This window comes from Hyperoodon ampullatus (genome assembly GCF_949752795.1).
Source record: "Hyperoodon ampullatus genome assembly, chromosome: 19".
Classification (NCBI taxonomy): domain Eukaryota; kingdom Metazoa; phylum Chordata; class Mammalia; order Artiodactyla; family Ziphiidae; genus Hyperoodon; species Hyperoodon ampullatus.
The window spans coordinates 45,573,067-45,694,962 of NC_136932.1; the positions used below are offsets into that span (position 1 = coordinate 45,573,067).

A 121,896-nucleotide genomic window follows, 5' to 3' on the forward strand; every position below is an offset into this window, starting at 1 on the left:
AAGATCAGTAACGGTATTGTGCCAGGCCACATCGGGGGCTGAGGCAAAAGGAAGAATCTGTACTACTGATTTGGAACTAGAGGAGCTTAAGAACCCTGCCAGCAGTGCCCCTCTCTGGCCCTGCGTTCTAGGGCTTTAGGGAGGGCAGAGGTACTCTAAGATATGGACCTGGAAACCCTTCCAGGGCTTGGTTCTTCTTGCAGGCCTCTATGATCTGTGTGGTTCCAAGGAAGACCCAGAGAAGTCTACCCAGCAGTCTCCCCCAACCCCCGAAGATCTGAGTTCAGAGGAGGAGCTGGACATACTGGAGGTGGAACTGATTTGCATGATAAGGCCTGTGGCTGCTGAAAACCTGGGGATTCACTCCTCTTGACTCTGCAGGGTCCTTGTTACATGACCGTGGCTGGCTGGCTGGGGCATCACAATTTCCTATGATACAGGGCCTTTGCCCTACCCCCTGACTTCTAGTCTGTCACAGCATCTTGTTTACCCCTCTTTGAGTTTTTCCTTTTGGATCTTAGAATCTAAAGGTCAACTTTTCCATCCCCTGCCTCCAAGCAGGAAAACACTTTGCTTAGCCTAGACCAGTGGTTCTCAATTTTGTTCCCCATGGGACATTGGAAATGGAGACATTTTTGCTTGTCATGACTCGGGGTGGAAGGGGGGTTGCTACTGGCATCTAGTGAATAGAGGCCAGAGATGCTGCTAAACCTCCCTCAATGCACACGACAGTCCTCTATAATGAAGAATTCTCAGGTCCAAAATGTCAATGTGCTACGGTTGAAGCTGAGGTTGAGAAACCTGGGCCTGCACAGATAGATCTCTGCCCTATTTGCAAAGTTCTCGTGAGAGACTGTGTTCTTATCCATTGTATTAAAGCCCTGGCAACCAGAAACTTCAACCCTCGTTCACTCATGTTGACAACTTGTCTTTTTGAAAGTAAGGGGAATAGAGAGGGGTTCCAGGGGCAGCTCCAGGATTCTGTTTAGGAGGGGACTAGGGAAGACAATCAAGTCAGCTGTGAAGGCTGGGGTCCTGTCTTGCCCCTGGGTTTGCACAGAAAGCATGCTGCCGCGCCTCTATTTAGATCGTACTCACATTTGGGAGGCTGAAAGAGAGGGCTGATGGTGATAAGGGGTGTCAATACCCCCCTCTAAACTATGCCTTGGCAAGGTTTTCAGTAATTCCTAGGATTAGAAGCTACAGACATGTAAAGTTAGATACGATTTTTGCAATGTGAGGCCTTAAAGAGCATCCACCTGGCAAGAATGGGGGCTGTAAGACCTGTCTCTTCCAAATCCTAGCATGGTGACAAAAAGTTATATGTGACCGCGGAAGCTGGAGGAGAAACAATCTAAGTTATGAATAGTCTGCTGTGGCATGTTGAGAAAAACATGCCTGGTGCCATGTAAGTCTGAAAAAAAAAATGCCCAGGACAGTTGGAAGGTTCAAAAGCCCATTAGTCAGGCACATTTCTGCGGAAGCCTAATTGCAGTGTAAGTGTTCAGACTCTCTTGGTTAATTTGGGGTTGTGCTGGGGAGAAACTTAGAGAGTTGCTGCTTCCATCCTTTCTTCCTCAATGTCCTTTTCTCTGCCAGTTTGTTCTCCTTGTCCTTGTCAGGCAGCAAGTGGCATGCCTGGGTATCAGGCACAGATGGAACTGGAGTTCTTGCTGTGGGCCAGAAATAGTTATGCAAATATCTGGCTGCTGGGGCTTTATATTTATCCGCCCCCCCTTCCCTCCCTATTCCTTACCTCACCTCAATTCCTTCCTTAAACCTTGTGATTTCTGTGTCCACAGGAACCCAGACTGGGGTTCCTGGGGTCTTCTCACTTCCTAGAGGGACAGCTCCTGGCGGGAGAGAGGATTCTCCTCAAATGCCTTGAGGCTGCAGCCCAGGATCCCAGCCTGAGGTCACACAGAGTCTTGGCCATCAACCTTGCCCACGTGGCACTGCGGGACTTTACGGGGTTGGCCTTCCTTCTGGGGCAACACTCCCTGTTTGGGTTTGATGTTCCATGCTTGTTTCATTACCACTCCTATCCCTGTCCCACTAGTACTGACTCCTTTGTGTCCAGGGCCGCAGAGAAGGTGATCTTTCTGAATTTCATATTTGGGGTAGGAGTGGGATTCTTTCTCCTGAACCTGGTGGAGCTGTAGTACTGGGGCAGGGTCTTCCCCTGCCAACCCCTCTCTGTGGCCTGTGCCAGCTGCTGCCACTTATGGGGTGGCCTGCCCATCCTCCCCTGCTCCATTCTGATGAGACAGCCCTGGGCTCCACGTACCCTTCTGCCTGGAGGTGTAGGCCGGGTCAGTGCAGGCCCCAGCGCAGCACGCCTCAGGCTCCCTGCCTGATGGTGAGAGGCAACCGGCTCAAGGTAGCAGCAGAGACTTGAGGTCTGACTGGGCAATGCCAGCCGGCAAAAACCCTGCCATCGCCATCACTCTCCTGCTTTATCCTTGAGGTTGGGGAATCCTGCTTCTTCTTGAAAGCATTACCTCAACAGACGTAGGATAGCAAAGTGATTAAGAGCAAGGCTTCTGGAGCCAGACTGTCTGGGTTCAAATCCCAGCTCTGGACTTCCCTGGTGGTTCAGTGGGTAAGACTCTGCACTCCCAATGCAGGGGGCCCGGGTTCGATCCCTGGTCAGGAAACCAGATCCCACATGCCACAACTAAGACCTGGCGCAGCCTAAATAAATAAATATTAAAAAAAAAACAAACAACAAAAAACAAATCCCAGTTCTGCCATTTACCAGGTGCATAGCCTTGGACAAGTTGCTTAACCTCTCTGTGCCTCAGTTCCTTTACCTGAAAAAAATGGGAATAATAATAAACCCTACCTCCTAAGAATGTTGTGAGGATAAGATGAGTTTATATATGTAAAGTACTCACCAATAGTAGCTGGTCACAATAAACATAAGCCATTGTATTTTTGTGTGTGTGTGTGTGTATTTCTTTTTCTTTTTTTCTTTTTTTAACATCTTTATTGGAGAATAATTGCTTTACAGTGGTGTGTTAGTTTCTGCTGTATAACAAAGTGAATCAGCTATAGGTATACATATATCCCCATATCTCCTCCCTCTTGCATCTCCCTCCCACCCTCCCTATCCCTTAGCCATTGTATTAACTTTAGCTATCTGGAGGGTTGCTTTTGCCTTGCTGCCTGGCCCATGGAGAATTGTGGAATCAATTGCCAGCTCCTCCCTCACTTGCTCCTATGGCTGTTGGTAGCAGAGTCCCCACACAAATCCTCCTTCCTAGTCTCTCCTACCCAGTCCCCTCCTTCCAACCCCCACATCACCTCCCTGGCTCAGACTTGCCTGCACTGCTACTGCTGAACCTGCCAGTACCTTCCTGCCTGCACTGTCCCCTCCCTCCCTTCTAACCTGCACTTGCCTCCCGCTCAGCTCTCCACTTGAATTAACCACTTGAAGCTCCTCAGCCTGGCATCCAGCATCTTCCACGAGCCAGTCCAGACCTCGCTATCCACTCTTTCCCATTCCAGCCACAGTAGGAGCTCTGCCTGGACCTTCACCCGCTTCTTCCTACCCTTTGCTACAGTCCCTCCTGGGGAGCTCTGCCCTGGTTGGTTTCAGGGCCAAACTAACTGGGTTCAAATCCTGTTCTGCCACTCACTGGCTGTGTGACCTTGGCCAAGCTGCTTGGGGTTTTGAGGCTCAGTTTCCTTCTGTATAAAAAGAGACTAATAATACTCACTTCACAGGGGTATAAAGTGCCAGGTGCACAATGTTCCTCAGCAGTGCTGTTACGTCTAAATTCTACTATTATAGGCTCAAATCCTAGCCTCTTTCTGTGAAGCCTTCCTTGACCCCTCCTCTGATCTGTTCCTCCTCTGAACCTCCAGGACGATTCCACTCGATAATTAGTCCTGCATGTTGTGACTCCCCTTGACTGTGACCTTCAGCAGTTATTTACATCCATCTTGCTGTGTAACTTTGCACGTGTCTCTGACTGGTCTTTGCACCTCAGCTGCAGGCAGGGCAGAGATGCTGAGCTTTGCAGGAAGAGGACACACAGTCCTGCTCTTAACTTAGTGCTTTGCATGGAATAGGAGCTCGACTCATCTATGCTGATTTAATTTAGTGTTGATATCTTCAGACCAGAATTAGGAGTGGCCAGAAAGGGCTTTGCCTGAGGCATGTCAGCAACCCAGAGGAGATGGACATTCCCCTGTCTCCTTCTACAACTTGGGGCAATTTTAACAATCCTTTAACAGCTAAGAAAGTTCTTTCCAAAGTCTAATTGGAGTCCTGCTTGCTGCAGTGGAAGCTGTTCTCCTTGGGCCTCAGGCTATTGGTGTTTTGGTCCTGAGTAGCGGGGGGACCATTTGCCTTTTGGGTTATGCTAATAAGCTTGGATTCTATTCCTTAGGCCAAAGTTCAGCAAACTGTAGTCCTTGGGTCAAATCTGGCCCACCATATGTTTGGTTTTATTTTTTAAATAAATTTATTTATTTTATTTATTTATTTTTGGCTGTGTTGGGTCTTCGTTGCTGCTTGGGGGCTTTCTCTAGTTGCAGCAAGTGGGGGTTACTCTTCCTTGCGGTGTGCGGGCTTCTCATTGTGGTGTCTTCTCTTGTTGCAGAGCACGAGCTCTAGGCACATGGGCTTCAGTAGTTGTGGCGCACGGGCTCAGTAGTTGTGGCTCATGGGCTCTAGAGCACAGGCTCAGTAGCTGTAGCACATGGGCTTAGTTGCTCCAAGGCATGTGGGATCTTCCCAGACCAGGGCTCAAACCTGTGTTTCCTGCATTGTCAGGTGGATTCTTAACCACTGCGCCACCAGGGAAGCTTCCACCATCTGTTTTTATAAATAAATTTTTGTTGGAACACAGCCATACTCATTCATTTGTGTATTGTCTATGGCTGCTTTTGTGCTACAGTCATAGAAATGAGTAGTTGAGACACGTGCAAATCCTAAAATATTTACTATCAGATGCTTTACAAGATCTCCCAAGGAGGGGGTATAGGATCCTAAGAGCAGAAGGTGGAGGAAGAAATCCTAGGAAGCACCAACACTGAAGGGCAAACAGAGGAAATAGGTCCAGCAAAGAGATTTAGAAGAGGTTCCAGGGGCCAAGCTGAGAAGAAAAGACAGGTCAGATAGGCAGTAGTCAGCAAGCCTGAGAGGCAGTCCCTAGCATTAGCAATTGATAGGTCATGGCTTGGGTGACCAATTTGTCCTATTTTGCTTGGAACTTTCTGTTTTAGCACTGAAAATCCCACATCCTGGGAATGCCCTCAGTGTTGGCACTGACAGCTGGTGACTCTACTGCTGTCCTCACCAAGAATGACGTCAAGAAAAGTTTAGCTTGCAAAGTAACTAACTTCTGGAGACATTATTTTCCCAATGAGCTGATAAACCTATGTCCTAGCTGGATCCTCTCTGAATCACTCCAAGCATAATAACAACATGAAGCCCTCTCTTTGTACAGCCCCTGACCATTATGCAACCTCATTCCATCCTTACACAACCCTGTGAGGTAGGAGTTCATAGCCCTAATTTTATAAGAATGGAAACTGAGAGGTTAAGTGATTTGACTAAGCTCTCATGACAAGTAAGTAGCAAACAGAAGCTCAACTTCAAGCCTTATATCTCCAGAAGCACATGCTCCAGCTGCCTCCACAGCTCTGCTTGTGTATGTCTATAGTCTAGGATGCTGGGCTCGAGGCTGGTGGGATTGTGGCTCATTGTAGAGTCAGGCAGAGCCCGTGAGATTCTTGGGAGCATGGAAGGAGTCCCACAACTATGTGCAGATCAGTACAGAGGGAGTAAGGCTGCAGGTTCAGACAAAGGCCGACATATAAACTGAAGCCATCAAAACTTTGTAAGAGGGGCCATATTCTATGCAATAGGTGGGCTCTTTTTATTTTTTGGCTGCACTGTGTGACTTGCAGGATCTTAGTTTCCTGACCAGGGATTGAACCTGGGCCCCAGTAGTGAAAGCACCAAGTCCTAACCACTGGACTGCCAGGGAATTCCCAATAGCTGGGCTCTTAAAGATATTTTTTTATTGTGGTAAAATATGCATAACATAACATTTACCATTTTTACCATTTTAACCATTAAGTGTACAATTCAGTGGCATTAACTACATTCACAACGTTTTACAAGCATCACTGCCATCCATTTCCATTACTTTTTTATCATCCCCAACAGAAACTCTGTACCCATTAAACAATAACTCCCCATTCCCTCCTCCCCCTAGACGCTGGTAATCTCTATTCTACTTTCTGCCTCTATGAGTTTGCATATTCTAGATACCTCATGTAACTGGAATCATACAGCATTCGTCCTTCTGTAACCAGCTTCCTTCACTTAGCGTAATGTCCTCAAGGTTCAATCATATTGTAGCATGTGTCAGAGTTTCCTTCCTTTTTATGGCTGAATAATATTCCATTGTATAAATGCTACATTTCGTTTTTTCATTCATCTGTTGCTGGATGGGCTCTTTTCATATTCTTACACTTCTAATAAAGATAATCATATATTTCTGGTGTTTTTAAGTGTCATTTTAGAGTCAACAAGATACTACATGCCTCCTGAAGAAAAAAGACCATGCCACCTATGAAGTATCCTTCCCCCCAAAATAAAACTCAAATTTGCTCAAGCCTCTAGATCTATTTACCAATTTATAGGAAATACAGAGGCCAGAGTATCATATTAAACTACCCCATGGGGATGCAATCAACAAAGTCCAGATTGTGGAAAATCTGTAGGATAAATGACCTAGTCTCTCCCACAAATGAGTTGTGAGGGAAAAAAGGAAGAGATAGAAGAGAAACCTGTAGGTTAAAAGATAGTTAAAAGTCACATCCTGCAAATATTCTTGCTATTCTGATTTTATAATAATCAGAGCAGGCTAAGAATTTGCTACACTAAGACCATGCATGTGTCCCCAGACCTAGTTCTTTCCCTAGGTCTGGTTTTATAAATGCTGGTGATAAATCAAGCCTGATTTATATAATGCATCTTATGTGGGAAATGTCTGTGACTCTAGGTATCTGATCAACCTCGAGAAATTACAGCACAACTAGTGTAATAACTTTTGAAGATAACTATTGCTAATTTGATGATTACCAGTTGCCATTAAATGAATTATATAAAAAAAAAAAGTCGACTAACTGCAACATGTGAATCTTGATTCAAACAAACAAGCAATTAAAAAAAACTTTATGAAGATAATTGGAAATTTGAACATTGATGATTTGATGATATTAGGGAATTATTATTTAAAACCTTCAGGTGTGACAATGGTATGTGGTGGTGTTTAAAAAATAATCCTTATCTTTTAGACATACACACCAAAATGTTTTCAGATGAAGTGATATGATATCTGGGATTTGTTTTAAAGTTACAGTTATAGGGGGGAGTATAGTTGAAACAAGATTTCCAGGAGTTGATTGAAGCTGTGTGATGGGTACTCAGGGGTTTGTTATATTATTTCTTTTCTTTTGTCTGTGTTTTAGCTTTCCCAAGTTAAACTTTTTTATGTCATTTCAGAGACAGGCTCCTTTTTTTCGGCTGATATTCGGCAGGTACTCTCTTCTAAGAATTTAGCTTCAAGTTTCCTAGAGAGGGTTCTGCACCCACACTGCAAGTGTCTATGCAGAGGAATAAAGGATCTTCTGCTAATGCATTTTGAGGAACAATATTCAACATGTGCTCTTGTCACCTGAACATCACTTGCTATCACACAGATATGCAATTCTGTGAGCTTAAAAAAAAAACTGGCTTGCTTATTTGCGATCCTTTCTGGAGTGTCATATTGTGGTAGCTTACTGTGTGATGAGTATCATCATGCTTTACCTGTGCCATTTCTTCTAAGCCTCACAATAACTCTATGACTTACACATTATTATCAGCCTCCATTTCACAGATGAGGAGAGTCAGAGAGATTAATAAGGGCTAACATTTATTAACCACTTACTACCTGTCAAGTACTAGGCTAATTGCTTTAAATGAATTTGCTTGTTTTGTCCTCACTCTTATGAGGTAGGCACTATTATTATCCCCATTTTATAGATGAGGCAATTGAGGCTTAGAGAGGCTAAGGAACTTGCCAGCAGCTGCTAGACCACATGTCCTCTCAAGCCGTGTGGCCCCAAAGTCCATGCTCCTTTCACTCTGCCCAGGACACAGCCCAGCAGAGTGACTCAGAGCAAGCAATCCGGGCTCTGCTATTTATTAGCCGTGTGGCCTTGGGCAAATTATTTCATCTTCCTCAGCCTGGTTTCTAATCTGCAAAATGGGGATAAGAACATCACCTCCCTAATAGGTGAGGATGAGGACTAAATGGGACAATGCCGGCCAAGGGGTTAGCTTAACGCTGACCCATAGTGAAGGCTCAATTGCTGTAAGGGATATTTATTATTACCAGCCTTCTCCCTTAGGGGCTTCTCGACTTGAGTCAGATTGCTTTAGGAGCTTACGAATTTTCTGGAAAAACTGGCCTTTCCGTGGTCATCTGGGCTATTTTATGTGGACACTGCTGTGATGTTTTTCTTTGAGGAGTGGATGGGGCTTTACTTTTACTTTTACTTAGAGCCAGGGCAGGGATTATTCTGACCTTTGAGAAGTAAAAGATTAAAAAACAAGTGACCATGAGCCAGAGTCACTGTGGGCGTTGCTCTGGTGTTTCATTCTTGCCGGGTTTCTGAAATTGGTTCCCGGTTCAGGCTAGAGGAGCTCTTAGGAACACCGTGTGCTACCCCCGAGTGCCCTGATGTGGATGCACATAAATAACACAGATGTTAATATGTCTCTTCATTCATTGCCATGGTACAGGGGAAAGAACATGGGCTTTGAGTCTTGGGGACCTCAGTTTGAATCCTCACGCCACTTGCAGGCTGTGTTTCCATAGCTGTGAGTTGGGAAATTTATGAAAACAAAGCTAACAGTTATAGAATGCTTACTGTATGCTGGGAACTGTTCTTTTTACATATTAACTCATTGAATTGTTAAAAAGTTAATAAACTTTATTTTTTAAAGCAATATTAGGTTCATAGCAAAATTGAGCTAAAAGTACAGAGTTTCCACATACCCTCTTCACCCTCCCCACCACCAGCCTTCCCCGCTATGAACATCCCACACCACAGTGGTGTATTTGTTACACCTGATGAACCTACACTGACACATCATCATCACCCAAAGTCTGCAGTTTACATTAGGGTTCACTCTTGGTGTTGTACATTCTGTGGGTTTGGATAAATGTATAACGACATGCATCCATCATTGTAGTATCATATAGAGTAGTTTCGCTGTCCTAAAAATCCTCTGTGCTCCGCTTATTCATCCCTCCCTTATCCCAGTCCTGACAACAGCTGATCTTTTTATTGTCTCCATAGTTTTACCTTTTCCAGGATGTCACAGAGTTGGAATCATATAGCCTTGTCAGATTGATTTCTTTCACTTAGTAATAAGCATTTGTTTCCTCCGTGTCTTTTCATGGCTTGATAGCTGGTTTCTGAATAATAATCCATTGTCTGGATGTACCACAGTTTAACCATTCAGCTACTGAAGGACATCTTGGTTGCTTATAAGTTTTAGCAATTATAAATAAAGCTGTTATATCCATGTGCAGGTTTCTGTGTGGATATAAGTTTTCAACTCCATTGGGTAAAGAACAAGGAGGACAATTGCTGGGTCATATGGGAAGAGTGTGTTTAGTTGTATAAGAAACTGCCAAACTGCATTATCAGAAAATCCACAAAAAACAAATGCTGGAGAAGGTGTGGAGAAAAGGGAACCCTTCTTGCACTGTTGGTGGGAATGTAAATTGATACAGCCACTATAGAGAACAGTATGGAGGTTCCTTAAAAAACTAAAAATAGAACTACCATATGACCCAGCAATCCCACTACTGGGCATATACCCAGAGAAAACCATAATTCAAAAAGACACATGCACCCCGATATTCATTGCAGCACTATTTACAATAGCCAGGACACAGAAGCAACCTAAATGCCCACTGACAGATGAATGGATAAAGAAGTTGTGGTACATATATACAATGGAATATTACTCAGCCTTAAAAAGGAACGAAATTGGGTCATTTGTAGAGACGTGGATGGACCTAGAGACTGTCATACAGAGTGAAGTAAGTCAGAAAGAGAAAAACAAGTATCACATATTAACATATATATGTGGAACCTAGAAAAATGGTACAGATGAACCGGTTTGCAGGGCAGAAAGTGAGACACAGATGTAGAGAACAAACGTATGGACACCAAGGGGGGAAAGAGGGGTGGGGGGTGGGGGTGGTGGGATGAATTGGGAGATTGGGATTGACATGTACACACTAATATGTATAACACAGATAACTAATAAGAACCTGCTATATAAAAAATAAGTTAATTAAATTAAAAGAAAAACCCCAAACTGTCTTCCACAGTGGCTGTGCCATTGTCCGTTCCCACCAGCAACGAATGAGCGTTCCTGTTGCCCCACATTCCCACCAGCACTTGGTGTTGCCAGTGTTCTGGAGTTTGGCCTTTCTATTAGGTGTGTAATAGTACCTCGTTGTTTTAATTTTCAATTCTCTATGACACATGATGTAGAGTATTTTTTCAAATGCTTATTTGCCATCTGTATATCTTCTTTGGTGAAGTGACTGTTCAGGTCTTTAGCCCATTTTTAAATCAGATTGTTTGTTTTCTTATTGATGCTTTTTAAGAGTTCTTTTTTTATTTTGGATAACATTTCTTTATTAGACGTGTCTTTTGCAAATATTTTCTCCCAGTCTGTGGCCTGTCGTCTCGTTCTCTTGACATTGTCCTTTACAGAGCAGAAGTTTTTAATTTTAATGAGGTCCAGCTTACCAGTTCTTTCTTTTATAAATGTCCTTGGTGTTGTATGCAAAAAATCATTGCCGTAGCCAAGGTCATCTAGGTTTCCTCCTATGGTATCGTCTAGCAGTTTTGTGTATTTGTCTTTTACATTTAGGTCTATGAGTCATTTTAATTTTTGTGAAGGGTGTAAGGTCTGTGTTTAGACTCTCTCTTTTTGCCTGTGGTTGTCCAGCTGTTCCAGCAACATTTGTTGAAAACACTAAACTCATTTGATTTTCAAAATAAACTTTGAGGCAGGCATTATTAGCCCACTTTTTCAGATAAAGAAACTGAGGCACAGAGAGGTTTTGTGAGTCACCCAGAGTAACACAGCCAGACTTGACCGAGCTGGAATTTGAACCCAGGCAACATGGCTCCCGAATCCGTGCATTCAATCCCTATCTATAAAAATAATGTCTCCCTCAGGGACTTCACTGGTGGTCCAATGGCTAAGACTTCGCCTTCCAATGCAGGGGTGCGGGTTTGATCCATGGTCGGGGAGCTAAGATCCCACATGCCTCGTGGCCAAAAAACCAAAAAATATAAAACAGAAGCAATATTGTAACAAATTCAATAAAGGCTTTAAAAATGGTCCACATCAAAAAAATCTTTAAAAAAATGTCTCCCTCATACGTTTGTTGTGAGGAATAGAGATAGTGTCTAGCACATAGTAGCTGCTCAGAAAGCAATAGTGATAGTCATTGTCCTACTTAGCTTCCAAGGTTCCGCTCAAATGTCATGTCCTCAGAGCAGCTTTCTTTCATTCCTCCAGCCAAATAAGCCATCCATTATAGCGTCATCTCATCATCCAAGGGATGACAGTGTGGTGAATCCCACTGCAGTCAAAGTTCACTACCAGCCCCCGCTCTCACCATGTGAGTTCCCTGGAGAGAGGCTCCAGGTCTGATAGCTCTATGTCCCTCAGAGTGTGCTGCACTTGGCACTTAGCAGGATCTCAGTAAAAGTGTGCTGCATTGAGTTTGAGTTACATGCTATTTCTTTATCCAAAATGCACATTCTGGGTTTGGTCTATTCCTCAGGATCTCTCAGTTCTTACTCAGCTCTTAGCTCCTGAGCCCCCTTGCTTGAACCTTCCCTGGTCTGTCAGGCTGGGCCACCCCTGCCAGAAGTTCCTGGTTGGGCTGTTTATGGAGGCAGCTGCCCTTGTCTGCTACACCCTTTTACCTGCACCACCCCACTCAGTTTCTTCCACGTTCTGGGGTACCTCCCTTCAGTATGGACACTGCCCATAGAAATGCCCACCTCTCTCTCTCAGCTCAAGGCATAGTACCTATCTTGGAGGTCTGGTCTCTAAATGTCTCTGGCCTCTTCCAGAAAGTCTAAAATTCCTTCTCAATGGGTAGAGCAGCTCACCCGACATTGATAGGACATGAGGACCCAGGGGCAGACCTCATTCCAAAGAGCTTCTGAAAGCTGTTAATCTTGGCATTGCTGGACTCCTTTGGGGAGTGAGTGCCATTTATGGCTATGACTCCCGGGCCTTGGCTCATCCCTTAGGCAGCTCCACCTGAGGCAGGGCTCTCTCAGGCCGAGCCACCAGGAGGCTGTGTCCACCTTGGGGAGTACATTCTTCCAGTGCCACCTTGGGCATGGCTGGCAGTGCCTGCTTTGGACTAGGCCATCTGGCATCCTCCAGCAGCACTCTGTCTGTCTCTGCAGAGCCACCCTGGGAAGATGTGGCCCGCGAGGCTCAGTTGTTCTCTCTGGACAGCACTGTCCTGGGCAGCACCCTCTTGGACACAGCCAGCAGAGTCCACCAGTGCCTGCCGAGGACAGAGCCTGTTCTATACATTCAGCATGACCCCGGGGCCTGGCCTGGGCACGCTCAGCAGCCCCCAGTGCCCAGTGCAGACAGGAACCCCAGGCAGGGCCTCTCGGACCCGGACCGAGGCCTCCAGGGCAGCTCCCGGTGCCCGCCTGGCCCGCTCTGGAGGCGCGCCCAGGCGCTGCCAGGAAGGCCGGCCGTTTATCCCCGGAGCCGCCAGCAGGGAGCTCCCTTTCGGCTCGGCTCTTGCGGTCGCGGGGGGCGGCGCTGCGCTGCGCCGTGCTGAGCTCCTGCCCGGACCGGGCCGGGGCCGCTGGATGCCGCGTCTCCGCTCCTGCTGCCTGCCGGGCGGGCTCCGGCGGCCGGTGAGTGCGGGGCCGCGGGGGTGGCCGCTCGTTAGCGGGCCGGGCCCGGGGTGGGGGTTGGGGGGGGCGGCGGGGCGGGCTCGGGCCGGGAAGGCGGGCGGGCGGCGGGGCCCGCCGGCTCCTCCTCCTCCCCTGTCCCCTGGAAGCGGCGGCCCGGACTCCCGGCTCCGGTCCCTGGCCGTGCCGCGCAGCTCGGCGCCGGGACGCGGGGCCGACCGGGAGGGGGGCGGGAGGGCGAGCTTCGGCCCCTTTTGCCATCTCGAGGGGCGGGGGGAGGCCGGACAGGGTGGCCTTCAGTTTGGGGGGGGTGTTCGGGGCTCGGGGGAGCCCAGGTGGCCCCGAGCTGCGGGGTGGAGGCTGCAGCCCGGGGGGTAGGGGGCTTCTCGAGGCCAGGCCCAGGCCCCCCAGACAGACTGACGGACCGAGGCTCTGAGGAAGGCAGCGGGGAAGGCGAGCACCTCCACCGAGTCCTTTATCCCTCCCAGCGGCCTTCACCCTTTCATTGCCAGGCCGACACCGGACTCCTCTCAAAGGAGCAGCTGCCAGACAGCTGGCAAAACAATGGAGACCCTGCTTCCCTGGGCCCCCTCCCCTTGGGACAGAAGACGGGGGTCGGGTGGGTGAACGGTAGGCTTTGGGGATTAGGGCGTGCCAGCTGTCCCCTGCGAATGGCTGCTCACCTCACCTCTCCCTGCCAAGGGGTGGGGTGCGTGTGGGAACGTTGGACTGCCTGCCCCAGGCCTCTGGGAGAGACTGCCCTGATGCCCCGCCCTGCGAACCTGTCATGCCAGTTGCTTCGCCAATGGGAAGGGGAGATGGTAAGGTTCGCTGCCCCCCACCCCCTTGTTGGGGGTGCCGCTGGTACCAAGCCTGGTGAGGAGTGGGTCCTGTTCCTGGCTGAGATAAGGCCTGCAGGGACACACCGCACATTGGAGCTTTGTTTGGGGGTAGGGGTGCAGTGGGGGATGGGGGTGTCACCCTGTTGCAAGGCATGTGTGTCCTGCTGATTAGTTGGAAAGGCTGCCGGCCAGAATGAGCTGGCGGGGAGGGTGAGGATGGGGGAGGCTGCCAGTTCGTTTTTTAAGCGGTACTCCTTTTGCCTGGTCCCTTGGCCAATGGGGCATGTGTTTGGCAGTGTCCTCATGGTTTGTGTTCGTGTAGGGAGGCCTGGGATGGTGCTTCCTGGGAAGAGCTTTCCTGCCTAGGGCCTTCCTGCCCTCAGATGGTCCCCCCAAATCATGGAATTGGATTCCCTCCCCTCTTCACCTTGCCAATGATTTATGCAGGTTCGTTTTGTCTTTTGGAGTGCCTAGCATGTCTGTGGCTGAGGAGGCCTAGTAAATCCCCCTATGAAGAGCGAACGGTGCCGAGTGTGTATGCACTGCGGCCATGCTGGAAGGGACTGAAGGTTGTCCAGGTGATTAAGAGCAAGAACACCTTAGCAAGACATTGAACCTAGAGGTTCAAGCTGCCTTTCCACGTGCTTACCAGGTCTGGAGCCCTTTTCTTGGGCAGGTTGGTATCCTGTTGTCATGGCAACGGAGTTGGCCTTGCCTCATGCTCCCCACCCTGTGAACTCAGGGGCTACTTTCTAGTTGGAGATATTGAAAGTTGCTCTCTCGAGGTCTCTGGTTTCCGGACAGACCTCACTGGCTCTTTGTCAGTGGCCTGCCACCTCCTCAGCTTCCCCTCTGTCCTTTTGTGATGAGGACTTTCCAGGAAACATCCTCCTGGTTGCTGGACATGACTGGTTATATATAGCTTTGGGTGGAGGTGTGCTTGTACATTTGGGGTTGGGAACATTGGAGTTGGGGCCTCAATTCCAGGAAGATGATGGGGGAAGCTATTGTGTTGGGGGGTTAGGGGAATGAGAAGTGTCACAGGTGGGAGTGGAGGGTGGGTGAGGAAGCAGTAGAATGCTGATGATCACTTCCTGTGGGCGCTTTGAGCTTTGGACAGTCGATGACCTGGCACCTGGCAGCTCTGAATATCTGGTTTGTTTACTCCTGTCTGCTGGCCTGACTCAGGTGCCAGGGTGTGTGCCCGAGGGCTTCCTCTCATGATCCAGGCTCTCCTCAGAAAACTTCAGGTGGATTGTGCCCTTCCTGACTCCTGCCTGGTCCCTCAACCTCACTGCCTGGCAGTCTGGGCAGCCAGCCTGTTGCCTGGAGCCCACTTCACTGGCCTAGCTTGAGGCTGCTCATTGAGGGGTGCATGTGTCTTCAGAAGCTGGGCCTGAAAACTCCAGGGTCCCCCAGTGGCAGGTACTTGAAGGTGGACTGGGAGGGGCAGAAGTGGAGCTTGTGTGAAAGGGAGAATCCACCCTCTTAGGTGGAGCAGGGAGTTGTTGGAACTCAGGAAGGCTTGATTCAGACTTGCTGTGTCACAGGTCTCCAGGGCAGCAGGGCTGTTCTTACTCCTTCTCAACCAGAGGTCTGTCCCCAGCCAGACCTCCCTCACCTGGAGTGGATACCACAGACTGGAGCCAGAGCATCCATGTGAGCAGGGTCCTGTTGGTGGCCCTGAGCCCCAGGCCTTGTCCTAGGCCTCTCCTGGGTGTGGTGGGTAAAGCTGAGGGGCTCTGGCCTGATATAGTTTAAAGGTTTGAGGGGTTGGGAGGGCCCAGCCCACCCTGTGCTATGATTAACAGGTTTCCCCAGGACTTGGGTTGGGGGCTTGATGGAGCTTTTAAGTTCTGCTTTGGGTCAGGCCCCGGGGTTCTTTAAGATCTGCTCACTGCACCTCACCCCCCATCACCATTTTCTGAGGCAGCCTGAATTAGAGGGTGGGGTGGTGCAGTAGTGGGAACTGGATTGGGAAAGGTGGGGAGCAGACTTGGAAACCCCCGCACCCTCCGCCCCTCACTTCCCTGCCCTTTCTCTTGAGGTAGGAATTGTGTGGCTTGTAAATTATCCACATTCCCTTGACATTTCAAATAGTTTACAGTCAGGCCGCAGTTTAAATTGTGGACTGGTGACTTTACAGGGCCCAGGGCCCTTTCTCGCAGCCAGGTACTTTATAGTCACTTACAAGGAATTATTTTTGTTATTCTCTAGTATTCAGAGATGTTGGATAATGGGCTGTAGGTCACACAGCAAATCAGAGGGAGAGCGGGATTAGAACCTCAAGTTTGTGGTTGAGCAGAATACCTCTTCAGCGAAGCCCAAGTCTGAAGTCTCAGGTCCGTGGAGATTCTAGAGTTGAAAAAGCCGAGGTCTAGAGAGAGGACGGGACTTGCTCAAGGTCACACAGGAGGTGGGGTGTTGGAGTGTTAGCGCCCAGCGGGCCGCGGCAGGCCCTGCGGGGGGCCAAGGAGGTGCATCTGGAAGAGCCGCCGCCGGGGACCTGGCCGGGCTGCTGGCACGTCTCCCGCTCCCGTTTCTCCCGGGGCCTGCGGGATTGTTGCGTTCCAGGGGAGACGGTATCGCAGCGGAGGCGCCGCGGGGCTGCGTCTGCGCCGGCCCGGCTGCCTGGAGGTGCCGAGGGCCGATGGTTCCCGGCGCTGCAGCGGGCAGGGCAGGGAGCCGGCGGCCGAGCGGCCGGGCCGGCTGATGTCATGTGAGAAGCGTGCAGACGGAGTGAGTGAGCACACCTGGAGCCAGAGAAGCTCCATGTGACCTGGCAGTGAGTCATGGGCCGCGGTGGGGCTCAGCAGGACCGCCGGCAAGAAGCTCCACGGCGGCGGCGACAGGCGTCACCCTGCGCTGCCCGGGCCGGGCGAGCCCCGCTGGGCCACTCGTGCAATTCCTCGGTCCGGGCGGGCGAGCGCCCCATCAAGGCCTCGGGGCGGTAGGAAACGGCCGCTCAGGGAGGTCAGAGGCCAAGGGAGAGAGGCCGGCTCTCTTGGGAAAGTATTTCCTTTGTATTTATTTATGAGTGTGGTCGAGGGTGGGAGGACTGGCCGTTTTAAGTATACACCCACAGCAGCCAAGTCTGGGCGCCCTTGTCTTGGGATTCTAATGTTATAGTTTCCATTTCCTGGGGTTTCTACTTTGCCAGCTGCAGGGTGACCCATTTAAATCTGTCCCCGCTTAAAGCCACAAGACACTAGTGAGATCTATTTTAACCAAGTCCCCCAAGTCACGGAAACATTTTCAAAGCATGAGATGGCCAGCTTTGAACTTGTCGTTGCAAACCCGTTTACAGCTTTAATGCCAAATGGATTGCTTATTACTTTGTCACACCTTCCTTTTTTCTTCTTTGATCTTTAAAATCACAAAAGTAACATGATAAAAAAAAGGTTTTATCTGTAGCAAGTCTACGAGGTAGAAAGCTGAAGTGTTACCCCTCTTTGCCATTATTCCACAGAGAAAAATCACTGATATATTTGTGTAACGGATCTTTCCAGACTATTTTTTAAAAGCTTGTTATGAATATTTTATATATTATGTATTTATAGTTTAATACTTATATATTATATAAATAGAATTTTATATAAATTTTCTTTCTGTGGGAAATAAAGGGCATGAAGAAAAGTAGAAGAAAAATTATACATAATCCCACTATCTAAAGCCCCCAGGCTTAAGTGTACACACACACATACCCCTACCAGCTAAATATTCTCACTGTCAATAAATTTTAAAATGTAGACAAAACACAAGTCTGCTTTGACCCTTCCAAAATCCTTGTCTCTTCCCCAGAGCATACATTTTTCTATGCATATGCAAATATTATACATAATGTACATGTATATGTATGTACACATATACGTAGTTTAAACAATTTTAGTAAAAATTGTACACTATCTGGCAACTTTGTTTTTTCACTTAACAATATAGTATAGAATCTTTCCAGGTCAGTATACACAAATCTACCTCATACTTTTTTTTTTTTTTTTTTTTTTGCGGTACGCAGGCCTCTCTCTGTTGTGGCCTCTCCCGTTGCGGAGCACAGGCTCCGGATGCGCAGGCTCCGGGCACGCAGGCTCAGGGGCCATGGCTCACGGGCCCAGCCGCTCCGCGGCATGTGGGATCTTCCCAGACTGGGGCACGAACCCGTGTCCCCTGCATCGGCAGGCGGACTTTCAACCACTGCGCCACCAGAGAAACCCTACCTCATTCTTTTAAATAACTGCTAAGTTCTATAATTTAGCCACTCCCCTAGTGAGGGACTTTTATAGAGACAGAATTTTGCTATTATGAAATAGCAAAGATTAGCCATGTTTATTGTGCTGCAAAGATTAGCTATGTTTATTGTGTGAATGTATCTATAGATGTCCTATAAATGGAATGGCCCTCTCAAAGAATATGTACCTTTAAATATTTTCGTAGATACCACACACTTGCCCTCCTTTTATCAACTTATATTCCCAGCAACACATTTGGGACACCCTGCTTCTCATCCTCTGATTGATGTTAGCTTGGTAGTTTTTACTAAAGCTAAGTGAACTCAGTATACCTCTGTTTTATTTCACACAGCTGTGACTATTACTCAGGCTGAATACCTGTTCATGTTTGTTGGCCATTTGTATTTCTGCATCTATGAATTGCCTCTCCTTATCTTGGCAGTAGTTATATGGGGCCTCTGGACTCGAGCCAGTGTGATCCAGCTTGGCCGTGTGCTAACTGGATTGCCTTCACTTCTTTGGGCTTTACTTTCCATATACAAAGGTTCTGTAGAGCATTAAGATTGTATGTCTAGACTTATTTTAGTCATATGTGTGCTGATAGTCATTTGTGTACTTTATTATCCTCTCTACCATCCCATTAAATGGCATGAATGTGCCTTGCTACCACTGGGTACCATTCTTGAGGACTTAGTCTGGTCTAGGCATTATATGAAGGGCATATATACATATTTCATTTAATTCCAATGCCTTATGTGGTAGGTACTATTATTTCCATTTAAAAAATGGGAAAATAGAGGCACAGAGACTTTAAGTGACTTGCCCAAGATTGCATCGCTGTTAACCCGAATTTGTTTTCAGCTTTGTTACCTGTCATCTGAAGCCTAAACTCTTTCATGGGTTTTATTTATCTTTATATCCCCTACATTTAGTAGGTGCTTGATAAATACATACTTTTCCCAACATTTTATCACAAGGCTCTGCAAACATTTAGAAAAGTTAAAGAGTTTTACAGTGAACACCCCATCTCCTAGACTCTACAGTGAACATTTTACTATCCTTGTTTATCACATCTTTATCCCTTGATCCAACCCTCAAGGCATCTTATATTTTTGATGCATCTCAGAGTAAATTTCAGACACCAATATACGTTGCCCCCAATACGTTAGCATACATATCATTAACTAGAGTTCGATATTTGTTTACCGTTCTTTTCTTCTTTTGAGTGAATATTTCATACAATGAAATGCACGAATCTTATGTGCACTATTTGATGACAATTGACACAATGTATACATCTGTCAACCCAAACCCTTATCAAGATATGTAACATGAACATTACCCCAGAAAGTTCCCTCATGCCCTTTCTCAGGTAATCCCCACTCCCACTCCACCCCCACTTCCCAGAGGTAACCACTGTTCTGATTTTTTTTCACCATGGGTTACTTTTGCCTATACTAGAAATGCATATGAAAAGTACCATACCAGTATGTCGAAGTCTTCTTTTACAGTCACTTAACAGATGTTTTTGAGATTCATCCCTATTGTGTGTATCAGTAGTAGTTTCCTTTTTATTGCTGAGTAGTATTCCATGATATGAATATGTAAATTGTTTCTCCTGTTGATGAATTGATAGTTGCATACTTGAATTGAAAGGTCCTTGCCCTCAAAATGCTTTCTGTCTTAAAGTACTAAAGCAGCTGAGTTGACTGATTCAGTGGTACTTTGCTTTGATTTGGGGGATAGTAGGGTCAAGATGATTTAGATACGTACCCTAATTTACACACAGACCTTCCCTCCACTTAAAATTAGGAAAGGCCTCCTGGAGTAGGGTGAGGGGTGAAAGGCAGAGAAGGAGGTCAGAAAAACTGTAAGGTCACCTTCGGTGGGGGGGTAAGAGACGAAGGGGAGGCAGGTAGAAACTGCAGCTTGGAATGGGGGTGGGGAGGTAGTGATTGCTGCTGGAGACTTTGGACCTAAGGACAGGAGATGCGGGAAAGTCCAAGGTCCACAGGAGGTTGACAGAGCCCAGGTCTCTGGCGAATTGGGCTCTGGGATGCATAGGAGCAGCTGCAGCTATACTGCAGGTCTGACCCTGGAGGGGGAGGTTGCAGGTAGCTCTAGACATGTGACACAGGAGAGAACCCAGGCCACGGCCAGGCCTGGCAATTGTAGGGACAACAGTGGGGAAGGGGTACCTTGTGAGCTGTGTAGATAACAGTGGCAGGACAGGGCTGATGAGGGAAGGGCTGAAATGGACCTAGTCTCAAAGGCCTCAGGGTTGGGATGAGAGGGGTGACTTTGGCAGAAAGTTAATAAATAACCTATGTCCACAAGAGACTTAAATATTTGGAATTTTATAGCTAGAAGAGACCTAGATCATCTAGTCCAACCTTGAGCAAAGTGACAGGCTCAAGGTCCCCTAGCGATTTGTTGGCAGATCCGGGCCTAGATACCAGATCTTCTAACATTTCCTGCCAGCACTATCCCCCTGTGCTGCTGCTGTGACTGTTGTTTCTGCCTGATGCAATGACAGTGAGGGACAAGCTTTTGCCAAGACAGCCCAAAGATTCTAGAATTCTGGGGGCTGTTTTCCGTTGATACTGCTCAGATGTCTAGTCCCCAGCAAAGAGCCAGCACTGGGTAAGGATTGCAGAGTGAGAATTGGAGACCATAAAAGGTGTCTTGGTGGGATAGCATTGTAGGCGGTTTTGTTCTCTGTGGTTGGGCTGAGGCTGAGATATTGGTTTGTTCCCTCCAAGTCCCCAAGATGGGTTTCTTTCTTCATTTCCCCCACATGTCCCCCTGGAGCCATCTTCTAAACTAGCCTTTTAAGAGAGTGCAGGTAGTGATGGATGAGAGGTAAGGTGAGCAGTGACCAACCAAAGATCCTGCATCCTAGCATATGGTAGGTCTGTCCATATCCCCATCAGCGTTCAGGAGGAGAGGGAGAGACCCCCTATATTAAAGTAGAGCCCTGAAGAGAGGATGCCTGTTGCTGGGCCCTCCTTCACCCTGAATCAGTCCAGGCTCAGCTAGCCGAGGCTGTCCCTGGCTTTGCACTTCTCGGGCCCTAGATTTCCTGTCTTCCCACTCCCAGGTACTGTGCTTGGAACACTAAGAACTAAAAAGTTCAGAGGGAACTTTGTTTTACCAGGTAGGAATGGAGGTCAGAGGGGGAGAGGGATGCCTGCTAGGTCCACAGGGAACCAGTGACTGGGCCAGATCTCCCACCTCTTTGGATATGCTCTATAACTCAAGAGTTCTCTAGAACTGCACTGCCCGATCCAGTAGCCGCAAGCACAGGGCTGTTGAATACTTGAAATGTGGTTTGTCTGAATTGAGATGTGCTCTAAGTGTTAAATGTGCACTGGATTTCGAAGACTTAATACGGAAAAGAGAATGTAAAATATCTCAATATTTTTTACATACGTTACATGTTGAGATGACAATATTTTGGATATCTACATTAATAAAGTATATTGTTAAAGTTAATTTTAACCGTTTCTTTTTATCTTTTTTAATATGGCTGCTAGAAAGTTTACAATTCCACATATGACTTGAATTATATTTCTTGTGGACAGCGCTGCTCTAGAAAGGATACTCTGATCTCTCAGGGGCCACGTGGGTCAGGGTGCTGGGCAGGGGGAAAGCAGTTAGCCAGTACCCCGGGGCCCTTGGGCGCTTCTGGCCTTGATGCCTTCCTAGGCATTGTACCTGGGTTGGGGGTCCTTCTCAGTAGAATTGGGGGGCCTGGAAGGCCCTGCTTGGTTGTGGCAGTGGGGTACACAGAAAGAAAAGGCCTCTCCAGGGCTTGGAAAGAGCTCGCTGCTGCAAGGGGTAAGCTTGTAGGTCTTGTGTCTAGAACTCAAGAGCGGGAGGCCTTCATGGAGAAAGAAAAAAGTACATTTAATTTCTAATTAGGCGGTACAGCCTCCTTGTTCACCCTGCTGGTTAGAACAAGGAAGGCTCTCTCAACTCCACCCCACCAGGTTTTTCTCCATCCTGTCCCCAGATGGGTGTGCCTAGGGGTGGGAGTAGGTTGGCGCCCTAGGCGCATAAGCCCTGGAGCTGGGGTTGTCTCTCAGGCTGCCACGACTTTCTTCCTGAGGCTATATTTAGGTGTTGGTCTGGGGAAAAGGATGTGAGCTTTTCAGGATCCTGTTTATCCAGCAGACCCCACGCCCACCCCCACCTTGCAGCTGTCTGTCCTCTATTCAGTCTGGAACTTCCCCTTACCTCCCTCCCTGCTTCACTTTGGGCGCCCAGGCCCTAGAAAGAAAACAACATTTGCCATTGAATCCTGCGGTCACTGCCTACTAGCTGTGTGACAACTAACATATACTTAATTTTCTGAGCCCTGTTTTCTCACTTGTACAGTAGAGATGATGATAACTACCTTGCAGGGATGCTGTGAGGTTCAAATGAGATAGTGTGTGTTTAAAGTGCCTGGCATTATGCCTGGCGAGTGGCAGTCATTAAATAAGTGTTGGTTCTTTGAGATCTTCTGTCAGGCAGTGGCTAAGGCTGCTGCTCTTGGGGTAGCAGGTTTAGGAAAGAGCCCAGTAGCATGTGATGCCTGTTGCCTTAATGGACATTGGCTATGGGGAGGTGATGGTGCACAGAGTCCATTTCCTTTTTGCTTTGTATTTGAATCTTTTTTTTAATATTTATCTATCTATTTATTTTATTTTGGGCTGTGTTGGGTCTTAGTTGTGGCACGCAGGCTTCTCTCTAGTTGTGTCGTGTGGGCTCAGTAGTTGCGGTGCACGGGCTTAGTTGCCCTGCAGTGTGTGATCTTAGTTCACCGACCGAACCCGCGTCCCCTGCATTGGAAGGTGGATTCTTTTTTCTTAATTAAAAAAAAAATTATTTATTTTATTTATTTAATTTTAGCTGTGTTGGGTCTTCGTTGCTGTGCGCGGGCTTTTCTTCTCTAGTTGCGGTGAGCGGGGACTACTCTTCGTTGTGGTGTGTGGGCTTCTCATTGCAGTGGCTTTTCTTTTTTTTTTTTTTTTAGTATTTTTATTTACTTATTTGGTTGTGCCTGGTCTTAGTTGTGGCAGGCAGGCTCCTTTGTTGCGGCTCGCGCGGTGGCTTCTCTTGTGGAGCACGGGCTCTAGGCGCGTGGGCTCTAGAACGCAGGCTCAGTCGTTGTGGCGCACGGGCTTCGTTGCATGTGGGATCTTCCCAGACCAGGGCTCGAACCCGTGTCCCCTGCATTGGCAGGTGGATTCTTAACCACTGCACCACCAGGGAAGCCCCGGAAGGCGGATTCTTAACCACTGGACCACCAGGGAAGTCCCTTGCTTTTGAATCTTAAGTCAGATCCCAAGTTGGCTTGATGGCATCCTCTAACCAGGAGGTTAGATCTCCCAGATGCCACCACCATGCACACCTAAGCCTGGGTCTTTCAGGGATTACAGGAAATGAGAGAGTTTGGAGTCTGGGCTTTTATAAGCTGATCTAAACCTCGTTCCCGTATTTGTAAAATGGGGGTAATGACGGACCTACCCATAGCAGTGTTGTGAAGATCGCCTTAATTGAGACAGTACTGTGTAAAACGGAGCACCTGGCACATAGCTGGCGCTCAGTGAGGGAAGGCTGTGCTCATTAGCTGGCCGTGTCTGGATTGGAGACACAGAAAGAGGCTCTGCTCGAATAACCTTTCTCTCTGTTTCTGTTTGCAGCAGCAAGGTGGGGCACGAAGGCCCTGTGCTGAGCACCCGTAATCCTCTGGGGGGCCACCCCTAAAAATAGCACCCCACCATGTTTAACCTAATGAAGAAAGACAAGGAAAAGGATGGCACGCGGAAGGAGAAGAAGGAGAAAAAGGAGAAGAAGGAGCGGATGTCAGCAGCGGAGCTGCGGAGCCTGGAAGAGATGAGCCTGAGGCGTGGCTTCTTCAACCTGAACCGCTCCTCCAAGCGTGACTCGAAGGCACGCTTGGAAATCTCCAACCCCATCCCCATCAAGGTGGCCAGCAGCTCCGACCTGCACCTGACTGACATCGACTCCGACAGCAACAGGGGCAGTGTCATCCTGGACTCGGGCCACCTGAGCACAGCCAGCTCCAGCGATGACCTCAAGGGTGAGGAAGGCAGCTTACGGGGCTCGGTGCTGCAGCGGGCAGCCAAGTTCGGCTCCCTGGCCAAGCAGAACTCACAGATGATTGTCAAGCGCTTCTCCTTCTCCCAGCGCAGCCGAGATGAGAGCGCCTCAGAAACCTCCACCCCCTCAGAGCACTCTGCCGCCCCGTCTCCACAGGTGGAGGTGAGGACCCTAGAGGGACAGCTGATGCAGCATCCCGGCCCAGGCACCCCTCGACCAGGACCTCGGTCCCGAGCCCCTGAGCTGGTGACTAAAAGGTTCCCGGCTGACCTGCGCTTGCCCCCCGTGGTGCCCCCGCTACCCCCTGCGCTCCGGGAACTGGAACTGCAGCGACGGCCCACGGGGGACTTTGGCTTCTCCCTGCGACGCACAACCATGCTGGATCGGGGCCCCGAGGGCCAGGTCTATCGGAGGGTGGTTCACTTTGCTGAGCCCGGCGCAGGCACCAAGGACCTGGCCCTGGGGCTGGTGCCGGGTGATCGTCTGGTGGAGATTAATGGGCACAATGTGGAGAGCAAGTCCAGGGATGAGATTGTGGAGATGATCCGGCAGTCTGGGGACAGCGTGCAGCTCAAGGTGCAACCCATCCCAGAGCTCAGCGAGCTGAGTCGGAGCTGGCTGCGGAGCGGCGAGGGACCCCGCAGGGAGCCAGCCCATGTGAGTGTTGGCCTGGGCAGCCGGGGGTAAGCAGGGATTGGGGATGTTGGCATCTCCTGCGACTGTACCTGGGTGGATGATTGGGGTACCCGGGAGCTACCGTCAGAGCCTAGCGAGAGTGTGACCGGTGAAGCCGTGACACTCCTTGGGCTCCGGGACGACTTACCTGGCCTGTGGGGAGGAGTGACCTCAGAAGGTGTGATACACAGCGATACAAGCTTTATGATACCCTGGTAGGCTAATATGTCCTGAGCCCTAAATTGGGGCATGGGGGCTAACATGCGCCACTTCCAGATATGAGACACTCTGGGCTACTACTAGTCCAGACTGGTATCTGGACTAAAATATAGGATTTCCATTATTTAGATATAGGAGGTGAAAAAAAGAGAAATTATTTTAAATCAGGGCTTACATTGGTAGCTCCTGGGGAGATGACCTCAGGCCTCCTTTTACCCCTGAGTGACTGAGGAGCTGAATACCAGGTAAGGTTGCAGAGATAATCAGTGGCCAGATCATCGAAGACCTTGTAAATAATGGTAGGAGTTCAGATTTTATCCCAGTGAAACGGGACCATTGTAGGGTGTTCAGCAGGGGAGTGACTGGATCTGATTTATAAAGATCACGCAGGCTCCAAGAGTCTTTATTATCTCTTAGAAGAAGAAAAAGCACGGCCCTGGAAAGGCAAAAGGGACCAAGCCTACAGAGATAGTATGAGCTGACTGTCCCTGAGATCCCAACTCTTATCCTGCCCACACAGAACAGCAGTGGAAGGGGGTGACATAGGAGCAGAAGAGATTGAGATTAGATGTATGAGCAGGTCTCTAAGGGGATTGAGATCTCTAACCCCAGGGGACTTTTTTTTTTTTTTTTTTTTTTTCTTTTGCGGTACGCGGGCCTCTCACTGTTGTGGCCTCTCCCGTTGCGGAGCACAGGCTCCAGACGCTCAGGCTCAGCGGCCATGGCTCACGGGCCCAGCCGCTCCGCGGCATGTGGGATCTTCCCGAACCGGGGCATGAACCCGTGTCCCCTGCATCGGCAGGCGGACTCTCAACCACTGCGCCACCAGGGAAGCCCCCAGGGGACTTTTGATAGGGTGGCTACATATCAGTTTGGAATGTTCTGCCTAGAGACAGTCCAGGAGGGACAAGTTGGCCTCTAGCCATCCCTTTCTCCTGGCTGTGGGTTTTAGGATCGTTTGGATCTGGTCCCTGCAGCCTGACCACTGCATAGCCTGGCCAGGACCTTTCAGCACTAAGTGACCGGCCAGATGTGTCAAAGTCAGAAGTGGGAGGAAATGCTAAGGAAGCAAGCAGAGTCCTGGTCCTAGCTTTCTCCTGGGGAGGGGAAGTGGAAGCTCAGATGGCTGTTCAGCCTGGCAGCATCTCGGGCCAGGAGGGCCTGGGAGCGGCAGGGTTAGGCTCTGGCAGGAAACACTGGAGCTGGGTTCCCGACCTTCCTTTACCCTGGGACTGGTGGGGTCAGGCAGCCTTGCTAGTCAGGAAAGGGTAGTGAGTGGAAGGGAGCCTGTCGTGGAATCCAGGGGAAGACCTGGACTCATTTATTCCGGAAACACACATCAGGCACCTACTATGTGTTAGCCATCAGGCTAGACTGAACTCAGGGTAACTGCAACTTAGAGGGAGTAGTCTTTATTTGAGAACCAAAAATCATACCATGTTGCCATGTCTGTCTGCTTTCTACCAGGCTAACATTGCATTTAACAGATGGAACTCTCTTCTTCTTAAAGAATGAATCTCCCCTGGGGGATTGTTGCCAGCTCCCTGTTGAACCACAGCACAGGCCTCTGTGGGGCCCTGGGCCTGGCATCTCGGATGCTGTTTAGTTTTGTCTTTATAGCACAGGGATCATCCTGGTATCTCATATTTCCCAGCCACTCTCCCTTCCCAGCTAGCTGCTGCTTCCTCATCCCTGGGGAAGTGGATGGCTTAGCTTTGGAGGCCCTGGTGGATTCCACATTACAACAGGTATCCCTGAAATGCTGGCTTGTTCTCGTCCCTGTGGGGCAGACCCAGCTGGTGGCCAGAGGACGTTTTCGTCCACCTGAGGGATCGGGCAGGGGACATAGTAGAAAGCCCCATCCTCATGAGTCTCCTAGAGCCCTCCGACAGGTTAAGAGAAGCCCTGTATCTTTTCCTACCTGGGTAGGGGGTGGGGACTCAGGCCACAGCAGAGGGGAGCGGAGGGGAGCCCAGCATTCCAGCTTCCTGGGACAGACCCCGGAGCTGGTGTGGGAGTGCTGCAGCCTCTTCTGCGGCTCTCATCCTCTATCTCCTCCTCTTCCTCCCACTCCTACTCCTGCTCCTTTTCTTGGCAGCAGTTCTAATCCCAGTTCCATGCCAAGAAAAGAGTCTTCCCGCCTCCTCCGGGCTGCTGGGTGGGGTACCGTGACAACTCCAGCCCCACGGGTACAGCTCCTGGCGGCCACCCTGCCCATCAGGCCATCCATCAACTGTGTCCACACGTTGCCTGTCCCCAGGGAGCTCTGAGGGAGCTGGCTAGCCATCTGTTCTCTTTCGGCACACAGATGGGGGCCGGGCCCCATGGCTTTTTCCGTGGCCTCTTCAGAAGGCCCCAGGGAGAGACAGCCCCTTGGGTTTCCTTCTTACATGGTGTGTGTCCAGAATGCTTGGCTCACACCTTCTTCGTGTATCCCTGTAGCTGCTAGACAGGGTTCCACTGGGAGCAGGGGTGACCTACGGTAGTAAGATAGACTTGAGGCCTGATAGGAACCACTCAGCTGGCCTGAGAGAAGCAACTCTTCTGCGTCTTTTCTTCTGCTCACCTATCTATTAAACAAACATTTGTTGAGCACTTTCTGTGTGCTAGGTCCTGGGGTCCAGCAGTGAGCAGCACATAACCCCAGCCCCAAGGAACTCATAGTGTGGTGGGAGGGATGGTCAAGTGGCAGACAAGGACAGTGCCATTCGAGAAGCTCAGTGACAGGGGCCAGGACACGGCCCTAGGGAGCACAGAAGAGAGACTTCTAGTACAGCCTTGGGAATGAGTCAGGGAGGACTGACATCTGGGTGGGAGATGAGTGTCAGGGAGGCAAGAGGAGGAAGAGGAAGGCTGTAAGACACATGTCAAGGTCTAGAGGTTGGAGGGAATGACACATCTGGGGAATACGACTGGGGGATAGTGTGGGGACATTATTGAGAGAAGCAGCAGGAGAAGCAAGCAGGGGCAGGTCACGAAGTCCCTTGTGAGTCTCGCTAGGGAATGTGAACTTTAACCCAAGGACATTGAAGCAATTAAATTAGGGAGTGATGGGAACAGGTTTTCGAAAATCTCTCTGACTGCTTATGGAGAATGCTTTCAGGTGTAGCAAGGATAGCGGTGAGGGAGCTGTTGTTGTAATCTCAGTAGGATGGGTGGAGGCCTGAACTTGGGTAGAAGCAGTGGAGATGGAGAGATGTATCAGACGGGAGCAACTGAGGTAGGCTCTGTGGTCTTTTTTATTTTATTTCAGCTTTTTAAAAATTAAAATATAGTTGATTTACAATGTTGTGTTACTTTCTGGTGTACAGCAAAGTGATTCAGTTTTATATATGTATATAAAATATATATATATTTTTTCAGATTCTTTTCCATTATAGGTCATTACAAGATACTGAGTATAGTTCCTTGTGCTATATAGTAGGACCTTGTTGTTTATCTCTTTTATATATAGTAGTTTGTATCTGCTGATCCCAAACTCCTAATTTATCCTTCTCCCTCCATTTCTCCTTTGGTAACCATAAGTTTATTTTCTATGTCTGTGAGTCTATTTCCGTTCTTTTTTTTAATTAATTAATTTATTATTATTATTATTATTATTTTTTGGCTGTGTCGAGTCTCCATTGCTGCACATGGGCTTTCTCTAGTTGTGGCGAGCGGGGGCTACTCTTCGTTGCGGTGCGCCGGCTTCTCATTGAGGTGGCTTCTCTTGTGGAGCACGGGCTCTAGGTGCAGGGGCTTCAGTAGTTGTGGCACATGGGCTCTGTAGTTGTGGCTCACGGGCTCTACAGCGCAGGCTCAGTAGTTGTGGTGCACGGCTTAGTTGCTCCACGGCATGTGGGATCTTCCCGGACCAGGGCTCGAACCCGTATCCCCTGCATTGGCAGGCAGATTCTTAACCACTGTGCCACCAGGGAAGTCCCAGTTTCTGTTCTGTAAATAAGTTCATTTGTATCATTTTTTTAATATTCCACATATAAGTGATAGCATAGGATATTTGTCTTTCTCTGACTTACTTCACTTAGTATGATAATCTCTGGGTCCATCCATGTTGCTGCAAATGGCATTATTTCATCCTTTTTTATGGCTGAGTAATATTCCACTGTGTATATATACCACATCTTCTTTATCCATTCATCTGTCCAGATCTTGGCTATTGCAAATAGTGCTGCTATGAACACTGGGGTGCACTGTAGTCTTGTTGATTGGTTGGTGTGGGAGAAGGAAGAGAAGAGGGGTCAAGCGTGACTGCCAGGTTTAGGAGAAGATGCTACCTTCTTTCCTTGGCTCCTCAGGGAAGATGTTCTAGGGACATCTGTTTTGGGATCAATTACCCTTAAGTTTTCTAAAGGCAAAGAGTTCCTTGAGTTGGCGAGATTGAGGGAGGTGTTGGTAACGATGAGGATCTTAAAACCCCAGTTGGTTCAGAATTCCTTCCTCCAGGTCCATGAGTCTGAGTGGGAAAGTCAGTAACCATTAAGAAGGAGTAGACGCCTGGCCGGGACTAGGACCTGGGAGAGGGGAGAGCGGTCCCTTCGGTTTGTGTCCTCAGTGGGCCCTTCACGGGGACAAGTGTGTTGTCTGGGAATGTAAGATGTTTCTGCTGAGCTCAGAAAAGCCCAGCTGGCTAAACCCTGGCTGATGTGGTTGTCCCCCTGCCACCAAGAGCCAGAGGAGCTGGCCTGCATGGGAGCCGTACCTAGAAAGCACTGCTCCCCTGAGCTTCTGAGGATGTGGTGGGAGGGGAGAGATGGGGGTTTAAAGGAAGGCCTACCACTCCCTCCCAGTCGAGGCTAGGTTCCTGAGCTGTCAGGCATTTGCCTGAGATCCGTGGTACAGTTTCTTCTGTTGGACCTTGGGGTCTGTACTCAAAGGCTATAGGGGGCTTCCCTGGTGGCGCAGTGGTTAAGAATCCGCCTGCCAACGCAGGAGACATAGTTTCGAGCCCTGGTCCGGGAAGATCCCACATGCCGCGGAGCAACTAAGTCCGTGCGCCACAACTACTGAGCCTGCACTGTAGAGCCCGCGAGCCACCACTACTGAAGCCCACAGACCTAGAGCCCGTGCTCCACAACAAGAGAAGCCCCCACTCGACGCAACTAGAGAAAGGCTGCGCCTAGCAACAAAGACCCAACTCAGCCATAAATAAATAAATAGATAAATAAACAAACGAAGGCTATAGGGCTGTTAGGTTCCTTAAGAGGTCGTCATGTCCATCTAAACCACATCCACCTTCCAGAATCGGGAAGAGAGCATGTTATAGTGTAAAGAGCGTAGACTTTGGAGTCAGAAAGACCTGTGTTTGTGTTTTACTAAAGTTACCAAACTTTGTGAGCCTCAATTTCCTCACTCCCTTGAACATTGAATGAAGTGTGCTTAAGAACCGGCACTGTACCAGGCACAGGGGGATTCAATAAATAAAATATAATCTTTCCTTGAGGGAGCATAGACCTAAGTGAAGAAATGCAACCAAGCACCATAACTGCTATCACAGAGGTCTGCACAGCTATGCAATGGGGTGAGAAGGAGGAAGTGGCCAGTTGTGCTAGGGAGAAAAGGGGTGGCCATTAGGAGAGGCCTCCGAGGCAAAGTGACCCATGACCTCTATAAACCGGCTCTATTCTATCCTCCCAGAATTTGAGAGGACTAAATCAGAGAAGGATGCACACCCAACTAACTACAGTTTTCTCTGAGAAAGAGAATAAGATTGGAGCTAAAGGGAGACTTGTTTTTTATTCTGTATACCATGCTTTGTGGGCCTTTATTTAAGATAAACATGTTTGTGTATTAGACGATGTCACTTATATAGACTTTAGCCAGTAGTAAATGCTTAGGAAGATTAGTACCCTTCCCTCTGCCCGGTCTCTGATGCCATCCAGGAAAGGTAATTTTGCAGCCTCTTTAATTAATCCGTCCTCGTGCTCTCCCATTCTTGCCCCTGGTGAGGTTTCCTTTCCAACGGGACGCCTAACGCTTTTGTCCAAACTCTTTCTCTGTAGCTCTGTCAAAAACAGCCAGCTGGCGGGAAAGATGGGACGCTGGATGCTCTCTTTCTTTTTCCAGCTTTTTGGAGGCTGGCTTCTCAGGGCTGCCGGCATGGTCATCAGTGGCCTTGCAGGGGACTGGCTGGTCAGGGTTGCCTGCATCTGGGAGAAGGCAGGGGCCCCCTTGCTGTAGTGGAAGGCCCTAGTCCCCTGGGCGGAAACGGTATGAGCCTCACCAACCTTGTCCCCCGGGTCCCTGGGTGCTGTCAGGAGTGGGGCCTGCAAGATTCCAAGGGGAGACTTGAAATTGTGCTGCTTCCAGGCCTTGCCAGGCCAGCTTCTGGGCAGTGGGCTTCCCAGGGGCTTCTGGTGGTGGAGAAGTTGGGTACTGCCTGAGTTCAGGGTTCTAAAATGCTCTGTTCCTAATGTTACTCCAGGAATTTTTTACTTCATTTTGTGCCAAAGCTTCTGGCACCTCTGGCGTCAGAGTCTCACCATGTGAGAGCCCTGGTTTGGGGGCTCAGAGTGGAACCCAAACTATGTCCTTTTGGTAATGAGAGGCGGGTGGGTAGGTGTCAAGGGTGTGAGAACTGGTGGGTGAAAAGTCTTTGGGTGCATTTTGGGGGGTTGTCTGTCCTGGATTAGTGGGGTCCATGGGACCAGCAGGATAGTGTGGTAGACTAGGTCACTTCTATTCTGCTAGGTCTCCCTTTTGTCTTCAGAGGACCATTCTGCTTTTTTCCCAGTGAGATGCTAGATGAACTACAGTTCCAGAGTGCCCTGGCCACCCAGCCCGTGGGTGGTGGGCACAGTGCCCAGGCCACATTGGACTGGGTGTGGGTACATGTCATGGTCATCGGTTGTTTTTGCAGGCACAGCTTGGAGTCCTGGTGCAGGGCAGAGCCTTGACTGAGGTAGCCTGCTCCGGCCCCTTCCAGCCCTGGCCAGAACTCCTCTGGCCCATCCTGATACCCCTGGCCACCTTGTCCTCCTCTCCCTTCTAATCTCTCTTATTTACATTGAAGTGGTTCTGGAAAATACCAGATATGCAAACACCCAGACTGGGGGTGGGTGAGGAGTGGGGTGAAGGGGGGCGTGTGTGGCGGGTGGGAACACAAGTATTTTAAAAATGCTGCAAATCTCTACAGCATTTCCCAGAAACCACAAGCACGCGTTCCGCCTGCCAGCAGGGCTCCCGCCACCCCGCTACACTAAGCTGCTGGATTCTCCTCACTGGAGCCTGGGGTGGAGAGCAGCGTCGTGGGGTGGGGACCGGTGACCAGTTGGGGTGAGGGCTCCCCTGCTGCCTGGGCAGGCTGCCTGGCGCCTCCTTTGTCCGTCCGGGCAGCGGGTACGGATGTGCCCCAGGCATCAGCAGCACTTTGGGCGCCCACTGTGCCAGACAGGCACTGCCAAGGAATGGAGTCTTCATGGCCCCCCACCTCTTGCTGTGCAGTTTGGGGAGGGGCCCAGCCAACCCTAGAGTCCCGCGTGGTGCTTGGCAGCGGCTTCCGTCCTGTGAAATACAGGGGACAGTGTCAGCAAAGCTTATTTTTTCAGTTGTTGGCTCTAGTTTGGTTGGGAAACTATTTCCTTAGGCCTGGGTCACCACTCTGGCTCCCTTAATCTTCCGCCATATGTTCCTCAGAATCAGGGCATGGCGTTCTGCCCCGGCCTGGCTCAGCCACGCCGCTTTGCACAAACTCTGCGGCAGGGAAGAACGTGGGGTGTTTGCCCAGTGTTCTGTACGGCACCCAGTACAGTGCGTAGCGTGTGCATGCTCCCTAAGCGGTATTTAATTGATCTGGTAAAGATTCAGCCGAACAGAAATGCCTTGAGGGAAGGGCATGAAAAATAGGAGCAAGAACAAAGATCATGGCTAGCGTTCACCCTGCTTTCATTAGACACCGTTCTAGATGTTTCACACATATTAACTCATTAAATTTTCCCAGCAACCCTTTGAAGTAGGTATTATAATAATCTCTGTTTTGCAGATGAGGAAACTGGTTTACAGAGAGGTTAAGGTTAAGGTTGTTACCTACGGTTTCACGGTTATTAAGTGACTGGTCAGGATTTGAACTCGAGGTATCAGCTTCCTGCGCTTCACTATGCATAGGAGAGATGGATATCTATATATCCATATAGGTAGCTATATAGGGCAGGGGAAGGCAGTCTCTGGATATCCTTATACACCCACTGCCCAGCCCAGGCCTGGACTTTCTGGTTCCCGCTGCCCTGTCACTAGAAGCCTCTTCTCCAGAAGGAAAGGGGAAGCCAGGAGTGACTGACCACTCGTGCTCTGCGGACGGCGTGCTGCAGGATGGTGTGACTCTTGCTCTCTGTCTCTGTAGAGGATTAGCCAGAGGAAGTGAGCCCAAGTGGCAGCAGGCGGGATGTCATCTTGTGGGAGCTGGGAGAGGTACTGGAAAGGCGGCTGAGGGAAGCCGCGGGAAGACAAGTGGCATCTGTCTTGTCAGCCTTCGGGTGTGGTCCCCCGGGGTGGGGGAGGGTCGTGCTTTTGCCCCCTCATACCTCTCCCTTGCTAGATCCTGGAGGCCAGGGACGTTGCCCCCTCACCTTTTTGGCCCTTACCGACGTGCTGGTACTGACCTCTGTAGCATTTGGGGTAGCTAGATCCCCGAAATGTCACCTCTGACCAAGAACATGTCCTCTTCTGTGGCACAGGGGTGAATGTGTTCTCCCCCAGTGTGCACTGTGGGACAAAGCTGAGGAGCACGGCCTAGCAGAGTGCCTGGCAGGTGGTGGGTATGCAACGCAGAGTTCTCACTGGCTTCTACCATCGAGTCTCTGCTGTTCCTTTTGTCTATCATGCTTTTCCCTGCCCACCCTCACGTACTCATACATACTGGCCCCGGTTTGAATATCGTTTCCTGAGGGAAGCCTTCCCTGGTCCTCTCAGACCATGTCAGGTCTGCACGTCCTCCTTCTCCTTTACAGCTTTCATCAAGACTGTAATTAGTTCGTTATCTTCTTACTTCTGCCGTGCTGGAGCACTTGAGAGCAGTGGATATTTGTTGAAGGAAAGAGGATGGTTCTCTAGTCAGGAACTGGCTTCCTGTTCTCTCTGTCCGGGTTCCCTTGTTTAGCTCAGTTTGGGTTCCTAGAACCCTCCCCGCTGACTGTCCTTGGTGACTTGTCTGCAGTGTGTTAGGACTCTGTTTCTTGTGTGCCTGGACCCTCGGCATCCCTCACACGAGTGGAGGGGAGATGGGCTCTAGACAGCCAGGAGCAGGGGCCGGGGGAGGGGGCTCTGGGAGAGGGTCCCTGGGACAGCCTGCCAAGGAAGGCACCAGGCATGGGTGAGAAGCAGATTCAGGGTCACATGGGGTCACACAGTGTCCGGCCCAGGGGACCTTGGAGGAATGTGCCTGTCTTACTGGCTGCAGGTCTCTGAGGGGGTGGAATGTGGCCTGACAGGGCTCAGGGCGCCTTCTTTCCTTCTGCTTTCCCTGGGCTGCCTGTGTGCTGGAATGTCGGCAGGCTGGGAATTTTCACAGCAAGGATTTTTCCCAGTCAGAGCGACAGATTCCAGCTGGAGCCTGGGGACAGCTCCCGAAGGGGCAGGGGCTGCCGGAGAGGGCGGGGGCAGGTGCGGGGCAGCCCAGCTGCTCTGCTCTTGGGGCCTGGACTCGGTTCCCATCCTCTCTGGGAAATGCAAACATCTATCTCCCCACTGGGCCAGGCCAGGGGGAGCCTGGGCTTCTGGAGCTGCGGGGCTCAGGAGAGGCGGCGGGAGGCCTTGGGGACCAGAGAGACTCAACCTCAGTGAGGCGAGAACGTGGCTGGCCGTATCCCATAGGGCCTCACTTCCTCCAGACGGTCGGTGCGTCAGGAAGGGGTGCTGCCTCGGCTTCCACCCTCAGGTGGGGCTGTGCCTGCCATTCCCAGGTTCTCGGGCCTGTAGCGGCCACCCAGCCTTGGCAGGAGGTAGCATCGCTGAGTTTGTCACCTGTATCCGTCGTCCACTCTGTGGGCCACACAGCACCTCCAGGGCCTGGTTCCCTCTCTTAGTGACCTTTCCAGCCCCTGTGCCCTCTGCCCTCTGAGCTCCATTCTGCTGGCTCCTCCCTCCAACTCCCATTTCTGCAAGGAGCTGACTCACTTCCTCCCTCCCTGCCCAGCTTCTCTCAGTGCTGGGCCCTAGGACAAGCGGGTACCCACAGGGAGGGAGGTTCCTCACAGGGCACTTCCTGGGCTCCCTTCTCTGGCAGCAGGACTGTGAGGCTGCCCCGGCTCTGGGCAGAAGAGGGCTGCAGGTGGGGTGGGCTGGGGAGGGGCCTGGCTCTGGGCTGCAGGGACCAGGTGCCAGTGTCCCCGAAGCCTTGGCACACTCGAGGCAGGAGGTCAGGAAACCTTGAGGAGCACCTGCTCCCTGTCACCCTGTGGGCTTGGTTCTGTGGAGGAGAAAGGCTGAAGATGTCATCACTGTGATCTGGGAGCCTGTGCTTTCTCTAGAACAGAAGACATCTGCGAAAAGATAGATCTCAGCCCGGAGTGGCGTGGGCTGGAGGCCAAGCAGTGACGGCACTGTCAGGCAGCAGGAGACGGTCATGACTCTCTGTGACACCCAGTTTCATGCCCAGCCCCATCCCATCAAGGGGAAAGTGTCTGGAGAGTCCGGTGGAGCCTTCCCAGGGACAAGGCGAGGGGAGGGGTCTGATACAGAGTCCTTGTTCCCGCTGGCGGCCTGCATCTTGTCCCTGCCCACCCCCAGGTCCCTCATCCATGGACTGGTTTGGTTGTGGAGCTGCCTGCAGAAGCACTGGCTTTAGAGCAGTGAAAGGTTTCCTCCCTGGGTGGGCTGGCATCTTCTATCTCACCTGGAGCGGTCCAGGCTGTGAGAGCCCGTGTGCCTGGCGCTTCAGGCACAGGGGACCCAGCCTGTGCTGGGCCTGGCACAGCCTTGCATCCTCCTCTGCAGGCGGCCTAGGTTACCTAAAGGACACAGGCCCAGGGTAAGGCTGAGGCCCCACTCACTTGGCCATGCATCAAGATCAATAGAGGCGAGAGGGAAACTGGGCGCACCGCCTGAGAAACCTGGGGGTACGGCTGTGGGCTGTCTTCCTGCAATCAAGTGGCCAGCAAAATCCTTATTCCCCTTAGCACTTTGCTTTGCCTGGAGGAGCCCTCATTTCTCTGGCAGACTGCAGTGATCCTGATTCTGGCTTCAGGATTTCTGGACAATGACGGGAGTTTTTTGTATAGATGATGTTGGGGGCGGCAGGTGGGAATGAGGCGTAGGGGTGGAGAAGGTGAGGGGTACCAGCCTGAACACCTTTGCTCTGTAAAAGGCCCTCACCCTCCGTCGTGGGAGGTGAGCCACCCTGCCTAGTCACACAGATGCCTGTCTGCATTCCTCTCCCAGGGCTTCTTTATTGTTTCCTGCCCCCACCCATCATTTCTTGGCCCTGACCTGGGGAGAAGAACCAGGCTCTGTGACAGGACACCCAGCTTGGAAATGGCTTGGCACACGTACACACACACACGCGCGCATGCGTGCACACACACACACACAGACCCTTCCAAAGCATTTCTGCCATCAGCTTCCAGCCCTTCTAACCAGCCCTCACCTTCTCTGTGCAGACGAAGGCTGGCCACAAACCAGAGGACTTGGTTTCTGGGGCAGAAGAAGGCACAGCTTTCCTGCTTTTTATCAGGGCCCTGGGTTCCCCACCCAGCCTCTGTGTCTTCTTAGATCACTGGTTTTTTTGTGGGTTTTTTGGGGGGCCACGCCATGCAGCATGTGGAACTTCCCCGACCAGGGATCAAATCTGTGCCCCCTGCATTGGAAGCGCGGAGCCTTGACCACTGGACCACCAGGGAAGTCCAGACCACTGGTTCTGAGGTCTCCCTCTGTGCCTCTGAAAGAGGAGCCCCTGCTATAAAGGATCTCCCATCTTCCCTCCCCACCCGTTCTCTTCAAAATCTCCAAACTGCAGCTCTTATTGTTGCTGTAGAACCAGATGCTTGGCAAATATGAAGTTGGATGGGAAGGCTGGTTTTGGCTGTACGAACTACTTTCAGCTCATTTGGGGGAGGAGAAGGAAGAGGAAGCCAGCATAGGCAGAAGGGCCCACAAATCGGGAGTTGCGTATGATTGTGTTCGTGTTGTTGATCCATTGGCATGTACTGGGCATGGCACAGCCTGTGGAGCTGGACTGCCTGGGTTTGAATCCTGGCTCTCCTGCTGACTAGCTGGGTGACCGTGGGCAAGTTGATTTCTCTGTGCCTCATTTTCCTCATCTGTAACATAAGAATACTAGTACTTTCCTGGATTAATGAATCAACACATGTAAATCACTTAGAATAGTGTCATTGTCATCATCACTGATCTGTCTCTGATGGCTGAGAAGCACTTGGTGCCTGGGAGCTTGATGGGTCATCTGCCCACAGGAATGCCACAGCCTGTTAAGGACTCAGCTCAGCTCATGGAGGGTGGGGTGGGCTTTACTCTTCTCCTTGGGATGGTGCTTTTGCCCAAAGCGCCTTCCAGGTGGAGATAGGGAAATAAGGCCCAGACTTGTCCCCAAGCTTACTCAGGGCCACATGGTAGCCTCAGAGTGGGATTGCTTTGCCCTGGACATCCAGTCGAATCTGCTTGATGCCAGTTTTCAAAACTGTGCTACTTTGCCTGTGATTTCCTTCAGTCAAATTCTTGGCTGATACCAATACCTTTCGACGACCAGACTTCTTTCCTATTTGTTTTCCAGTTGAACGAACAAACTCTACTCTCTTGTGGTCTCTTTACAACTTATTGTGTTTGCTCGCACCTGTGTTGCCTCTGATAGCCCACGAGGATTAGGGCTAAGCAGGAATTGAGGCACAGAACAGAGAGGCAGCCCTGACCTGCCAGTTCCCGGGTCTGTTCTCTGCTCCCTCCCTCACACGTAGAAGCTTGCCCAGACGCTCCCACCTTGGATTTTCTAGCTACTGTATCAAAACCTTTCAAATTAAGCGCCAGTGGTAGAATGTGATAGCAGTCGGATCCGTGCACTGGTCCCTCCTTCCTCCCCGGGGAGCTTGATTGAGCCTCTCTAGCAAGGTGAGCATGCCCCGGAGTCCTTTCTCCACCACGTCCTCCTCCCCCTCTTCCTCATTTGCTTTATCCATCTGGCATCACAGGGAGGTGTCCGGTTATGGTCCCCACTACCCTATGGGAGAACTCCTAACATTCTGTTCAGTACAAGGCTTCATTGCCTTATTTGCTCTTCAAAGTTCAGGGTTCTGCTGGCACTTCTCTTTCTGGGAGCACTAACATCAGATGAGTCCAGCAGCGGGTGATGTGGGGAAGCCCTCAGGCCACTACATTCCAGATGTCTTACCCATGCATGGTCCAGAGACTCTGCAGAAACAAGGAATGATTGTGTGCACTGAGGGGCTTTCTCCCAGGCCTGGGATGCCTTGGGGTGGGGGCTGGCTTCCATTCAGCCTTGCCTTTTCATCCCTTCTGCATCTGGCTTCTGCTCCCAGGCTGGGGGTTACATTGTGGCTACCGTCCCCTCCCCCACTTCTTTCTGAGCCCTGGGGGTCAAGGCACGGCACATGGGGACAGGAGTCTAAGCAGACTCTGGGGCAGGGGTGGGAGAGAACAGCAGGTGGTCAGGAACAACACCTGAAGGAGTCTTTGGCAAGGATGACAAGGACAAGCTGAAAGGGGGATCCTCTGGACCAGACCTGTCCAGTAGAAAGTTCTGCAAAGTGATAAATGTTCGATAGTCTGTGCTTTCCAACTTGGTAGCCACTAGCCACACGTGGCTATTAAGTACTTGAAATGTGGCCAGTGTGACTGAGGAACTGAATTTTCCATTTTATTTCATTTTTAATTTAATCAGAAGCATTCCCTTGTTTCAATTTAAATAGCCACACTTAGCTAGTGGCTACTGTATTGAACAGTGCAGCTCTAGACAGCTCATTCAGAAAGAAATGGTGGGGTGATCTTGAACCTTGTCTTGCCGTCCCCCTGGTGAGGCTGGGAGGGTGGTGTTTTCTCTTCCTCTCAGGAAGGAAGGCTTGTTCTCTCGGGCAATTTCTACACTTCACCAACTCAGGAATCCTGATGCCCCAGGGCCAACGGGTCCCTGGCCATGTGCCACCACAACTGGGGCAGTGCTTCCCCAGCTCGCCAAGCGTGTTTTCTGCCCAGCCTGGTAATGCACAGGTGCTCACATGCCCCAGTGGATTTGGCCAGGGCTGTTAATGCAGAGGTGGGGGGTTAGTAGGAAAAGTAGAAGCTTTTGCTTCTTCCTTCCTGCTTCTATGGAGATTGGGTCTGTGCTTTATTTTGACTTAAAAGAGTGCTAGAAACAAGCCCAACAGGGGCCTCCAGAGGTGAACACACAGATCCTCAGACATCTATTGAACATCCAGTGTTTGGAGGACACTGAGGCTTATCTAAAGGAGTGTCTCTGACTTTGAGAATAAATAGCACAGGCCTCCAACTCACACCCCGGGGGGCCATACTGATATTTTATTTAAATTGGTGTGGCTGACCCTTAAACTGGGTTTCCTTTTTTTATCCTCTGGAAATAGAGAAGAGTTGTCGGTTATGTGAAAAAGAGAAGAACAGTTTTTCATTATGCTTATTCTTTCCTGTCTGCCAGAGGGGGTGGGGATGGGAATGTCATGCGTGGTGCATTTAGTAGACTCAGAAGTGCCCCAAGTCTTGGTGGGATTTGGGGCAGGAGGGTGGAGGATGTTGGAAAACCATCCTCAAGGTTGGCCCTTGGCTTTGGGCCTTGTGGGAGCTTGGCAAGCAGAGGCAGTTTGGAAGTCCCCAGGGGCCATGAGGAAATCCCCAGCAGCTGAGAGTCCTCAGGGAGCAGCAGGCCTACTGGAGCCACCAGTCAGGTGGTCTGTCCCCGCAGGCAGCCGGGACCTGACTTCGAGGGGATGCTCTCCTGGTCTTCTCAGAGAGGACAAGCCCAGACTTCCCTGCTTGGGCTCTGTGCCCACAAGATGGTGTGGTGTCAACAGGCTCTGAGCAAACATTTGAGTGTGCCAAGGCAGGGGCTGGGGGAACCCAAAGCCTCCGTGACCACCTCTGGGGCAGTGATCTGGGGCTGGCCACTCCGAGCCCACTGACCCTCTGGATTGCTTGTCCCAGACCTCTCCCCACCACACAGGCTCAAGGCATCCCTGGAGTCTTCTGTTTACTCATGAAGTCATCCATTCATCCATTTTATTCCATCAATAAGCATTTACTGAGTGCCTGCTATACATAGGGACTGTTTTGGGCTGTAGGGATGGAGCAGTGATGAAAGCAAAGTCTGCGCCGAGCTCATCTTTGCCTCTTCTGGACGTATCCCTCCAGGGTAAAGGGAGAGGCCATTTTGCCGCTTCTGCCCCCCTCAGCCTCCAGCTCCCAGGGGGCGCCTCTTGGGGGCGGGGCTGAGAGGGCGACCCCAAGGAGGTGCTATCCCGCGGCCTGGGCGCCGGCTGGCCCTTGAGAAGGGGGCGGCCGCCCTCTGCCGGGCTCCAGCAGCACTGCAGGGCGGGTGCACACCGGGCTTCCAGGCGCATGTGCCGGCCGGGCCCCGCCCCGGACTCCGCCCCTGCGCTGGCGGCGGGGCCGTCGGGGCCCGGAAGCGTAGGCCTCAGGGTTTGGGGGCGGGGCCGGGGGCTGACTCGGCCGCAGCCCAGCGAGGCAGCTCCTGGGGAGGGTTGTCTGGGCCCATCACTGCGCGTGCACCTTTGGTCTCGGCTGGTTTCCCCTCAGACCTCCTCCCCCTCCCTGCGGCCATCCCTAGGCTTCAAGAGGGTCTGTTCCCTTCCTTTGGGATCCACTGGTTATTGATGCCCAGTAAAATTTCAGAAAAAACCTTGGTATCTCAAAGAGTACCAGTCACTGTCTACTGACACACTTACACTGTTATTTTATAGGAGAGAAGACATTTCTTACACACCAAAAAAAAAAAAAAAGGTAATAAAGGCTAATTCTTGCCAACAGAGGGAAGGCACAGGTGCTGAGAAACCTTTGAACTGATCATCCCGAAGAACGCATCTGTCTGGTGGTGGGGAGTCTCCAGGAAGCATAAATGCTCCAGGCCCTCCCCAGCCCTGAGAGCATAGTGCTAGAAACAAGACTCCCCGCAACTTCCTTAAATAAAGAATTCTATTAGTGACACTTTATACATTGCAAATTAGTCATAACACAAGCACTACATAATTAGTATCCATTTATGGAGACAGTGTTTATAGCCCCCCCCTTTCTTTTAAGAGTTTTGATTTAAAGGGGAACTAGAAAGACAAGTAAGGTCAGAGGAGTATTCTTTCATTAAAATGCTAATTAGAACCTCAGTCTCAATGTTTTACAGACTACCTCCCTTTCAACCAGCCTCAAGAAGTTCAGTCTAGTGGTAAGGGGATGAAACAAACAAAAAACAAAAAACCCCAAAACAGGCATTGTGCTTCCCCACAGTGTTCACCGCGAGGTATTACACATCATCGTTAGTTGCAAGAGTAAATGACTTACTCCTCAGAGCCGCCTGTCTAGCCTGCTCCCAGATCTGCTTAACTACTTTGCCTGACCCAGTGCCCGAAACAGAGCCAAGGCCCTTTCACTCACCCAACACTACAATGTGGAAGAGCAGAGTAGTTGAAGTTGTTACTCAATCCGGATATTCCTTTGTTCCCCATTCTTTTCTGTGTGGCTAATTGCACATGTACCTTTCAGATCAGTTAGTTAAATCCAGTGGATATTTATTGAACACTACTATGTGCCTGGTTCTGGGGAGTAGGATGGTATCTAAAGGAAGTAGGAAATCGTCCCTGTTCTCCAGGGGAGAAGGCTTAAACACGTGACACAAATAGCTTACCATCACAACATCAGTTTAGTCATGGCATATACTCATTAAACTTCAATAAATTCAATTTCAGTCCCCCCCCCCCCCCCGCAATCCGAAAGTACAGCCCTCCTATGAAACCTTTTGGAAGCTGAAATGGTGTAAAGTAAAGAAGCAATGACCTTAAGGCACAATTTGCTAATGGATGCATTTTAAAAAATCAAGATAAAGCATACATACAGATTCACTTCAAGCTATGACAGTTTGATGTTGAGATGCTGAGTGTAGTTCCTGGGGAAGAAGCTTGGCAGTGCTGCCCGGCGTGTGTCCTGCCGCTATAACGCTTGCTGCAAAACAAACACTGGACACTATTTTTGTTCTTAGCATTTTTCTGTATAAGCGAAAATCCTCTTCAGATTTCCTTGGCTTATCAGAAACAGGTACTAACGTATGCCTTTTGTAAAAGCCAAGTGGCATAAAACAAACCTTCAAAAAATGGAGGATACACTGTATGTGGTTGTGTAGGAAACTATATATTACTGTAGTCTGAAATTATAACCATTGTATTTTGTGTACTTTTATTCAGTGCTGTACATGACTGTATACATTATGCTTTCAGGTATATAGAATGGTATATACAAACCCATGTGTATGTACTATACTTTGTGAGCAAGTTTAGGGATTTTTAAGAGTAATTTTGACTATATTCTATTTTTGCCTTACATGCTGACTTTAGAATCTAATCCCACATGGTAATGTGACTCCCCTGTATGTAACAGAGCACCGTGTTGAGTATACTCAAGAACCACCACGCATATGTGCTGATGTTTAGGTATAGACAGTGAACACTGTGGGGTTTTTTTTTTTTTCACTACACCTTGGTTTTTAATAATAATTTAATCACTTACCGACAATTGCCAGGCCTAATGCTAGTGCTTACCAAGGTACTTCTTTTTTTTTTAATAAATTTATTTTTAATTTATTTATTTTTGTTGTGTTGGTCTTCGTTGCTGCACTTGGCTTTCTCTAGTTGCCATGAGTGGGGCTACTCTTCGTTGCGGTGCGCGGGCTTCTCATTGCGGGTCTTCTCTTGCGTCGAGCACAGCTCTAGGCGCAACGGGCTCAGTAGTTGTGGCTCAGCGGGCTCTGGAGTGCAGGCTCAGTAGTGGCCGCTAGTTGCTCTGCGGCATGTGGATCTTCCTGGACCAGGGCTTGAACCCGTGTCCCCTGCACTGACAGTGGAATCTTAACCACTGTGCCACCAGGGAAGGTCCCACTATATATATATATATAAATATATATTTTTTTTATTTTTTTAATTCTCACGACAACCCCATAAGGTAAGTGTACTATTATAAGGCAAAAAGTGGAAAGTCTAAAAATCGAGTAACTTTCCTTAGGGTCAGACTGCCAAGAAGAGGCCGAGCTGGGATTCAGACTTTGCACTCTGGTTACCACACAGGTCTTGGGTTTTGGGAAAGGCTTCATGAAGGAGGTGGAACTCAAGATGGACTTTGAGAATGGGAAGGTGGAGGGCTGGTGGAGAGGCTTTCATAAGTAAAGGCTCTGTGGGAGATGAGGGCAGGGAGCCATGGGAAGATCTTCCTGAGAGAGTGAGAGCCTGGAGTGCTGGGGAGAGGGCGAGGGTGAGAGGAAGGTGAGGGTGAGAGGAAGGTGAGGGTGAAGCGCTGAGGAGGCCCCAGATTGTGGCTGTCCTTAGAGGGAGGCTGAGGTGCCTGGAGGTGGTCCGGCTGGCTGTGGGAGTGACCGCGTGGCCCCCAGAGCCATAGGCAGGCTTAAGGACCAGGTCCTGAGACAGCACTGAGCTTTGAGCAGCAGAGGGACTAATGGTGATTGTGTGTGAAGCTGAGTGGGTTGCCACGGCCCCAGTTTCCCCCTCTGAATGAAGAGGTTTCCCTTTTCACTAAGGGAAGTGAAACTGCCCTGAGATGGTCTCCGTCAGTAACACCAAGCATCTCAGAGACAGAATGGACAGGATCTAGTCATCTGAGTAGAAACTCGGAACGGATGGGCCCACGGTTACTACTAGTAAGTCAGACAAGACTGTGCAGATGAAGTGACACTTGGTCACCCAGAAGTCATCTTCCAGGGCACTGCCGAATGGCAGGTGAGCCTCGAAGGCTCTCAAGCAGCCAACGTAGAGAACACTGAGTCTGTGTGTGAAAACGCAGGCCTTTCACTCACAGGAGAGGCTGTGTGTTCGCTGACATCCCCCTTGTTCTGCTCTGGACTCTTCTATCAGGCTTGGTTATCTGGCTTTACAGCCTTTGGCAGAAACAGCATATTAGAAGGAGGTGAGACTGCTCAAGACAGGCATGATGACAGGCAGAGTGACAGCCAATGGTCTGGCAGGGGTAGGGGACAAAAGAACTAAACAGCAGATACACAGACACAAAGGGCGTCTGGCCTTCCTAACATGGGGGTAGCCCGAGGCTTCAGGTTGACTGTGGTGCCGAGATGGGGCTGGTGCCCTTGGAGAGTGGTTTGGGGTGTTGGTGGGGCAGAAGCCAGGCTGTAAGTCAGGAGGTCAGAGTTTAAGATGTTAGAGATGAGTTCAGAGTATTTTACCAAAGAAAGAGAGTCTATAAAATGTTTGTTGTTTTTATGATTGGAAATAGTAATAGAATTTAGAAAACTACTTAAAATAGAAAGTATTTTGTCCCTTAAAGAGGGTAGGCTTCAGTTACCTGAAAATTTTGCTTGTGATGCCTCTCCCCCACCCCAATGATCACAGATAGATAATAATTGTTAAAACTTTTTGAAAACATAGGGGCTGGACCCTGTTCTTAGGGCTTTGCAAGTACTAATTCATTTAATCCCTGTAATAACCCTGTGTAGTAGCCACTATTATTTCCCCCATTTTATAGGTGAAGAAATGGAAGCACAGAGTGAAGTCGTGTAGTTTACTGCATGGAAGAGCCAAGATTGAACCCGGCAGTCTGGCTCTGGAGGCCTCACTAACTTAACCACAGTACAGTGTGAATAATTCCTTTAAAGCAGTGGTTCTCAGAATCACCTAGAGAGGGCTGGTAAAAACTCAGCATAAAAACATGCTGAGTTTCTGACTCAGCAGGTCTGGGGTGGGGCCCTAGAATTTATATTTCTAACAAGTTCCGAGGGGATGCTGATCCTGCTGGTCTGGAGACCACATTTTGAAAACCAAAGCCCTTTCACTGACTGAGACTTCATCAATTTCATGCTAAGAGAGTCAGTGCAGCATAATCCTCATTTTGCAGATGAGGGAAATCTAAGTCACCTGCCCATGGTCACACAGCTAAGTCATTCATTCCTTCATTCACTGACTCTCTCATGGATATAACAAATGGGCACCTCTGCCCTAGGCCTTATGTTGACCTTCCAGTCAAGCAGCTCTCAGCTGTGGCTGTATGTAAGAATCACCAGGGGAGCTTTTAAAAATCCCAGTGCCCGGGCCGCCCTCCCAGACCAATTAAATCAGAAACTAGGGGGAAGAGGTGGGATCCAGGCATCAGTATCTTTAAAGTCCCGCCGGGGATTTCAGTGTGCCACTGAGGCGAGTGGCGCCCCTGTGTCAAGAAAGCACTGGAGGTACGAAGACCTGTGACATGGCACATAGCCCCGAAGGGTCAGACCGTCTCCCCAGGAAGACACACCACTCCCTAGAAAGCAGAATCACGAGCCCAGCATCCTAATGGCTTGTACAGCGAGTGGCAGGTGGGAGCCGGAGCTGGGCTTCGGTCCTCTTGGGCAGTGCTTAGCAACCTCTTCACAGAGAAAGTAATACTGTTTACAGGACCCACTGGGCTCATAGGACCGGCAAGGGTGACAGGCCTGGGGTCTCCAGACGCCCTGCTGGGCATTGGTTAGGAGACAGCTCCGCTCTGGCTTCTCAGCAACAGCCCCTCCCCTCCCCTCCCCCTCCCCCTCCCTTTTTCCCTCCCCCTCCCCCTCCCTTTTTCTTCCTGGAGAGGAAGAGGGAGGCAGTGACTGTTTCCTCTTTTGCTGCAGAGCTGACAGGTTCTGAGACAGCTTCAAAAGACCTGTCTTTTGGCTCCTTCCCACCTGCGCCCATCTCCCATTTCAGCCTCACCGGTGTCCCCAGCCCTGGTCTGGGCACCCTGTGGTGCTAACTGAAGAGCCAGGCCAGGCTTCTGTTCGTGAGGAACGCTGGCCTCTCACTGGCAACCCTTGCTCACCCGCCAGACACCCAAGATTTCCTCCGTCTGCAGGGCCAAGGCCCCCCCTCCCACACCCCACCTACCCCACCCTCCTCTGTGCCTGCGCAGTCACTGGCTGTGTGGGAGAGGGATGTCTACGCAGAGCGTGCAATTGATCCTGTGCACGTCCCCGGTGTATTTATTACAGGGGGGCAGCCACAGTGGGCCTCAGACTGATCGAGTGGGTCTCTGCTCCTGCTGGACTTTACAGGATGGCTGTGTTTGTGCACAGTGGACAGTGGGCCCTGTATGTTGTATTGGATGTGACGTTAGTAGTTGTCTTGGCCTCTGCCGCAGTAATTAGATGACTGGGGTGAGCCTATGATTTGTGTGTTCTCAGAAACACTGTGCTCTGATCGAGTGTTCGTGCGTGCTGGTGTGTGTGTGTGTGTGTGTGTGTGTGTATATACACGTGAACGCGCATGTGCATGTCTTGACTCTGGCCTGTGGGGCTGGGGGGCTGCAGGTCTCAAATTCCTCTGCTATTTTTAGGGGCCATATCAGCTCAGCTGTCGGGAGCCTGGGTGTGTGTCAGTCGGAAAGTCTCACCCTCCCCATCCCTTGCCCCTAACCCTCCAACACTGCCTGCCCCCCACCCCACGTCCTCACTCCAAGAGCCTCCTCCTCCTCCTCTTCCACGCGTGCTGTATCACCCTCTCCTCCCGGCATACCTGGTACCCGCAGTCCTCCAGGCCACTCACTCTCTCACTCTCTCCCACTGGCTCTGGCCAGGGTTGGGCAGCTCTGGATGGGAGGGGCCTGGAGAGAGGGAGGGGAACAGGGGCGGGGCTGCTGCCAGTGCTATTTTGAGCTGCTAACGGAGCAGCATCGGAGAGGAGACTCCTTGCTCTGGCCTGCTCCAGGCCAGGCTATGCGGGTGAGTGTCCCTCTGACCCCCCACCCCGGAAATGTCCCAGGCTCCTCATGCTGTTTCCTCATTTCGGGCAGGAGGGGACTTTTTGTTATTTCCCTCGAGGTGGCTGAAGCAGGTGGGGAGGGAGGCGTGAGGCTGCCTTGGTGGGGAGAGAATCATCCATCCCCGCGGCCTCTACCTCTCAGAGGCGAGGGGCAGGGCTTCCTGGGCCTGACTCATGACTTTGGAGGTCTTGTCCCTGCTTTGCGTTGCCAGCATGGCCCTCCACCCCTGCTTCCCCCTGGTGGACAAGAGAGAGGGGCTTGAGAGGGGTGGCTTTTGGAGTTGTCAGGGATCCCCCTTTCATTGTCCCCGAGAGTGGACTCAGCGTGGGCTCCTCCGTTTCTGTGGATCAGACACTCGGAAGGGCCACAGATGGCATCTTGGGGAGTAAGTTCCTTAAAAAAGCAAGTGAGGAGAGACACAGAGGCCTCCCAGCCCGTTCCGTTCCCCCACGCCGCCCCTCCCGGCCACCAAGGGTAAGGTTTTCACTTGTGTCAGCAGTTGGCAGAGAGTATGGGCTGGCCTGGTGCGGAGGTGTATCAGCAGCCTGAGATGTGCCTAGGAGCATTTGTATCTCCCTGTGCCCAGGGACTGCCCCGCTCCAGCCACAAAACTGGCACCAGCGCCAACGTGTGTGGGCGGGCTGGGGGTGGGGCGCGAGCGGCTTCTCACCCTGAGAGTGGGCGCTTCCTGGTAGAGCTTATAAGCCACCCAACCTTGGGCCTCCAGGTCCCGGCACCAGGTCACAGACTTGGGGCCATGCACGCCGATGGCCAGGCAGTTGGCAAAGTGCCCTGCAGAGGGGCAGTGAGTATCCCCAGAGAAGGGGGGGGCCTCCAGCAGGTCTGGCCGTTGGAGGAGGAAGCCCGGGCCTTCTGCAACTGCAGTGGCAGCAGGAAGCCATCCCAGTGCACCTGCTTCCTCTAGGCTGGCCTGGCCAACAGTGGCCGCACGCTTGGCTACTTTCTGTTCCGCCCTGGGTGGGGGGAGGGCTCTCGCTGGAGGCTGGACCAAAGGGGCCAGGATGTCCCTGCCAAGCTCTTCTCCCCTTTCTTCTCTGGCAGCATGGCCTTTAGGCCACTCCCTGAAGAGCCCCCCATTCCTCCCAAGCGGCTCTGTATAAAGCTTATTCCAGCCATGGGTGGGTGGAGGAGTAGGCCATCTCTGGAAACCCCAGCTTTCTACCCAAACTGTTGCTCTGGCAGGTGATGTCACGGAAGGACAGTGGCACAGGGGAACCGAGGGAGGTGGGGCCAGGGCTTCCTTCCATCCCCTAACATGAGCCTCTGAGGCTCTTGCTGGAGGACAGACCTGGGCATAAGTCCCAACCAGCCCCTCGCTGCTATGAGACCTTGGGCAGGTCATTTCTGAGCCTCCTTTTGCTCCTTTGTAAAGTAGGAATCATACTAGTATCTACTTCAGAGGGATGTTGTGAGGATTAAACGAGATAATGCCCGTAAAGCGTTCAGCACAGTACCTGGCACTTAGTACACGCTCAAGCAAGGCTGACTGTTCTTACTATCATTTCTTCCCTGCACCTTCATCCTCCTCCACATCCTTAGATTAGTCGGTGCTAGGCTAGGACTGGCAGGGACAGGGTCAAGTGGGAAATCCCTTCTGTGTTCGAATGGGAAAGGGGAGAGAGGAGGATGCCATGAGAAGCCCGGAGCGTGTGTGCGAGCTGGCGGAGGGAAGAGCTGCCACGTTCCCTTGGCCACAGGCAGCAGCATCTTCTCTTCCCCTAGGCAGTCTTTCTCAGGGTGACCACTGCCCTCGGGGGCTTGCGGTGGGTGGACATCTGGCGTGGATGTCCGCGATACATTTGTCCAGGCTGAGTGCTCCATGCCTGAGGGGTGCCTGGTGGGTGGAACGATCCCCCTGGGGGCATTTGTGCACCTGTACCCTCCTGTGAGGGGCACAGGATGATAAGTGAAGGGTGGATGGTCCTTGCTCATGATGCAGAGGGTAAAACCCAGCCTGACCCAGACCCCTGAGCCTTGGAAGCCTTCGGGGCTGAGGGTAGATGGGTCCCTCAGCACGTTTCTTGGATTGCTCCTCTTTGAGAACAAATGCTTTTAGCTATTATCTCCTCTGCTTTTTCTTTTTCATTGACTGTTTAGCCATCTTTATAATAGAAATAAATAGTAAGTAACAAATACATAACAAAATAAATACCAAATGTCTCTATTATGTCCAATTTGCACAGTTTACAAGATTGTTACCATCACCGTTTGCTTTCTATTTAGGTGTTAGTTTTTTTTTTGAATCACGTTCTTTTAGGAGGAGTTTTCCATATGGTTACATTGTCCACATATTTGTTAGTTTAAATGGCAACACAACAGTGTATTGTACTGAAGTAACATAGTTTACCCAACCCCTCCCTAACTCTAGGGAGTTAATTATTTCCAATTTAGGGCTATTATAGACAGTGCATTTTTGTATTGGTCTGTGGAGGTTTTCTTTCTCTTCCTTTCTTTAAGTCAGCTCGTTGCTTATACATTCCTGAAGATAGGACAGCCAGGCCAGAGGATGATGCATTTCATGGCTATTGTTGGCTCCAGGAAGACCTACTAAGCAAGGGAGTGTCCTGCCCTCCCTTCATCCCCATGGCAATTGGGTTTACTATCTACTTATTGTTGCCAAATTTAGAGATTATACCTCCCTTGTTTTCCCCACCTCCCTGGGAATCAGGATCGACAAGTCTTATTCTCCATAGTTTACAGCTGACAGAAGAGACCAGATGGGAATAAGAGGTTTGTACCGAGAACCCCCACTGCAGGACCGTCAGGCAGCAAACATTTATTTGGTGCCCACAGTATGATGAGTAAAACAGAGTCCTGCCTGTAAGGAAATCACAGTCCGGGGAGTGTTATAGACACACAAACAGCCCCCCAAGATCCATCCTGGGTGTGAATCCCAGTGCTGCCACTTATCAGCTGGGGGGCCCTCAGCAAGGTACTCGCCTTCTCAGTTTTCTTACCTAGAAAGTGGGCTTTTCTGAGGATTGGAGGAGACAGTGTAAAGCGCCTACCACTGTGCCAGATACCACAGTGAGTGTTTGGTGAGCGTTGGTTTCTCTTCCCTTCCCCGAAGAGAAGAGGCCAGAAGTGCCAGAGAGGGAGGAGGTGGTCAGAGCCTCAGAGAATGGCAGGGTCGTGGTCCCTTTGCAAGTCCAGAAACTCAGTTTGGGCGCGTTGAGTGCTAGTAAGCTCCACACTATCAATCCATGCTGTGGCTGGACCCAGACCTCCTGAACCTCAGCGCTGACGCAGATCTTAACCAGAGTTGGCTACAAAGGATGACTCAACCCCTCTGACCCTGCCTAACATAGCAGAAAAGGTGGGCCTCCAAGGGAGCAGCACAGGCTTGCAGTCAGAGCCACTTGGGTTCAAATCCCAGCTCCATCACTTACCAGCTTTGTGACTTAATCTCTTTCTGAGTCTTTCTCCTCATCAGTAAAGTGGAAATAATAATAATTCCCATGTCATGAGGCTGTCATAAGATTTACATACGAAAATATACGTTAAATATTTTTACGGGGCCCATCTCATTGTAGGTGTTCCATACTCAGTAATTAATGTTGCTGGAAATGGCTGAACTCTCCAGAGATGGAACACGTCAGGGAAGAGAGGCTTTGGCTTCCAAGCACCCTTGCTGAGAGCCATAAGTTCTCAGCTCTGGAGGTGACTGTGCCAGAGATACGGCCACCATCTTTGGGACTGTGTTCCTTACCTGTTCTGTATTGGATAAAGATAGGTTATTCTTTTTTTTTTTTTTTTTTTTTTTTTTTTTTTTTTTTGCTGTACGCGGGCCTCTCACTGTTGTGGCCCCCGCCCGCTGCGGAGCACCGGCTCCAGACGCGCAGGCTCAGCGGCCATGGCTCACGGGCCCAGCCGCTCCACGGCATGTGAGATCTTCCCGGACCAGGGCACGAACCTGTGTCCCCTGCATCGGCAGGTGGACTCTCAACCACTGCACCACCAGGGAAGCCCCAAAGATAGGTTATTCTTGATCCTAAGCAAATCTTAGTTAAAATCTAGTGATAAGGAAGAGAGGAGAAAGATCCAGGCAATTTTGCACAGAAGCCACAGAGAGAATTTCCTCCAGGGAAAAACCCATGTTTGCGTTCAGAGTGATGCTCATCAGGAACAGCTGACGCAGAGGAACAGGCCCAGGTGTGAACGGCCTGGTGTCCTTATAGCCGGAGGCTGATGGGCTCCTCTCTGAACACACAGGAGAGCTGGAGCAGGACATCAAAGAACGAATGAGTTAATTAAACAAACTAACTAACTAACTAACTAACTAACTAACTTGGGGCTTCCCTGGTGGCGCAGTGGTTGAGAATCTGCCTGCTAATGCAGGGGACACGGGTTCGAGCCCTGGCCTGGGAGGATCCCACATGCTGCGGAGCAACTAGGCCCGTGAGCCACAACTACTGAGCCTGCGCATCCGGAGCCCGTGCTCCACAATAAGAGAGGCCGTGATAGTGAGAGGCCCACGCACCGCGATGAAGAGTGGCCCCCACTCGCCACAACTAGAGAAAGCCCTTGCACAGAAACGAAGACCCAACACAGCAAAAATTAATTAATTAATTAATTAATAAACTACCCCCAACATCTTCTTAAAAAAAAAAAAAACTTAAAGCCTAGCATATGAACTGGATAATAGGATAGAAACATCAACAAAGCAAATTTAAAGTAATTCACTGAAAACAAAACATTCTCTGTTTTTTCGCTATTCATTCAGGATAAGTAAGAATAAGAATGAACCAGTTTTTTAACTCCACTGACTTGAACGGATTCTTGAGATGAAGCCTCTCCCTGGGCTGAGGCCAATTCTGCCTGTTGAATTTCAAGAGGACCCGCTGTAGTTTCTAACCCCCTTGACGGGGCAGCTGTGCAGTTCTCCAGGCCTCTTGCCCCTGGCAGGTGCTGGTGAGTTGCAGGTAAAAGGCAAAGCCACAGGCGTCCTAGAGCAGCTTCCTTAATCCCCTCCTGGCTCCCAGGCCCGCAGCTTTGGTTCACTGAATTCAGGGCTTGCTTGCCTCTCACCACCCACCCAGCCTCCTAGGGTGGCAGACCTGGAAAGGACTTTAACCATTACCTGGACTAGTCCATCCCCTAATTCCACAGAGAGGTCCAGAGAGGTGAAGTGGCGTATTCAAGGGCGCACAGCTTCCAAGGACTGTGCCGATGTTCTGTACCCGACCTTGCCTTCTCTTGTCTCTAATATTTTATTCTTCACTCCTTCTCTGACCTTTTGAGCTTTGTCATCCTTCCCCCTCCACTTCATCCCTCCTTTCCCCTGTTGCCCACAGTCTTTGTCCCGGCAGGTCCTGGCCTTTAGGAAGACTCCAAGTCCCTGAGAGACCCTGCCCCCCATTTCTTCTCTGGCCCAGAGTGCAGGCTACTTTCGGCACCATGGCCTTTTCATCAAGGTTCGCCTTCTGGGAGCAAAAGGAAAGTTGTATTTCAAAACTCTTTATGCTTTTCTTATGTGCCTGGCATGGTGTGTGCAGGCAGGAGACTGGCTTGTGGGAGCGGGAGCTTTGGAAGCTAGAGACGGGTTGGGGCATGTGTGTGTATTTGGGGGCCGAGGAGAATGACCAGGGGGTCCATGAACTCACTCTTCTGTCTGGATGGGCTCCTGCGCTGAGCCATGCTCCTCCCCTGAGCTCCACTTCTGGTGAGCCGAGCTGCCTTTTGTCCCACTGATGCCCCTCCAAGTTAACCCCTCACACCCTTCCCACTGCCGCTGCTCTGACTCACCCCTGGGAATGTGAGCTGCTATGAAGGGGCCGCTGGGAATGGCTTTGGCTCTGAGGCCTCAGAACTGGGTCTCCCCGAGTCTGGGGGCTGTGATGGGTAGGGGGAGAGGAGCCAAGAGAGGGGAACCAGGCCAGTTGGCCATCTGGGGCCAGAGGGTGATTCAGGCTGCAGACCTGGGCGTGCCTTTGTGCTGTGCACAGTCCCCAGCTGGGCAATGACCTACAACAGGCAGAACCCTTTGGGTGGGGGAGGGACAGTGAGTCAGCCTCGGGCTAAATCCAGAGCTGAGCTCAGAGCTAGGTCTGGTGTCCCAGACATTTCAGGGGGCAGCCGCTGTTTCCCTCAGTGCCTCGCCACTGGGGGAAGACCCTTGAGGTCCCAAGCTTGAGCCACTGGAAGGAGGACAGCTTTGGAGCTGCTGAAGGACACGGAGTGGACTTGGAATCTGGGCCATCCCTGAGCCCGAGCTAACAGCACTGTGTGCAGTAATGAGTGTGTCTGGGTGTGAACACTTGCTGTCCCTCTAACCTGTGGGTCTGGGAGCTAATGCACGGTGCGATGGTGCGGGGGGTTGGGCAGTGATGGGCATTTGTAGGGGCAGCAGGTGCAGACCTAGGCTCTCCCACTCCTCTTCCTTTCCTCTCCATCAGCCCCTCCCTTCCTTTTCTCTGTTCCAATCCTAATTTCTAAAGTCGTGGAGTCCACTCTGATGAATAATCGCCATTTTCCCTCTGTCCGTGGCACCGTGTACTAACATTGAAGCTTGAGCCCATTGTAAAAAGCTCTATGGGCTATTAGCTTTAAAACTGCAGCGGCCATCATGCTGGTCAGTGCCCCAGGCACTGCTAATTAGAGGTCAAAACTAGCCATGGACCCTGGTTGCAAATGGAGAGTCCCCCCAGGTGGATGATTAAAATGATTTTGGATGAGTTTCTAAGGATCTTTTCCATTAGGAATCAAGGACACCTTCCCATGCTCCTGCCCCTGTGCTGGGAAGGAGTCATGCTGAGGATGGGGTGGGGCTGGTGGCAGACCTGTCCTTTTCCTACAGTCCTAAGTGGCTGGGGAAAGAAGAGAAATAAAATCCATGAGGACTGCCTGAGCTTTTGGAGGAAGAGATGCTGGGCAGCGGGAGGGGAGAAGCCTCTCCCAGACTTGAGGCCTGGTCCTCTGGGTCTGTTCTGAGCCAGGCTCTGAGCTGAAAGAACCATCAGTGTGGCCATATTGTCTGTCCTTTTTCCGGATATATTATGGTCTCTGCCCTTTGCCCCTGACTCTACTCTTCCCCTCTGACTTGGGCCGACCAGCTCCTGGGCTGGGCACAAACCCCAGAGCCCAGGCATCTTTCCTTCTTCCATGCCCCACCCCTATCCTTGGGGTTGCCTCCCTCAGCTGCATGGTTGGCAGAGTTTTGTGGGTCTGAGGTTGGGAAGATATCTGGCCTCCTGAATCCCCGCCTCTGCCCGACTTCCTGCCTCCAGCCAGAGCTCAGCGCTCTGGTTGGGAAGGCACGCAGGCTCTGTGCTGGGGGAAATCATACGGACCTAGAAGCAAGCCTGAGCCAGCCTGATAGGGGCCACCTATTACCCCACACTGAGCTCTGCTGGCCCAGCCGGCCCCCCACGCTGGGGTCATTCCCTCCTCCTCAGTCCCTAGGTCAGGGAGGCTCTTGTTCAGACCACTTCCTGTCTGAGCTGGGAGTGGCTCTTGTAGTTTAGCCCGAGTTGAATTAGCTGGATCTTTCTCTCACCCTGTAACCAAGGCCATGATGTCGCTCTCATGGGTGGACCTCTTTAGGCAGCCTAGGTGGGTCACGTGGCTGGTCACTGAGGGCAAAGGGTACTTGGCTTTAAACCACCCCCCCAGAGACTTCATTCTTGAAGTTGTCACTGGACAGTTTTGACCCCAGGATAGGATATCTGTTGCTCAAGTCCATGGGCCCAGGACTCCTAAGCACTCAGGAGCTCTGCCTCTGAGAGAGAGCGACGGCTTGGATGTTTTCCTTCTGTGCTTTTAGTGCTGGGTCTGCCCACCCTGACCTCTGAACTGCAAAGTGACTTCTTTGTCTGCTCCCTCAGGTTAAAGAGGAGGACAAAACTCTGCCGAAGCCTGGTCCTCCTGCCAAGGAGGAAGGGGCTGTAAGTGCTTCTCCTAGACCCGTGTGTGTGTGTGTGTGTGTGTGTGAGAGAGAGAGAGAGAGAGAGAGAGAGAGAGAGAGAGAGAGAGAGTGTCCACAAGCCCAGGCCTAGTCTGGGAGGCAGTTCCACGGAGCAGGCAGGCACGGCAGGGTGCCCCTTGCCATGTGGGATGGCTAGAGGGAATTCCAGTAAAGTGACAGGAAGTGCAGCATGTGTGATGCCAACCTGGTGCGTGTGAAGGAGATGGCAATGCCAAGGCATGTTGGGGACCTGTCCCTAAGCCCCCTCTTTAGTTCCTACCTATAGTTCTGGTTTCCTGAACTCTTTGGGGCTGGAGAGACTTAGGCAGACAAGTGAGAACTCAGCTGTTGGGATTCTTCGTCCTGCTCTGGGTGGCACAAGCCAAGGCCGGGGAGGGATTTCACTGCAGCTGCTGCTGTCTCTTCCCAAGACCCTGTCAGCTGCTCAGCGCGGGTGACCTAGAGACAGACTCCAGCCGTGCAGTGCCACTACCCCCCCACCAAGTCATTCTGCCTTGGGATAGAGACCCTGAATAAAGTTGGACACTTTGAAGGCAAGAGAGGGGACACAGTTCTAGAACAGCCAGGTCCAGAGATGTGTAGTTAGGAGAGGGCTGCTGTTGATCTAGGGGGCAGGGGTGCCCAGGGCTCGGGAACAGAGCTGGATCACAAAACACATCTGTACTTCGTTACCCCACATGGTGCCTGCCCCCCGCCCCCCACAGACACCCCTTCCTTGAGTGGAGATTTGATTAGCCAGGTGTTATGGCTTCCACCTGACCTGTAAGCAGTGCTGCAAGGTCAGGGTGATTTCAAGGGGATATGTTTGAGATTTGTGAGGGAGGGGCCTTGGAGAATGCCGGATTTGGGGGGGGAAAATTATGTGTAAAGTGCTTAGAAGACTGCCTGGCACATAATAAGCTCCGTTTAAGTGTTAGCAGTTACTATCATCATTGTCGTTGTCATCATGAGCTTCAGTTAGAAGGCATGGGAGGAAAGCCAGAAATGGGGGGCAGGCAGTGAGGCCCAGCAGCTGGGGCCACGGCAGCTCTGCAGGGCCCTGACATGCCACTGAACACTCTTGGCCCAAGAGGTTGAGGAAGAGGCCCCTTCAAGGCCTCCCTTTCCCACCCCTGCAGCAGGGCCACCCTGTACCTGAGGCCTGGGCTGAGGTCGTTTGGCTCAGTTCTGCTCAGGACGTGGGTTTCTGTCCACATGGCAGCCAGACGTCTGTCCGCTCTGTGAGTGCCCTCCTGCATTTCAACAGAGATGGCAGCCAGGTACACCCTAGAACCAAGGTCACTGTTTGGGGAACGAGGACTCAGGCACAGCTCATTAGTGGCAGGGCACTGCCTGACCAGCAAGGAGCCCCTAGGTTGACCTGGCTCTCCCAGACAATGTGGCTTGGCTTTGCAGGAAACTGCCCTGCCATTAGCCAGCTGGGCCTGCCCAGTGGTGGTCCCTCGGGACCGCAGACAGTCCTCACCAGGCAGAGTGTGCCAGCATCTTCAGTGGACTCCTAGGTGCCCAGAGGCTGGCTGAGCCTAGACAGAGTGGAGCTGTGGTCGCTTGAGTGCTTAACCCTTTGAGTGCTGCAGCTGCCACCTCTTACTCCTGCCATTCCACGTGCACACTCTGGGAGCTAGGAGGCCTCCAGCCCTTGAGAGGTTTGCACAAGGAAAACTGCAGGCAGACTGGCAGAAAGCAGGCTGAGGTGGAAGCTTCCTGGGCCAGCACTGGGTTTCTGCAGCTCTGAAGAGTGTGGGTGAGGGGTAGACAGGGGCCTCAACCCAGAGGAGTGGGGAGGGAGGAGGCTTGGCATATCTGCGGGCCAAGTATTACTTCCTAACTACGGTTTTTATTGGGATGGGCAGGCTCTGGGTCTGACTACAGAGGAAGTTGGGTGATAGAAGGACCAGGGACCACAAAGGCAGGAAGCCCCAGAGTTAGGCCCAGGATTGATGGTAGGAATTGGTGTCTGACCTCGCCATGCTCCGTCTCTGCTGTGTTTGGGCTGTGAGGGAGCAGGCCTCCTGGGATCCAGGCTTAGTTGCTGTCCTGACATAAGCCAGTAACTCTGGGGTACCTCATGGGCCTCTGGGCACCCTGTGCTGGCCTCTCACCGCTCCTTGCTAAGCCTGGAGATAGACGGCAGGTGACCTGCTGTGCTTTATGGGAGAGAGAAGCCAAACTCTTCGATGCAGTTGTTCTATCTGGAAGATGGAAAGGGGGCTTCCTGGGGCGGCCTCTTGGAGCTTGTGTTGTTTGTTGGATGAATGGAAGGTCTGTTCCACGACTAGATGTGAGGTCACACCTCTTACTTCCTCTATGTGGGGCGGGCAGGGACACGGGCTGATGCTAATGTCTCCCTGTATTTGTGTGACTGTAGCTAGAGGGCAGCTCAAAGGGCAGCAGTGGCCCATCTAAGAGTCCTCAGCCTTCCACCAGCCCTGTACCCTCAGAGGCTCCCCAGAGAGCCAAGAGCCCTGCGTCCACACTCACCATGAACGGCCCGAGGACTGCCTCAGTGGAAGGCCCCAGCGAGGAGGCCCAGGGCCTGTCCCGGAAGAGGGTGGCGAATGCGGTGAGGAAGGTGGTGAGCAAGGTGCTGCCTGGTGAGGAACCTGGGAGCGCCAAGGAGCCTGCGGGCAGAGGGGTCAAATCTCCTGAGCACCCAGCTCAAGGCAGGAAGGGAGAAAAGCCAGCCCCTCCCGCTCCCCCTGCTCGGCCTAAGTCCGAAGCAGAGAAGGAGGCCGCCAAGGATGAGCTCTCCGCGGGCCTGCGGAGCCTGATGTCTCGGGGCAGGGGCAAGGACCACAGGCCGCGTGGCAGGCAGTCTCCCGGGAAGGGGGAGAAGCCCTCCAGCCAGGAGCCAGGCTCCTCGGGGAAGCCAGTCTCCCCAGAGACGGTGGACGCCTCAGAGAAGCTAGGCTCCCCAGCCCAGCCGGAAGAGCTGGCGGACCCAGGCTCCGCCGACCCGAACCTCAAGTCGAACCTCACTGGATTGCGACAGAACAAGTCACCAGCCCCTGACGTGCAGCAGGAGGTACCTGAGTGTGTCACTAACCTCTTACCCTCCCTCACCACCCTCACCTGAGGACTGGCAGCCAGCTTTCCCGAGGCTCTTCCACAAGCCCCGCATGACGGCGAAGCTGGGCCCGGGCCACGTGCCGATGGCAGGGGCTGCATGGCTTTCCTTCACCGAATGCCAGAACCCAGGGGACCTGTTAACTGCATGCTGCTGCTCTTCCACACTTGCGAGGGAGTTGGGGCCTGGCCCCCAGCTACATGGTATCAGCTTGAGGCCCCAGATCCCAAGTCGAGGATCAGAGTCTTAGCAGATCAGTGAGAGGGTAGAAAGATAGAATTTCTGGGGTCAGGTGGCCTGTGCCCACATCCCATCCCCAGCCACTCACTCCTGTGGGACCTCAGCATCTCTGAGCCTTCATCTGTCGAGTGGGGATCACATAGGTCTACCATCCCTCCTCTGAAGCCCCTGGGCCAGAAGTATTTTGGAAATTAGTGATTTTTGTATTTGAGACTGTCATGCACTGTACGTAATGAGCAGCAACTCGTGACCAAACACATTAATATTTCCACAGGGAAAATGATGAATGTTCATGCTGCGGAGGGGGGAGATTAAACAGTCAGGTTTTGCCACCAAAACAGTTACGAAAAATCTTTTGTTTTGGAGAGCTTTTTGGATTTTAGAATTGCAAATAAGGGATAATACCTACTTTGTAGGGTTGCTGTGAAGATTAGAAAGGATACAGGGAATGAATGCTCTGAGCCTAATCCCTGGTGTGGTGGGTGCTCCGTAACTGGTAGCATCCATAGTGATGCTGGTAACAGGGCTTATTGATACCATCGTCGCCGTCACTACTTCTTCAGGCCTGGCCAGCTGTCCCTCTGGCAGCAGGACTCTTGAGGAGCTCTGGGCCTGGGTGGCAAAGGAGCACAGTGCGCCCCCTTTGTATCTGCCGTCCTATCTGTCCACAAAGTGCCCTCTGGGTGGGACAGGAGGCTGAGAGGCACAGGGGAGGGCCAAGGACGATCTGTCCAGCCCTTTCCCTTGGAAGGTGATGCCTGCTTGGCTGGTCCTTGGGTTGGGGGGCATTTCTCTTCAAGCTTTCCCGTTCTGTGGACCCTTCTGGGGCCTCAGGAGTTGGGTGGGTGGCTGAGTGGAGCGACGCGTCAAGTTTCACGACTGCCTCTCTGTGCTCCTGCGTGCTCCTTCTGGCTGAAAGGGGACAGTCGGGGGAAATGGGGCAGGGTACCACCTAAAGACCTGTCCTGTCTCCCAGGCCCTAGAGGCCCTCCTCTCTGCCTGCTGCCTGCTAGGATTCCTAAGGTCTCAGACTTGCCTTGCTCCCCGTCCCATTCTTCCCGGGCTTTGCAGAACTCAGAAAAGAGCAGGCGGCAGCTTCCCTCGCCCCTCCTGGCCCACTCTGCATCAGAGGAGTGACCTCCTGGCACACAGGAGCTGGCAGGGGCGTTTTGGTGTGAGGCGAACCACTGGCCCCTAAGAAGAACCTCCAAGGAGCCAGAGAGCATCATGCGCCCGTTTCCTGGGCCGGCTGCCTTCCCTCTGGCTCCCTGTCCCTCCGCCTCTCACTCAGGTGGAGTTGGGGCTGAGATGGGCCCCAACCTGGAGTTCAGCCACCTGTCGCCTGGGCCCAGGGCAGGGGCCAGAGGATGCGTGTGAGAACGGGCCGTCCTGGTGCTGGAATGGTTAAAGTGGTGGGAAGAATTAACCCTAGAACTCCCAGGCACCTGTTTTTATTCTCATCTGAGAGCTTAAAAACTCAAATTGGTGCCTGGCTTGCCTCCCTGACCCTATTCCACTAACCCACGGGGGTCCCAGTGGCTTCCTGAGCTAGAAGCTTGGTGTGCTGTGGCCCCAATTCCCCAGGCCGGGACTAATAGTGGTTTGACCTTTAGGCAGGAGCTGCCCCCGAGGTCCAGCTGACCCCCACGGAGGAGGCCCACCAGCGGCTTGAGAGGATCTTCACAGCTCCTGTAATGCCGCCTCTCACGTGTGGTTCCCAGTCCCTGGTCTCCTCTTGGCTGGGGCTTCTGGCCAGACTGTGTGTGTCTGTGTGTGTAGGCCCACCTGACAATGGAAGTGTGGCTCCCTGGAGGCCTGGGGGCCCTCACATGGGCTTCCCATTGGAAGAAATGAGAGAAGGGCACTGTGGAGGGTCTGAGCACAGTGAGGCCTGTTCCTCTAGGGAACCTGTGGGAGGGACCCCTCTGGCTGGAGATCCAGCCCCTTCTCTGGCCCCAGTCTCTCGCCCCGGAGGGCATATCTTGGTGCCAGGGCCTGGTGGGTGCGAGGCAGGGAGAAGACACTCCCCTTTCTTGATGCCCTGGCTCTCCAGACCCAGGTGGGGCCTGTTAGCTCCTTGCCCATTTCTAACAGGCAAGGTCCAAGGCCTGGCTGACTCCCCTTCCTCTCCAGAAAGGCCTTTAAGTAACCAGACAAAGATGGGGAGGTCGAGGCTGGCCACCGGGTCTGTCCACAGTCCCCTGGTTCTTGGGCAGTTGGCAGGTGGACCTGGATGGGTGCTATCTCTGCTTGCCATGGGGTGGGAGTGGTGCAGGGGTGCAGTGGGAGTCTGAGGAAGGAGTCCTAGACTTGGGGCTGCTGGTGGTCCTGTTTGATGAGCTAGGCAGGGGTGACAGCTCTGAAGGGCCACCCTTGGCCTGGGGAGTGGCACCCTTGGGTGTGTGTCTGGAGGCCAGGGGCAGCTGGTGGCTACAGGGGAGCTGGGCTGGGAAATGCCCTGGAGATAAGGCCAGAGGCTCCCAGAGGTCCCAGGCCCTGGCTGTGGTGAGGTGGTCTGGCCTGGCAACACAGAAGAGGAGGGCAATTCAGAATGGACTGGATGGCCAGCCCAGGAGGGCCTGTAGCCTGAGGCAGAGAGGCTCGCTCCTGCCGCAGGGAGTGACTTATCAGAGCATCTCCTCTGAGGAGTCTGATGGTACCAAGTGTTTCTTCACCAAGCAGGGCCTCTCCTTCCTGGCCTGGCCTCTCCTTGACTAGGTACAATGTACCTGCCGGGCCAGCCCTCCTGCCGTCCACCTCCTGGTGCTACGCCCCTCTCCCCTCCACTTGGCCCGGGGTGCTTGCTGAAGGGGACATGCCAACGGTCTGCTTGTCTTCACCCCTCTTCCTCTCTCTCTCTTCTTTGCTTGCTGCTGGTAGCTGGACCCTGAGGCCGCCTCTCCTGCCCACAGCCAGGTAGGGTACTCCTGCCCCCCTCAGGAGCCCTCCGCTTCCTCTGGTGACCACCCGCCACCCCCGGCCTGTACCTCGGCTGGCGTCTGTGCCCGGGCCTTGTGCTGGAGTGTAAGGCCCCTTTCCCCTTCTGGCTCCCACCTCACGTGGTATCTGGGGGGGACCCCTGGGGGAGGCAGTGCCAGGAGCTGGACATGGGGCAGCTCTGTGTCAGGCCCTGGAGGAGTGTCTAGACTGAGGGTCGCCACTCAGTTTGGCCTCTGTGGCGCATGGTTCTTAGCCACAGAACCCCAAGGGCCTGGCCAGAGTTTTGGTTTCTAGGTGTTTCAATTCTGCTCTCTCTGGGTAGAGAAAGCTGGAGAGGCTGAACCCCTACCAACCCTACCCCCACCCCCTCCCCTCTCTGAAGCCTGAAGATGCGCATCCTCTCTCTCCCCCTGCTGGCCAATATGGGAACCTGTCTTCAGGTTAGCTCTAAAGGAACTAGCTGGAGGCCATGGTCCTTTGATGTCACCTTATTCATCAGTCTCCAAACCCTGGACCCATACAACATGCCCATTCAAGACAAAGGTTTCACCTGTCTCATGATTTGAAAAAAAAAAAGAAGTAATTTTGTTTTATAAAGTTAATTTCAAATATAAAGAACCAGCCTTTTTTGGATGTCTTCACTTAAAAGGTTGACAGCCCCATAGTGATCCTCCTATTTGAGGGGTAATTTCACTGGCCCATGATATGCAAAGTCTGGAGACTGCTGTGTAAATCAGCCTTCTGACTCTATAGCCCAGAAGGGCTGTCAGCGAGGGAGAGGGAGTTATCTGAAGCCAGAGTCCAACCTGGGAGTAGAACCCAGATCTTTTTTCTTTCAGCTCCAGGAAATGTAACAAATAACGTATTTGTTATTCTTGTTTCTTGTCCTTTCCAATCCCTCACCCAGGGGGTCAGTGTCACAGAGCAGTGTCTACACCTTGGCCCCAGGTCGGTTTCCTGAGGGTGGGAGACCCTAGGAGACTAACTGTACCTCGCAGCTGGGGATCCCCAGAGAGTTGGGGGATAGAGCTAGCTTGGGGGCTGCTCATGTTGGGGGTGACCATCCACCCACCAAAGGACACTGGATGACCCTGCTGCCCCATTGCCCACATGACAAAAGGAGCCTGATGGGCCATGGGGGCCAGGCCCCGCTCCTGTTTGCCCAGCTCCCCCAGGCACCATTGCTGACCAGCTCAGGTCTCTTAGGGGTGCCAAGTTTGGCAGCCCTACACCCTGACAATGCCCGTGAATGCCTCCTCCTGGTCGGTGACCACCTGGGCTTCCGGAGGCTCCCAGCCCCTTTATACCCATTCCCATGCCCATCCCTGTGGCATGCAAGTCTCTTCCTGTATTTGACAGAGCACTGCTACCCCTGCCTCTGCCTCGTGTCCCTGGCCATGCTGCCTCATGCCCCTGTATGGCCTTAGCACGTCCCCATGGGTCTGTGCTCCTTCTGAGGAGGCACGGAGGGGGAGCAGGGAGGCTAGCATGTGCATCTGGGCACTGCCCCTGCCCAGGAGAGCATCCTCTGGAGGGAAGACCAGGGTCAAGGCTAGGACTCACCCATCATTTTACACTGAAGTCCTTGGAAGACATTCTCAGATCTTGAGGAAATGCCCTTTCCCAGCTTGGTGAAGGAGGGCCTGTTAGGTGGATGAATGGAGAAGCCAGTCCTGTAAGGTCACAGCAGCTGTGGCCCAGGGTGAGGGCTGGAGGCTCGGGATACTGATCTTACAGTCTTTGCAGGGAGGGAGCAAGAGGGTGGCTGGTGATTTGCTCTCCTGGGATCTGCTCTCTCCTAGGCACATACTCCATGTGTCCCTGTCTCTCCAGACCCTCAGGGCTGTCAGGGTCCCTAGCTCTGTGTCCTTGTCCTCAGGGCTCCTCAGGGCTCCTCAGGACCACCCGCCACCAGCTCCTGGCCTCCCCACCTTCCTCCTTTGACATCTCTGACGTCTCCCGTCCTGTGTCTGCCACCCACCTGTCCCCCTCGTCCAGTGGCTCGTCCGGAAGCCCTTCCCCTCACACGTCCCCTCTCTCCTGCTGTCCTTGTCTGCTTTCCAGAACAGGGTCTGACTGTTCTTCCCCTCCCTCTGACAGGTGAAGACAGAAGAGCAGATCGCAGCTGAGGAGGCCTGGTATGAGACAGAGAGGGTGTGGCTGGTCCATAAGGATGGCTTCTCACTGGGTGAGTCTGGGGAGACCCAGGGCCTGGGCCTCTCTGGTTTCAGGGCTGGGTGGTGGGTGGGCCTCTGGGTCTGGAGAGGCCTGAGTGGTGAGCAAGGAGAGGCGGGTGATACAGTGGGGAGAAGGCAGGACCATGAAGGGCCCAAAGAGGGCTGCCACGGCTTCCCGGGTCCATGTCTGTCTGTCTGTCCCTGCTCTGCAGCCACTCAGCTCAAATCCGAGGAGCTCAGCTTGCCCGAGGGGAAGGTGCGCGTGAAACTAGACCATGATGGAGCCATCCTGGATGTGGACGAGGATGACGTGGAGAAGGTTTGCAGGAGGCTGGTGGAGGGCACAGGAGGTGGGCCAGGCTGGCCAGGCCGTCCGCTGGCAGAGCAGACTGGATCTGTTCCTCAGTGCCCGCCCGCCTGTCCTGTCACACAGGCTAATGCTCCCTCCTGCGACCGTCTGGAGGATCTGGCCTCGCTGGTGTACCTCAATGAGTCCAGCGTCCTGCACACGCTGCGCCAGCGCTATGGTGCCAGCCTGCTGCACACGTACGCCGGCCCCAGCCTGCTGGTCCTCAGCCCCCGGGGGGCCCCCGCTGTGTACTCGGAGAAGGTGCAGCCCCCCTCAGCTACGATGTGGCCCCACAGACCGCCCCCCCATCCCCTACCCCCTGCCCACTTTCCCCGACTGTACCCCTTCCCCTTGGCATCCCACGGGGCTCCCATCCACTCTCACAGTGGCCTTGGGAAGAGGAGTCATTTCAAGGGGTGGGGACAGAAGCCCCCCCCGACCTCTCACAGAGGCCAGGACTTGGCTGGTATCTGCATTTCCATGCATGACCTTAGCCTCAGAACCTTCTGGCTCCCCTGGAGTGAAAAGCCCAGAAAGATGTGGACCTTGGGGGTGAGGGCTGTCCGTGTGGAGCCGGCTAAGAGCGCCCATCCCTTCCTTCCGTCCCTCTTGCGCCCAAGGTGATGCACATGTTCAAGGGGTGTCGGCGGGAGGACATGGCCCCCCACATCTATGCCGTGGCCCAGACCGCATACAGGGCGATGCTGATGAGCCGTCAGGACCAGTCCATCATCCTCCTGGGCAGTAGTGGCAGTGGCAAGACCACCAGCTGTCAGCATCTGGTGCAGTATTTGGCCACCATCGCAGGCACCAGCGGGAATAAGGTGTTTTCTGGTGAGGCAGGGGCAACCGGGGAAACAGAATGGGCTGGAGAGGGGTGTGGGGGTGGAGGCCCCGCCGAGGTGCCAACTCTTCTTCTCCCTGACCTCTCCGTGTCCACAAAACCCCGCGATCCTCAGCAGTCTGGTCTAAGTCACTGAGCCTTCAGGTGCTGGAGGAGCAGCCATGGGCTGGGCCTCCCATTCTCCCTGGGCCTCTGGAGCCTGTGGCTGGGGGCAAGCTGCCCGTGGCTTTCCTGATGGGCCCTGGGCCTGTCTTCTGCAGTGGACAAGTGGCAGGCTCTGTACACCCTCCTGGAAGCCTTTGGGAACAGCCCCACCATCATGAATGGCAACGCCACCCGCTTCTCCCAGATCCTCTCCCTGGACTTTGACCAAGCCGGCCAGGTGGCCTCAGCCTCCATTCAGGTGAGGGGACACCCAGGGTAGTAAGAGATTGGCTGCCTGATTTCACGCCCTAGAAATCAGACTGTCTCCTGCACCTCCTTTTCCTGGGATTCTTCCCTAACGAGATGGACCCTGGGCCTGGCAGGGCTGGCCTACTTTGCCCTGAGCCTCCACATTCTGCTCCACTGTGCCTCCTGCCCTGCATGGGGCACGGCTCAGCTTCCTGCCCATCCTGGGGTTGCCCGCACCCTAGTTGGGGCCCTGGCCCCTGCTCAGGGGTTTCTCTCAGGCTGATTCACTGACAGGCAGGGCTGGCCTGTCAGTAAAGTAAGGCCCAGCTGAGGCTGATTCGCTTCCATGCTAATGAAGTATCTCACCACAAAGTGTCCAGCTCCCCAAGAAGACTGTGCCTGGAGGCTGGGCGGGGTGGCAGGGCCTGTGTTCTTCCCTGGCTCTGGTGTCTGCCCCAGGTTTGACCATGAGGTGAGCACCTGGAGAATCAGATGCAGCCACTCGCTCCCATGGGCCTGGTTCTTTCTGGTGTGGGTGGGAGAAGCTTGACCTGGCACTGCCTCCTTGCCTACATACCCTCTATGCTGTGCCACAGACGATGCTTCTGGAGAAGCTGCGTGTGGCACGACGCCCAGCCGGTGAGGCCACATTCAATATCTTCTACTACCTGCTGGCCTGTGGGGATGGCACCCTCAGGTGAGATGGGACAGAGAGAACAAGGAGGGTGCTCTGGGCTCCCACCCACTGACAGCTCCTGGGCTTTGCCACTTGATTGCATCCCGTGCCGGTTGTTTATTTCGTGCCTGCCATGTGTTAGGCTCTGAGCTAGGCCCTGGGGATGGCAAGATGAATGAGCCATAGGCCCTGCCCAGCGGGAGCTCCCTGGCCCCAGACATGGGGGACCTGGCTATGTGTGAGGGGCACCATTGACCCTTCAGCGTTCCCAGGGCCTAGCTAGGATCTGTGCTCCTGGGAAGCCAGATCTGGAGAGGAAAGCACACCGAGATGCAGGTGGTCAGAGGCTTGCCCGCAGTTACACAGCTAGTATGGGGCTAAGCAGGTGTTTGAGTCCACACAGGGGCCAAAAAACCAAGCCTTTTCCAGTGCCCTCCATGCTGGCCTCCCTGCATCCACGTTGGCTCCTCCGCCAGGCTCTTCCCTTTAGACCTTCGGGCTTGCTGTCTGTGTCCACTGAGAAGAGGATAAATGTAACGCTGAGCAAGCAGCCCAGGGCACTATTGTCTTGAGCTCTCCTTGTCACTGAGGGCACGGTCTCAGTCCTGGCTGGACTCACCCTTCGGGCGGTTTCCCTGCTCCCTTCCAGGGGTCTGTCTGGACACTCTCACCAGGGCCTTCTGTGACCTGTCCTAGGGAGGCCAGTGCTCTGACCTGGTGTCCAGGCCAATTAGGAAAGGCCATAGCAGCTGGCCTGACAGGAGGGCATGATAGGCAGACAGGACTGAGTCTGGAAGCGGAGTCTCTGTCTCCAGCCTGGCAGGGAGATGGACTTGGCATGGGGACCAAGCACTGTGCTGATGCCTCGTTTGTACCCCTAGGACAGAGCTCCACTTGAACCACTTGGCAGAGAACAATGTGTTTGGGATTGTACCACTGGCCAAGGTGAGGGGCCTATGGGGACGGGTTGGCAGCCCTGGGCCTTGGGGTCGGAGAAGCTTGGAATGTCCTGGAGTGCCTCATGGGAATAGCAGGAGCCCAGCCCAGGCTGGGCGGCTCTACTCTAGCTTGGCCGCCCTGATGGTCCAGCAACATGGGAGATACCAGAGGGACAGCCCCTCTGAGATCTGGTGCCAGTGTGCCCATCTGTCGCTGCAGCCTGAGGAGAAGCAGAAGGCGGCTCAGCAGTTCAGCAAGCTCCAGACGGCCATGAAGGTGCTGGGCATCTCCCCCGACGAGCAGAAAGCCTGCTGGCTCATCCTGGCTGCCATCTACCACCTGGGGGCTGCAGGCGCCACCAAAGGTAACGGGCAGTGGATCCCAACAGCCTAGCGGGTCACCTGGGAGAGCTTGTGGGGGCCCAGTCCACTTCCAGTTTGTCCTGGCCCAGCACAGACTCACCTGTTATCAGACACCCCTCTTTGGCTTGTGCCTCTTCCCCGTCCCCTTCATCAGAGCAGAAGTCTCCAAACCCCTGGAGAAGCGTCTCTGCCAAGGATGGCCAGAGGCCCGGACTGAGGTGGCAGTGACCGGGAGCGCTGTGAAGAGCAGGGGGCTTGGGGGTTTGGAGGCTGAGGGGAAAGAGAAGGGCACTAACTCAGAGCAGTCCCCCTGGAATAACTCTCCTTCTTGTTCCCTTTCTGACAGAGGCCCCCGAGGAGCAAGCGGGTAACTGACCTTGACCCCGTCCTGGGGTGTAGGGGCCACCTTGCCCCCTCTTGGTGCTTGCCCTGGGCTCTCTCTGGGGGCTGGGCTTGTTCTATCATAGCAGAGGACACTGGCCTGGGAGAAGCCCCAGGGTTGAGGGTGGAGAGGGTGCTTACTGGCAGTGGGGCTTCTCAGAGTCCCAGGAATAGCTGTTTCTACCTGTTTTGCATTCAGATCCTGGAATCTCTCAGGATGCCCTCCATGGGGCTTACGTGGGGAAGGGTGTGTTGCTTCCTGGGGCTTCCCAAGGCCAGTTTTCCCTCAATCTTCCCTTCTCTCCACTGGTTTGGTAGTAGGTGCCTCTTTCTCTTGCATGTCAGGGTAGAGGCCACTAGGGGGCAGCAGGCACCGTGGTATTGAATGGGCTGCAGCTTCAGCATCAGTGCTTGGGGTCTTGAGAAGGGCTGGAGCTTGGTCTGGCTTGGAAGAGCTCCTTTGCCTTCCTCTGAGATTACATTGATGGTCAGATGCTCTGAGTTCCTCTTCACCCCTTTCTCCTCCAGTTTAGGGAAAGGGATGCTGCTTCTGAACAGCACCTTGGGCATTGGCTTCATCTTCCTCTGGGATATGAAGGGCCCCAGGCTGTCAGCAGGAGTGAGGAACTGCTGGTGGGTGGGAGGGTGGGTGGGTGCATGGAGGAACATGCGTCTGGGTGTTAGGTTCCTTGTGATCCCAGCAGGTTACATCCCTGCCAAAGAGGAAGCAGGCTCTGAGTTAAGGAAGTTGTCTCCACACTTGTAGGTGGGCAGGTGGGTGGCTGTGTGGCTGTGTCTTGAGGAAGTTCTTTCACTCCAAGGAGGTAACAGTGCAGGTTTCCTGTAACCCTACTCAGCGCTGACTGCAGGTGGAGAGCTCTGGGTGCGTCAGTACGTGGACCTTGTTGAGCAGTGTCTGTTACCTCCTCAGAGCTTCCAGTATTTTCTGGGTTGGGGGGGGAGGGTGTGTGCCCATGTATGTGTGATAGAAAGTCTTTGCAGGTCTCTTTCCTTGTGTGTCAGTGTGATCACATCCATAAACGTAATCCTTTGAGGCTGTGAATGTGTGCGTGCGTGTGTGTGTGTGTGTTTGTGTTTCTGAGCCTGAATGGGGTTGTGTTTTCTCTCCTGCTCATCTTCCCAAAGCCCCACCCCCACGGGCCCTTCCACTGGGCCTGGCAGGCTCAGCTGATGACTGTTTGCTAACATGCTGTTTTTCTTTGCATGCTGCATGCTGGTCCTTTGCCTTACAGAAGCTGCCGAAGGTAAAACCTTGTTTCTTGTTAGCTTTCCCTAATTGCCGCGATTAGACACGTGTTGGCTGAGGCGCGTCTGCCCGCGTGGGCTGTTCCCTCTCCCCTGCAGTTTTTGCTCGCCTCTCCACTGTTGGGCCACCGTGGATGTTTGCGGTCTCCCCTGGCGGACGCATTCGGGAGGGTCCTAATGCGTCCAAGGAAGGGGGAGACACCAGTGCTCTCCTGATACTCCCCCCCAGGCACAGGCAGTTCTTGTGTTCATCCTAGGTGGGCTGGCTCATGCTCTGTCCTTCCCCACGTTGGCGCCTGGAGCCAAGCCCTCTAAAGGGGTTTTTGCAGCCGATTGGGAGCCCTCTGGTGGCCGCAGTGTGGCGTTACCTCCTCTTTTAGGACCTGCTCGTTCTCTCCAACCCCAAGGGACACAGGAAGCACAGGCAGCTGCTGGCTCTCCCTGTTTTGCCTGAAGCCCTGCTGGTGTCATCAGGGCTCGTTTTTGTCCCTCTGGAAGATGCCTGCTCCCTAGTGCTATGGGCGCAAGGGAGCTGAAGGGCACAGTGGTCAGCAAACAGTCTAAGGAGGAAGACCCACCATGTCAGGTCCTTTTTTCTACCCCATAGCTGGGCGCAGGCAGTTTGCCCGCCACGAGTGGGCCCAGAAGGCTGCGTACCTGCTGGGCTGCAGCCTGGAAGAGCTCTCCTCGGCCATCTTCAAGCACCAGCACCAGGGCGGCACCCTGCAGCGCTCCACCTCCTTCCGCCAGGGCCCCGAGGAGAGCAGCCTGGGGGATGGCACAGGTACCCGAGCCCCTTGGCTGCTGGATGTGATCGGAGGCTTCTTCCTGGGCTCGTTGCCATCTCTGGGGTGGGCAAACTCCTGGGGTGAATAGATGCTCCCATTAGGGGGAGAGGCCCAGCCCCAGGGCCCCATGCTGCCTTGGCCTGGGTGGGTAGGGAGCACACCCAGGTGGGGAGTCCCAGGGACCTGGAGATAGAACTGACCCTCCTGCCCACAGGCCCCAAACTGAGTGCACTGGAGTGCTTGGAGGGCATGGCTTCCGGCCTCTACAGCGAGCTCTTCACGCTTCTCATCTCCCTGGTGAACAGGTGAGTGCCAGGCAGGGCCTAGGAGCTCTCATCTTGCTGCCTTGACAAAGGTGGGGTTGATGCCTTTGTGCTTGTGTGATTGCTGAGGCAGAGCCATCCTCCACCAGCAGAGGGCTCACTGTCCCCGCAGGCAGGAGAGGCCATTCCTCCCCACGGGTCCTGGGCACCTGGGTGGGGATGGGGATGGGGGCGGGGTGAGCTACCTGGGCACCGGGGGCACTGCCCTGGGCAGCTCTGACCCAGGCTCTCCCTGTGAAGGGCTCTCAAGTCCAGCCAGCACTCACTCTGCTCTATGATGATTGTGGACACTCCCGGCTTCCAGAACCCTGAGCAGGGTGGGTCGGCCCGCGGGGCCTCCTTTGAGGAGCTGTGCCACAACTACGCCCAGGACCGGCTGCAGAGGCTCTTCCACGAGCGCACCTTTGTGCAGGAGTTGGAAAGATACAAGGAGGTAGCACTTGACCTTGCCCCTGCCGCCTAACACCCCCCAGGCTCACCTACTGGCCTTGGCACCCTCAGTGGTGGGGGGGAGGCATCTGTGGATGCAGCAAGGTACCCCCTTCCCTGCTGGCTGCTCCCTTCCCAGCCCTTTACCCTCTGACATTTATGTCCCCCAGTGGTCTCTGGAGCAGGACGCTTTTCCTGCCCAGGCTACATGCTTTCCTTATGGAGAGTTTGCTCTCCAAGAAGCCGAAGGTGCATTCAGGGTCCCTGGGAGCCCCTCTTTGCCCACCTTCAAGGCACCTGCCTAGGCCCTGTGAACTGCCACCGTGCAGTTCCTGCCTCCACGTGTGTCGGGCCTGGCCTTCCCTGTCTCCTGAGCTGTTGGGATGGTGACTGATTATTTAGCCCCCCGCCCCCATAAAAGGGTGTCCCGGATGGATCTGGAAATCCTACCTCATGTGGAGGTGAGTTGAACGAGCTGGGGAGAATATTTATCTCGGGTGAGAGAAGATTCAGGAGGAAAGTGACAGTTGTCTTCAAGTATTTCAAGGATGAGTGTGTGAAATCGAGAGTGGTCTTACTCCACGTAGCCTAATCAGCAGGTGGGAGTAACAGGAGTGTGTACGTGACTTTAGCTCGCTGTGAAAGGAGGTTAGGAGAAGGTTAGCTGTCCAAAGACACAACGCGGGGCTTCCCTGGTGGCGCAGTGGTTGAGAGTCCGCCTGCCGATGCAGGGGACACGGGTTCATGCCCCAGTCCGGGAAGATCCCACATGCCGCGGAGCAGCTGGGCCCGTGAGCCATGGCCGCTGAGCCTGCGCATCCGGAACCTGCGCTCCGCAATGGGAGAGGCCACAACAGTGAGAGGCCCGCGAACCACACACACACACAAAAAAGACACAATGCTGTGCCTTGAGAGGTGGTGAGCATCTGTCAGTCGGGCTGTTGGATGGGAGCCCCTGCTCGGATGGGACATTGGACTTGCTGACCCCAGCATCCCCACCTGGCCTGCTCATAGGGCTGCACCCCACACACGGCCCTGTGCTCACTACCTCCCCACCTTCCTAGGAGAACATCGAGCTGGCATTTGACGACTTGGAGCCAGCCACAGATGACTCTGTGGCCGCCGTGGACCAGGCCTCCCATCAGTCCCTGGTAGGAATTCCAGGGAGGGCCTGGGCTGGCCTTTTCTTGCCCTTCCCATTCCTCTCCCTTGGTAGAGCCCTCCCCATATGAGCTGCTGCTGGGTGGGGACACTATGGGTTGGGGGGCCCAGCAGTCAGGCCCAGACACCAAGCGCTTTCGAGCTGTGTGCCCTTTCCCTTGGCTGTCAGCCAGTCTGGCCAGGAAGGTGGCACTTCCTTCTGCCCTGGTGCAGTGGGGAGCACCACCCATGGGTGAGCTCAGGCCCTGTGCCAGCCGTGCCTCAAGTGTGTCTGCCAGGAGCCCTGTTACCACTTCCTCAGTGGAGAGGGCCTGTGGACCCAGAGGACATAGTCATCCCCTCCCATTGTCCCCAAGTAGAGGACCGGTGCAGCCTAGCAGAGCAGGGTGAGGAGGTGGCATTCACCCAAACACAGAAACAGTACCCAGATATAAAATGCCCACTGAGGGGCTGTGTGGGTGTGAGTCCTCACCCCTCAATCTGGGGATGGTCTTTGTCACCCTTTGGGCAAGCGTCTTGGGCACCTTGCTGCCTGGGGGACTGGCTGCCTGATGAGCACTTGGCATTTGGCAATTGTCTTCAATTAGGGAAGTTGCATAAGGCGCTTTATTGGAGAATTGGCATTTTTGCCAGGTTGCTGATCTCCCTCCTCTGCTTTGAGTCCCACCTCTCTCTCCCTCCTCCCTGCAGGAAGGCCCTGGCCCAGGGGGTGGGGCCCCGGGAGAGTGAGTGTCCCCCTGGGACAAGTGCTTAAAGTGCCCAAGTCCCACATCTCCCCAGGGAAGCTGGCTTTTCTTCCTGACACCTAGGCCCCTGCCAAGGCCTCCCTCGAGAGCCTTTGCCATTCCCAGGAGGTGTGGGAAAGTTGAACGGCTGGCTTAGGAGCAGCAGTGGGTCAGATAGTGTGTTTGGATGGGGCTTGGCCATCCCTTCCCTCCTTTGCTCTCCCCTTTCTGATGGGCCTCGGCATCGGGCAGCTGCACCTCCGGGCACGGGGGCCCCTCAGTGCCCGGCCTGCCACTCACCAGCCAGTGGCTTCTTGCTCATTCCTGCCATACAGCTCCAGCTGCTCGGAGGCCTTAGTTGCCCGTCGGTCCTTGGCCACCTTCTGTGTCCTCCTGGGCAGCACACAGACTCCCTTGGGCAGCTTGGGTCAAAGAGGGAAAAGGGCACTTCTCTTACTTCTCTTGTCCCCAGTCCCTAGAGGCCAGGCCAGAGTCCTTCTTGCCCAAGGAAGACCTGGGAATTCCATAGAAAAGGCACCTTCACACCTAGTTGTTTGGCTTGCATGGGGAATTAGACATCAGAATTCAGTATTTTCACCTTCTCTTGAAAAACTGGAGGATTTACCAACACTAGGCCAACGTTCTTCCAGGACAGCAGTCGGCTGCTGCTGGGTGGCGGCTGTCTCCTTTAAATGGGGACACCTGCTCTCCGGTCACCCCAGCTCTGCCCATTTTGGCTGCCACAGCCATTAAGTCAACTGTCTTAGGCTTTTGGCACTTGAGTTTATGACCCTGTAGTGACGCCACCTGCAGTGCTCCGAGCCCTCTCTGGGTTCTCCCCTCTCGGGGCGGGGAACCAGGGTTAATCGCAGCTGTCTCTTATTGACAGCTTCCTCTGGGCCATGCCCTGTGCTCAGGGCCTTAAAGACCTTATCTCCTTTAACCTGCGTGGGAGGTGATGCCCAGAGAGTGAGGGCAACAGGGGGCTCACCCAAGCCCCCCTGATCTCCAAGGGGTTGAGGATGGAGGAGAGGCTCTGGATGTGAGCTTGCGTCAATAAGAAGCCTTCAGTCTTTGGGGACTTAGGACACAGGTCCTAGGAATCATATTGTGCCGTGGGCTTCTCTCTCTGATCTCTTTCTGGCCCCTCTTTCTCCTTGCTGGCCACCTGCTCCACAGAATGTCAGCCATGAGGGGCAGGAGTTGTAGCGTGTGTATCTGTGTAACGTGCTTATGGTGTGAGGTCGGGACCACAGGTCCTAGCCCCCTTCACACAGCTCCATGTGGCACTGCCGGATTTCTTTCCTTCTGCATAGGTCCGCTCGCTGGCCCGCACGGATGAGGCGAAGGGCCTGCTATGGTTGTTGGAAGAGGAGGTGCTGGTGCCAGGGGCCACTGAGGACGCCCTCTTGGAGCGCCTTTTCTCCTACTATGGCCCCCAGGAAGGTGACCGAAAAGGTAGGTGGCACCCCTGGAGGGCAGCGCCTCTGCTTCCTCTCCTGAGAACCCATTTATGTATATGTGGGTCCAGTTGGCACTGCCTGGGGGGCTCACTGAGTCCATGGGCTTTTGGGGGACCTGTGCCCTGATGACCTGAACCTTGCTTGCTCCTCCCTCAGGCCAAAGCCCCCTCCTGCGCAGCAGCAAACCGCACCATTTTCTCCTGGGCCACAGCCATGGCACCAACTGGGTGGAGTACAACACGGCTGGCTGGCTGAGCTACACCAAGCAGAACCCGGCCACCCAGAACGCCCCCCGGCTCCTGCAGGACTCCCAGAAGTAAGAACACCACTCCGTCCACCCGCCCTGGTTTTCTCTTCTTGCTGTGTGAGGGTTTCTCTGTAGTGTCTCTGTCAGGTGTGGGACGTGCAGCCCCAGCCCAGATAACCCAGGCCCCTGGCCACGGTGACCTAGGAGCTGGGAAAAGGAACGGCCTCTACTGCTGCCTGAATGTTACTTCTTTCCCTCCTTTACCTCCCCTCCTCTGGCAGAAAAATCATCAGCAACCTGTTTCTGGGCCGGGCGGGCAGCACCATGGTGCTCTCAGGCTCCATTGCGGGCCTGGAGGGCGGCTCACAGTTGGCGCTGCGCCGGGCCACCAGCATGCGGAAAACCTTCACCACAGGGATGGCGGCTGTCAAGAAGAAGTCCCTGTGCATCCAGATTAAGCTGCAGGTGGTGAGTGTGCCAGTGCAGGCCCTGGGGCACTTCCCGACCGCTGGCAGGTGGCCGGGGCCTTCTGGGCACACTCAGGTCACCAGTGCTCACTCAGCATCCCACTCACCTTGATTGCTGCTGGTGGGGTCCTCTTGCAGTGCTACCCCCTGTGCGTGGCCCCTCCCCGGGCCTAGTACGGGCAGGGTTGTCCAGGCTTAGCACGTCCTGCCCAGCCAGCGGTGGGACACCTGCCATCCTGCGCAGAGTGGAGATGCTGGCGCCAGTCCCTGGTCTCTTGGCTCGGGCTGTCAGAGCCCACTGAAGGCTGTCCCTTCCCCCTTGGCAGGACGCCCTCATTGACACCATCAAGAAGTCAAAGCTGCATTTCGTGCATTGCTTCCTGCCTGTGGCAGAGGGCTGGGCGGGGGAGCCCCGTTCCGCCCACTCCCGCAGAGTCAGCTGCAGCAGTGAGCTGGACCTGCCCCCGGGAGACCACTGCGAGGCCGGGCTCCTGCAGCTGGACGCGCCGCTGCTCCGCGCCCAGCTTCGAGGCTCCCGCCTGCTTGATGCTGTGCGCATGTACCGCCAAGGTGGGGCCCCTTCCCTCTCAAGTCCTACCCCCCCTTCCTAGAGCCGCCCCTGCCCCTCCCCACCTCCCTAACAGGGCCTGTGGGGCTAGAGGGGTGCTGCTCCCCCCCATCTCCGACTGGCCCTAGATCTCTCGTCTCTGCTGCTCCCTCCTCTGGGGGTCTCTCCTTGCATCTCTCCAGCCCAGTGTTTTCCTTTCTCTTTTTCTTGCCAGCCTGCTGGCCATCCTCTCCCTTCCACATTCCAGCCCTCCTCATCCCTTCCCCTCCCCAGCCCACATGCCCTGTTCCTACAGCTCCCTCCTTCCACCTTCCCTGGTTTGGACGGGTCACCTCTGCCCACAGCAGCAGACTCAGTGTCCTCGTGGAGCAACTGCCTCTAAGAGTGGGCCAGCCCCGCAATGAGAAATGAAGTGCTAAATCTTTCTGAAGAACTTAAAATTCCCAAGAAAGGTCAGACAGACCCTTTTTATGGACCCACCTGGACGAGGGGCCAGACAGGACGATAACAATAGTAGTTAACGTCCTTAGAGCATTTACGGTATACCGGACACTGTTCTAAACTCGTCCCACACTGTAACTCCTTTAATCCTCCCAACACCTTCATGAGATGTAGGTACTAGTATCATCCCCAGATGAGGTGACTGAGGCTCAGAGAGGGTAAGTAGCTTGCCGAAGGTCACACAGCGCGTGAGTCGCAGAGCAGGATTTGACCTAAACAGACCAGTTTCTGAGTAGGTTTTCGTTGGCCTGAAAAGTTACGAATTGCCAGGTTTCCGCCCTTTTCTCCCTTAGCTAGAAGAGCATGCAGGCTCCCACCGACCCGCAGCCAGGTCCCCTTGAGGCATTCCACAGGGGCACCGTCACTTTTCCTTAGCAGCCAAAGCCAGGAAACGGGCTCCCAGCCCTGCTCTGAATAAATCATCGATCTGTCCCCACGTCTCGATAAGGAGTTGCTGTTTATTATTTCAAAACCAGATTGTTACCGCCCTGAACCAAAATCAATGTGCTTTACTCAGACAAGCAGATCGATGAGGCCAGCCGCAGCAGACCCCCTCTCCGCCCCCAGCCGCCAGCCCCCATCAATGGCGCTGATGATTAATTAAGATGCCAGGCGTCCAGACCTGCTATCCCGGCCCATCAATTTAATTGCAATTCAGATACGATCAATAGCTCACTTTGTCTTGGCCCCTCAGTGGCCCCCGCCTCCTGTTTCAATCATCAGGCACATGCATCAGCCCCATCTCGCAGGTGGAGGGCTTCCCAGAGCCAGCCAGGCCGCTGAGGTGGAGCGAGCCCCCAACGGGTTGTCAGGAGCCTGGGTTTGGAGTCCAGCTCCGCCTCCAGCCGCAGCCTTTGTGACCCCGAGCAAGCCAGTCACTCCCCCTCTCAGGCCTCAGTTTCCACGTCTGGAGGCTGAGTTATATCTGGTCTAAGACCTCTTTTTGGTTTGAAATTCTGTGATTCCATAAGAGTGGGTCTCTTGATCCACTGCCATGGGCTCTGGTGTCATCGGGGTGCCTCAGGGTTACCTCTCGCTGGCCACAATCCTGACCTTGCCCCAGCCTCAAGCCCAGACAATAGGGAATCTCTGTTAGAGGTAACACTCTTTAGGGAAAGGGAATCTACAAGCCTTTTTGGTGGCCCAAGGTCAGGAAGGAGGCAGGAAGGGAGCCCTTTCTGAACACCCACCAAGTGAGCCAAGCTGTGCTTTCTACACATTTTCCCATTTAAGCACCATGACTACCATGCGGGGTAAGTGGTAGGGCCCCCATTTACAGATGAGGAAACCGAGACTCAGAGAGGTTGAGTGACTGGTCCAAGGTCACATGATAGCAAGAGCCAGGGCAGGATTCCAACCTTAAGCCCTTGCACTTCTCCTCTCTGCTATTCTCCGATGCCCTATTTTCTTTTTTTTTTTTTTTTCTTATTAAGTCCTCAAAACATCCTTCTCTGGGTTATCACGGAGTCATAGATCTGGAGGCTAGAAAGCATCTTAGGGGTCATCCAGGCTCTTATCTCCATAGCATTCCTTCCAGGTGGTCGGCCATCCCCCGTTTGCATCCTCACTGACAAGGAAGTTGCTTCCTTCTAAAAGAACCTGTTCCCTGTTTAATCCCTGCAGTCCCAGCATGGGGCAGCCTGGTTGTCCTCCCGCCTCCTGTCCGTCGCCCCTGCCTCCTTCCTCTCCACACTCCTTTCCCGGGGCGACCTCGACTGCGGGCTCTCCTCCCCCCGCAGTCTTTTCCCTTTCAGGTGACTCTGCCTGGGCATCAGTGGTTGTTGGGGGCTCTGGGAGCAGGTGAGGCTGACGGGCCTGGCTCTGGGCCGCTCTCTCCCTAGGTTACCCTGACCACATGGTGTTTTCTGAGTTCCGCCGCCGCTTCGACGTCCTGGCCCCACACCTGACCAAGAAACACGGGCGCAACTACATTGTGGTGGATGAAAAGCGGGTAGGTCTGGGTCCCCACGGCCCTGCCAGACCCTCCTCCCTCTGCTCAGACCCCTCCAGGCAGCTGCCCTTCCTCCCCTAGAGAGAGAGCCAGGCTGGCTCTGGCTCAGGTGCCTGGTTTGGGCCAACCAGGGCCAGGCCAGGGACACACGGCAGCCAGGCTATGGCGGTGCGCTGGGGGGAAGGCAGCCCGGGGCACGGACGGACTGTAGGAATCACAGAAGGGCCACCCCCTTTAAAGGCCCGAGCTGAGGGTGCCTGCTGTCTGGTGAGCCAGACAATCACCCAAGAGCCTCCCAGGTGGCAGATTAGAACTAGTGTTTTGAGTGCCCCACGGGTAGCACCCGGGCCCCTCAACCTTGACCTCCACACCAGGGCCTAGTTCCTTCAGCAGGAAGCTGTCCAGGGGAGGGGCAGGCATCCCTCCTCGGAGGAAGATTGATGTGGCAACACCTTCCTGGTGCCAGGGTGAGCCTAAGGCTCCCAGGGCAGGCCCCTTGTCAGCCAGGTTGGTGAATTCCTGGCTGTGTGAAGGGATGTCTCCCTGCCGTTCTCGGCTGTCACCTTGACCCCCAGAGGCAACTCCTCAGAGAGCCAAAGGGCTCCTTGAGCCGAGGAACCCTCCTGCACTGTGCTCTGGCCTCAGGCACTCAGCCTGACTCGGAAGGCATCTCAGGCCTTAGGACGGCTCTCCTCAAAGAGAGACTGCTGTGCAGAACAGGGCAGGAAGCCCCCTGCCTCCTGCTGCCCCCCGAGTCACAGACCCACACTGATGGAGGCCTTAAAGACCTTCTCCCTACCCTCTCCATCCGGGACCTGCCAGTGTCCAGGGTGACCTTGGTGTGGCTCTAGATGACCCAGCCACACCCCCTTCTCTCTCACCCTTGACCTCCATTCCCACCTCCCCTTCATGGTTACATCCAGCGCCTCATCATCCCTGGAAATTCTCCGCTCCTGAACTCTCTCACCACAGCCTCCTACCTGTGACCCCATCTGACCCCTTTCTTCCTCTCAGGACACCCGCTCTATGACTCCATCAACACCGCTCATTTCTGGACCCCACTCGGTCATTCCCTTCTGACTTCACTTCCTTTTCCTCTCAGTCTCGACGCCGTGGTCCAGCCCTCCGGTCACTCGGCCTTCATCACCCTCAGCTCTCCTGAGCCTCCCATAGCACCTTCCCTGCTCAATCCCAGCCCTGAAGGGCCGCCTTTGGGTGTCTGCTCTCCTCGGCTTGGGGCTCCCAAAGGGCTGTGGGAGAAATTTATACAACTGCGGGGACTTGAATTCCTATAGGTTCACAGTCTCCAGGCTCACTGGACCCTTGGGCCCCATTTTCCACGTGCTCCATCCTTACCTGGCCCCTGTTCCGAGCTCCTTCTCTGCTATTCCATTCTCCGTCTTTCTCCTCAAATCCTCCCCCACTGCACCTTCCCAGCAGTCGACCTTGCCTCCAAACGCTAGTAAAACCGAGGCTCCAGCTTCCTCCTGCCTGTGTACACTCCTCTCCAGGTGCCTCCTTCTTCCCCAGCGCTCCTGTCTGGGTGGGACAGGTGTCCTCCCTCCCCTCGTCCAGTCCCTTCTTCCCGTGCTTCGGAACCCATTCCCTTTGGCCTCTCCGGAGACCTGCTCCATCAGCGATACGTCTTCTCTCTCTCCTGTTCTGCCGGCCTCTCCTTCTCTGCCGGCTCTTCTCTCAGCGGAGAAACGTTCCACAGACGTTACGTTCGGAAAGGAGCCTTCCGGGCTTCCCTGGTGGTGCAGTGGTTGGGGGTCCGCCTGCCGATGCAGGGCACACGGGTTCGTGCCCCGGTCCGGGAGGATCCCACATGCCGCGGAGCGGCTGGGCCCGTGAGCCATGGCCGCTGAGCCTGCGTGTCTGGAGCCTGTGCTCCGCAACGGGAGAGGCCACAACAGTGAGAGGCCTGCGTACGGCAAAAAAAAAAAAAAAAAAAAAAAGGAGCCTTCCGTCAACCCTCCCTTGTGCCCTGCACCATCGACACTTAGTTTCCTCTTGCTGCCCCTGCCCCACTGCCATTCATTCCTCCACCGGTAGCTGCCTGGTTGCCACCCCTGACACCTGGGACTGGTCTTGTCCTCCCAAGCCCTCCATGTTGCCAGAGCTAATGGGCACTTTTCTGTGCTTCTTGCCAGCATGTGACTGTTGACAGCTCTGTTCTTTTTTTTTTTTTTTTTTGCGGTACGCGGGCCTCTCACTGTTGTGGCCTCTCCCATTGCGGAGCACAGGCTCCGGACGCGCAGGCCCAGCGGCCATGGTTCACGGGCCCAGCCGCTCCGCGGCACGTGGGATCTTCCCGGACCGGGGCACGAACCCGCGTCCCCTGCATCGGCAGGCGGACTCTCAACCACTGCGCCACCAGGGAAGCCCTGCTCTGTTCTTTTTGAAACATTCTCTGCTCAGCCTCTTTGATGCCGCTCCTGGTTTTCCCCTTGTCTCTCTGTTCTTTCCTTCTCAGTCCCTCTAAGCTTCCCTTCTTTCACATGCCCCTGAAATAAAGGTCTCTCTCTTCTTTAAGACTCCCTCCTTGGCCGTTATCTGTTTTCTGTCCTACGCCCTCTTCCTGGGCAACCTCATTCACGCCTATCACTTCAACTACCGCATATATATTGATGACTCCCACATCAATGCCTCTAGCCCAGGCCTCTCTCCCACTCCAGACGTGCATTTCTATCTAGCTGCTTTCTGGGCTGCTCTACCTGTACGCCTTTATAGTACCTCAAACTCAGCACGCCCACACCAAACTGATTATATCTCCTCCCAAACCTATTCTTTCTCTTGTATTGCCTACCTTGGAGAATGGCACCAGTAACTAATTACCACACAAGTCAGAAACCTCCATGTGTCCCTACCTTCCTCCCTCTCGTCTAACCCTCCCCCACATCGGGCAAGGCTTCATCTCCTTAAGGCCTCTCGCATCTCCCCCTCCTCTCCGCCCTTTGGGTCAGGCTCTAGCCTTCTCTCCTGTGGATTCCTGCCTAAGGGGTCCATGCATCCTCCACTCATGTGCCGGTGGGATTTCTATCAAGAGCAACTCTGACCATGCCCCTCCCCGAGAGAACCGTCCAGGGGCTCTTGGAGCGCACAGGCTCATCTGCTTTGGCCCCTGCCCACCTATCTACTTGCCCCTTAACTGCTGCCCTCCCCACTCTCCAGTTATACTGAACTACTTGGAGTTTCCTCGGTGCTCCCTGCTGTGTTATGCTTTCAGGCCTTTGCGCGTGCTAGTCCCTCTGCCTGAGATGCCCTCACCCCTACTTTGGCTAATTCTTACTTGTATCTAAAGACGGCACAAGCAACACCTCCTCCGGGTGCCTTCCACAGCTCCCTTGTCTGGCTTAGATGCCTCCTCCTCTGTGTACTTCACCCGTTTTCTTGTCTCGCTCCCCAACAAGAGAGCGTGTTCCTCTTGCCGTCATCTTTATATCCCCGGAATCCAGCGCGGGGCCTGACGCTGCGGAAGCCACCGAAAGTGCTCGCTGAATAAAGAGCGGAGCGAACGGAGGACGGGAAGGGCTGAGTGACTGGGCGAAGCCCTGCGTGGAGGTGGGGAGTCCCCGGGTGGGCTCCCTGACAGAGGCGTCTCTCTGTAGGCGGTGGAGGAGCTGCTGGAGTCCTTGGACCTGGAGCAGAGCAGCTGCTGCCTGGGGCTGAGCCGGGTGAGTTGTCCCTGCGGGAGGGCAGCCGCCCTCACTCTCTGCTCACACGCGTCCACATGGCTGCCCCTCCCCTCCCGCTCTCCCTGCTCAGTCCAACTCCAGGAGTCTCCTGGGGCCCCTGCCGGGTCTTGCCCCCGCCAGCCCCCTTCCCCACCACAGCCACGCTGGGGCTGCCTTTCCTCTCAAGCTGCCCCCTTCAGGGCTGGGGGCCAGGAAGTAAAATACTCCAGCTGCGGCAAACTTGACTCTCCCTCCCTCTGAATGCCTGGCTTGTTCAGTGCGAGGAACACCTCCGTGATGTCAGGACGGAGTGGGTCAGAAGGTGGCCCGGAATTGGCCTGAGTCCTGGTGTGGGGAATGGGGAAGACGGAAGGGGGAGCTGGGAGAGGCAGGAAGGCAGAGCCTCCTTGGGTGAGTCGTCTGGGGCTGCCAGGGTCCCAGAGAGCAAGCAGGGCTTGGTGAGGCTGTGCCGCCACCGCCCGTCCACAGGCCGAATTCCTCACCTGAATGGAACGCCGTGCATAAAAGGCAGGCACACCCGGCCCCAGGTGCCAGTCTGCCGCGTCGCTCCACACCAAAGGGCCAGCCGAGCGTCCCTCCCGCGGGGCAGGGAACCTGGGCACCCCTGTCTCCCGAGACTGGGAGGCTTGACAGGTGGCATCCACGTTTGTGCTTCAAGGGCCAAGGTGGGACGGAGAGCAGTGGGGAGCCACCGGGAGGGTTCTGGACTGCCTATCTGTCAGCAGAGAGGGAGGGAACTCGTGGGAGTATGAGGTGGAGGGGGGTGCTCGCAAAAAAAGTCTTGCGTATTGCTTGTCAGCTCTGTTCTCCCTGCCTTCTGAGTCATGGTTTTGGTTCCTCTGCCCCCGCCCTCACTGGGGATCCGTTTCCTGTCCCCTGCCTCTATCTTTGTCTGTGCTGTCCCTGGTTTCTCCTTTTCCTTTGGGCTGTGGCTGTCCCTGCTGGTCTCTATTCCTTGGTTTCAGATCCTGTTTTCTGCTTCTTTCCTTGTTCTCTGTGCCTCCTGTGGTCCCACCCTCTTTCCGTGTCATCTTTCTGGTTTTGGTCTCTGCCGTTGTGTGGCTCACCTTCTTGCTCTCCTCCTCCCCACCTGTCTCTAAGCTCAGGAGCGGCCAGCTGAGCTTCCTCCCTGGGAAGCCTGCAGTCAGATTTTTCACTGCAGCCTCTTGCTCTCTCCCTGGGTGGGCTCCTGTCAACTCTGGCAGGCCGAGCCACTGCTGGCTGGCCTTGGGGCTGGCACCTCCTCCAAGGTATGTCTTGGGGAGAAGAAGGCCTGTACAGACTGGTCCTCTTCCCAGCTGCCATCTCCGACTCTCTGCATCATCCCAGGTGCCTGGCTGAAACAGGAGAAACCCAGGGCCCACTCACGCTCAGAGCAGAATTAGGGGCAAAGTCAGATGTTTGCTGACATCTGGTTTGGGAAAGAAGTTTCAGGGCTTCTGGGATGTGGTTAGTACTGGCTGGTGAGTGAGGATTCCCTGTGTGTTTGTCCCACTGCTTCTGAGGAAAGGGGGTCTCAACCTGAGCCCGCAGGACCCTGAGGGTCCAGGCAAGGAAGTTGGGGTGTCTGAGAGCCTCCTGATGTTGTTTGTAAAATGTGTATGGATAGGTGTTTCACGGGGAGAGATGGCCCTGAGATGTCACCTAATACTCAAAAAGACTTAACCCCACAAACGTACAGCGGTTAAGAGAGGTTTGAGGCTCACTGCTCTAGACTCTAGACCATCCTTTCGCTTCTCGGTGTGTTTCTGGGCCTTTTTCCATCCCCCTCCCTGACACCTCACTTCTGCCTAGTCAGACTGACACTAGCATGTTGGCCCACCCTCTCGGGAGACTTGGGTCTCTCACACCCCCTGTGGAATCTCAGGCTCACACATTGTGGGAAACGGAGGCTCAGGTAGGGCTCGAGACCCACGGGAGATCCCAGGCGCTCAGCCCCGCGTGTTGCAGAGGGCTGAGCTGGCTCTCTCCCAGGCCAGCCTCGGGGAACTAGGTTCCTGCCAGAGGCAAAGCTTTCTCAGCAGAAAGTGCGGGCTGTCTCCCCACTTCTTCCCTGGAGGGAGGCCTGGGGACACCATGTCTGTTGGTTCTGAATGTTTCCCGCGGAGTTCACATCTTCTCTTTGCCCCACAAAAGGGAATTTTCTGTCTTCTGGGCGAGGTGGAGGTGGTGTATACCTAGATGGCCTTTGCCCTCTGCAAGGATACTAGTCTTTTTTTCACCTGACGATTCCCCCTCTTCTTCTCTTAGCACAAAACATTTTACCCAGTCCCAGCTCAGGGCACCGAAGAGTGAGAGGAAAGGCTGCGTGTGGGGACATCCAGCTGGTTCCTCTCACGCCTGCCTTCCAGCCCCCAAACCCGTGTGACAGGTCCCTCGCCTGGGCCAACCCTCACCCACCCCACTGGCTCTTTCACGAGATGAAACCTGGGTGTGGGGGCAGGGTGTTGGCACATGAAAGAGGAGACAGTCCGACATGAAACGGAGCCTGGAGGATGCAGAGGAGGGGCCCCCTCCCCGGCCTCCCCCTTCTCTGCACACTGCATCCTGGGCCTTTTCCTTCTTAAACACATACACCACCATCCGCCTGATCGCAGGCAGCTGGAGGCCAGAGGCGGCTGGAGCCTGTGGCTGGGCCTGCAGTGGCCGTGGGTACAGGGGCGTGGGCAGTGCTGCTGGCAGCCCTGGGGGAAGAAGCCACCATAGGTGTTGCTGAGGGGCGTCTCCCCATATGACCGGCCGCCGCCTCACGTCCTTCTTGTCCCAGATACCCTCCCTCCGGCCTCCCTCTCCTTTCATCTCTTTCCCACCTTGCTCCTCCCCTTCCAAAGCCTCCCCAGCCCGCAGCCTGGCCCTCCTCCCTCAGCCTCTTGCCTCCTCCCTCCTCGTAGACCCCGGGGTTTTCAGGCTCTTCCCAGGCCAAGGGCCACGCTCTGGGCCTGCTGGCTTTCTGTGCCAGCTGCTTGTTCCTCCGCCGGGTTGCCCCCAGCCCAGGCTCCCACCTTCACCTGGCCCGCTTCTCCACAGGTGTTCTTCCGGGCAGGCACACTGGCACGGCTGGAGGAGCAGCGGGATGAACAAACCAGCAGGAACCTGACCCTGTTCCAGGCAGCCTGCAGGGGCTACCTGGCCCGTCAGCACTTCAAGAAGAAAAAGGTGCTGCTCCAGGGACATCCCCGTCCCACTCCTCAGCCTAGATGGGCAGAGCTGAGCTCTTGGGGGGGGGGCTGAGGGGGGAGGGACACTCGAGGGAGCCTGCGGGCCAGGAGGCTGGTCGTGGGGCTATGAGTTATCGTTATCTGGGGGAGAAGAGGCTGGACGTCCCAGGGGCAGCATGCCCTGGGCCAGGGCAGGGGATGGACAGCTCCCGGTGCCAGCAAGAGTGCTCGTGTACCCAGCAATGGGGCTGTGTGGCCTGGTCCGAGGGCTAGGGTGGTGGGGAGCAGGGCCCGGGCAAAGGTGGGCTCTGGATCGTAGGCTGCTCCGTGAAGATTAAGGAGCTGCGTCAGCGACTCCTTTTCTTATTAGCAAGTCCATAAAACAGCCAGTACCGCCGACTCTTGTGTTTCAGCAAGATTAGGTTTTATAGCACATCTAGGCCAGGGTGCTGGAAATAATCAGGCAGCAAATAAAGCAGACGAAATTATTCCTAATGATGGTGGAGCAGTTAGCACCCAGTGCAGTGCTCCCAGGACCGGGCTGTCTGCCTCCCACTCTCTAAGGGACGGAGGGAGGCTGGGGGCGAGGGGTGGCTTAGGGAGTGTTTGACTCGGGGTCAGGTGGCCAGAGGAGCAGCCCAGCAGCTGAGCTGGTGTTGGGGAGGGTCCTGGTGGGCTCAGGACTGAGAGCCTTCTATGTGCCACGCCCCACCCCAACTTAGATCCAAGACCTGGCCATTCGCTGTGTGCAGAAGAACATCAAGAAGAACAAAGGGGTGAAGGACTGGCCCTGGTGGAAGCTTTTCACCACGGTGCGACCCCTCATTGAGGTACAGCTGTCGGAGGAGCAGATCCGGAACAAAGACGTACGTAACAGCCTGGGAAGGCCACGCTGCCGGGAGGGAAGGGCTGTGGTTGATCCATGTGGGCAAGAGTTTTGCCAGCTTGTCTTGGGCTCCCAAGTGCTCCTTCGTTTAGTCCAGGGAGCTGGTATCCTTGAACTATGCCCAGCAAACAGAAGGCGTCCCTCTGGGGTGCTGGCTGAGCCCCTGGGTATCCTCTTAGGATAAGACCTCAAGCATCCTCAGCATATGGGGAAGGGTCTAGGGATGGAGCCCCAGGGAGGCAGTGGCTTCCAGTTCCCTTGTGTCCCGGCCCGAGCTTCACCAGCTTCATTCACCCCAAGGGTGCAGCTCCTGGGCCCCAACAACTCCCAGTGCCTCTGGCTCACTTTGCCCGCCTTACTGCACCCTAGGAAGAGATCCAGCAGCTGAGGAGCAAGCTTGAGAAGGTGGAGAAGGAGCGGAACGAGCTGCGGCTCAGCAGTGACCGGCTGGAGACCCGGGTGAGTGCCTCCCAGCACCAGACAGACCGGCCCACCTCCACAGGGCGCCCAGCCCAGGAGGCCCCCCACTGCTGTTCCAGCTGAGTGAGGCAGGCAGTTCAACTGGTGGCGACTCCCTCCCCCAACCCCAGATCTCAGAGCTGACATCGGAGCTGACGGATGAACGTAACACGGGAGAGTCCGCCTCCCAGCTGCTGGACGCGGAGACCGCCGAGAGGCTCCGGGCTGAGAAGGAGATGAAGGAGCTGCAGGTAAGGGCAGGACCGTGCTAGAGGCTGCCACACTCTAGTGCCCACTGCTCCCCCAATGATAGGTGGCATCTCTGCCACCAGCCCAGCACCCCTGTCTGCCCCGGGTAAGCTTATGACTGTGGTCTCGGTGGTTCAGGGGCGCGGGTGGTACTGAGTGAGAGGGTGGGACGGCACACCTCATAACCTCCTCTTCTGCAGACCCAGTATGATGCACTGAAGAAGAAAACGGAGGTGATGGAAATGGAGGTGATGGAGGCCCGTCTCATCCGGGCAGCTGAGATCAACGGGGAAGTGGATGACGATGACACAGGTGGGTCGGAGGCTGGAGGACTTGGAAGTGGCCTGAGTGGCAAGCTCTGATGCCCACCCCTAGGAAACCACACCCCTTGTCTCCTGTCTGTAGGGCTGTTTTAAGGCTACATGAAATAAATTGATGAGAAAGTAGAGGTGCCCGTAAGTGCAGGCGATTATCGTGGAGGGTGGTAAGAACCATGATAATGATGATGTCTGAGGACCACGGTCTGCCAGTCCCTGGGGAGAAGACAGCACACGTGGCCACATCACCCTCTCTAGGCTTCTCCCAGCTAGTGGCTCCTTCTGCCTTGGGAGGAAGCCACCATTCCAGGCACCTTTCTGAGTCCCTCCAGCTGACTCCGCTGCTGCCCCATCCTGCGTCCCCTCGGCCCCTCCTCGGGGACTCTCGGCAGCTCAGTCCTCCCTTGTGTGCCCCCACCCCACAGGTGGCGAGTGGCGTCTGAAGTATGAGCGAGCAGTGCGGGAGGTGGACTTCACCAAGAAGCGGCTCCAGCAGGAGTTTGAGGACAAGCTGGAGGTGGAGCAGCAGAGCAAGAGGCAGCTGGAGAGGCGGGTGAGTTTGGTGGAGGGAGCGGAGGTCTGCGCCTAGGAGGAGCTGGGAGGAGCTGGGAGGGGCTTGGCGCCCCACGTTGGCCCAGGGAATGGCCGGAGCCAGGCAGGCCCTGGGAGCAACAGCGAAGGGTTGACATGTTCGCCTCTCGGTTCAGGGGACAACCAAAGGCAAACTATTGTTAAGAGTGTCTTAGGTTCCCTGGACGACCCTGACTTCATCCCTCATCCCCACATCTCCCCCTCATTCACCCACTTCCTTCTCCTCACCTCTTTGACCGATACTTCTGGGCCTCTCAATGGCTGCTGACCCTGCACCCCATCTTGCCTCCTAGCTTGGAGACCTGCAGGCAGATAGTGATGAGAGCCAGCGGGCCCTGCAGCAGCTCAAGAAGAAGTGCCAGCGGCTGACGGCCGAGCTGCAGGACACCAAGCTGCACCTGGAGGGCCAGCAGGTCCGCAACCACGAGCTGGAGAAGAAACAGAGGAGGTGGGTGGGTCCCCTGACCTGGACGCAGAGGACTTCCTAGGGCAGCCCGAGACAGGGTTCCCTGCCTCCCTCCAGCGGGGAGAGAAGAGGGGGCCTGAATTGGGCCAGGGGCTTTGCCTGCATGGTCACTCATCCTGGAATGTGAGTCAGGGTCTCGCCCCTAAGGAGCACGCAGACCACAGCCCCACCGACGGCCTGCTCAGGCCTTCGCTCTCGGACATGCTCCCCTCAGTACGTGCTGTCACCCTGCCTGGGACCGGGAAGGATGGGTGTCAGCCAGAGCCCGTGCAGGAACCTCTCCACGGCGGCCCTGCCTCTTGCCCTCGCCCGGCTCCCCATCTCTCCCTTTTGCCTCAGCTACACAAACACACTCTCCTGACTAATGTCGTTAAACTGTCGTGCCACTTCCATCTCATTACGGTAATGACACAAAGGGGGGCAGGTGTAGCCCTCACAGGAGAAAATCCAATCTCAATTAATTTCCCTGGCTGGGGGTGGCAACGGGATGCCTCTAGTAGTAACAGGAAGGAACCCATACACCCCGGAAACAGCAGGGCGCCCCAGGGGGTGGGAACGGCACCCGGTTCCCCGCTGCAGGGGTCGGGTTCTCAGCAGAGGCACCAGTTGCCTTTGTGAAGGGGCAGCCCCACACCCACGCCCCTGGGGGTGAGGACGGCAGGGCTGGGTCCTTTCAGTGACCCAGGGTTACCCTTGGCCTCCTGGGCTCGCTCGGGCCTGCCGGGCTGCTGCTCTGCAGAGAGTGAGGGGAGGTAGGAAGGCTTTATGTTTCTCCCTCCCAGCTCTGTGACTCTCTGCTTCCCTAGTTCTCATCTTTACCCCCACCTTCCCTTTTACCTAGTGGCAGACACCCTTAGCGGGACACCCCGCCCCTGCTCAGAGCACCCCCATGACAGTGCCAGCTCGGCCTAGTTAACCGTCTCGCTGCACTCCCCGCTGGGCACCTTATTAGGTTTCAGCTGCCCGGAGTTTTCTTACTTTTTTTTTGATGTGGAGTTGGGGTGGGGATGAGCTGTTCAGTTTTCCACCGGAAGCCCATTAGCTCTTCAGCGAAGGTGTTAAGAGGAATTTCAGCAATTTGCTCCTTCTGTAGCGTCACTGGGCAGGAAATGGAAGGCTGGGAAGTGGAGAAGTGAAGAAAGAGGCCCCCGACTGTGGACCGTGTGCCCGTTGAAGCACGCTGCCAGCCGGGCACGGTGGGACTGGGGCCTCCAGCCTGGTGTGGGGTGTCCTGGGGGTGACAGGGGTGCTGCTGGGGCAGGTGGGCCTGGCCAGGGCCTGGTGCTCAGAGGTGGGGCAGCAGCCAGCTGCTCCATCTAAAGTTGCCCAACTGAACCGTAGAAAGTGAGTCGGACAAGGCAGGACGTCCACTTCTACCCATTCTGATGCCCGCTCTGCCCTCACCCTGGTCCCTCTCTCCATTCTTTGATCTGTTGAAAGGGAAAAGGTCGAGACTTAATGCCAGAGGAGAGTCTGTCCGCCTCTTCCCTGGAAGCAGTCTGTGGTTCCCTCTGAGGCCCATCTGGTGAAAAGGCTCCTTGGACCTGTTTGATGAAATCCCTACCCACCCCATCCCAGACTAGGTTGCTCAGCAGGGCCTAGGTGGCCTGACCTGTAACCCCTGAATGTCACCTGACCATTGGCCCCAAGTTCAGGCTGCAGGATTCCCCCTGACTTGGGTCCTGTCCATATCTGTGGCACCACTTCCTGGCGGCCTCTGGGTGCTGGAGACCTGGACTCTTCCCTTATCTGATGGAGCCGCCATGGCCACGCTCCCTCGCAGGTTTGACAGTGAGCTCTCGCAGGCACATGATGAGGCCCAGCGGGAGAAGCTGCAGCGGGAGAAGCTGCAGCGGGAGAAGGACATGCTCCTCGCCGAGGCTTTCAGCCTGAAGCAGCAGATGGAGGTGCGTGGGGCTTCCCATCATCCATACCCCAACCCCATCACAGGCTCGGGCCAGCCCAGGGCCAGCCTCATCTTCTCTTTTGCTCCAGGAGAAAGACATGGACATTGCGGGATTCACCCAGAAGGTTGTGTCATTGGAGGCTGAGCTCCAGGACATTTCTTCCCAAGAGTCCAAGGATGAGGCCTCTTTGGCCAAGGTCAAGAAACAGCTCCGAGACCTGGAGGCCAAGGTCAAGGATCAGGAAGAGGAGCTGGATGAGCAGGCAGGGACCATCCAGATGCTGGAGCAGGTGCTGAGGGCTTGGCTGAGGAAGGCACTACCGTCCCCACAGCTACCCCGGGGTGTGGGCCAGAGGAGGACAAGATCCCAAGTTCAGTCGATCATGCCTTTTCTTATTCACAAAATATTGAGGGAGCACCTGATCCGTGCCAAGCACAGTGTGAAGATAATTAAGCTTTCATGGTACTTTCCACAAGAACAGATCTTAATTGACCTCCACTGGTGAGGGGCTCAGAGTCCATGGCAGCAGGAAGGCCGTGAGCCCATCCAGCCTGCCACTGAGCTACTATGTCAATTCAGGGAGCTAGAACCTGGAGGCCAAGTGGAAAAGCTGCAGGACTGCCCCCACCCACAGCAGCCTTCTCTGGGCCTGTGGCAGACCTCTAGGAAAGGAGTTCAGCTTCTCTGGAGAAGCCACTTGTCATAGAAACAAGGTGGGAGCAAAGGGAGACGTTCCCTGCTCCCAAGCCTGGGGAGAGCGGCCCATCAGGGTGCAGTGGGGAGGGGTCAGGGTGCTGCTGGGAAAGAAACCCAGTCCCTACTCCCACCCACCTCCAGGCCAAGCTGCGGCTCGAGATGGAGATGGAGCGGATGAGGCAGACCCATTCCAAGGAGATGGAGAGTCGGGATGAGGAGGTGGAGGAGGCCCGGCAGTCATGTCAGAAAAAGGTAAAGCAATGGGCACTTACTTGTCCAATATAAATGCCAGTTCCCCCATCACTGCTTTGAAGTAAGGGCTTTTCTGTTTCTTTACCTTAGCCACATTATTTTCCATTGCTATTCAGGACCAGGAATCTCCACTCGGGATCCTGGCATTGGCTGGGATGTGTGTTCTCAGGGTCTGTAGAGAAGCTCAGGCCCTTGAGGAGTTAATGCCCCCTGCTTTCTGTGCCAGGCAGCAGGCACAAGGGCTCTGGAGCAAGGGCTCCCACACGGGCCTGGGCCCCTGTGCATGGCCTGCCGTCCCTCCTCTCCCTCCCAGGCGGCTTTGAAACCCTAGGAACTTTGAATTCAGGGTCTGCCCCTCTGGGGTCATCCATGCTCAGCGCTGCCCCACTCTTTTCCCGGGGTGGGAGGATCCAGCAGGGAAGGGGCTGGCTGGCACCAGACACTGAAGGGACGAATGGGCCCCTGTTCCCAGTTAAAGCAAATGGAAGTACAGCTCGAGGAGGAGTATGAGGACAAGCAGAAGGTGCTGCGGGAAAAGCGGGAGCTGGAGAACAAGGTGGCCACGCTCAGTGACCAGGTGAGTGGAGACTGCTGGCTGCCGCAGGGAGAGCTGGGAACAGGAGGGGTGCTGGTTCCATAGGGCCCGCTGTCATCACCTGTGGGATGGGTGATCACATCCACTGCACACTGGGCTTTCTCACCAGCTGGCATAGTCCTGGCACTTCCTCTGTCATTGCTCATTAGGCATCTCTGAGAGTGAGGGTAGGATGAGGAGAGGGCTTGGGGAAGACAGGAGGAGGCCCCGGGGCAGAGCCCAGAGCCCCAGCTTCTGGTGTCCCCCCAGGTGAACCAGCGAGACTTTGAGTCAGAGAAGCGGCTCCGGAAAGACCTGAAGCGCACCAAGGCCCTGTTGGCAGATGCTCAGATCATGCTGGACCACCTGAAGAACAACGCACCCAGCAAGAGGGAGATCGCCCAGCTGAAGAACCAGGTACCTGCAGACAGGAAGTCATCAGCTTTCTCTCTCTCCCTCCTGCCCCTGTCAGTGGTTCTTGAGTCCTTGGGAAGGGAGGTGACAGGGAAGTGGGGAGAAGCCAGACTCCCCAGGGTCTGCACATGCTATATGCATGACTGTCAAGCCCCGGATGATATGGACGGGCTCAGCATCCACCACCCCTGTCACGGGAGGAGATGCCGGTACACACACAACACATCACAGCCCTGGAGTCTGAAGTAAACAGGGGAGAAGGAGAGCTCCTGGGTTCCCTCTCCCCTGTGAGCCTCCTGCACAGCCCTCCTGCCCCCAGGGAATGGCTGACGTCTCTCCCTGGGGCGGGGGTGGCTCTCTGTCCAGCTGGAGGAGTCAGAGTTCACCTGTGCAGCAGCCGTGAAAGCGCGCAAAGCAATGGAGGTGGAGATCGAAGACCTGCACCTGCAGATTGACGACATCGCCAAAGCCAAGACGGCGGTGAGGATGCGGGGTGTGCCGGGCCAGATTCGGGGGGCTGAGGGAGAATGGAGCTGTGACGGTGGCTGCTTTTACCCCAAACAGGGCTCATTCCCCAGCCCGGTCCCTTCACGCCAGGGCTTTCTGTGGCGAGAGCGGGCCTCCCCTCCTCTGCCTCCCCCCACTCAGAGCAGAGGCCTGGGAGGGGGTGAGGTGGAGGAGGGAGCCAGCAAGGGCCCATCTCCCTGTTTAACCACCTGCCTGTGGGAGCTTGGCCACAGGCCCCAACATCATAAATAAAGGCAGCAAGTGTGGCTGAGGGATGTAAACAGGTACCTAGAGATTAGCAGAAGCACCGATAAGATGGGATGGCTCCGTTTCCCTCCCTGCCCCTGGCCAGCCCACTGACAGGCCCAAGCGGCAGCTAATTAGAGCGCTTATTTAATGCCTACCTTTTAATTCCCCACCTCTCCCACGGCCCATCCATCGGCCGAAAACTCATTACTGGGATACGGCCATCGGTACCTCCTCAGGCAGGGAATGGGGCACGGGAGGAGGCTGGGCTTGGCTCTGGGCTCCCTGGCCCCCCAGCTAGTCACCTGACTGCTGAGAGATGCCAATCTCCTGGGCTTGATTTATCCCCGTGACATTTATGCTCCTCAGCAGTTTTCAGGTGAGTAATTCAAATTCCTTAATTGTGTTAAAAAGGGCTGTTATAAAATTACCATTTTATTTAAATCCGAGTTAATAAATTTCTTGGCGGAGTCTTCCGCAGCTCCCCACGTCCCGGTAACAAGATGGATGGGGCAGAGAAGGAGCCAACGCAGTCATTTTGGTTTGGAATTACAGGCTAATAGATTCATTCATTTCCTGAAGCTGCTGTTGGCTGTCTCTTCTCCTCCCCCCGCCAGGAGTGGACTTGGCTGTGGGCGCTGGATGGCCAGGGAGCAGGCAGTCCCAGGAGAAACATGCCAGGAGAGTTTCACAGATTTGAGGGGTCCTTCCTTGGGGCCTGAAGGGGGCAGAGTGCGCACAGGTTAGGGCCTGAACGCTAGTGCTAGGATGATGGGTCGTTGGTTCTGGACAGACCTTTTCTGCCTTCTCATGAGCCTCCAAAGAGCTGTCAGAAAGCAGCTGTCATTTAGCCCAGGGTCTGCCTGAGCTGCAAAGACAGCCCTTTTCCCTCCGCTCCCTGGCCCACAGCAGGACAGGCAGTTCCCTGAGCATCACTGGTCCTGGAACCTCCTCCAGTGGGTGGGCCTGGCCCTATCATCACCCCGTCCCATTGGAGGTGGCCTAGGGAGGTTCAGTCTTTCCACCGAGGGCCATCAGGCAGGCCAGGCCTGATGCTCTCTGATCTGTCTTTGCCTCTGTCCAGCTGGAGGAGCAGCTGGGCCGCCTTCAGCGTGAGAAGAATGAGATGCAGAGCCGGCTGGAGGAGGATCAGGAGGACCTGAATGAGCTGATGAAGAAGCACAAGGCAGCTGTGGCTCAGGTACCCTGCCCAGGAGTGCCCCACCGCACCCTGCAGAAGCACTGTCCTCTGGTCCTCCTCTAGGTCCCTGGCACAGCCGCTTCTTTGGGGGGGGTCACGGTGCCTGTGTGCCCTGGCCTCAGTGAGGGGTGGGGCGGGATGGATTTGGTGCTCATGGGGGATCCTGCTTCAGCACCCTCTCCTTTCCCAGGCCTCCCGGGATCTGGCTCAGATGAATGATCTCCAAGCTCAGCTAGAAGAAGCCAACAAAGAGAAGCAAGAGCTACAGGAGAAGGTGAGGACCAGGGTCTCGCTTGGTAGAGAGAGGGTGCTGGGGTCACTGTGTGTGGGGACCAACTCCCGAGCTCACAGGCCAGCACGTGCTTCTCTCTGCCATCAGTAGTGTCAGCAAGTGCGGAGGCCTAGACTTGGAGCCATGTCACCATAGCAGACATTTCGGCTTCAGCTGCCTCGTTTTGCATTTCTATGCCCTCTTTGGTCCTTAGCTTTCTCTCTTCTCTCCAAAGGGCAAAATCTGTGCCCGCGCAGGGCCAGTTGGGGAATGTCCCTGGCTCGGGGCCCCATCCTTCCACCTCCCTGTGCATCCCTCCCTCCCTCCCTCAGCCTTCTAGTCACCATGGTGATCTTGCTGGGGGGTGGGGAGAGAGAGAACCTGCCCCTTCCCTTTCCAGACTCAGTTCTTTCTTCCCTTCCTGCACCCCCCACCCCAACCCTGCAGCTACAAGCCCTGCAGAGCCAAGTGGAGTTCCTGGAGCAGTCCATGGTGGACAGGTCCCTGGTGAGCAGGCAGGAAGCTAAGATCCGGGAGCTGGAGACACGCCTGGAGTTCGAAAGGACCCAAGTGAAGCGGCTGGAGGTGGGTGCACACTTCCCCGTCCAGTCCTCAGCAGGCAGGGCTGAGCGGCCCCAACGGCTGGAGCCACGCATGCTCAGCAGGGCCCGGCAGGCCCGCAGCCACCCTGCTCCACGGAGGCCTCTGCCAAGCTGCCAGGCCAGCTGACGGGGCGGGTGCCTTCTCCCCCGCTCGCCAGGCCTGCTCTCTGGGCACCGCGGAGCCTGCCTGCTTTACATTCTGACTCTGTGCTTGCTTTCTGCCAAGGGACCAGAGCAGCTTAGCTTTTCGTCTTCATGTTTTCCTCCACCGTGCACTCCCCCCTCCGGTCCCCTCACTCGCTCTCCGGCAGGGTCATAAATATGCAGCGGATGGCGTCACTTCTGCACGCGCTGGAGTCCGTCCTCTCATCTCACCGCTCGCTCTTTCTCTCCCTCCCGTTTTTTATTCCCTTTTTCCCTCAGTTCTTCCCATGCTTGCATTCTCTGCCTTTTCTCCTTCCCTCTTCATTTTCCTCCATTTTTGCCCCATGTCTTCTTCTCCCTCTGTTTACTTTCTCCCCAATCTCATTCCCTTTCTTACCCTGACCTATTTCTTCCTTTCTCCCCATCCCAGTTGTCCTCTCCCTCTACTTTTCACCCTCTTCCCTTCGACCCTTCTCCTTTTTCTGTTCACCTCCATCTTCCCTTTCCACCCCTCCTTCCTCCCAACTGTAATCTCCAACCTCCACATTTAATCCTTCCCGCTCCACTCCTGAAGCCAGCCTGCTCCAGCCCCTCCCTCTCCGGCAGAGCAGGCGGGAAGGGAGGCCAGCAGAATGATCCCTCCGGGTTTACACCCCTCTCACCCTATTTCAAGTTCTCCTCCTCCATCCCAAGCGTGTAGACATCTGTCTGAGCACTGACAGGCCTTCATGAGAAGTATGTTCATGGTGTGGGTGCTGAGGAGCATCCCTGCCACCTCCCCATTAACCCCTGAGTCGGTGGAGCAGGAAAGAGGGTGGGGATGGAAATAGGTGACTATGGAGCTGGCAGTGGGCATCGGAGGGCATTAGTACCCTTGACCTTCGAAGAAAATACAGCTGGACCTCCCAGGACAGGGTCACAGTCCTCCAGCGAGCTAGAGAGAGTGAAGGAGACTTAGTAATAGTCCGTGTTCTGCCTTGGTCATATATTTTGATCCACGTTTGACACACAGGAAGGGTTAGGTAGGTTGCCTAAGGCCCCAAAGCTATCAAGGGGCAGAGGAGGCCATTGGTCTGGTGGATGTAAAATAGGACAGACCAGCTGCACTTGCCTCCTGTTCTCGTGGGCCCCAGTCCCTCTCCTCAACTCTCTCATTTTCCCTTCTGCTCAGAAAGGCAGTACTGTGGTTTAGATGCACAGAATGTTAAACGCATACAGCCCTTAGAGATGTAGCCTTATTTTAGAGACATAGAGGCTGGGGGCTGAGAGTGGCGACCCCACGGCCAGTCAGTGGTAGAACCAGGATTAGGACCAGAAGCAGCGGTCTTCCCTCGCACTCTGCCCCAATCTCCAGGGCTTTTTTTGCTCAGCGTCCTATGGCGCAGAAGGGAAAAATGTGTTCACGTTTCGGGGGAAAGAGAGATTCTTCAGGCTTAGAGGAATGGCTTTGTGTTTGGCATGTGATGACTGTTCAGTCTCCTCCTAATCCAGAATTCTCAGTAAAGCCATTTACTTCTGAGCACAGGCCCTAGCTTTTGGAGCTTCTGGGTTTAGGGTCTCTGAGGGAAACCCTGCTGCCCGTGGAGGCCCCACACATGGCATCAGTGTGGACAGGCCCAGACTCTAGCCAGAGCTCTCCTCCGACCTAGGTGGTGATAATGATGATAATAGCACTTTTCATCTTCCAGAGTCCCTTCACATACATTACCTTATTCGGGCCTTAAAAGACCCCTGGGGAATAGGTGTTATTCTCCCTTTTTTACAGAAGGACAAAGGATGTCACCTCCGAGGGCTTTCGTTGCTTGCCCACCCAGCCAGTGAGCAGGGCAGCCGGAGCTGGACCCAGGCCTCCTGACTCTGGAGCTCTGCCACACCCCGCTCTCTGCCTGGCTGATGGGTCTCTCTTCCCACCTCCCTGTCCAGAGCCTGGCCGGCCGGCTCAAAGAGAACATGGAGAAGCTGACTGAGGAACGGGATCAGCGCACGGCGGCTGAGAACCGGGAGAAGGAGCAGAACAAGCGGCTACAGCGGCAGCTCCGGGACACCAAGGAGGAGATGGGCGAGCTTGCCAGGAAGGAGGCCGAGGCGAGCCGCAAGAAGCATGAACTGGTAATGCCCCCTACCCACGAGGCCTGAGGCTGGCAGCCCTCTGAGAACCTGCTAAGCACACACCTCACCCGTGGGCTTGTGGAGGTGGGCTGCAAAGAAACCATGGTTAAATTCTAAACCAGAATTAGAGGGAAGAGAACATGTCAAGAACACAGTCCACAAAGCCTAAGGGCAGGCCAGGGGCCAAGGGTGGTACCAGAGTGTCCGTCAGGCAAGGCCAGGCCTCAACAGCCCAGCAACAGCAGATCAGAGAAAGCTCTGCAGGTTCTCAGCGGCACCCACGTAGCTGCTGCCTGGCCCAGAGAGACTGGAAGCCGGCCTTTTCTGGGGCAGCTGGGTGAGAGACTAGCCCTCCTGTGGACTGGACTGCCCCCTCTCCCTCCTAGGAGATGGATCTGGAGAGTCTGGAAGCTGCTAACCAGAGCCTGCAGGCTGATCTGAAACTGGCGTTCAAGCGCATCGGGGACCTGCAGGCCGCCATTGAGGACGAGATGGAGAGTGATGAGAACGAGGACCTCATCAACAGGTGAGGGGCCTCTATGGCAACCGTGGCCGGCTCGGAGGCCCTCTTGACTGCCTCCAGACCAGGTAGAACAGCTGCAGTCTGGGTCTCCCCACCACTGAGCCTCCAGCCCACCCTCCCCTCATTGCCAGACCCCAGCATGGACCCTGTCCTGCAGCAGCTGAGGGCTGGACAGCTGCTGCCCGGGTGAGACACCCTCCCCACTTCCTCCCTGTCCTTCTCCCCAGGCCTCCCAGGGACCTGGCTCTCCAGCTCTGCCCGTTCAAGATGAGTTATTCCCCCATTTAGCTGCATTTCTGATGGCGCCTGCCCCACTCTGGGGAGAGCAGAGATTTAAGGGCCCTGGTGCCTTGTTACCATGCCAGAGTTTTTCTCACATAAGACCCACCCAGGGAATGGTTTAGCAGAGAGATTTGTAGTCTTAGGCCGAGGAGGAAGTCACGAGGCAGGCAGACTGGCAGTGGGGGTGGGGTCAGGCCCTGGAGAAGCTCCCAAGGCTGCCCTGAGCAGACCCCCCAAGACTTGCCCCCATCCCAGCTGAAGGCCGAGGCCCCATCCTGCTCCTGGGATGCCCGGGGAGCCTGCTCCTTGAGGGCAGGGGAATGGTGCCCCAGGCGGCCTGGACCTCCCTCTGAGGACAGCGCTGTCGCACCTCCTGGTCTCAGCCAGCCAGAGCCTTGTCTTGCTGAGGACGGAGGGGTCCTCAGCCGAGGGGTCCACCTTGGTTGACTGTTCTGTGTTCTTCCCGCACCCTTGCCCACCATTTTCTTTCTGTTTCCAGTTTGCAGGACATGGTGACAAAGTATCACAAAAGAAAGAATAAACCGTGAGGACTGGAGCGCACGCGCTCTCTGCCTCTCCTCGCGTGGTGTCTAACCTCCCCCTAACCCTGGGCTCCCGCCCTGCTGCATGTCGCACGTGGACACACAGCCTCCTCTCCTCCTCTGAGCTAGTCCCTCACGCTAACACGGCTCACTCTGTCCCAAGGGAGGCAAGGGGGCAGGCCGCGCCCTGTAGAGCACAGGCAACGAGGGTGCTCCACCTGGAAGGCTCCCTGGCCCCCACATCCTTGGTCGGCAGGATGGGGGCTCCGTCAGAAAGGAGAGCTCAGCCTCGTTGGGTGGTACCCACAGCCTGCCTTCCTGAGCTTCAGCCTCTGCCCCATCAGAAACCAAGCGTAGCCGCTTCCCGGCCTCTTTCTCTGGGGAAACGTCTGTTTGGGCTGGATTTCTCCCCATCCTTGGGCTCCTTTGGAGCCTGAGCTGCCTGAAAGAAGTGGGTATGTTTCATTTTGAAAGGTCCGCCACCTTCTTTTGGCAGACAAGGGTAGAAAGTGAGGGGCATCTAACAGTTACTTTTTGGGAGAAAGCATCCAGGCAGGGGAAGGGAACACAGCCAGATGTGTTTACTTTACTCTCCGCAGGCACCTTGGGCTGAAGGAGGCCCCAGGCATTTGTGCTGCTGTCAGTCGGGTGGCGGGAAGCCCAGTAAATCCACCCCCTGTCCGTTTCCTTCTTTCTGGGTGGGAGCTGGGCAGCTGGGGCAGATGTGCGGGCCCTCAGGCAGATCGGGGTGATCCTCCTTCAGGTCCGACAGGGCTGGTCTTTGGAGGTGGGTTGTTCTAGCGCCACTTTGGGTTTCCTCCCCGACTCTCTCTTGCCTGGCAGGCCTCCTCCACTGGCCAGGATGGGCTGGCGGCAGCGCAAAGGACTCCGTGAGAGCTAATGATAAATGTAATAGTGTGTAACAGTGATAGAGGGCCGCTGGAGCCCAGTTGTCACACGCAATTAATATCCCCTGCCGTTCTGTCTCCGTTTGTTTGTTCCCCCGCGATTCAGCTCCCATTTAACTAATAGCACATGAGCCTGGACATAAATTGTATTTGACGTGAGGTTTAATTCCGACCATTTAAAATTTCAACTGCCCTCCAAGCCTGCCTGCCCCTGGAGTTTGTTTACGGGCCTGATTGTTTAAGGAAAAGAATCCAAACATCCTCTATAGGCTTGAAACTAAAGGGAAGGCAAGGGCGGGCAGGCCAGCTTCTCAACCCATTCGCTGCTCTGAATGTCAGGAGGCAAATTCATATTCTGGGCCCATGACTGTCTGTCCCCTGTGTGTTCTAGCCCTGCCATCCTGGGGCTGGAGGAGCTTCGAGGACTGATAAAATGCGCATTTCAGATCATATTCTAAACTACTGCACACGCGCACACACACACCAGCGTGCACTCATGCAGGCACACAGGGCCTGCAGTCCTAGCCAGGTTCCTGCTGACGGCAGAGGGGGTCTTTTCCTCAGCAGCTCTGGGCCCCTGCTCCAAGTTATTGAGCGAGTGTGCTAAGGCAGCCAGAAAAATAATGTTTCGATTTACTTAGAGATACAGTTGTTGTTGCCATAACCCTAATGAAAGCAGTAAACAGCACAGTATTAAGGGAGATTTATACAGAAACGCTTTTAACATGTAGACATAGATTTCGCGATGCATACAGCACCTCCTTTCTAATGGCAATCAATATGGTTATGAACGGCGGTGATAAATTACAGGCTCTGAAGCTAGAGAAGGTTTTTTGCACGGGTGTATAAGTCAAGTGGTATTGGTGTTCTACAGGGCCTGTGCACCGTAGTAAATCTGCCAGGCTCGAACGGGCACAGGGCTTGCATTAGCGGTTTCGGGGCTGTCTGCTAAACTCCTGTTTAACCGGGGCATCAGCCAGCCTGGTCTTTGTTATAATTCTGTATTTGATGGAAGCCCATAAAATATGCTTCTTTATTCCCCTCCCCTCAGTCATGCTGTCTCATCCCCAGAACAGAGTCTGGTGGCTTCTTCTGTGTGTGTGTGTGTGTGTGTGTGTGTGTGCGTACACACACGCACACACGTGCACGCACATGTGCACACCTGTGTGGCTATTTATTCAAGAACATAATTCAGGAATGGGGCTGCTTCTGTTGACACAGATGAAAGGAAATTTATATCAAGGAGAAATCCTAGCATATCCACAGCAGGGAACTTGGTGAGCAGACATTTTGCAGAATTCTAGAAGCAGTCTCACTCAGAAGCTATCTCCAAGCCCCTGCTGCTGTGTGAGGAGGTCACTGTGATTCCAGCATCAGAATTTGACTCCTTTGGGCTTTCTTGCAAGTCGAGAGGGCTCAGGCCAGCTTGGCCAGAAAAAAGCCCTGGGGGAGCAAGAGCTGGAGGCTTCCTGAGGGTGGAAGAGGAGACTGGGAGAGACAGAGCCCTCGTCTGGGATTTCTGGGCCCCACTGGGTCTCCAGGTGCAGCTTGAATCTTGAAGCTGTTACGAACCCCTCGGGAAGTGCTGCGGTCCCCGCCTTGTCCTTTCTGTTTCTTAAGGGCCAAGGGGAGTCGCAGGATGGGTCTGCGATACGGCCTATAGTGCCCAAGTTGGCACTGCATCAGCTCAGGAGACTCCAGGTTCAAGCTCACTTGAAGTCATAATGAAGCCCTTCTCTTCTCTGTTCCATCACCAGCAGCCCAGCTCTTGCAGTGAAGGCATGGAAAGTGGCAGCAGCTGTAGCCACATTTTGGGGAACAGGCAGACAAGAACAGCAGAATAGGCCTCAGGGAGGAGCTGAAGGGCCCAGGACTCCTCTTTTTAACCAAAAGCCATTTAGCTGTAATTGATGAATGGATGGTCTCCCTGTCGTTCTCACTGGATTGGTTGGCTGCACAGCAGCCTGTCACAGAAAGTGGGGTGGAGGTGCCTCCATGCTCCTCAGGGTCTTCTCGGTGGCTGTCCCACGATGTGGCCTGCTGAGCGGGGCAGGGTCCTTGTGAATGGTGCGCTCCTCCATCTAACTTCACTTGTGCTCTCTGACTCACTGATGCGCATGCTGCCCTGCATCCCACCTCCACCCAAGACAAACCTGCTTTGCCACTTTTGTGCTGCCTCCTGGGCCACCAGGTGATCACCTCTTCCCAGCCTTGCCTATCTTTCTGCTCCTCATCCCACAGCGAGGGGGACTCAGATGTGGACTCGGAGCTAGAGGACCGGGTCGACGGGGTCAAGTCATGGTTGTCCAAAAACAAGGGGCCTTCCAAGGCGGCTTCCGATGATGGCAGCTTGAAGAGTTCTAGGTGAGCATGTGGCCTTAGGTGGGAGGAAAGGCCACCTCATGCCCCAGGGATGGATGAGCAGCGCCTTGATCCCAAAGAGGGTGGGCCTCACGCCACCTGCGTCTCTCTCTTGCCTGGTATGCGTGTGAGGGGCCCAGGCCTGCCCCTGGCACGTGAGATGAGCACAGGAGGCCTGGTTTCTTCTTAGTCAGGGTCTGCGGCACCCTTAATTTTCCGAGGTAATGTTTTCCTACCAGGCTTCAGGGCTTTGGTTTGGTGTAAGTTTAACTTCATCCCCACTTATTCATTCAACAGATGTTGAACGAACTACCTGATGGTTTGGGCCCTTGGAATCAAGACTGAAATGGGGCACAGGGGGACTCTGGATCCCACACCCTGGACAAGGCCAGTCCAGGCTGGCTGTGGACCTCTGAGGTCTTAGTAGGAATAGCAGCAGAAGAGGCCCCAATTCCCCTGACTTCCCTGTCACAGCTACAGACACATTTCTGTCTTTCTCTGCCCATTCTCTTCTTCTTCTAGTCTCTTCACTCACCCTCCACCATGCTTTCTGCTAACACCCATCCGCTGGGGGAACTTGCTCCCCTATTTTCCAGCCCAGTCACAGTCTTCTGATCACACAGGCAGCTCCCCCTGAAATCCAGGTCTCCGATTCCCATCCCTCACCTACGGGCCAGCCCGGGTCCTGTGCTCCCACCCCTCCTGTGGCCACTTCCCTGCTGACTCCCCCCTCCCAACTCAGAGCCATCCTGATCCCCCAGGGCACGCCTTTCCACCTCCTCCCAGAGAGCGCTGGGTGAGCTGGGTAGAAAAAGTAATCCCTCTCCTTCTCCAGCTCCCCTGAGGCCCCTTCCCAAGTCCAGCCCCTCACCGCAAGCACCCAGCGGCCCCCGCTAATTGGTTTAATTTACTCGGCCAAACACCATTTTGCTATTGCAGATAATGCCACCTTCCCCACCCCACTGCCATTCACCACTGCACGGCACCAGGCTCCAGGTAGTTGCCAATGAAATGAATTGAACTAAACGTTTTCGAGGGGAAAAAGTGATGAAATAGAACAATAGTCTAATTTACATGACATTCTCCATGAAGCTATTTTCACTGAACGCAAATTATTTTGCTTCATTTCCTCCGACGCTCTCACGGCCACTTTGCCAGGGCTGCTGCCAAGTTCTCCTTTCTCCCTCCCCCGGTGTCTTTATTCTCTACGTTTAATGCTTGTTTCTCTCCCTCATTCTCTCTCTGCTACTGCTAATCCACTCCCGGTTCTCTCCTCCCCGGCCTCACCCCCGCACAGCAGAGCGGCCCTCAACACCCCGGGGAAGGAAGGCAAGGGGGTGGAGGAGGGGCCGGCCTCCGTGCTGAGCTCCCTGAGCTATCGGAAGCGGCTCACCCTGAAGGACTCCATCGGGGGCACCGGGGATGAGGATTCACTCTTCACCACCCTGCGCGAGCGGCCAGCCTCCCCCGAGAGGCCCCCCCGGAAGGCCCGTGGGGGCCCCAGGGAGGAGCTGGGCCTGGGCAGGAAGTCCGAGGAGCCTGAGGAATGCGGCTCCGTCTTCTCCGGGGTCGGGGGCTGCTCTAGCCGGGGGCTGGAGAAGCCGTGGGGCTCAGACTTTGACCGGGCCTCGGCCGTCTCTGCGGCCGTTAGCCGGGCCTCCTCGGCCACACAGCGTGGCTCCGGCGAGGATGGGGCCTGCTCCTCCATGAGCTTCTCGCTGTCGGGCTCCCCCAGTTCCCGCCGCAGCACCTCGAGGCTCGACGGCCTGTCAAGGACCCTCAGCCCTTCCTTGGGCCGGGCCTCAGCCCTCAGCCGGGAGAGCCCCGATTCCCACCTGTCCCTGGGCCGGAGCTGCCTGGATGAGTGGGACGATGGAGCCAGTGTGGCCTTGAGTGAGGCCCACTCACAGTACAGCTACCCGTCGCTGGCCCGCAGTCTGTCGGTGCCACCCCAGCCCCGCATCTCCGCCTCCGCCTCCGCCACGGATGAGCCTCTCGGCTCCAGTGTCCGTCCCATCAGCCGTCAGTCCTACCTAGACCCAGACCTGGAGGCTGCCATCCACGAGGTCTTGAGCTACAAGCCCGTCCCGTTCCAGCGGAGCAGCCTGGAGCCTGACTCTGAGGAGGAGGACCGGAAGAGCATCCAAAGTACCCGGAGCGCCCAACTGGACCCCCCGGAGCGAGCCACCAGTATCCGCCGCTCAGCCTCTGCTGCGGACGTCTCTGGGTCCCGCAGCAGCCGGAAAAGCCGGAGCAAGAGAAGGAGCACCTCCAGCTCCAGCTCCAGCTCCGAAGATTCCTCGGAGCACAGGCGGCGGAAGAAGGGGAGCTCTCGAAAAAGCAAGAAGAAGTCCAAATCGAGAAGGAAGAGAACGGAGACGGAGACCGAGTCCTCCTCGTCGACATCCAGTGGCTCCACTGTCTCAGGCCACAGCCGCTCGAGCGTGAAGAAGGGCCCGGCTGCGGAGGACAAGGAGGCTGGGCAGGCGCGCCGACAGTCTCGGAAGGAGGAGAAGAAGCGCAAGAAAGAGGTGGACAGCCTGATGATGCGGTACCTGTACCGCCCCGAGAGCGACTAGTGCAGTAGGTGGCACCTGGCGTGGAGTGCAGAGCATGATGTGTGCCGCTTGGTGTGAACTAACGTGCTCCCGTCCCACCCGCCACCACCCAGGCCCCTTCCTGCATTCCTCGCGGGAATGGCCTCGGAGAACCTCCTGGCTACCTCAGAGAGCCGGGGGCCAGCTGAGCTGATCAGTCGTTCTGAGCCCTGAGCCCAATCAGCTGAACTCACTGGTGATGTCCGTCACAGCTCCCACTTATCAAGTCCTAACCCTGGGCCAGGGACCACCCCCCACCCCCCCGCCAGATACGTGCCATATTTTATTCATTTAATCCTCACACTAACCCCATAACCAATGTCCGATTAGCCCCATTTTATAGAACAAGAAGCTGAGGTTCGGGGAGGTGAAGTTCTTTGCCAAGGTTACACAGCTGGCAAGTGATGTTGCCAGGATCTGAATGGAGTCTATTCAGCTTGCCCTTAACTACTCCTCCATACGACCCAAGGCAGAGCACATGGGCAAAATGTTTCCTGTATGTGTCTGGCAGCACCCATACGGAACTTCTGTCCATGACCCAGACACGCTGGGCCCAGGAAAGGGCTCTAGCTGACCCCCGGGCGTGGGTTGGTACATCACTGGCCATCAGCTATTAAGGGGCCTTTTGCTCAGCTCTCCCCCGCCTGCAGTGTCACCCTCCTCTCTGGCATGCGTCTCAAGCCTAAGAGTGCAAGGCTTACAGGGCTGCAGCGCCCACATCACCGCACCCTGCAGCAGACCTGGAGATGCCTGACTCTCTCCCCACCCCTCCTACCCGAAGCCCACACATGAGCGTCACCTCATCTCAGCTCATCTTGTAAAGTTTTAATGAATAGAAATTAGCAGCTGCTGAGTGACAGCCCCCTCCTGGCTCTCCTGCCTCCCCCAGCCTTCTCCCTGTGGGAGGGAGATCTAGCTGTTAGGCCCTTTATGCCCACACCCCCACTTGGAAGAAGGGTGAAGACTGACTCACTGGAATACTATTGTTGCCAGTTTCCCTGGTGGGCGGTGACATTTGGATCACCCTGGTTATGTGAAGCTGTTTTTGGCATGGTACCCTCCCAGGGCAAGCTTGCTGCTTCCCAGGAGGTATGACCCTAGAGCGCAGCCCCCTGGGGCACGGGCAATGTTTCCTAGATGCATGAACTAACACACACACCTGTCGCGTGCTAGTGGGCCTCTTGTGCAGTGGAGCAGCTGCCCAAGCACACTGACTTGGGCTGGGTTCTACCGAAAGAGACCAGTCTTGTTTTAAGGAATGGAGCCCATGGAAGTGAATGTTACCTGCAGCTATTTGGAGATGATGATGGGATGGGATTGGGGGGATGGTATGGGGGAGGTGGAACTTGAACCCAGACCAGGCTCATGGCCAACTCAGATTCTGTGGGCCCTGAGCTGCTCTTGAAACCAAGCCCTTGGGCTTACCCCTGCTCTGTCACTCCCCCCATGTGGCAGATGATTGCAGGATGCTCTGGGAAGAGTAGGACGCATCTCAGTTGCACTAGGGAGCTGTTGTCAGCACCACAGTGAGAAAAGGCAGGGGTCCTGATATTGTGTCTACCACCTCAGCCCGTCCTTCCACAGCCCTGCTGAGCACCCTGCTCCCCTAGCACGGGAAGTCAGCTGACGGGCCATGGGAGGAGGTTTAGAAAGCAGAGAGGGCCAGGCCCTTCTGAGCACGGTACCAATACCTGAAGAGGGAGACGTGGGCCTAGGCAGGCCATCCCACACCGACCGGCAGCTGGTGGATTTCAGACCCCAGTGACTCAGCCCATCATCACCCTTGACCCAGCAAGAACAAAAACACAGAAAACCCGTTTCTTGCCTCAGCCACCAGCACAGTCCTTGTCCACCAGGAAGACAGCAGTAGTCCTGAAACCCTACACACTGCCACCTCCAACAAGGATTGGATTCACTGCGGCCAGAGTGGGCACCAAGCCAGAAGCTAGCCAAGCAGTACAGAGCTGGCAGAGAAGGTCCAGGGGAGGGAGGACCTAGTTGGACTCAGCATGAACTGGCTTTGGGTGAATAAACTGCCAAGAGTGGGGGCAGTTTAACTTCTCACCTGGTGATGGGGACCTGCAAGAACGCAGAACACGAAAGCATCCATAGCAAAGGCAAGGGGAGGGGGCTGCTCGCCCAGTGGGAATTAGCTTCTGAACCAAATCGTTTGTGACAGTGCTGAGCAGGAGACGCTGGCTTGTGAGGAGGAAAGCTTTTGAAACAATGTGGTTAAAATGTTCAAATTGCAGCCCTGACTCTTGCCCCAGGGAAGGGGGCCAGCTGCCTGCTGTTGACTCTCCGACAGCTGTGGCTGTAGAAGCCACAAAGGAAACTGGCTAAAGAGCACCCAGGGTGGGAGCAGGGGTGTCTTGTGGCTGCACAGAGCAGGGGAGAGAGGCCTGGCATTTAGCGCTCCCAGCTGCCTCTGCCACTGCACCCAGCATCTGGATGGAACAGTGTTGAAACCCAGCTGTCGTTTATCCAGGTGTCTGCCTGGCAAGCACAGGAATATGAAAGTGGGGTCTGCAGCTCCACTCTGAGGAGAGGTGTGAGGATGGAAAGGAGCACCCCATTTGCATCTGGGTCCCAGCCCTGGCACCCACCTCACCCCCGTCTCCCCACAAAATAACCCCACTGTCTTTCCACAAAGCCATTCCTTCCTTTGCCCAACAGCAGACCTTAGCATTGAGTGCCCAGAAGTTCTGTCTAAAAAATGAAAATAAAATCAGGCTCCTGCTAATTCACAATTCAAACAATCCAAAAGCTAAAATAACCCCAGTTTTTTCTATGTTGCACAGTCATCATTGAGCTTTATAATTCTGTCCCTGAGACGTCCCAGAGTCCTTAAGTGCCTTTGGCCCATCAAAGTAAAACTCATTTATGTTCAGACTAGTTTATATTAAATGTGTTCTGTGCTATTCTGATTCCTTTAAAAATGGTAATTCGTTCATGAGAAATACGATAACTATTAACCAGACTGCCCCATTCCTAAACCGTTTTGCATAATTGAACAGGCTCTTCTATCAGACTCTTCCATCTCCCCAGGGAGAGAGAAAGAGAGACCTGTCTTTACACACCCCCTGGGCTCTCGCCCAGGCCAGTGAGGAGAATGCAGGTTTCATCTGGTTTTCTCCTCAGGTCACCGGTCTGGCAGCAAGGTGGAGTCATCAAAAGGCTTTGAGGTCTAAGGTCCCAGGTTCAGATTTACATACTGGCTGTGTGACCTTGGGCAAGGTGCTTCGTCTCTTTGAACCAGCTTCTTCATGCCATATCATGTGGTGAAGAATAAGATAGCACATCCAGAGTGCCTAAGACAGTGTCTCACATTACAGGAAATACTCAGTGATGAAATCCTTTCTTCAACACAGTTGGAAAAGCTGAGCATGTGGTTCTTTCTTGCAGAACGCTGTGTCCTCCTGTTTCGGTTTGGAGATAGAAGAACTTTGAAAGCACTAGTAAACAAGGGCCTTCCTCAGATTCTTAAATCAGAATTGTAGACAGTGGGATCACAGGATTCCTGTTTATCCTAGCAGAAGCTCTCTAGGGTCTGGAAGCAGGGCTGTGTCCCTGAGATCACTGGGCAGGGAGGGGCCCATTGAGTGCAGGGCACTGGTAGGGGTGGAGCCACCCTGGGCTGCATTTTCTCCAACATTGCTGAAATGACAGTGCACTTGGACTGGCAGAGGCAGTGGAGGTGGGAGGGGCAGGGGAAGGCTGCTCTAAGGCTTTGGAAAAGAAAGAAGAGAGAAGGTGACTAGAGGTGGAAATGAGATCCCATCCATGCTCAACGCCATGCGTCTGCTCCATCCAGGGAGTAATGCTTCTTCATATCTTGGTCAGGGGAGAGCACGAGGCTCCCAGTGGCCTGATGAAAGCCTTGGGGTTGGATGATGGTACCAAGAAAGGGATGACTATGCCACCCTGAAACAGAGGTCTTACCAGCTCCTACATCCTGAGTCTCTATTCCTTGTGAGTAGATGATATCATGGTCAAGGGCAGAAACTCTCACCGGCCTTAGGAAAGCCTGATTAGGAGGAAGGGTTATGATCTGGGAGTATTCAATGGGGAAAGCCCGTCCTTCTTAGAAGGAACCTTTTTGGGAGGAACTTTACTAAGACAGGTTGTAGTCGTGTAATCACCAGACCTGCAGTCTCCAAGTTGATGCAGCCCATGGACTGCCTGTATCAGAATCTTCTGGGGAGGGAGTTGAAAATGCAGAATTCCTGGGTTCCACCCAAGAGCTAGCAAATCCAAACTTCTCAGGGGAAGAACCCGGGGATCTAGCAGCCAATTCTTAACGCACATTCAAGTTCGAGACCCACTGCTCTTCAGCATTGCTTTCCTCGGAGTTGTAAAAGGCTTCAGAGTCAAAACGATGTGCTCCTTTCTCTTTTACTCTGAGTATCTTCTGGGGAAGCTAGGGAAGTCTTCTCGTTCTCAATTTGTGACTTTGGGGGAATGCTGTGACAGGGTTTGGGGGGGCCTCCCCAGGACCAAAGGCTTTGGTGCTGAAGGTAAAGAGCGTCCTTCCTCTGTGACCTCATTCCTCTCTTCCTGCAGCCCCACCAGCTACTGGAAGTCCCTTGCCCCTGACCGGTCAGATGACGAGCACGACCCTCTCGACAGCACCTCCAGGCCCCGATACTCCCACAACTATCTGAGTGACAGCGACACAGAGGCCAAGCAGACAGAGACCAACGCATAGCCCAGGGGAGTGGTGTGCACCCCTCCCACCCACGGCCTACTGCTGCCACGGCGCCTCTCCCGGGAAATGGCGGGGCACAGGTCTCCCCCACCTGACTGCTGATCTGCATGGGAAACACCCGACCCTCTTCGGTCAGGGGGCTTCCCAGGCTGTGGGTATCTGATGTTTCCACGTGGAAGAGGTGGAGGGAAGAGCAGTTCTGAAAAGAGAACTTTCTGCTCCTGCCTTGGGCCACCGTGGATGGCAGGTGGCTTGGCACTGCATAGAGCCAGCAAGTTGACCTCCATCTCAGCCCCCTCCCCCTGCTCAGGGACGGTGGACAGATTGCCTACTGGGACATTCTCGGGTCGCTGGGTCCATGGGGAGGAGTTTGGGGTGGGAACAGCAATTCCTTCCCCATGACTTGGGGGAGGGCTTTCTCTTCTCAGTGCCTGCTGTCTTATTACTTTTTAATTTAAATACCCAACCTCTCCATCACAGCTGCATCCCTGAGAGGGGGAGGGGGCTGTGGTGGCCTCCGGCCCGCCTCCCCGCACCGGGGATGACTAGGGGAACCTCAGCTTCATCTTTACTCTTCAGAGAGCAGTCCTTTCTTTGTGCAGCTGGAGAGACCCGTGAGCAGAGCTGGGCCCAGGTTCTTAAGAGTCCGTGTGGGGAGGGGCTCTCAGGTGCTTCTGGGTTCGAGCTGAGCAGGCCTACACAGACGGGGGTGCATCTGTACCAGCCAGAACTTCCAGCCCCTACCCTTCTTTGTCTCATCAGTGTGTTAAGTGCAATGACCCATTGAAGAGTAAACCCATTCCACCTAATGCCAATTCAGGGCTTATCCAAGCACTGCCTCCCTCCCCCTCTGTCCAAGTTGCCTGGATCACAAGCTCAGCTTGAGAGGGAAGGCCTTGGGTTGAGGGCTTGTGATCAGAAAAACTGAAGATGGAAGCTTTGGTCGGTACTGATGTGTATTAGATGCAAGTCCTCACCCTGTGTCCTGAGCCTGAGTCATTTTTCTTCTTCCAGTCGCCCTGCCCACACACACTTAAACCAGACATGACAACATGCAGACTGACAGTCCCAGCTCCCACCCTAAAGATCATCCCACCAACACCACCAGACGGGGGCCCAAGGGCAGTGCCTGGTGCCGCTCCCATCTGCTGTCTCCCCTTCTCCCCTGCAATTGGTTTGTACTCGTTGGGCTGTGCTCTCTTCCCCTGCTTACCTGATGTATGGAAATAAATGTCCTTTTTCTCCTGGCTCTGCCAATTTTCCTGCCTGTTCCTTCAGGCTCAGGTAGAGTCCAGGGGTGGTCACAGGGGAGCAGAGTGAGGACTCTGGTGGGGACCTGGGGGAATCACCCTCATCCCTGACCTGCTCCCACATCAGACCAGTGCTGCTCAGAGAGCTTGGCAGGTCATCTGGAGCAGGCGGAGGCAGTGGATGAGAGGGTTGGTCAAGGAAGACACAAACCCCACCTTTTATTTTAAGAGCCCGTGGATTGTAATTCAGGTTGGCAGAGCCGTCCAGGCCTTGGCCTACCCTGGCCTCCACTTGGGAATGTTGAGGTCCCTCTGATTATTAAATCTTGCCAATTACAGAGATCCTATCTTCTCTCTCTCTCTCTCTCTTTTTTTTTTTTTTTTTTTTTTTAAGTTTAGTCATCCCAAAGATGACTTTCTAATCAACACTTGGCAGAACTCTCTCTGGCCTCCAACCCCATTGGCCACAGGGCAACTTGAATAGGCTGGGCGTGCTGTCTTCTCCACCCTGCTCAGTCTCTGCCTTCATGCCCCAGGCCACACGTGGTTCCCTCACTGACAGCTGAGAGGCAGTGGGCAAGAAACAAATGACTCCCTCCTCCTCCTCTACCTTCTGTAATGTGACCAGTTATAATCCCTGCGTGCATGAAATATTTACAGCTGGTCGATCAGGCTCCTCTGGTTTGGACAGGTAGGCAAGAAAGGGTATCAGGCCTGATGCTGACGCTCTGGTGATGTCACCCACCCAGAAAGGGGCAAGAAAGGGAAGGGGGGGAAATGTCATCCCCAAAATGAATGGGAGAGAAGTGTGAAGTGGCTGCATCTTGAACAAAAGAAACTGCCCCCAAGGTGGAATAGAGAAGGTAGTAAAAGTGAAGTCACTTTTTTTTTTAAACTGCTGGCTCCTCGTGTTCAGTTCTGTCACTCACATCTTTTACTCCTGCTTTCAGATAGCTCGGTGCACTTTTTTCCTCCCAGGAGCTAGTGTGACAAAAGTCCCTGCTACCTACAGACAAGATCCCAACTCTGCTCACCCACACTGACTCAGGCCTTTGGTTAATCATTGATAGAAAGTCCCAGCATCAACCTCTAATAGCCTTCCCTGGGGCGGAGGGCTTTGTTCAAGTCAGAAAATATGTATTATTCATCTGCTCATTCACTCAACAGTCAAATATTTCATAACTGCCGCTATGGTCTAGGCACTGTTCTAAGTGCTGGGGATGGGTGAGGTCCCTTCCTTCAAGAAGCGGATATTCTAGTGGAGGAGTTAAACACAAAAAAATATGTGTGTCTAGCCTCCTAATATGTGCAAGCTTTGGGTGAGTAGAAAGGAGTACCTCATAGTGTTTGTCCTCCAGGGGCTCGTGTGTTAGGGCTAGGGCAGATCCCTTTGGAAATAATTACATGAGACATAAAAGGACAAAGAAGTTGCTTTGGGCAAGTTATGAGGGGAGACACTCTCACTGAGAGAGGGTGGGGAGGGACTGGGAAGGCTTCTAAAAGGAGCTGGTATTTTGAGCTGGGGCTTGAAGAAAGGATAGCACTTCCACAGGTAGATATTGCTGGGATAGGTGTGCTGGGAAGAAAGAAGAACTTGAGCAAAGGCCCTGAGGCTGGGAAATAGAGGTGGTGGCAGGGAACTCCACAGGCTGTCTGGGGAAGCTGGACACCACCTCACATGACCAACACTTCTCCAAGCTTCAGCTGAGGCCTTCGGCCAGCATTCTGGGCTCCAGGCTGGGAGGAAGGCAATTCCCTCTGCACAAACTCCTCAGGGAAGTCCAGGGACCTGCCAGGCCATCAGAGCCCATCTTCGTTTGGGGTATGCCTTCAGAGCTCTGTAAGCTCCTGCCCTCACCTGTGCACTCATGGTCGCTCTGGTCCCTAAAATGTAAGTGATTCCCACAAAACAGGCAGCAAATCTGTCCCTGTGCCAGGCTCGAAGCCTCCTCGCTAGATTTTCCTCTCTAATCTCAGACCCTCAGGATTGCTCTGAATCCTGGATAAGAGGCGTTGGGGGGGACCCTGTGAGGCTCCCCAAGGTCCCCAGTCTGTGCCCAGAGACGACAGCAGCACATGGTGACTCCCGAACTACCTCTTGTCCTGTGTCCTCTTGGCAGATGATCCCAGTTGTCCTTCCCCCGTGCCCCACCCCCATGCCTGGTGGCACAGACACTTAGCGATTTGCTCCTTAATTGTCCCCCAGCTAGGCTGCGCAGATGCTGCTCTTTAATCTCTCCTGATAAAGGAATCGCGCCTCTCCTTTAATCATATGTTCATATCCAAGCCAATTTGAATCCATTTGGCAGGGAGTGTGTTGCAAGAGATGCCGTGACTGCTGCTTCTCCCCACCCAGGGCCCTGGAGCCAGCGCGTCTGCTGTCCTCACCCTCAGCAAAGAGCCCAGGAGACCCATCCAGGCGAAGGATCTCCTACCTGAGTGATGGGGACTTTTCAAAGTCAATCATTCACTCCTGTCCTCCAAGCAGGCCCGTGTGGGACTGGAGGGAGATGGATTCCCAAAGGCCTCAGAAGTGGGAGGGACAGGGTGAGTCCACAGCCTTCCTTGGTCATTGAAGAAAGGGCCCCATTATCACCCCTGGGAGAAAGTGCTGCCTTAAATCTAACCCTAATCCTTTGTGTTCCCCTTTCATTTCCTCCGAGCTGGTTCTCGGGGAAGCTGCGACACTTTTTACATAGCAACGTATTCCAGACCAGTCTATGATCATTTGTACTTGCCTGCTACTGCTACTGGTTGCCACCCCCAACGCCTTTCATCTTTCCCCAGGAAGTCTTCTTTTCTAAATCCTCCAGCCTGGTGGGCCGTCCAGGACATGCTTGGTAATGTACCAAGTTCTGCTACGTTTGGGGCTGCTGCTTCTTTCACCTACGGAGTGGTGTCCCCCGACCCTAGTGGAAGCAAAACAAAACCAGACGAATAAAACCTGCTAAACTGAGCGCTTCTGCCGCTGGCACTGAGATCTTGGAGAAGAGCCTTGACCTCTTGGGCCTCAGTTTCCCCATCTGTAAAACAAGGTGGAATTGCTGGCAAGAATCTCTTGGATCCTAGGTTCGGACAGAGCCCCTCAATGCTGCCAACAGAACCTCTCACCCCCACCTTTTTATCACCCTTGGTGAGGAGCTGGAGGGACCGATGGGTGGCGCTAGTGGGGCCGGAAGAAGACAGACGTCTCCTCCCAGCGCGAGGGCTGTCTGGGCTTGGTTCCGTCCAGCAGCCCCATGCGCCTCCGCGTCCTCTTCATTTCCTTTCCTCTTTCCTGGCTGGTTCTACCTGTCCAGGCAGGCGCCCTCCGGTTCACTGGGAACCCGGGCATATTAGCATATTCATATCTCATTTGCATGACCTCGGCCTCCGGAGCACGGAACCTCTGGCTCCGCCTCCGCCTGGAGGTTCCCCGCCCCGTCCCCCACCCGCCCCCGCGCTCTTCCCGGAAGCCATGCCCCTTAACGGTCCTTGAGCCTGTGACAGGACCGACTGTCGGCGTTGCCCTTGAAGGATTCCAGAAGCATAAGGACAGGTCTCCTCGCGCAGCAACCCGACGATACTGTTCCCCGCCCTTTTAAGGGCTGCTGGAAGTCCTCAGCAGGAGCTGAAGCTGTGTGGCAACTGGGGCTGAGGGGCCTGCCCGGCTTGTCAGTAGTGACCCAGAGGATGAGGAGGACAAGATCAATATAACCATGGTGAGCACCTACTATGTCCCCAGTGCTTATACACTTTGCCTGCATCTCATTTAACCTTTTTTTCTTTTTTTTTTTTGCGGTACGCGGGCCTCTCACCGCTGTGGCCTCTCCCGCCACGGAGCACAGGCTCCAGACGCGCAGGCTCAGTGGCCATGGCTCGCGGGCCCAGCTGCTCTGAGGCATGTGGGATCTTCCCGGACCGGGGCACGAACCCGTGTCCCCTGCATCGTCAGGCAGACTCTCAACCACTGCGCCACCAGGGAAGCCCCTCATTTAACCTTTATCACAACTCTGTGAAGTGTCATTGTCCCCGTGAGGAAACAGGCTCAGAGAGGTGACATCCGGCCTAGCAGGGTCCTCAGCTTGGTTCCAGCAACTGGCCAGGCGTCTTTGAGCTACTCTGGCCTTGTCAGAGTGTGAAGAGGGAGGCGAGAAGGCCAAGAATTGCTGTCATGATCCTCATCTCAAATCACTGTGTGCCTGGTATTCACCAAGGCCTGCCCTTAGGAAGGAAGCACTTCTTGACAATTTGGGGGGGAAATGTCAACCTCACATTTGTGTTGCTCCTTAACAATTCTCAGAGCATCCCCCATACATGATCACATTTGTGTTTCAACAACGGTGCCAACAATATGAATAACAGTTCCACATGGCCTGGAATGCATATTTTAAGCTCTATTCACCTCAATCTAATTTCATTACAGTACAATGGAACAATCCAGACCATTCTCTGGGATTTGATCTGGGAGGAGTGATTTCCAGAGCAGTAGCCATTTTGAAGTTAACAAGGATGCTAGATTTATTCAGAAGGAATTTTACAGAGAACTGAGTCTTCTGTAGTGTCAGCTCCAGTGATGGGTCATATACATGAGGGAGATTCCAAAAAGGATGTGTGCTTTGCAATTGAAGTCAGTGACATAAATCTCCCAGCGGAATACTTAAATGCGTGGATAGAATTTGCTTTAGATATCAAAAGTCAGCTATGACAGTTTGGCAAAAAAAAAAAAAAAACCTCAAAAAGGATATTAAGTTTTGACACCATCCAGGTGAATTATATTTGAGGTGGTTTAAGAGTCAAAGAGTTTCCACATTTTAGTAAATTTTTATATGTTTTGTGCCACATCTATGATCTGACTAGATTAGAAAAAGAAGCAAAAGGATTTGCGGAAGAGAGGACACTAGGGAATTTGAAAGTGGAGAATTAAAAAAAAAAAAAATCCTGGTACGGGAATACAGCCAATAGCTTCAGAAATTTTACCTCTTTGAAAGACAGGTCAACAACTGATGATGAGGCAAATATAAAACTGTACATGATGAAATAGGCCTCATGGCTCATATTTAATCCTGGGGACTGGCGTCAGTTACAGGTTGGCACCCTTGCTTAAGGGCTGCTTCTGGCCCCCATGGGAATAGTGTCCTCTGGAGAGCAAGGGAGATTGACCCTAGTGAGTGGCACTGCCCTGGAAGGTTCTGCACTAGAAGCACAGGTCCATGGCCTGCTTTTGAGTGTCCAGGAGCTCATCTGTGGGGGCTGGTCTTTCCAGTGAACCACATACTGAACCACTGGACAGGATTTAAGAGTAGAAAAGGAGCTTCTGCTCCCAGGCACTGGCAAAATAAGCCTAGAGAACCAACTCGAAAGTGAGGCAGTCTTAAGCCCTTTCAATGGGTTCTTAAGGGAACATGTACACATGACAAAAGTACATGTGAAAACAGATAAATAGATAAACGTTAGAAGAGACTTCTGAAAAATAGAAATAGCTTTGTTTGGGGATGTGGGATTATAGATGAAGTATCTGTGCTTGTAATAAAGTTTTCATACAATTTTTCTTTTAAGTCAGTACAGATGTGTATCTGTGTCAAACACCAAAGAAGGCCCCAAATTGTCATATTAGTGTGACTATAAGAGTAGCGTCTTTCCCGGCATTGCATATATAGAAATAGTAGCCCTGGGCAGGGGGTAAACCATGTGGCAAAGCTGCTTAGAAACTGCTTAGATCCCTTGCTCAGGGAAAGCCATTCTTAAAGCAGCAGGCGTCTCTTGGCATGGCTGAGAATGGAAGCTGGAAGAGGAACAGATTGGAGGGTGGAACTTGAACAGGGTATTTAGGGGAGAGGAGCAGTGGGGGAGGGGGAGATAAGAGCATCCAGACATGGCCTCCCATGCAGCCTGGAGCCCTGCAGGTGACAGGTTTAGGCAAGGAGACTCGTGTTGATGAAGGGACCGGTGATGGAGTGGGGTGAGGAGAAGCCGAGAGTCAAGAAGGTCATTTAGGATATTTGTGTTATGGTTCTATACTTTTTTTTTTTTTTTTTTAAGATCTGTAAGTGTGGACATGACTCAATGGCCAGACTGTGCCTGGCTAATGGATTCCTGCTTCTCATACCTGACTCCATCTAAGAAGGTTTAGCCCCTTAAGGAAAAAGTATTTTCGCTGTTTCAGAGAGTCAACTGACCGGTGAGTTCTCTGGGAAAATGAGAAGGTATTGGTTTCAGAAGGGGAGGACTAGGGGTTCAGACCTCGCATAAGGTCTGGGAGGAGTAAGTCTCCTGGGGCCTGGAGGTGATCTTCATCTCCCTCCCCGCCCCCACTCCTTGCTCCCCAGTAGAAATCAGCTACAAATCTCAGCTTGTTGGGAACAGATGGCCTTGGCTGACGAATAAGCCACCGCAGGCTGCTCCACCTGTTCTCGGGTTGGAATAATCAGCTCGAGGCAAACATCGGCGCTGAAATAACTCATGGCAGCGGGTGATGCGCAGGCACAGATTCCAAAAATCTCTTAAATAGACCCCCTCCAACTCTCTCCCCTGCCCAGCCCCTAGAGGCCATCAGGGGCAGGTAATGGAGCGGAGAAGAGAAAGAGCCCCAAGTGCTCCGGTGGAGGTGGGGTGGGGGCGGGGCTGAGTTCAGAGGGGCGGGGCGGGGTGGGGGAGGGAATACCTTGCGCCTCGGCGGGGCGGGAAGTTATTTCTCAAGAGCATGTGGAGAACGTGGGAATGGTTGATCCGTGTCAGGGACAAGTGTGAGGAGATCCAATCTGTCGGTGAGAGTAGAAAACAGAATTTGGGATTCTTGTGAATGTGTTCGTTAAAGAAGTGATATGCAAATGAGATCAAGCTACCCGCGAATCTCTCAGCAGCTCAGACAGCTCTGCCGGCAGCCGCTGGGGGTGGCTGCCTGGGTGCCCGTACTTCTGTGGACTGGTGTTCAGCCTCCCCTCACGTCCTTGATGAAGTCTGCTGGGCTAATGTTCCCTGACAGAGGCAGATGAGCCTGTCGGGAGGGTGACAGCGCTGGGAAGCAGTGGTGACGGCTCTAAGGGGGGAGGGGGAGGGGTGTTGCCGGCTGAGATAGGGGCCTGGCTCCTGTGGAGTCAATCGAGAGAGGGCAGGGACTGAGAGAGAAGAGACAGGCTGATTGCTTGCTCTGGGTGCCTCAGGCAGGCGGCTTCCCTTGGTCCAGCCTCCTGGCCTGACGCATAGAGCCTGAGTCCCCAGAGGCTGTGCTGGGGTGGGGGAGGAAGCCTGAAGGGCTCTTTGGACACCCCCAGTGCATCTCTGACTGCTAGCTCTGGTTCCTCACAAGTGGTCCCTGTGACTCTGCCTGAAGCCTAGGGCGTTGGAGGACAGGGCTCTCACCTATAGTTTAGGGTCCCACAAACCTGGTCTCCTTAAAGTCAGTTGTGCCCACAGAGGTGCCATGGTGGCCCATTTCCGGCTGAGTGCCTGGCTCTGAGGTTCTCACCTTGCTGTATATTAGAAACACTCAAGGAACTGTTTTTGTTTTGTTGTGTATACAAAGAGTAAAAAACATAGTATAATGAGCCTTATCCACCAAACAGCTTCAACAATTTTCAACACAGAGTGAATCTTGCTTCATTTGAACCTGGCCCACTTCCCCATTCCCTTGGATTATTTTGAAGGAGACCCCAGATATGATATCACTTTGTTACAATGAAGATAGTTGTTTAGTATCTACCCCTCAAAGAAAAGAAAATGACTCCTTAAAATGTAATCACGGGCCTCCCTGGTGGCGCAGTGGTTGAGAGTCCGCCTGCCGATGCAGGGGATACGGGTTCGTGCCCCGGTCTGGGAGGATCCCATATGCCGCGGAGCGGCTGGGCCCGTGAGCCATGGCTGCTGAGCCTGCGCATCCGGAGCCTGTGCTCCGCAACGGGAGAGGCCACAACAGTGAGAGGCCCGCGTACCACAAAAAAAAAAAAAAAAAAATGTAATCACAATACTCTTATCACACCTAAAAAAAATTATCAATAACTCCTTAGTACCAAATATCCAGTGTTTAAATTTTCCTGATTTTAAATAATAATAATGTAATAAGTTATATATATATATATATATATATATATATTTTTTTTTTTTTTCTTTTTGCGGTACGCGGGCCTCTCACTATGGCGGCCCCTCCCGTTGCGGAGCACAGGCTCCGGACGCGCAGGCTCAGCGGCCATGGCTCACAGGCCCAGCCGCTCCGCGGCATGTGGGATCCTCCCAGACCGGGGCACGAACCCGTGTCCCCTGCATCAGCAAGCGGACTCTCAACCACTGCGCCACCAGGGAAGCCCTATATATATATTTTTTAAAGTTAGTTTGTTCAAATCAGCATCCAAACAACACTGAGGAGGTTTTTTTGGAGGCCACTCAGCACGGCATGCGGGACCTTAGTTCCCCAACTAGGGATCGCACCCATGTCCCCTGCTGTAGAAGGACTGGACCGCCAAGGAAGTCCTATCATTGAGGAGTTTTTTAAGAAATACTGAAGTAGGCCACCTTGTCTAAGCGGAAGGACATGTTTCTGATTCATGTGGATATCAGAGTACTCCACATCATACCTAGAATGAATATCTGACTGGCACTTCCATTATTTGGAGTTGATAAAATCCAGGGGACTATGAAATGGAATATGGAATTAAAAATGAAATATGGAATTGATCTGATTGTGTTGGCACATGCCCTATATTACAGTGCACACTTAACACTAAAATTTTAGTCAGGTAATGAGTGAGGATAACATTGTAGACAAACAGCATTGGTTACTCATCGGAATAAGATGAACTTTTCCATCCAAGCACACCTTGCCTTACTAGTGTCTTCTGCAGCTTATTGTGAACTAATCACTTTCAATTTTTTTTTTTTTTTTTTTTTTTTTTTTTTGTGGTACATGGGCCTCTCACTGTTGTGGCCTCTCCCGTTGCGGAGCACAGGCTCCGGATGCACAGGCTCAGCAGCCATGGCTCACGGGCCCAACCGCTCCACGGCATGTGGGATCTTCCCGGACAGGGGCATGAACCTGTGTCCCCTGCATCAGCAGGCGGACTCTCAACCACTGCACCACCAGGGAAGCCCCACTTTCAATTTTAAAATTAATTTTAATAAGTCATGCTTTTTCTGTCAACGGATATAACAGAAATTCTTTCTTTTTGCTCCTATGTCCTCTGCTGCATGTCCAGTGAAGTAGATCTCTCCCATCCCCCCAAAGTTGCCTGCTTTCTTTAAAAAAAAAAAAAAAAGAACGATGCTGATAAACATGAAGACAATGAATTGTTTCTCTTCAGGTTCCTGTATGGACTGGTAATTGTCTATATATCATCTTCATTTTCTTTTAATTTCACTCAAACAGTGCTTAGGTATGAATTGCAACTAGGAAATAAACTGCCAGAGGAAAGGCAGAAAGACCTCTTTATATGAAGTAAACTTCTGAGACTACAGCCCTTTGGACACCTCATGCCCACTGCACTTGGTGAGTTCACATTAGTTATTTAGATTTAATTTTGGGAAGTGAACGCCTGGTTCTCCCCATCCTACTTTTATTCCTCCTTCTCCCACCTTTTTCTTTGGTATGGAAAAGGAGGTACACATAAGCAATATGTTCCAGTTCCAGAAAAAGTTTTAAATTCCAGTACTTGCGGTGGTTACATTGGAAAGTATTTTGAAATAATTGATCACAGGACCAGGAATAACTGAAATTTCTTTGCAAAGAACAGAATTTCATTTCACTAGAAAATGTATGTTATATGGATATGGAATCCAACAACGTTTTAGTTGGAAAAAAAGTATTTTTCAAGATGGAAATTGTTCGGACATAGGGAAATTTCCTGTAATAGGAAAATTTCCTGTATCACAGGTGAAAACATACCTGCAGGGGCTGAAAATTTTCTAGGTTTGCCTCAGGCCCGCCCTGATGAGCACAGAGACAAAGACTTGTACTACGTGGCCTGTATGAATTAGACTATACTTCTCTCCTTGTGTAAATAAGTATTAAGAGAATGGAAGTGAAGTCTGGACAGAGAAGGAAAAGAAAAAAAGAACAGAAGAGTAAGAGGGGCTATAATGGAAAGGAGGCAGAGGGAATAAGTGAGTCAGGCTGTGTTGAAGTGGCACTCTAAATATTTTATTTCTACCAGTTACAGTATCTACATTTTCTAAGATCAGTATATTCTGTTTTCTTTTAAATCATCATTGGGCTCTGTAATGTAATTTTACATCATATATTATTAACATTTGTGACAATAAGAAATTCTTGAAATTACTTCCATATGTGATCAAAGTATAAATTTTGTGAACAAAAAAAAAAAAAAAAAAAAAGAAATACTACTGTGCCCAAGGCCTTCTCCCTCGGGAATTCTGATTTAATTGGCCTTGGGTGGGGCCCAAGCATCATATTTTTTAAAGCTCTCTTGATGGTTTTAACGTGCAGCCAGGGTTGAGAAGTGCTCCACCTTTCCCCCTACCAGTTTCCTGCCAACTCCTCATCCAGGCTATTAACTACTTCTCCTGCCTCCTGCCAGTAGACCAGAGCAGTTGGCCCTAATATGCCTACCTGGAGGAGCCGAGGGCTGCCCATCTTTTCCAGGCTTCTCTTTCCAGGTGGGCTGAAACTCTCTAGGGACACAAGCATTCCCTTCTCTACAAATTCACATACCATGTAGGCCTGTTCCTATCACTTTCTCCCCTAATATATGCCTGGTGCCTGTTCTGGCCTTGCAAAGCATAGTAGATTTTTTTTTTTTTTTTCATGAAAATAGCAAAATTCCTGCCTCAGGAAAAAGTGAGAACTTCCCTGGGGGCAGTTTTCATCTGGCTGCTCAAGTGGCTCAGCACTGCACTGGAGCTGAGAGAGAAGCCTGCTGGGGGCTTGGCAACAGATGTAAGGGAAACAGGGGATTGAGTGGGACTTGAACCCAGCACATTTTGGGGAATCTAAGAAACCTTTCTCTCCTGAAGATGCTGGCCCCAGGAGCATTTCAGAGAATTATGCCCACGTTCCCAGCTCGCAGCCGTCTGCCTGCCTTCCTGTGGCTGCTGCTTCTGTTCGTTCCCCTACCCCTCCACTCCACCTGCCTTTTGGATTTATTCCTCCCTCCTGTGTCCCCCACTCCATGCCTCACTGAATGTTGGTGAAACAAATCTAGTCTAAAATAATGAGCAATCAACTACCCTGATGCTTGGGGCAGGCTGGGCAGGGGCTGGGGGGAAAGGGTAGGGAGCGGAATCACTTATAAAGCCTAATAAAGATGCAGATGAGCATGCTGACTGGGAGCCCCAGAGCTGGGCTTATTCATTATTCAAAGTTATGTAAATGCCACTGGGTCCTGCTTGTTAGAATCCTGCCCCTTGTCCCTGCTGCTTCTTCCTGCCTGACAGATCCAGCCTGCCTTATGCCTCACCTCTCCCCCCAGGTGCTTACCTTCATTCTCCCTGCCCAGAATCTCATCTCAGACCCTACCTCCTCTCTAGCCAGAAGTCTTTCAGAGATTTGTTGGGAGGTCCTGGCCTTCAGGCAAGACTATATAGACTCAAATAGGTGGGCTTCTCGTTTTTAAAGATTTCCAAGGAAAGAATACCCTAAGCAGTGCTATATACATGTTTTAATATCTCACAAATCTACTTAGTGGGATGGATTTCCCGAGTTCTAACCTAAATCCCTCTTGCTGCATGGGAAGCCCACCACTGAAATAGAATATCCAATAACCAGATTCTCTTTAATCACTCTTTTGAGAAGTTAAATGCAAGCATCAAGTCACTCCAGCCTAGTGCCCCCAGATTAACTCATCCTCTTGCTGCCACTTACCTTGCTAGACAGGTGAACCTCATTCCAAGTTACAATCACACTCCTTAAGCTCTTAAACCTGTCCTGGGATACCGAACTCTGGTTAGTGTTTAACTCGTACTGACTACACCATATACCTTCTCTTTTTCACATTGGGATTACTGATTTGTACCCCACAATTGCCTAGGCCTTAGGACTCAAATTACTTTCCCCTGACTCTCCTCAGTCTTTCCCTTTTTCCCCATCACCCCCTGATTTTTCAGATGGTGAGGCTGAGAAATGAAGAATTGGGTCAGAGTCGCAATGGCATCGATTGCCTCTGCTTTCCCTTCTTTTCTGGGCTGCCTCTCCTCCCTCCCCCAACCCCAATCTATTTTGAGCCTGCCTCTGTTTTCCTTAGTCTGGTTGGCAACCATGCCGGCCTCTTTCTCTTTGCTGCCCTTATCTCTCCCCTGCAGCCTGTGAGGACCCCAGTTGCCCTTCCAGAGGTCTCTTATTGCCTGCCCGATTTATTTTGATTTTCTTCCATCTTGAAGATAGGTAGGGTTGGCCTGAAAGTCGGTGCCTGGCCACGCTCAAGCAGAAGGTAGGCAGGGAGATAACGCTGGTGGGTCTGCTTGGCAAATCCTTCAACGTTACCAAAACCCTCAGGTTGTCCTCCGAGCCCATCTACAATGTCTAGTCGTCTTCTCCATATCCACAGACTCTATTTCCTACATCCCTTCTTTCGCTCTATGACCCCCTCCCGCCCTCAGTAAGAAATGCTCAGTTCCTCCCACTTGGGTTGTGTGCAGCATCCCTGCAGGTCCTCACCTGCCTTCTTGGCCTGCACGTTGCCAGTCTCTTCTTATCCAATTCCTGTTTCTCTCCACTCTTCCCTGACCTCATCCCTCCCACACACACCCGTCCTACCCCACACGCCCCTGCCCCTGCCCCTGCCTGCACTCTGTTTCTAGGACACACTGGCTCATTTCTAAAGAGACTTTGCCAGCCCAGGCAGGGCTTGTCAGCAT

At 53.7% G+C, this 121,896-nt stretch overlaps 1 protein-coding gene across 2 annotated transcripts; it reads left to right on the top strand.

The window, feature by feature from the left end:
- Positions 1–12,895: 12,895 nt before the first annotated feature.
- On the top strand, positions 12,896–109,113 carry MYO18A (myosin XVIIIA). 2 transcript variants are annotated; one of them, XM_079724719.1, is made up of 42 exons: positions 12,896–13,005; positions 23,761–24,838; positions 61,129–61,164; positions 63,289–63,376; positions 63,578–63,684; positions 63,799–63,975; positions 64,335–64,548; positions 64,819–64,961; positions 65,548–65,648; positions 66,509–66,572; positions 66,786–66,930; positions 67,275–67,295; positions 69,162–69,359; positions 69,578–69,668; positions 69,927–70,119; positions 71,180–71,266; positions 73,318–73,459; positions 73,621–73,780; positions 73,993–74,179; positions 74,505–74,748; positions 77,089–77,198; positions 80,810–80,875; positions 83,924–84,052; positions 84,777–84,920; positions 85,310–85,399; positions 85,531–85,650; positions 85,849–85,960; positions 86,391–86,518; positions 86,850–87,004; positions 88,806–88,929; positions 89,018–89,218; positions 89,767–89,877; positions 90,350–90,454; positions 90,722–90,868; positions 91,232–91,345; positions 92,703–92,819; positions 93,010–93,093; positions 93,538–93,675; positions 95,760–95,945; positions 96,332–96,471; positions 100,442–100,564; positions 107,722–109,113. In XM_079724719.1, the coding sequence occupies exons 2-42, from the start codon at positions 23,840–23,842 to the stop codon at positions 107,864–107,866; spliced, it is 6,186 nt and encodes a 2,061-aa protein (XP_079580845.1). In that variant the 5' UTR covers positions 12,896–13,005; positions 23,761–23,839; the 3' UTR covers positions 107,867–109,113. The 2 variants fall into 2 exon arrangements, with proteins under 2 accessions (XP_079580845.1, XP_079580846.1); XM_079724720.1 differs by lacking the exons at positions 12,896–13,005; positions 23,761–24,838; positions 61,129–61,164; ... (2 more) ...; positions 63,799–63,975; positions 67,275–67,295 and having other exon boundaries at positions 69,183–69,359.
- Positions 109,114–121,896: the final 12,783 nt, after the last annotated feature.

Coding starts and splice junctions, on each gene's coding strand:
- MYO18A (XM_079724719.1), top strand. CDS start 23,840: ATGTTTAACCTAATGAAGAAAGACAAGGAAAAGGATGGCACGCGGAAG. Junction 86,519..86,849: donor AGAGGCAGCTGGAGAGGCGG/GTGAGTTTGGTG, acceptor CTTGCCTCCTAG/CTTGGAGACCTGCAGGCAGA. Junction 96,472..100,441: donor AACGAGGACCTCATCAACAG/GTGAGGGGCCTC, acceptor CTCATCCCACAG/CGAGGGGGACTCAGATGTGG.